Genomic DNA, 144,179 nt, shown 5'->3' on the forward strand with positions numbered 1-144,179 from the left:
CTTAGTTCTTCTTTTCACATATAGTGTCCCAAGTACATTGTTTCCTTGCAATTGTAAAGGTGAATTTACTTCCAAATCTTTACACCATCCAGTTCAGTTGCTTGTAAAGAAGTCTACTAAATCCAGTCCGTTGGAAATGCCTAGACAGATACTGCTTAAATTCTGCTGTCGGAATGGTCTGAGAGACCATTAAGGCCATCCAATCTTTCTCAATTATTGGGATAATTCTGATGAAAGGTTATTGATGTGAAACGTTGACTGTTTCTTTTGCCACTGATCCTGTCTGGCCTATTCAATACTTCCATTTTCTTTATTTCGGTTATGGAGATTAGGAACTAATTAACTTCAAACGTAAGGTGTAACTGGACTTTCTCAAAGAAAAAGAAACAGCTATACTGGTACCTGAAGGTAGGGGTCCAGTAGAAAACCTGTGACCTAAAGAACAGACTGCAGATGGACAGAATGCAGGAGGCCACGGTATATGTGGGTTCTTCAGTGGTGTAAAAGCCATCCATGGCCCCAACACCTATCCCAGCCGAGAGCCAGGAACAGGAGTGAACTCATCAAGGACTGAGGCAGTCATCACCTATTGGAAGGAATACTTCAAAGACCTCCTTAACTGTGACTCCTGTATTTGAAGATCAAGACTACAGACCTGGCACAAAACTCATGATCTACCATGCAGCAGCAGTCATTAACCTCTTATTTCTGAGACCTGGACTATCTACAACAGGCATTTAAATTCACTAGTGCTGTTTCTGCAAAATCTTCCACATTCACTGGAAGGAGAAGTGAACCAATCTCACAAGCCAACATCTCCAGCATTGAGGTCCGAGGTACACTAGGCTGACAATAGGAAAAGATTCAAGGATGTTCTCAAAACCTCCTTCAAGAAATGCAACACCCCCATGACCCTGCAAAGTGGTGAAGAAGCATTCGAGGTGGTATTGAGAACCTCTCGACCATGCATTAGAATCCTTGGTTAATTGGCAAAAAGAGTGCACCAACTCACAACCTTCCCATCCACCCAACACCTAACCCCCCCCCCCACTGACCACCAGTTGACCATCTGTCAAAGAGTCTGCAGTTACCACCTTGGTCTCATTAGCCAACTAAGAACCCACACAATCGGAGAAGTAAGTTATCCTCGATCCCGAGGGTCTGCTTGAGAAGATATCAATCAGTCTACTTGTGTCAGAAAGAACATTTTCTCAAGCAACCGCCACCTCACCGACTGTGCGTCTTCAGCGTCTGGTTTTAATGTCAACGTTTTCACAGATGTTTCCACAACTATTTTTACTAGCGTTACATATCTGCTTCACGTTCCTCAATGGCTCGAATTTTAAGTTAGATGATCCCGAATTAAAGCACTTTCTTAATTCAAGTCGCTTCAGGCGTTGCTGATTGACAGGGCGAGTCCTGGCGAACGGACTCGGGAACCCTGCCGGAACAGCTCACGAATCCATCGTGGATCCTGGCCAAATGGTTGAGGCTAAATTCTCTCCTCATGTCACGCATTTAACACACACGAATAAATTATCGATAAAGGACTTACTTCAATGGCCACGTGTCCTGCGCTCTCTTTGTTGCCCTTTCGGTTGTCATGGTTGTGTTGTCCCAGCACTGCTTTTCTGATTGGTGCGAAGGACGCCGTCTCCCAGCAACGGTGCTGGTGTTTGGGACGGAGCGGCCGGAACGCTCTGCAGAATCGAGGAGCTGGTTCATGGAGTCGGCGTCTGGAGGCTGTCAGCAACAACGCGAACGTGTTGGGTAGGTACCTGGTTGCAGAAACACTGAAGTGTGTTGACGCTTGAATTTACTAGAGCGCGGTTAAGTAATAGCAACTTTTATTTTCGTGTCGTATTCTCTCATCATCAAATGATGGGCTCTCAAGTACTGGAAGAACATTTATTAAAATTTGAGCGATTGAAAAAATTCCAAAGGGTCTTCCCGTAGCCGAGCATAAAAAGTAGAAAGATTCGGTCCCTCAGCAGAGACCTGACACTGGAGCAAGAAAGCAAAGAGAGAAAACGAGTTCTCGATTGCTTCCAGTAGACTGCACAGGAAAATGTTCTTGTGAGACTAGATCTGGTTTTCCCGTGAATACACCTCGGATGATTTGGGACTGCTGAATTCAGTGGGATTGTGTTTACATCGCTGTTTTGATGATTGGAGTTATGAGTAAATGTAATTCTGAAGGAACCGTGGGGAAGAAAAATTACGTTTTATTATACAATTCTAATTCAATTGTTTTTAAAGCGCTGATGGTCAATGTGCGAGACATCATCAGGATTGAAAAAAAGCTTTGAAAGAAAATTATGTCATTCAGGAAACCAAGAAACAGTGGATTCAAACCTGGATTCTAATTATCTGGATTGTAGAAGATAATCTTTAATACTTGAATTATGAGAGTTCATATCCTTTAGCCTTCATCTCCAGTTAGTCATCTCTCTCCTCATTGCATCGATATGGAATCGTCATCCAACACAACTCCGCAGTCTACAATTCTCTTCCTGACTCTTTAATACTGCCCCTCATCCTTTCTTAAAAGACTTTCCTGTACATCTCCCTTAATAGTACCTTTAATTACTTAACTGATTTCTATTTTTATCTGTATATCAACAGCTAAATCTATTGTTGTTCATTTGTTGTTAAATACATTAAAATATAGGGAAACTGTTGTTTATTGCTCACGTTTCCTCTCCGCAGATGCAGCCTGACCTGCTGAGTACAGCATTTTGTTTCTGTCTGGGGATATTGGAGGAATAATTGTGAGTTCATCCCTTCCTTCTCTCCTTCACCTTTTCCTCGTTTACTTTCCAATCCTTACATAGAATAAAGCACCAAGAAATGTTTTATGTCAACACAATCTCAATATAAATTGTTAGTGAGGATAGAAATAAATGTTCTTAATTTTGAGATAACTGAAAAGAAAGAGTAATTGCATTTTCTAGTTTAGATATTGTGTGGATACGGGAAAGTGAAAAAAATTCTTTCATGTTGGTGGAAAAGTTCAGGACTGTACATAGCGTGGATGTTTGAGAGGGAAGAAAAACAGATTAGAAACTACAATGTGAAGGTGAAAACAGGATTATTTCTGTTAGCTCCTGTTAGCATACCGGGTGCAGTACTTTAAATCTCGAATAAATATATATCATTGAGGATTGTGTTTATAAAACTGTAAAACCTTAGGGAAGGTGGAGCAATAGAGAAGATATAAGATTTGTTTGTGATCAGTGGGGGTTACGAAACCAACTCTACCAGATAAAACGAACTAGGGGTGGAGCCATCACAGGCAGGAGGCTGTAACTGCAGATTGGATTTATGGGAGACATGAAAAAATGACTGAAAATTAGGGGAGAAAAGACGGTAGTACTCGGTAGTACTGATAGGCAGTTTCAGTGTTACGAATATAACTATTCACCATTTACTTTTCTGCTAAAAAGAAATTACTAAGTGCTGAGATGCTCAGCAAGTCAGGGAGCATTTGCAGAAAGAGAAACAGTGTTAATTTTTCAGGACAATGACCCTCAGAACTATAAGTGTTTTTGTGCTCATCATTTTAATTTTTCATTATCCAGGGTACCTTGTCAATATCCTCTGCTTTTTTCACCTGAAGCCTGCTGAGAATAAAGATATCACTGTCACTGAGAGAGAAAATAGTGATCAACCATAGTTTATTCTTCTAATAAATCTGAATTTTACTTTTCAGTTGATTTCACAAAAGCAAAATGGCAACTCTGAGTTTAAAGTCAGCTCAGAGATATTCTGTTCCAGACTGGTTTGCCAATAATAACCAGATCTCAACCAATTCGGAAAGACAACGTTATATGTCCCATCAGATCCGGCAGGAAGGCAGGAGCCTGCGAAATGAAACCAACAATCAGGTATGAGTCAAAGCCAGATTTGAGCATGGCATTTGTGAAAGAGGTCTGTCTGTCTACCTCCCTCCCACCCACCTACCCACCCACAATGTCCATGCTGAACATGATGCCAATTTAAACTGCACATCTGTCTGTATCTGGTCTATATCCCTGTGCATCCACAGTCAATGCTGGCCCTGCCTGTAACACTCACGTACTGTGAACAAATAAATTATGCCCTGAGTGCTTTAGTAGAAGGACTAAAAGGGCCAAATTCAAGGCTGTCTTGGGTAATTTTAAGTGAGATGCGGCATTTTGAGGTAAAATTTCAGGTAAAGGTGAACTTCTAAACAGCAAGGAGAGGAAAATGATTGGATTTTGTTTCAGAGTTCATCATTTTTGAGGAGTACATTGGTCAGCAATTTATAGTATCTATGTGTGCAAAGTTAAATATGTAAATCTAGAAGTTGCAGTAAAGTTGCTTTATTATTCCTGAAGTTAATTATTTTTCAGAATCGGGGGATTGCAACCCACGATGGATTGTCCTTCCTTAGTTGCCCTTAATCTGAGTGACTTGCTAAGTCTCTTGAGAGGACCTTAAGAATCAGCCACGTTGGTGGGTTTGGAGTAACGCATATGCCAGATTTGCTGCCCTGATAGACGTTAGAGAACTAGAAGGGTTTTTACAACAACCCAGTCGTTCTGTGGCCATCATTACATTAAGCTGAGGCCATGTCTGTTCTCTGAGGTGGGACTATTTAAAAACCCTTCAGTTCCTTGGCTACAAAGCTTTTGGAATGATCTGAGGCCTTGAGAGACTTTAAATTTAAATTTTCAGACTTGGAGTCTGTATGCATCATTCCAATCTAATTGGTCAAACAGATGTGCATGCCCAGTTTACACAGGTCCTAGATCTCCTGTAGGGGGCTCAGTGCTATTTTGACACAGTAATCAGCAGAAATTCCAATGAAAGCACTCAGAAAGTCTGTGGGTAGGTACAAGTAGCAACCCTGAGTTTCTTGATGTTCGTTTGATCCAGGTCAATTCAATGCACCCTTGATGACACAAATACACATTATTCAGCTTTCTGAGAAATATAAAACTGTTGACCACCTTGTAGAAAATTGCTCATTTACACCTGTAAAAATGTAATTTTGTCTTCCTTTGCAAGTTACTATTCTGGAAAGGTAAGATGTGACATCCCTGCTGTTTCTGCTTGCTGTTGAGAGACCAATATCTAGTTACACTTCTCGATCATTGTGTATGGTCAAGAGCTGCAGTTCTTCGTTTTATTATGGCATATTTTTACTTCCAGTCTCACTCTCTCTCCCTGCCTTAATTCTTTGTATCTCAATACAAAGTTGTCAATAAATTTGGTGACCAGTATGAAGATCCCTTGTCGTCGTATGTTCACAAAAGTAAATATAGATGAAAGCAGGTTATTTAGCTCGTTTGTTGTAAACAGAAGCAGGAGTAGCCCATCCACCATTCAATTTCTTGGATAATATTTATGGAACTTTGTGTATGTGTTTTCCAATATTTGGCTGCAAAATAGCAGTTATGGTTATGACATCTCTAGGGAAACACTGAGACTATAAAGTAATTTTTGAGTTCATGATTTGTGAAAGGCATTAAATAAATGTACATTAATTTGTTCATTTATTCTTCAATCCCTTTATACTATTTTTCATTTAAAGATGATAGCAATTTTAGAACGTAGTAATTAGAAAAACTCTCAAGAAATTATCCCTGGTGTTAATATAATCCACAGACATATGAAACAACAGGGCTGAATTTCCTCTGCCTCACCAGTTTCTGAGAATGAAAAAGGGATAAATAGCCATAAAGCAATCTGACCACACCAGTGGCAACATTTGCCATTCTTAGACTATCCTGCCTGAAAAAGTGGGTACTGTTAAATATTTAAATAGAATAGGGTGACATATATCTTCCACATCTTTTTCTTTTCATTTCCCAATGAGGCTATTTGGCTTATGTTTCCAACAGCAGTATGTGGATGACATGCCTATTCTCAGGAAGCTGATCCATCCATACAGCTGAGTTTAGTTGAGGGCAAATTGGGCAGCTGTAAAAATTACATTTTGGACTGAAGCTTGGGAAATGTGAAAATTTGACTCGTATAGTGTTGGATCTAATATTAATCAACCTTATCAATACTATAATTGCATGTGTGTCATTTGCTGACCTATATGTTAAGAATAGTATCTCCAAAATATCACAATCTTTAGTAACCACTGTATACATTCTGGCATGCATATAAAAAGAAAGTGGATGAATTGCAACAATTGATTTTGGCAAGCTTAATTACTTGGTAAACTATACAAAATTTGCTCTCTTGGATTACGACTTAATTAACCTTTTCACTTTATTGTTACCTGTTCTCATTGCCATTGATTTCTGACCTTTAAGAAACTCATATTTGGAACTGGGTTGTTAAGGTTAATTGACTGGAATTAATACAGTTATTCTGTTTTTTGGGAAAAGCTTACTTAGAATCTGCAGCACAGAACAATGCCATTCAGACCAACATTCCTGATCCATTTGAGCTCATCAATCTATTGGAACTGTGTGATCCAACTGTGGGGAAAACAGCCTGAAAAATGGCAGATGGAATTTAATGCAGACAAGTGTGAGGTGATGCACTTTGGGAGGACAAACCAGGGTAAGACTTGCACAGTGAATGGTAGGGCAATGAAGTGTGCTGTAGAACAAAGGGACCTGGGATTAAAGATCCATACTTCCTTGAAAGTGGCATCACAGGTAGATAGGGTCATAAAGAGAGCTTTTGGCACGTTGGCCTTCATAAATCAGGGCACTTGAGTACAGGAGTTGGGAATGTTATGTTGAAGTTGTACAAGATGTTGGTGAGGCCGAATTTAGAGTATTGTGTGTAGTTCTGGGCACCTACCTACAGAAAAGATATGAATAAGCTTGAAAGAGTACAAAGAAAATTTACACGGATGTTGCCAGGACTTGAGGACTTGAGTTTTAGGGAAAGGTTGAATAGGTTAGGACTTTATTCCCTGGAGTGCAGGAGGATGAGGGGAGATCTTATTGAGGTGTACAAAATTATGAGGGGTAGAGATAGGGTGAATGCATGCAGGCTTTTCCCCTCAGGTTGGGTGAGACTAGAACTAGAGGATATAGGTTTAGGGTGAAAGGTGAAATATTTAAGGGGAACCTGAGAGGAAACTTTTTCACTCAGAGGATGGTGCAAGTGTGGAACAAGCTGCCAGCAGAAGTGGTAGGTGAGGGTTCAATTGTAACACTTAAGAGAAGTTTGGATAGGTACGTGGATGGGAGGGGTCTGGAGGGATATGGTCTGGGTGCAGGTAGATGGGACCAGGCAGAAAATCAAGTCAGCACGGACTAGATAGGCCGAAAGGCCTGTTGCTGTGCTATAGTACTCTGTGATTCTATGACTCTCTTACTTGTTGCAGACTAAATGGGATCAAGAAGATAACAGCACCAGGCTCGCTGACCGTATAGATGATGTGGAGCGATGGAAAGAACTTTTGGAGATTGCTCTTTGTGATATTAAGACTGAAATAGATGCTTTAACCAAAGTAAGTTTAAACTAGTAGTTCCTCACAGTTATCTTGAAAATGATCTCAGAATTTTTCATTTTTGGAAGTAATAAATTTGGGCTACATATTCTGTGCCAAGGAGGCAAAGAACATGGATTGAAATGACTGTATTTGAGAGCTTTCACTGGCAATATCTGAGCAATGAAGATGGGGAAAAGTGCAGAAATTTTGTAAAATTGGACAACAAATAGTTTTATTTAATCTGGGTGAGTATTAGGTGGAACTTTGCAAACTCTTCTAAAAAAAATAAGGACCTGCCTTTTAGACTAGCAGGGCCTCAGAGACACAAACCTTGTTACTTCATCACTCATACTAGGCCCTGCAGATTTTTCCAACCTTCCCACTTACATCAACGTCCATTTCCTTTCTCACAGCTCCACAGTATCAGAAAGACTAGGCACTGAAATCAATTGCAAAATTCTCACCGCAGTAAAAAGGAGAGTGACCCTTCTGTCTGTGCAGTTCAAGGATGCATTTAATGTTTTATTTAGCTAGAGTACACCTAATATTTCTAAATTATTCAACCAGATCAAAGTGAATGCTTTATATATTTTTAAGTGGAGGAAGATGTGTTTTTGTACAGCTGAGTAGTTTTAGTTGATCTCTTCCAGAGTAAGGAAGAAGCAGAACGTGCTTTAGAAGCCAAGAATCTAAATCTGGATGTTGCCATCGAGTCTCTAACTTTACGGGAAGGTCGGCAAGACATTGATCTTGTGACAGACCAAGTGCACGAGCAGCTTCTTAAGGAGGTTGAGGTGATTGATGGTTCAAAGAAAGCTCTTCAGCAGAAAATCAGTGAAGCCTTTGAACAACTCTGGTATGTGCAAACAGTTGGCTGTTATTTATTAGTATTTCTGATTGTTTGTGACATCTTGCCTTATTTGTATCCAGTATATTTGGCACTTTACTAAGTTATCCAAAAGTACACTTTTGCTCACTTTCATTTAGAACTCTGCAAATACTAATCCTGAACCAGCTACTGTGAAACAATTTGGTTTCCTTTCCAGTCTTCTTGCAGAAGAACAATGACCTTGCCCTTGGATTGCCAATAACTTGACAATGTCTAGATTTAAATATTCCTGCACTTCAATTAACTTCCATTGTTCAATATGAATTTAAACTCTTCTAAAGCTCTGAACTCGCATTTTGTTTGCTCAGAGTCCTGTTAATTATCACTCTTGTTCTAACCAAATTATTTAAGCCCCTATTCTCCAATTGCATTGAACTGACATGCAGGGATAAGGTCCATTATTGAAATGTTATCCAGTTTCAACATTTGTCCTTAGAACTTTAGTCTCTCTTTCATCTTCCCTATCTCCATTCCAGCATCCAAGCTTTAAGCCGTTTGGAATCTACTTGGCAGAACTTTAAGCTTCCTGTTGGAATATCATAAATATTATCTAAGTTTTATTAAGTTTATTATTTCCATTTGAGATGCTCATAGAGTTGGAAGTTTTGGCTGACATAGACGCACACTGATTTCCAACTAAATTAATGAAGTGACAGGGTTATATCAAGAAAAAATGCAAAGCTGGAACTATGAGACACAAATGGCGAGATAAAATACTAGAAAATTCTGTATATATTCAGCAGGCCAGGCAGCATCTTTGGAGACACATCTTCCCCTTCCCTCTTCAGCATTCCCTCTTTGATGCATTGGTTCACTCTTCCATTTCCGCCAACAACCACTACCATTCTCAACTGCAGGAAATGAAACACCTGCCCTTCTCGCCATCCACGGATCCAAATACTTTCGGGTGAAGCAGCGATTAACCTGTACTACTTGCAACTTAGTGTTCTGCTCCATGTTGGAGAAACCAGAAGTGGGATGAGTAGCTGCTTTGCAGAACAGCCCCAATCAGTCCTCAAGGAGGGCCTTGAGTTTCGCACTGCCTGCCACTTCATTCTCCATCCCACTCCCACAGTATGTCTTTTGATATATTGCTGCCCTTGGGCGTTAAGATTGAATTCAACAATTTCAGAAAACCTACATTTTTGGTTTGTATCAGAACTCACCAGTTCTAATGCAAGGTCATCAATTTGCAATGTTTAACTCTCTCCCTTCAGAGTTGTTGCCTGACCTGTGAGGTACTTCCAGCATTCTGTTTTCACTTCAGATTTTTAAGACTGCTTTGCAGAATGTCTCCAGTCCACTGGGATAATCCCAAGTTTCCAATTGCCTGTTACTTTCATTTTCTATCCCACTCCTTCAGGCCAGTTCTGACCTGCAACATTAACTCTGTTTCTTTCTCCACAGATGTTGCCTGACCTGCTGAGTATTTTGAGCATTTTCTGTTTTGGTTCGCCAGTTTGCATCTCACAGTTCCAGCATTCTCTTCATGACCCCCAACACTTTTTCTCTCCCCTCCTGTTTTCATTTGTCTCCTTCTATTCATATTTTCTCCAGACAGACCATGTGCAACTAACCAGCTTTTACTACCTTTTCTCAGCTGGAACTTGTGTTATATAGTCTCTCCACGCTATCACAGATATTCCCTTCATTCTTTCCACCTCTATCCTTTCTCTGCAAGTTAAAACTTATTTGATTTTGAACTTTTCTCATTTCTAAAACAGCCTAGGTTTTTGTGCTGCACACTCAAGTAGGACCTGTAGCCACAACCTTCTGACTTGACGTGAGATTGCTACCAATTCATCATCAATTGACCAGATCTATTGACTGATTGGACTTTCTGTTGTTTCTTTTGCAGTTTGTTGATGGAAGCACGTCAGCAGCTGATCTTTGACATAAAGAATAAAAAGGAAGCTTTGAATGTTGATGGAGTTGCCCTGTCTCTCAACAATAATTCCCCAAATATTTCGCTCAAGCCAAACCCATTGCGCATCCCTCCTGGGTAAGAAAACCTTTATTTTCCAGTTCTGATTGATCTCAGTCCGTAGTTTCAGTTCCATACCCCTTCACCCACCACCCCCAAGCCAAACAGGTGTTCCCCCTGTTGATCAAGTTGCTGATAGTTCCATAGGTGGCATTGAATATGCAGCATATTGACCAAGTAGCTCCTCTTCTTGGGTTACAGACTCTAAGCAGGATGTCAGACGCTAACCATCAGATCATTATTGCTGACACGCATTTTGTGCATGCTACACACATAGGCTCCTTGGAGCTTCCATGTTATTTGGCTGAGGTTGCTTAATTGAGCACTAACTAGAAGTTTGAATGAGACTAACCTATCTAATGGTCAATTTACCCACTGAGCTATTGCAGCTCAAATTTTGTACAGAAAAGGATCTTGGATTTTCTGCTTGGTGTTAAAAGTAAATGTTTTCATAGATCAATGCTTTTCCAACTGACTAAAGAAACAAATTTTCCTCACAGTTGTCCCCATCCTCACAGCAGGATGTGGCTTCATAACCATTGACAAACTCAAACTGTATGTCTCTGTATGACTGTATTTTTCATGTGAAAGCCTAGATACCTTGAGTATCAACAGGCAAATTCACTGAGAATACAACAGTCACTCTGATCTATTCTTAAATTGATATTCAGCAGGCATACTTTTCATTAGCTGCCACAGAAAAGTAAATTAGAAATGAGAACACTTATCTTGTGGTCAAGTGTAGCACCGCAACTGCTGTCTTAGCTAACTACCTAATTCAGTTCAGACTTGTCAGTGATCTTGTTCTCTCTAGCTCAGTACAACACAATGTACAATCATTCAATATCCTAATGAACAGACATGTATTTTCCCAAATGAGATATTCACGTAAATTCTAAAAGCAGAAAAGAATAAACTAAAAACTGAGAGGGGAAAAAATGAGTCACTTCAGTTGTTGTTGTTGCCTGCTTTGGGTAGTTCCACCACCGTTCAGCAATGGGATATGTTCAGCCGTTACAACAAGGATCGTGCAGAGACAGAGATGAAAGCTTCAACTAATCTTCGGGAAGCGATTGCAGCCGCCATTAAACATGTAAGTCTTAATGAGACCTTCTTATCTCTCTTTAGGATCTGCAAAAGCTGGAATTACTGTCAAAGATCTAGGTTTCATTATTGTTAACCTTAGGGAAAATAGATGCAGAATTAAGACTTTTCTGATCCAGTATTTGATAGGGTCACTACAAGAATCAGAATACTTTAACTTGCAGTGTTAATGCATTTTCTATCTCCTTATAAAGCAGGAGACCACCCTACATTTTAAATCAAGATTTAGTTGGTTGTGGTAATAGATATTTCACAAATTGTGATGTAATCACTGTAACTATTCACAATGCTGGCCCATCATCCTTTCTTTGATAAAAACTATGTTTATAAAAGGAATATAAAGGAGGAAATTTGAAGGAAAGATTCTAAGATTAGGAGTTAAAATATTCACAATATGAATAAAACCTTATGTTTAAATCTTGTAGTGAATTGTAGTGAAATCAGCAGATTTACAAAGCAGCACGTTCATTATTTATGAATGTCAAGTGGGATGTGAAGGGCAAAGAGTGAGACCTTTTAGATAAGGATGAACAGACAATGAGCAACTTATAAAATGAAATGACCCTTAACTTGACTCCTGATTTTTGTCATTGCAGACTGATAATGAAGTGGAGGCACAGCGAGTTGCCACAGACTTTACCTTCAGGAAGAGAATTCATGAGTTTGAACAGGCCCTTAATGAATTAAAGTGGCAAGAGAAGAATGTAATGGACTTCATTCTATTTAGGCACACATTTTGTTTAATTGTTATTTAAACTGTTTCATAGAATCATAGAACCATACAGCACAAAACAGGCCCTTCGGCCCACCATGTTGTGCCGTCCATCAAACCACCTTCACACTATCTAACCCTTTCCTCCCGCATATCCCTCTATCTCACATTCCTCCATGTGCCTATCCAACAAACTCTTGAACCTGTCCAATGTATCTGCCTCCACCACCACCCCAGGCAGTGCATTCCATGCACCAACCACTCTCTGGGTGAAAAACCTCCCCCTGACATCTCCCCTGAACCTCCCACCCATAACCTTAAAACCATGCCCTCTCGCCTTGAGCATTGGTGCCCTGGGAAGGAGGTGCTGACTGTCTGCTCTATCTATTCCTCTCAATATTTTATACACCTCTATCATGTCTCCTCTCATCCTCCTCCTTACCAGTGAATAAAGCCCTAGCACCATATTCCATACGCTCTAATCCAGGCAGCATCCTGGTAAATCTCCTCTGCACCCTCTCCAACGCCTCCACATCCTTCCTATAATACGGCGACCAGAACTGAACACAGTACTCTAAGTGTGGTCTAACTAGAGTTTTGTAAAGCTGCATCATCACTTTGTGGCTCTTAAACTCAATCCCACGATTTATGAAAGCTAACATCCCATAGGCCTTCTTAACTGCTCTATCCAGCTGTGAGGCAACTTTCAGTGAACTGTGAATATGAACCCCCAGATCCCTCTGCTCCTCTACACTGCCAAGTACCTTGCCATTTACCCTGTACTCTGCCCTGGAGTTTGTCCTTCCAAAGTGTACCACCTCACACTTCTCCGGATTGAACTCCATCTGCCACTTGTCAGCCCAGCTCTGCATCCTATCAATATCCCTCTGTAAGCTCCGACAGCCCTCCACACTATCCACAACACCGCCGATCTTAATGTTGTCCGCAAACTTACTAACCCAGCCTTCCACCCTCTCATCTAAGTCATCTATAAATATCACAAAAAGTAGAGGTCCCAGAACCGATCCCTGCGGGACACCACTAGTCACTGCCCTCCAATCCGAGGGCACTCCTTCCACGACAATCCTCTGCTTTCTACAGGCAAGCCAATTCCTAATCCACACAGCCAAGCTTCCCTGGATCCCTTGGCCTCTGACCTTCTGAAGAAGCCTACCACAAGGAACCTTATCAAACGCCTTACTAAAATCCATATAGACCACATCCACCGCACTACCCTCATCAATCTTCCTTGTCACCTCCTCAAAGAACTCCATCAGGCTTGTGAGGCAAGATCTTCCCTTCACAAAGCCATGCTGGTTGTCCCTAATCAGTCCATGGTTCTCTAGGTGTTCATAGATCCTATCCCTTAGAATCTTTTCTAACAGCTTACCCACCACAGACGTGAGACTCACCAGTCTGTAATTCCCTGGACTATCCCTACTACCTTTTTTGAACAAGGGGACAACATTCGCCACCCCCCAATCCTCCGGCACCATGCCCGTGGACAATGAGGACTCAAAGATCCTTACCAGCGGTTCAACAATCTCCTCCCTCACCTCTCAAAGCAGCCTGGGGAAAATCCCGTCAGGCCCCGGAGATTTACCTGTCTTGATATTATTTAACAACTTCAACACATCCTCTCTCTTGATATCTACAACCTCGAGAACATTACTCTTACCAGCACTCCCTTCCGCGTCATCAAGACCCCTCCCCTTGGTGAATACCAAAGAGAAGTATTCATTGAGAACTTCTCCCACTTCTGCCGCCTCCAGGCACATTCTCCCACCTTTGCCTTTAATCGGACCTACCTTTACCCTAGCCATCCTCCTACCCTTCACGTACGTGAAAAGGCCTTGGGATTTTCCTTAACCCTACTAGCCAACGTCTTTTCATGTCCCCTTCTAGCTCTCCTCAGCCCTTTCTTAAGTTCCTTCCTCGCTACTCTATATTCCTCACGGGCCCTGTATGAACCTTGCTGCTTATACCTTATGTATGCTTCCTTCTTCTCCCTAACTAGTCGTTCCACCTCTCTCGTCACCCACGGTTCCTTCACCCTGCCATTCCTTCTCTGCCTCACCGGGACATATTTATCCCTGACATCCTGCATAAGATCCCTGAACATCGACCACATCTCCATGGTACATTTCCCTTCAAAAAGGACATCCCAATTTACACTCCCAAGTTCTCTCCTTATAGCCTCATAGTTCGCCCTTCCCCAGTTAAATATCTTCTTGTCCTCTCTGCACCTGTCCCTGTCCATGACAATTTTAAAGGTTATGGAGCAATGGTCACTGTCCCCCAAATGCTCACCCACCAATAGATCCTTCACCTGTCCCGGTTCATTTCCTAAAACTAGATCTAGCATGGCATTCCCTCTAGTCGGCCTGTCGACATACTGCATCAGGAATCCCTCCTGGACACATTTAACAGTTTCCGTCCCATCTAAACCTTTGGCACTAAGCAGGTTCCAGTCTATATTTGGGACGTTGAAGTCTCCCATTATAACAACCCTGTTATTTTTGCTTTTCTCCAAACACTGCCTGCCAATCTGCTCCTCTATATCTCTACTGCTACTGGGGGGCCTACAGAATACTCCTAGTAGAGTAACTGCTCCTTTCTTGTTCCTTACTTCCACCCATAGGGACTCTAGAGATGATCCTTCTGCAACATCCATCCTTTCCACAGCCGTAACAGTGTCCCTGACCAGTATCGCCACCCCTCCTCCTCTTCTCCCCCCTTCCCTCTTCCTCTTAAAACACCGAAAACCAGGAATATTCAATATCCACTCCTGCCCTGACGTCAGCCACAAGTCCCCCATACTTATCCAAGCCCTCAGTTCATCTCCCTTATTCCTGAAGCTTTTTGCATTTAAGTAAACACACTTCAGTCTATCTACCTTACTACTTTTATAGCCTGTATTCTGCTTCTCCTTCCCCAAAGCCTCTCTACCTGTTTGATCTAACTTTTCCCCATCCCCTTCTTCCTCTGACCTACTCCTCCGGTTCCCTTCCCCCTCGCAAACTAGTTTAAACCCTCCCGAACCACCCTAGCAAACCTAGCCGCAAGGATATTGGCCCCCCTCTGGTTCGGGTGTAACCCATCCTCTCTGTACAGGTCCCACCTTCCCGAGAAGAGATCCCAATGATCCAGAAATCTAAAACCCTCACTCCTGCACCAACTTCTCAGCCACGCATTTATCTGCCACCTCCTCCTGTTCCTGCCTTCACTATCGCATGGCACCGGCAGCAATCCCGAGATTGCTACCCTTGAGGTCCTGTTCCTCAGTCTTCTGCCTACCTCCCTGAACTCGCTCTTCAGGATCTCATCCCCCTTCCTACCTATGTTGTTGGTATGTCATTTGAAACATACATATTTTTAATATATAGAAAGATTAAGTAAAAATGACAGGGAATTTATTTACCTACACTGGTACTCGAAATGGATATCAATGCTGAGCCTCTAATAGCTGATTAAAATATCAATGTATTGGGAAGTCCATTCATTATAATATATTACCCCACAGATTGGCAATTGAGTCTTGAGATAAGGGAGATATAACCAAAGCCAGGTGCAATAAAACCCATTGTATGGTTTCTTAAGGAACTGTACTAAACTTGGGAAAGGATGTGGCTGTTTGCTTCACAGCTTTGGATCAACTTATCTGTTACAAACCAATTTCACAAATTAGGTCCTCTTAGAACCTAACCACTTTATTGCGAAAGTTGGGTTTGACCATTCAAGTATGTTTTTTTTAAACAGCAAAGTAACTTTTTATTACTACTAAACAACCTCCCGAGCACTGAAAAATTAATTTTCCTTCATTTTGGTTACTGATTATTTTAATATTTTTTTCTTTCATATCTCATACCCAGACGTATATTTCTTACCGTCATTTTGATTTCTGTACAAGATTAACATTGAATTGAATATTTTAATTTCCAGTTTTTTCCCTCAGTAAGGATTCTTCAGTAAGATTAATCAAAGAAACACATTGTTGCCAGCCAGTTAATGTAGGTAGCAATGTTATGACTTCTGCATATAACTGCACATATATAGAACTGCTGTCTGATTTTCTCCTTAATGATAAGTGAGTGCAGTAGTGCAGTAACCTTGGTTATTCCTCACTGTTAATCACTCAAGGTTCCAGTCTTTGGGTTGGTGAATCGTTACTTACACCCTTATCCTACACTCAGCAGTTTATTTTGTGTGTGCAACTTCAAGAAAAATAAGCTTCTGGCTCACAGAATACCAGATTCAAAAACAAAAGGGAAGATATTGTGAAGCTACCTCTCCTGTTTTTTTTGCAACAAAGCTTTTAGTTTTCTATGTCATTGTTCTCACTCAGATCTTGGAGGAAATTGCAGATCTTGAAGAGGAAATTCGACGCCTTGAAGCAGATCTTCGAGCTAAGACTGCACCTTTGAAGGTGGCTCACACAAGACTTGAAACTCGTACCTACAGACCCAACATTGATCTCACCAGAGATGAAGTAAGAATGAAAACATCATGTTATGATATTCTATTTCCCTTTCTGACTGAATCAACAAGTGAGCAACAAATTATATACCCTCTCAATTGGGGAAAAAAACACTTCCTTTCATCTCTTCAATTGCGAGCTCCTGTTCCTGTCCATCTGCTGCTGATGAATTCTTCACACATGCCTTTTAAACATTGCCATAATACAGTATTCATGGGAGGGTATGCTTTATGACGTTATTGTGTATGATGACTCTTTTCCCAGACTGCAATTATTACAGTGTAGTGGATGCAAGATATGCAGGCACGGTAGTGTAGCGGTTAGTGTAATGCTATTACAGCACCAATGACCTGGGTTCAATCCCCCCCGCTGTCTGTAAGGAGTTTGTACGTTCTCCCCGTGTCTGCGTGGGGTTTCCTCCGGTTTCTCCCACATTCAACGATGTAAGGGTTAGGAAGTTGTGGGCATGCTGTGTTGGCGCCAGAAGTGTGGCGACACTTGCAGGCTGCCCCCAGAACACTACACAAAAGATGCATTTCACTGTGTGTTTCGGTGCACATGTGACTAATAAAGAAATCTTATTTTATTAGTAAAACTGAGGAGAACTATCTTCATTAGCTATAATGCGAATTGATGAAAATGCCATGACGGCCATCCTCAATAGCATATGTGTTTTTTCTGCAGGCACAGTATGGGCTGATAGATGAGGTACACCAGTTGGAAGGGACCATTGCTGCCCTCAAGCAGAAGCTTGCACAATCTCAGTAAGTTGTATGTTCTCTACTCACAGATTAGTTAGCCATCTTTCACATAGAAAAGAACTTCTCCATTTCTGAGTAAATGAAGGTGCCAAAAATACTAATTATATTTATTTAAGGTTTTAAAAAGGATATAATTTTGTCTGGAGACAGCATTGCAGAGTTGTCACAACTATAGGCATGCCATGCCCTTTCTCAATATTTTCAAAGCCGAAATGGTACACTTAAACTGTTATCACTATGAATCTTAGTGGATTTTTGTTCAGAAAAAAATGATGTGACTGTGTTCCAATTGAATGAAACTAGATCTATATTCTTCATATTACACCAAGGAAAATTTTACCAATTTTCTAGGTTGGATGATTGCAACTCTGGTGTATTCCCTGCCAGAAGGTTGGTAAATGTAGTTTCTCCTGGTGGGAAAGACCTACCTCCACATGGTGGCACCATTGAGATGAGTAGGAGGTATTTGCAAAGTTCTGCTGTAAAGGCCTCAATACAATTGCTGACAAAGGAAAGTTTTATAGTCATCATGGTTCCTCAAAATTGCATGAAACCTCAAAAGCCCCCAAAGTTGTGAGGTTGACTGTGAGTTGTAGAGTTTACTGGACTAAAATAAAGGTTTGATTTTTCTGGGGGCGGAAGAAACAAAATTCAGTGATGAGGAATATTTAAAGTTTCTATGATTCTGCTTCAGGGATGCTTTGACTTCTCTCTACAAACAACTGGCACGAGTACAAGAAGACATCAATTTAAAGACCCATTCACTCTGCCTTGATAACAAGAGCATGGATGTAAGAAGAAAACTCACAACTCCACCTGAGAAATATGTGTCAAAGATGGATAGTTTCACCCGTACACCCAACCGGGAGCTTCCAGAAATTAAATGCAGACAACTTGATTTATTATGATGATATTGAATCTAGTTCAAAAAGGAGAATATTTCCTTGTAATCTAATGATGTATCTGCTGCAATGATGAACATGAATTACACATGCTATAATCACCCAAGGAAATAAATAAAAGTGCCTAATCTCAGCAAATTCATGTTAACAAGTGAATGAGAAAAGTAAAATCATTGGGAAGTATAAGACATGATGCTATTGGACCGCAGTATCACATTTCAAAACATTTTGAAAATACTGCATTAATGTGAGGACTGAGGGCATTAAAGATTCTTTTAGAAGGTATTCAGTCAACAAATGTATAGCACTGGAGTCAGAGATTCCAGAAAGTATTTGAAATTGAAAGGAGATGGGGTAGAAATATAATCAGAGCGTTCTTACTTTGATTGCTCTTTTGTGATCTATTCTGGAAAGTGAGTGAGGAGACATCAAATGAGGATATGGTGCATCTTGGCTATTATGGTCATTCACCCCATGTTTGAACAGCCAGTCAACAATATCTAGGACCATATACAAGAATGGTTGTTTGGATAGATGCTGAAGGGCTATCTGAACTCATGGAAGCAGGAGACAAATTTTCGGGAAGACAGGAGACAAAAATCAGAAAACGATTGCACACTTCGTGAAAGGGGGAGATCTTGATTTCTGCATGAGATTTTTGTTTAGCTTTTGGTTTGCAGTTTAAGGCTTGCAGAACAGTAGATGCCAATTCTAAGTCCTTGATTTTCTGGACATAATTTCATATTTTACTCATTATAGTTATCCAATAGGTTTCATGCAACTCAGTTAACTCCTTTGGAGTCAAGAGTCAAAACTAGATTAAAAGTTTTTCTTTACAATTACTTGTCATTTTCTATATAAAAAAACATTATGAAGAATATTATTCTAACCTTCTTGTATATTCATTATTGAACAGCCTTAAACTTAATGATGCCCTGACCCCAGTTGTAGGGAAAATTTTTAGGCATCTGTTGCAACTTTTTTTTGAAAAGGTACATTGGTGATAAAAATGTTGGCCAACCTTATAGCTTTATTTTTCAAACTGCGAGGTTGTAAGTCGATGGATGCATATTGAAGATTTCTGATTTGCACATGTTGAAAATGGCCTATCATGGCTAGACAGGCATCATAGGAGTAATCATTCAGCCAAAATATTGACTGTATTTTCCTTTGTTTCATTGCACCACACAGTTAATGCAAACAGATCTTCAAATACAAAAATGCATAAACAAAATAGTGGGTGAGTGATGCCTCCGTTGTTACCTCTTAACTAATCCCTCGAGGATATTTTAAGGCAATTACTCCTGCTTTCCCTCATCTCTTGTTGGAATCTGCTTATTTCTGCCAACAGCCTCGGACAAAATCAGGAGCAAACTCAGAACCTGCCATGGATGTAATCTTTAAAAATATAAGAAAAGTTTGTCTTTATGGACTTCCAAAGACTGAAATTTTTTTCTTAAATATTAGCTTGAGATCCATGAAATATCATTCAATTTATTAAGGTCAGACCTTGATTTGCCTTGTGTAGCTTTATATGAATTAGTTGCCAAAGAATGACACTGAACAAGGCAAATCCATAGTTGAATGAAAGCAACTCATAGAAATTGCTTTTTTTCTGCAAACACAGTATAATAAAATTTATTCCAAATGGCTACATATAAAATTGGGCAAGGCTATATTCAGATAATATGGATCACTGGAAGTTAAAGGGTAAATTTTGCTTGTATGTTTATAACAATGGTTCAAAACATTGTTTTCCATCAATAATTAGAAATCAGTTGAATGGAAACAGCACGACAAAGCTGCCAGCAAAGCTTTAACCAAAGTTAATGAGGAATATGTTATGTGTTACACCAATAATTGAATCAATATAATAAGTGACAAATACTACATATTCTATCATTTTAAAATTAATATAACATAAGGTGGCATCAGGAATGTGCTCAGCCCCATTTCATTGCTGATATACTGCTTTAGTTAGGTATGTACAGCTATCACCTGTATAAATGGCACTAGTCACAATTACTCTACATGAGTTTCTCCATTTAGGTTTCCTGTTGTTTCACAGAATTGAAATAGTCAAATGAAAATCTTGATCTGCCAGCAAATTCACATTCAGGAGTTTAAATCCCTTCATGGTCTTTCCCCTCCCTGCTCTGTAAACTTCCACAGCTTTATAACTCCTGGAAGAACCCATTTTACTGACTCTGATGACTTGTATAACCTCCCTTTGGCCTACCATTGGCATTCATGCCTTCAGCTAACTCAGCCCAGTGATTTAAAATTCATCATTCTCAATCTTTGACATTTCTTAAGACCAATCTCTTTAGTGAAGCGCTTAGTTCTCCCTTCTAAAAATCTTTTTTTTTAATTTACTTTGAACAATCATTTTTGTCTGAAATATGCAGGGACTTTTTTCATTTAATAAAAAACACTGAACAGGGCAATTTCCTTAATTTGAATGAATAAAACTCTTAACTGATAAAAACATTGATACTTCTGTGTAAACTAAATATCTGGGTGTTTGAAGGTGTCTTTTAGTTTCTTGTCCTTTCAAAATCTCTAATAAATAAATGACTCAGAAAAAGGAGACTAAATTCTGTGGGAAAAAATATGCTATGTGATGCCTCTTGGCTAAGGTTAGGACAATACACTTTCTTCACATAAATAGCCTAATATGGATATTTACAAGTCACAACTACCAGCCAGAGCCAAAGGGAGGGGCCTGTACAAGACGTGAAAGTCACAGGAATGAGGAGTATAAAGATCTGTGATCTTTATTATTTATTATGGTGATCACTGGCAAGGTCAGTATTTATTTCCTATGCTGGACTGAATTGCTCTTGAAGTTGTGACCATGACCTGTCACATTGACCCCCTGCGGTCCATGCAATGGAAGTACACAAAGTGTTGCTAGGCAAGGAATTTCCAAGATTTTGACCCAGTGACAAAGAAGAAATGCTTGTTTTTCCAAATCTGAAAGGTGTGCATTTTAGTGGCGAATATAATTACGGTGGCTGTTTCCTTTTGGCACGGTAGCATAGCGGTTAGCGTAATGCTATTACAGCGCCAGCGACCCAGGTTCAATTCCCACTGCTGCCTGTAAGGAGTTTGTACGTTCTCCCTGTGTCTGTGTGGGTTTCCTCCGGGTGCTCCGGTTTCCTCCCACATTCCAAAGATGTACAGGTTAGGAAGCTGTGGGCATGCTATGTTGGCTCCGGAAGTGTGGCAACACTTGCGGGCTGCCGCCAGCACATTCTCAGTAACACAAAAGGTCATATTTTACTGTTTGTTTCAATGTACATGTGACTAATGAATAAATATAAAAATATCAATATCCTTGTCTTTCCAGGTGGTAGAGGTTGCAGGTAGGGAGGCTGTCAAAGACCTTTGGTGAGTTGTTGCTAAGCATCTTGCAGATGGTGGGGAAAGGAACAATGTTGAGAGGATAGGGTGGGGTGCTGCTTAAGTGGGCAACTTTGTCCAGCATGATATTAAGCTTCTTGAGTGCTGCAAAGAACTTTCAATTACATTCCTGACTTGTGCTCTGCAGATGTTGGAATGACTGGGGGACTGACAAGAGGCAAGTCACATGCTGCAGAATGCTAAGGCTGGAGCCCACTTTTGCGTGCACGTTATTTATGGGGCTGGTCCACTTATACTTCTGGTCAATAGTGAATTCAGTGTATTGACGGGGGATTTTGCATCATTATACACCGATCATAATACCAACAAGTTGTGATGGTGATTCTGCGCAGTAATTCTTGTCACTTTTCACTCCAAGCCTGGAAATTATTCAGGTTTACCACATGCAATTAATGCAACTTTTTAAAAAGGGAGAATGGAAAATTGCGGGATTTAGAATTTGTTGAATTTGCTGATCTCGGCAAAATGTAGCTCTTTAACTGGGGCATGTTAGCCAGGTATGGTTTGCATTCATCGCCCCCATATGGTTGGGGCAAGATTCACAAGTAAATAACCTGCTGATACTAGTTGTGCAGGCTCGGGGAGAAACAATGGCCACTAAAATACCGGAGCCTTATAGCTGGGAAGAAAAATGAAATAAACAAATTCAACTAAATAATTAACTTTGAATTCTCCAGAATACCAAAACCACTGGATAACGATATTCCAATGACGCCTCTCTCCACCAGACGGCGTCAGCGCGCTCACACCACCCCTTTCCACATGCTCATTACAAATAGGGGGAAGATAGCTATAATGTTAACTTATCCTATAGTTATCAACAATATATGACCAGAATCAACAAGCAATTTTATTATTTGATAGATGTGGGATGGGTGACCTTAAATCCCATTTGGATGCTGTGAATTGATTGCCCATAAAAGGAAGTAGCGTCGTGCCAGTGATCGACAGGTTTAGCAGCCAATTGAGAAGTAAATAATTTTAAAAGGCGGGTCGCCGCGACGTGTTATCCAGTGGGGCAATGGGGGGGGGGTGTGTCCCCAAGTCCCGTGTGGCTACATTGTGAGTTACAAAGAAACAAAAGCAACTGTGCGAAGAAGCGAGTGGCGAGACAAAGAATCGGGGAATCGGGCAGCGGACGCGTGTTCTCTCCGGCAGTGAGTGGCGACGCAGACCTTTACTATAAAGTGTGTCTATTGCAAATCAAGTTCATTGCAAAAAAAAAGCTCTTTCTGTTCCCCTCTACGTGGTGTTAATTACAATAATGAGTTAATTACTGGTAATCATCTCGCAGTTCTTGTGTTTTTTTTAAATGTAATTGTTTCATTATATGTTCTTGTGCCTCTTCTCCCCTCACCCGCCCGTTGCCAGTTATGAATAAGGACAGGGTATTTCGGAAGCTCTTTGTGGGTGGGTTACCGTATCACAGCAATGAAGTGTCTCTCAGGCGGCATTTCCAGCGGTTCGGCGAGATTGAGGAAGCAGCGGTGATAACCGACAAGTTGACCGGGCGATCCCGAGGATACGGGTTTGTGAGTATCGAATTTGTTACGGGCACTGGGGCCAGAGGTTTGGTGGTGAAATTCCCCTTCGGGTCCGGTGCAACCCTATGGAAGTTGTTGACAGACCGTATTCGCCAATTTTAGTACAGCGCACATTGCATTTAGTATTTCACTTGGCATGTACATCAGGTGAGGCAGTCGGCACATTACGTCTTTTCTACCCCAGTCGAGACTTAAATAGGTCGAAGACCACAGATGCACACAGACGAGTTTTGAGATCACGTGGCCTGAACTAATACAAAATACAGCGGATGCTAAAACTCTGAAATAAAAACTAGAAATATGCAGGTTAGGCTGCACAGGAAACCCGTTCAATCCGCACTGAGCATCGAGCACCCACATACACTAATCCCATTGTATTCTCCCCATGTTCCCATCAATCCCCACCCCCATCCGGATCCTATCACTCGCTAACAAACAAGGAGCAATTTATAATTATCCCACCTTTTAGGTCCTGGATGCGGGAGGTAGCCCACGGTGTTACATTTTCTAAAATGTAGTTGAAACTGCTTATGCTGCCTGGCCCGCTGAGTTCCTCCAGCTTCTTGTTTGTTGCTCCAGATTCCAGCATCTGCAGTCTCTTGTGTCTTCTACTGTACAAAACTGAATCAGTGACTATCAGGGAGCAGGAGGGGGTCAGTTGGTTGTACATCAGAGGCCAAAGAACATGAATAGAAAGAAAGTGGTTATACAAAAGGGCATGTAATAAGCTTGATGCAGGTAGACAAAGTGGGTGAGTGAAGGAAGCATAGATCAATACAGCATGGATACAGGCCCTTTGGCCCAATGAGTCCATGCCAACCATGATGCCCACCCATCTAGTCCCAATTTCCTGGTCATGGTTGTTGGCGGTCAATCATCCCAGCCCCAGGACATCACTGCAGGAGTTCCTCAGGGCAGTGGCCTGGGATCTGTGGATTAATTTTGAAACTTTTCTATTTTTACCAGTTCTGATAAACATGTTTTAAAATTCTAAGAGGAGATAAAGGAAGATTTGTAATGGGATGGAATTCAAGGGAAATTAAATAATAAAAGATGGTGCTAGTCAAAAGTGGGTAATGAAACAAGTTTTTAAAAAAAAAACATCTAGAGGAGGTATAAATGGCAGAATGATTATCAGGATGGACCTGGTTGAAAGTTGACAATTCAATGACAGTAAGAACAATCATCAGTGAACTGGGAAAAAGAGTTGAGGAGAAGGCCTGAGTAGGAAGGAAATTTTTTTTAAAAAAATCTTGGTTTTGTCCCAGGAAGAATGAGGCACGGTTCGAATGTGTGGATTTCCATTGGAACACCTTTTTATTAACAGTAAGTGAAAGGAATCAAAGGAAAGGTTGTTCAATCTGAGAACCAGTTCAGATAGTTGGCTCTGTGTCCAGGGAAATGTAGAGAGATTGTGCGTAGTGAAAATGGGAAAGTTGAGGCCAGGAAAAAAAGAAATTGTTAAAGTGATGGAAATTTGCAGGAATTGTTGAGAATGTACATTAGGAAAGGATTGGATAAAGGATGAGAAATCAATGCAGAAATAAATTCTGTGCAACAAGGAAGGCTGAATCAATGGGCAGTTCTGCTTGTGCATCTTGGGGAGGAGCAGAAGTGAACTGCATGCTCAGAATGTTTGAGTTTGTCTGAGGGCATAAAATCAGTGATCATGTGACTGATGACAGGTGGTGGAGTTATGGTCCAGAGAGAGATGTGTGGAAATTTTGGTTGATCTGAGGTGGCTTCTCCTGGCACTTTCAACACTCACCTCCAAATTTATCTTCAGGATTTATTCATCAGAGGTCAAGACTTCATCAGAAGGGTCTTGACCTGAAACGTCAACTGTTTATTTCCCTCCATAGATGCTTCCTTGACTTGAGTTCCTCCAGCATTTTGTGTGTGTTGCTCCAGGTTCCAGCATCTGCAGAATCTCCAACCCCTTTCCTCTGAAATCCTTGAACGTGGGCATCTCCCAAATCTATGCCCACCTCGTCCAGAATTCCATGTTTATTTTCTCTCCAGTCAGGTTCCACCCTGCTTCCATGGAGGTGATCAACTCGAGTTAATCTTGTGAGGGGGAGAAAACTCCCAGCAGGCAAATAAAATAGCAGTGAGCCAGTACTGTGTCTGTAAACAGGGTCCCTAAAATGATTTGTAACAAAGGAAACCTTCCAGGATTCAAATATCAAATTTTCAACCTAGTGTTAGAGCCAATGAAGTTATTGAATCATATTATGAATAATTATTCTGTTCATCAAGCCTGTAGGCGTTTTTTCTTGAGCTATATTCTAATCTTACTCCGCTGACCGTTCCCCAGCTTCTTCAACCATTCTATTTTCAATGCAATTCTCAAATACATTTTATTACTAAAATTTGTTTCAACAGCTTGTGTTGTGATGGCACATATTAACCACACATTGCGTAATAACTTTTCATTCGCTCCACTTCAAGTTTTTGGAACTTATATTTAAATTCAATGCTCTTGGATTAAACAGTGCAAATCTATCTTTATCCACCCCAATTAAGGCTCGAAGATAACAAAAAAATCTCCTTTGACATCTTCTTCCTCTAGTTCAAGTTTATTGTTGTCATAGGCATACATACACAGCAGGGTATAAATACCATGAAAATTAGCTCTTCGCAGCAGCAGTTTGTATGAGGACAAACATAAATTTACATATAACTTGTATTAATTTGTTTGTTACTTACATGTGTGGAAAAATAAACAGCAACCTATTCTATGGAGGAGCAAAGGGGAAGGAAGGAGTCATTATAAATTAAGTCGGACTTCCTAATGGGAACCATAATCCTTAGTGACTCTGCAGTGTAACTTGTCCATTCTATAAAATTTTGCAGTTTAAGTAAAATCTCCCTCCAGTTCAAAATTGTAATTTTTTGCTTCTGTATTCTTTGCCTTGTTTTTCTATAGTTTAATGTAGTTGTAACACTAGGCTTGATTACTGATGCCTCTGCCAAGTTCTCCTGAGTGTACTTGGAAGTGTTCTTCTTTATCTCCTTGTTTCAAAAGATCCAATATGAAACTTCTTGCACTGATTGCATCCGATCATCCTGTGAGACCACCTGTCTCCTCATGTACTCTTCACAATCCTTGGAGTAAATTCTGATTCATCCAGTTTGATATCTGCTAATTTCAATATCCTTTCAATGATGGAATGAAGGCTCTGCAGTTCTGCCACATGGATCAAGAGCTACAAGTTCTCTTGTGAATTGTTTGTTGGCTTCAAAGTGTATATTTTTTTTAAATGCATTTTAGATGCAATGGAAGAATGAGGTGAATTGGAATCGGCAAGGTTTTGCAAAACTGTTTTAAATTACTACAACAACAATTTCACAATCAGTTTTTGCATGACATGGCTGAATCATCAATCTTCATGGTGAGATGGTAATCTTCAATGATCAACTCAGTGGCCTCACAAATTGTTTAAGATTTTTTAATGTATTCCAGTGGTATTAAAACAGGATATTTGAAGCAAAAGAGGGTGCCATAGCATTACTGTTTAACTAGATGTGGGGTGTTCCTGTGAGGAGCGGGTACAGGACATAATGGGTCAAAAGTCCTGTCTCCTTGCTGTAAGCCCCTATGGGTCAAAATGGGATCAGCCAATCTTCAATCCATGTTGAATTAGTCATTCCTGGCTAGAGATTTCCAACATGCTGCCATGATTTGGCTCTGCAAGGCAAGTAACCAGGTTGCCTCAATATAATTGTTGTTTGGTGATTTTTTTTTTCCCCTCGGCGGTTATCTTTGAAGTGCATCTGGTTGTGAGGATGATGGGCCAAATTGTGCAAGGTTGAACTCTCCCCATATTCGTCATTTCCCAACTCCCTGCTCCAACACTGCACAAACACCACGACCACATTACCCTTTTGCAGCCATGAGGCTCCCAACAACATTGATCTTGGTTCTGTGGCCATCCTCCAGGCTATTCCTACACCTCCCCACCACTGCCCTGAGAGCCTTTGGCACCCTGTGCTGTAAACGTCTCTCTCATATTTTAGATGTCTCTGATATTCAGGATTGTTTTAAAACTTCTTAAATGGAATTAAATAAATTTTTTAATTTAATTTTGTTTAAATTACTTAAATGTTACCATTAATTTAAAATATAAATACACAGTGAAGTAAGAATAATTGTTTGTCTAAACTAACTTTTTAATGGAAGCTGATGACCTGGTTAGATTTAATGAGGCTGTGATTAATGGAACAGTTATGGCTGGTGTAAAGCTGGGTGGTCAGATATCAAGTGTACCCTGCCCCTCCCTTTCCTAACAATGAAAAACGCTTAGACTTTAGTATAGGGGGTGGAGTGAGCTCCGGTGCAGTGGTATGATACTGCTGCTGCCGCTCAGCTTCAGGGATCTGAGTTTGACCTTTGCCTCAAATACTGTTGCATGTTCTCCCTGTGACAGTTCGGGTTCCCTCAGGGTGCTCCAGTTTCCTCCCACTTCCCAAAGAAATGCTGGTAGGTTAACTGGCTACTGAAGGTTTCCCTGTAGAATAGCCAAATGGCAAAAGGAATCAAAGGACGATTACTAGGCATGTAATGGAGAGTCTAAGTTGCAAAGGTACAGGGAAATAAGGGGGTGGGATGGGACTGTTGGGATTGCTCCTGGGAACCATGTGGACCCAGTGGTCTGAATGACTTCCTGTGTTGTAACCTCCTGTGCATTCTGTACTTTTGCATTGTATTTCATGGGCATGAAAGTTTGGAATGCACTGCAACTAGCTGGTGGCCCTCAGTGTGATCTGGCTGAATATGCCCATTGTGATTGAATAGGCTACTGGTACCCTATCCAGGTTTACATGTGAAGCAACACTTGACTGAAGTATTGGATGACAACTGCCATTTATTGAACTCTTACCTGTGCACTTGCCTGTATTGAAAAGCCAAATATGGAGAAGTTTGGAAGTTTGCATTTTGATCCTTTTGACTTAAGGTCAGGATCAAACCCGAGGACCTGGAAATGTGTGTTGCATGAACTAATCGCTGTGTTTTAAAACAATGATCTTTTAGTTTCCAAGCTCCTCCCTAATTTTATTGGTTGAATTACAGGTCACCATGGCAGATTGGGCTGCAGCAGAGAGGGCATGTAAGGATCCCAATCCCATCATTGATGGAAGAAAGACTAACGTAAATCTTGCTTATCTTGGGGCCAAGCCACGCACTGTACATTCAGGTACGTTTAAGAGACCTTGGTTTCCTGTGAAAACTAGAGGGAAGAAAATTGATAACACAGATTTGACTTGGATTTAAGCATGATGGGTTGGGCAACTTAAGCTGATATGGTTTCCCCCTTAAGAGGTAGATGTTCACTTCCCAATTACCACCATTTGTCTGCCCACTTGAAGTAACTTGGGATGTTTTCCTTCATTAATGGCACTACATAAATGCAGGAAGTTGTCAAGTTCCTATGATATTACTCAGCATAATATGGTTCATGTGTTCAGTTGTATCCTGAACTGTCCACATAAATTCACTTTTTGGATATTGTTTTTGAACTGGATGGTCTGATCTTGACATCCATGAAAATTTACTTGCTAATGGTGAAAAATGCCTACTACCACTGATTCAGGAAATCCTCTGCTGTTATAAGGGCAACCAACTTTTTGTTGAATACTAGGTAGGATTTTAGCTTGATCAAGTATAACTGACAGTAAAGTGCAAAGTCTATTTTAAAATGATTAAAATAATGTCTCAGAATTTACTGCTTCTTAAAAAACGAGAGTAAACAATGCTCAGTGTTTATTTGTGTGCAAACTGAAAAACTGCTAAGGTACAGTTAATATGGGGGGGGAAAAAATCAGATTGTTGTCTGAACTGCACAGACAATGGGTTAACCTACCCCAAAAATAGTGATGTCTGGTTCCTCATTTGATTACACTGTTCCTGTATTTGCAAATTAGGCTTGTACCAGAAAACAGTCACATTTTAGGCTCGATGTCCCTTTTAACTTGTAAGTCTAAACCACTGCTAGCAACACCATTGTCACTGAAAATTAACTTTTCTAAGTGAGGTAACTCCTTCAGATTTTAATAGTTGAGGGATGTCCTCAACATTTATTATCTTCATTTTGCTTCCTCATTTTAAATTTTTACTTCCTAATTTAGGCTATTCTTAAAAATATTACAATCTGACACACAGTACTATTCAAACAAATCCCAGAAACCCTGAGACCTCACTGTCCCATTTTGATCTCTAACTTGTATCGGCTGTCGATGTAAAAAGTCATAACTGACCTTATTCATTTAATTTCTAAAATAAATTCTGGCTGAATTTTCTTTTAACAGAATGAGGATGATGCTAGCAAGGCCACATTCATTATCAATCCTTAATCACACCAAGTAGTTGATGTAACCACTACTATCATTAATACTGATGAATGGTCCCTAACAATGTTAGACAAGGAACTGGACAACTATTCCCAAATCACTGCCTTTTATCCTGTTTGATGAAATGGACATAGTTATTTTCAGTGGTAAAGTGAGGAATTTGTATCTGGGAAAACTGACTTTAAACTCCAGCTTTAATTTATCCAACCTTGCCCATCAAGTTTTGTTCAGTTCTGAGATCCTGTTCTAGAGTACCTGCTGTTTAATGTCTCAAACAAGAATATTTGGGGTGAAATACCTAAAACACGGGTCCATTAATGACTGATCATGGCTCTAGCTTTGAAGAGCTGTTGATACAAGATATATCAATTATTCTAACAAGGTGAAAGTACACTTATGGATTGTGCAGTGGTACAGCCACAGTGATCCTGACCTCTGGTGCCATCTCTGTGGCATTTGAGTTTCCTCTAGTGCTTCAGTTTCCTCCCACATTCTAAAGATATGCCGGTTGATAAATTAAATTCCTGCTGTAAATTGCGTATCATATAGGCAGGTGGGAGATAGGAGAATTGGGCAAGTTAATGGGCACAGAAAAATGCGAGGGAATTGGATCAATAGGAATTGGAGAGCTGACATACTCAATGAGTAAGGAAATATGGGGAGGGAGTACAGGTGAAAAATCTCTTGCCTTTTACTAAAAATCTATGTTCAAAGTTAATTTGTGTTCCCTTAGACTCTTCCTATTTTTGTCTTCATGCCTTGCATTCTATCTGGATGGATTTTAGGTTGCTTATTAGAAAACGTATCCTTTTGTTTTATGACATTGAGGTATCATCATTGAGACAGCATGGAAACAGGCCCTTTGGCCCACTAAGTCCATGCTGACCTTCAATTATTAACTCTAATCAAATATTAATCCCACTTTTTTATTCTCTCCACATTCTCATCAATCCCCACCAGATTCCCCTACACACCAGGGGCAACATATAAGGACCAATTAATGTACCAACCCACACATCATTGGGATATGGGGGGAGGCAACCTGAGCACTTGGAGGAAAGTCATTCAATTACAGAGAGAACATACAGTCTCCATACAGACGATTGAACCTGGGTGCCTGGTGCCATGAGGTTAGTAGGTCTACTAGCATGCCACTGTAGCACCCTAGGTACATGGTATTTAAAGCTAGTTAATACCTTGGGCAAGTGACCCAACTGGCAACAAGCTATCTGATCACAGTGCAAGAGGTATCACAGTTCCATTATTACTGCTGGTGTTCTGCTGGTAGGTCAATGAATAGTGATCAGGAATTCCAATGCATTAAAATGTCAAAAAAAAAACAGAATCCAGATGAGATGAGATATTTGTTTGTACTTTGGTTGGAGCTGCCCTTACCTAAATTCAATCTCTGCACGGGTTAACAAAGAACTTATTTATAAATGTATTTCTCCCTTTTTACTTAAATGTCAGGAAGTCTTGGCCTACAACAAGTTCACTCAGCTCTAATGCAGAGACCTTACGGGTAAGTAAGCATTTTCCTTTGTATTGTCAGATAAGCGCGCACAATGTGTTGGTACCCGAGAGAAGAGAGGTCTTATTCAGTTTGCTTTAAAATCTGGTGCTGAGAGAAGATTCATATAATGGTGCCAAAAATGATTGGGTAACCATTATCAATACACATGCAGATTTGATGGAACTGAATAGAATTGGGATATTTCAGCTTTTGACAAGATCATTAATACATTGGTGATTTTGAAGACCAGAGTTTCTAACCTTGTCTGAATTAATTTTGAGGAAGGGTTTAGCACTTGTGAGCACTTCTCTCCCCCTAAAGAAAAGAATCCATCTGTATATTTTCTGAGATTAAGTTGGAGAAGATCCTCAGTACACATATTAAACTAAAGCAAACATTTTAACATTTGCCAGTATTTCCCTTTATCCCCTGAAGGAGTTCTGTTCCAAGCTTTCAAAACCTCTTCCCAAATGGTCATTGCATGTCTATAATATCTGTATTGTAAATATGTGGAACTTTGTGACCTTCTGTAGTGTTCAGTAGGAACTAGGCAAAACTCCCATCTGCTTGCTGGAAATTCTTTGTTGCAAAGTTGATGACCAAAGAGGTAGGGATTGTGAGAGCACATTCCATACTATAGGTTCACCAACTGCCATATTTAATAATGCCTACAGTATAGACACAGACTATACACTTGAAATGGACATTTAAGCTCCTGATAGTTTCCAGAAACTGCTTGTCTTGCACAGAGTTGTTTTGGGCCTACTGGGTTCAAGATGATGTCCACATGTAGCCTGATTAGTGGTTCTACAAGAGATCACTGGAGGAAATTTCCCCTTTTGAGGATCCAAGGGAACAGGAATGCTCCTTCTAGCTCTACAGCAGTTTCAAAGATGGTTGTCCGCTGCTACCCATTTGTTTTTTTTTTCGAAGAACCTAAGTTATCTCAACTTCATCTTTGTGACATCTGGGTACCTAATTAATGTGCATATAAGATTCAAAGCCCAATCTTCGATATTAAAGGAATTGGGGTTAGTGAAGAAAAGTGGCACTGAGGAGAGAGATTATTCAAGGTCTTGTTGAATAGCAGAGCTGGCACAAAAGATGAGATGGCTTACTCCCATCTCTCCTTTCTTTGGGTCTTATCTGCAAATTAACCTGGTGCCATTACAATCAGACATTCCTGGTGCATTGCCTTTTATAGACCAGAAAGTGACCAGTGAATTTCCAACTCTTGCTGTCTACTTGAATGGAGCACAAGACTGCTTTGGGCGTAGGTGGAACCATGACCCAACAACTCTTTCTGAATAGGGCGAGTACATGGTAATAGAGTAAATTTGCTACGTAATTTTAGCTAGCACCTTAAGGTTAAGAAATCTCTGCTGTATATTTAACATTTCCCTCTGAAGTGAGATAAGTAGATAAATTCATAAGTTCCTATTGATGCCAATTTTTTTAATTCCTAAATCAGGGTATTTTTGTGTTTCATTGGATTTTCCTATTTGTTATTACACACAGGCACAGCCATGATCTAAATTCTTTAGATATCCTCATAATGAAACAAGAACTTTGATTTTGACAGATTAACAAATACTTAATAAATATTTGTTAAATCTCTGTGGCCTATAACATTGCTTTAAACCCCTCGAACAGGCTGAACTAATTTGTTTTAATTTGTAACAATAATGCTCCATATTTTAATGCATCCATGCATAATGCAGCTTTTTTTGGGATTAGATTTGGTATTCCAACTAAAACCAGAAATGATTGTGATAAGCAGGTTCAGAATAAAAAGAACAACTACAAATATTTATTTTTAAAAATTCTGACATTTGCAGAATAAATTCCCAAAATGAAAAGATGAAGTTGGGTAGATTAATGAAGCATGGTTAGTTGCCTTATTTTCTCCTCGCCCATTCCTCAGTATACGTTGACTGAAGTTGATATGAGCTTCTATGAGCACCTGTTGCATCTGGTTCAATAGGTTCAATATACAGTGTTCTAAGATTATCTGAGATAAAAATGGAAAGTGCTAAAAATACTCAGCAAATTCCAGGGTTCATTCCTGATGCTGTCTGGTATCCTGATCTGATAGTGCTGGTTTTGCAATGTAAAAGATGAATATAATGTTGTCCCACTTTCAAATGATGGCAGAGAAAGCTTAAATTGCAGTGGAGTATTTTGCATCGGTATTATGTACCATAGCACATGGGTGAAGTGTGAGCCCATGATTTAAGACTCCAGTGAATGTACTATCATTGAGCAAGCTGACAGTGTACAAATGTGATGCCATGACAATATTAACAAGTTATTACACTAAAATCATGCCGATAACTTTCAAATAAACTCCTGGAGTACCTTAATCTTAGTAAAGGCCTTTTATTGAGGAATATTTTTTGTTTGGATAATAATGTTAATTTGCAGAATATAACATGGATTTTGTCATCTGCATCTTTTTCTTATCTCTGATAAGAGATTATTAGTACTTTGATCAACCTTTTTAACCTTTATCAACCTTTTTTCCAGAGTTGGACCATACCTGATCCCACAGACTATCCTTCAGCCTGGCTTGGTTCTTCCCTCCACCTCGTACCTGGATTCCAATGTAGCCTTATATCCACAGTATCCTGCATATGAACATCTCTACCCAGTTTCTTCTCATTATCCCAATCCTGGTTACACCTACACAGTGCAACTTCCATTACAGACTGGAATTCCGAATTTAAGCCAAGGTCAGCATGAGCCAACAATATTACACACAGCTGGTCTTCAGAGACGATAGCGTTGTGGTTGCTTTCATGTAGCATTGCCTGAATTCAAAGGAACTTCTAATATTGCTGGTTCCCATGTAAGCTGTACCAATTGGACCTACTGCCATTGTATTGGTATTAAGAATAGTACTTTTAAAATTTTCTTACAGAAAAATCATCCAAAGTAGAGGAAAGTCCCAGAAATTGTTATACCTCCCTGGTTCATTTCCTCTTTCTTACCTGTCCCTCCTTCCGAGACTCCTGGAAGTAAAATCTTTTGTCTTTCTGATCATTGTTGCCTTTCCCATCTGAAAGGTAGAAGTCAGCATAGAAGGGTTTTGTATTGGAAATGTATTTATTATCTGGCACAAAACAAAGCTATAGGGGTTAAGTGGGTAACCAACCACTAGACCAGTGTCAGCTAATACCCGTAAATGCTGAAAGGAAATTTGATGTCACTCAAACTGTAAAATCAGTGACTGACAAGTGGGGAAAATGTAATATTTCTACCATTGTAATCTGATTAAGTTCTTTAATATTTGTAGAAGTCTTTCAAATGCTTACATGCAGATACAGACCTCAATGTTAAGGGATTGTTACATTGCAATTCCATGCTTTACTCAGGATTTTTATAGAATTGGAACTTTATACTTTGACCAGAATTTCTATGTCATGAGTGGAAAGATTTTGGAATCTGCCATGCATCTCGCCAGTCCACAGTATCTGGTATCTGAAAAATAAAGCTGAGGTAATTTATGAAATTAAGCAATCGATCAATACAGTTTATTTACTTCTAAGTATTTGCAACAGAAATCACTGAATGCTAAATATCTTTTTTGCTCTGAATAATAAATTACCCAGTAAATGGAATATTTATAAACCTAGTTAACCTGTCATTTTTAAAAAAATATTTGCTAGGGATGTACAAAATGTCAATTTCCCACATACATGCAACTGTATGAATTTTAGTGTACATTATTAGAGATAACTGAATGCAAAGTGCTGCCAGTGCAAATATCTATCAACCTAATCCCTAATCCCTCATTCCAGTAGAAAGTGCCAACCATATCTGGGCTATGTTGTTTGGAGAAGGTAAGATGATGTCTACTGGAAACAGAAAACCATTGCATCGTTTTGTAATACTGGTCCACCCTCGGGCTTTTGAATGTCATTACATTCTGAAATAAATTCTGGATAGAACTTTGTACCATGGAATATAAAGAATCATAATGGCAAAAGTGGATTTGTATGGTGTTTGTGTTCAATGGAACATTACAAGAACCATAGGGTCCAGACTGATGACTGATTTTGGTCTGTTCCCAAACAATCAAATGGGGCTTCCAACGCTCATCTAACTAAATTGGTTTATTATTGTCACATGTACTGAGGTACAGTGGAAAAACTTGTATACTGTTCATTACAGATCAATTCGTTTCAACAGTGCATTGAGGTAGTACAAGGTAAAACAACTGAATGCAGAATAAGGTGTAACAGCTACGGAGAAAGTGCAGTGCAGGTAAGCAATAAGGTGCAATGTCATAATGAGGTGGATTGTGAGGTTAAGAGTCCATCTTGTCATAGTAGGCAACTACTTGTAAAGGTTTAAGATGAGAGGAGTTTTAAGAGGTATGAGGAGTAACTTTTTCTTACACATTCATATCTGGAATGCGCTGACAGTGGAGCAGTGGAGTCGGATACAATTACTATGTTTGAGAAGCGTTTAGACATACTTAAATAGGCAAGGCATAGAAGAATATAGTCCTAATGTGGGCACATGGGAATAGTGTAAAAGGAGAAAAATATTGATGTGGAGGTGGTGGGCTGAAGGGCCCATTTCTGTGCTGTACAGCTGACTCTGTCTCTGTCTTGCTATTCTCTTTCATTCTTGTGATGGAAAGGGTGAAAATCACAGAAATTAGTGTACAGTACACAACATATGCTACAAACTTTGGCAGGCAAAATTCAAATTCTCTGTTCAAATCATTTGTACTCTTTGGAATCGATGCAAGAGGGCTGCTCAACACAAGCCTTGAGCTCACACCCTTCTGCATGTGACTTCTGCAGCAACAGCAGGAGTATGAGATAACTGGTACAGATACTGGGTATTATGGAGTTATACAGCACAGAAAAAGGCCCTTCAGCCCATATATGTCCACACTGACCAAAATGTATATTCAAGCTAATCCTATTTCCCACCACTTGGCCCATACCCCTCTAAACTCTTGTCACCATATACCTGTCCACATACATCTTAAATGCATCTAATGTACTGTACCTGCCTCAACCACATCCTCTGAGAGTTGGTTCCATATATCTACCACATGCTATGTTTTTTTAAAAAAGAAAAGTCCCTTGGGTTCTTTCACCTGTAATCTTAAAACTGTTCTCTAGTTTTTAAATTCCCCAACTCTGGGGGGTGGGGGGAAGAAGGGGGAGAGAAAGACTGTTCACCCTATCTATGCCCCTCCTGATTTTATATACCTCTGAGATCACCCCTCAGTCTCCTACACTCCAAGGAGTAAAGGCCCAGTCTGTCTAACTTTTCCCTATAACTCAGACCCTCAAGTCCTGGTAACATCCTTGTAAATCTTTTTTGCACTCTTTCCAGTTTAATCACATCCCTCCTGTAAGCAGGGTGACCAAAATTGAACACAATACTCCAAATGTGGCCTCACCAACATCTTGTACAATTGCAACATAACCTCCTAACTTCTGTATTCAAACCCCTGACTGATGAAGGTCAGCATGCCAAAAGCCACCTTCACTGCCCTGTCTGTCTGTGACTATGCACCTGTACTCCAAGGAACCTCTGCATATTCTGCAGCAACAGACTCTAGTGTCTCCACAAAGTCTTGCTGTCATTCACAAGGGCAGATATCGGCACTGTTTGTCTGGCTAAGTACAATCACAGCACCATCCACAATAAAATAATCTGCTAGATTGGTATCTTTTCTACCACCATGGAGATTTGATCACTCTATCACTGGTACACTGTGATTGCAACGTGCACCATCTTCAAAATGCCTTGTGGCAACTCTGAGGTTTTAATAGCACTCCCTGGATCTTCATTCACCACCCTTAAGAACAAGGCATATGGGAGCACAATGGTCAGGATGATTTCTTCCAGCATAAAACGTATCCCTTGGAAACCACAGATTACAGTGGTGGAGAAGGCCATTTGGCCCAACAAGTGTGTGCTGACCAATTTTGACTGGTTCAACTTCAATACCCTGTACTATAGACCTGCATTTTTTTTCCAAGTACTTTTCCAATTCATTTATAAATTCCACAAATGAATCCATTTCTACTCATTCCTTATTACAGCATTCCTGATTTAACCACTTTTTTTTATATAGCACAAGCTTTACCACATGTGACTTTGATTCTTTTGCCAATCACCTTCATTTGATGTCCTTTGGTTTTTGACTCTTCTGCCAGTAGGGACAGTTCTCTATTTACTCTGTCCGTACACTCCATAATTTTAAATAGTTATATGGGAATCCCCCTCAAACTCTTCTGATCTAATGAGAAACAATTCTAGCTTCTGCAGTCTATCCATATAACTAAAGCCCCTCATGCATCATTGTAATAATTTTCTTCTGTAACCATGAGCAAATTTTAACATCTTTCCTAAAGTGTGGCGCTCAGTAATAGTCACACTACTCCAGTTATGGCTGAACTAGTGTTTTATAAAGATTCTTCATGACTTCCCTTCTCCTGTGCTGAATGCTTCTGTTTATAAAGCCCAAGATCTGGAATGTTTTTTTTAAATTACTTTCTCTGCCTTGACAATCCATGTAAATGTACCTCCAGCTCTCTCTGTTCCTATACTTCTTTTTGAATTTTGGCAACTGCAAATTTCAGAATCAGGTTTATTATCACTGTCTTATGTGAAATTTGTTGTTTTGCAGCAGCAGTACAGTGCAAAGACATAGAATTACTATAAATTACAAAATAAATAGTGCAAAAAAAATGGAATAATGAAGTGGTGTTCATGGACCGTTCAGAAATCTGATGACAGAGGGGAAGAAGTTGTTCCTGAATCATTGAGTGTGGGTCTTCAGGCTCCTGTACTTCCTCCCTAACCATAGTAACGAGAAGGCATATCCCGGATGGTGAGAGTCCTTAATGATGGATGCCGCCACCTTGACGCATTTGCCTCTTGAAGATGTCCCCGAGAGTGGGGAGGGTTGTGCCCATGTGGAGCTGGCTAAGTCTACAACTCTGCAGCCTCTCGTGATCCTGCACATTGGAGCCTCCATACCAGGCTGTGATGCAACCAGTCAGAATGCTCTCCACTGTACATCTGTAGAAATTTGTGACATACCAAATCTCCTCAAGCTCCTAACGAAGTAGAGCCACTGGCATGCCTTCTTCGTGATTGCGTCAATATGTTGGGCTCAGTCTGTGGAATCCACAATATTAGATCTCAACTACAGTGCACCCCTGTTACAGCAGTTCAGGTAATGGAAATTCACCCTTACAGAATTCACAAATCACTACCAAAAAATTTTAGATATGGAATAAAAATTTGCTCATACAGTATTTATGTGAGAAAAAAATAATTAAATAGAGACAAATTGTGAAAGAAACAACAAATTTAGTAAATTTTTTGTCAAGGAGTGATACTGTTCCGGTTACAATGGCACACTGTCCCTCTAACTTCCACACATTCTATGTATGATACCCAGTCCAGGAAGGAGAGAGGAAGAGCTGAGGCAGTGCCTCCCCCATCCCAGGTGTGAGAGGGAATGAAATGGGCCTACCCTCCACACCTTAAGTGGCAATGGCTGCTGCATGATTCCTAGTACTCTGAAGAATGATGATTGAGGAAACACATCAACTGGTTTCTCAACAGGCATCAAAAAAAATCATTAGTTTTTTTTAAAGTATAAAAGATGTTTTGTAGTTATGCTGTTACCATTCCAAAATGAATGTGATTTTCTTTCAAATTACTGCTATTAATAAAAACTGTATTACCATTGCACAGTTTTTTGTCCACCTTGTACATAACTTAGCCACAATTGTTTGAAGTTCTGATATTCTTTGTCCTCTCGTTTACATCGTCTCTCCACGTACTTCCTACTTGATTGCGACACCACATTTTCTGCACTAAATTTCACCTGCCACACCTTCATCCACTTCACCAGCTAGTCTAGGTCTCCTTGAAGTCTATTATATCCTCCTCATAGTTCATATGCCTTTTTTAAGTTTTGTGACATCTGCAAAATTGGAAATTGTGCCCCGTGCACCCACATCCAAGTCACTAACACATTAAGAAAACCAGTGGTAGTTGTAAACTTGGAACTACCACTGTACGTTTCTCCAATCCTCAAGCACTACTGCCATATCTACAGATGTTTGAAAAATTATGCCATTTCTGCAATTTCCACCCTTCCTTCCCTCAGCAATCCAGAATGCATCCTATCCCTCTGTTACTTGATCCAGCTCATTTCCCCCATAAACAGCCATGCCTCATTTCTTGTTGAAATGGAAATGCACTGGTCAAAAAAGTTTTCCTGAAAAACACTTTAAAAAAATCCCTCCCTCATTTTTCCCTTTATTACAATATTAGGAAAGCTTAATTCCCTCACATATCACCATTTCTTCAATGTCATGATTAAGATCCCAGAAATATTACTAACAGCACTATAACACTACTTCACAAGCAAGGCAGTATTTCTTAAGAATAGTTAGCAATGGTTATTAATTACTAACCTTGCTAGTATTGTCTATGTTCTGCTAAAGAGTTTAAAAAAAACAAGTTCATCATCCAATACCACATACAAATAAAATGTGCCCCTGTACTAAGGTTAAAAAAAGATCAGAACTGATCTTATTGAATGACATTGCAGTTGTGAAGGGTGAATGGTTACTGCTGCTTGAATAGTCCTTGTATTTTTCTTTAGAAATGAGTCAGCTAAATCGTAAAACTGCCTAGTCCTAGTTGTCTGCAAAGCTTTTTGGGAGGTCTTGAGGTTGTGAAAAGCCTTATATACATGCAACTCTGTCTTTTAAGTACACTTATTTTGGTTTCCCATGGCTTTCATTGTGGAATTGTGTGAATGTGGCCTGCAACTGGAAATGTTAACTTTGTTCCTCTCTGCAGATTCTGTTCGACCAGCATCTCGTGTATTAATTTTATGTAAATATTAATTGTGAATAATCAACAATTCACAAAGCAGTCTTTACAAAACGGTCACGACAATAGCAATTCTGCTGCCGCATTTAGCTCTTGGCCACACGGAATGCTTAAACAAAAACAGGAATCACAGAATCTGTTGAAGGTTCGAGATCTGGGAGCTAAGGCTAAAAGTAACAGTAATGAGGGCAATTCCACCCTCAAAACAAAATTTCATTCATAACATTTGCAAATATATGAAACAGTATTCACATGTAGCCATTCACAGTAAATGTTTTGCTTAAAGACTGACATTGTGTCAGTTTGACATCAATTTTTCTACGGAGTGTATATATATATATAGATATATATCTATATATATATCTATATATAGAAAAATTGATGTATACACACACACACACATATATATATATACAAAATTTCGTTCATAACATTTGCAAATATATGAAACATATATATGAAACATATATATGTGTAGGGATATATTCCTTGAGCGATAAGTCAGAGAGGCTTTCACACAGGTTGCTTTCCCCCAGTGTGTGCAGCAGGCAGTGGGCTCCCGCCCACATCACTGAACCGGGCAGCAGGGAGTTTACCGTACATTCCGTAAAAGCATCGCCTGAAGAAATGTATAAGATGCACACATAGTGCAAGTGGGGGAGGGGGAAGTAAAGCAAATTTAAAAATAAACAGACTGCCCTTCCTTTGCTGAAATGATCTGTCCTCTCACTTCCGACAGCCCCGCCGCTCTGCGGGGCCATTTCTTCCATATTAGGAGATAGCGGAAGCGGCTGTGGCTGCGCGGGGTGTTGTGGGTCCGGTTACTTGGGGCATTTCCGGGGCGGATTCTGGCGACGGGAGCGACTGCTCGGTGACGGTGAGTCTCCCGGTCCCGCGTCTTCGCCCAAACCTTTTCATTTAAACAGGACCGGCGGAGCTCCCCGCTGTTCCCCGGCGTGCCGGGGGTGTAGTTCAGCGGCGGTGTGGCTGTGTACGTCTGTCTGTGTGTTTGGGTAAGGAGGTGCGACCAGCGAAGGGGTGAGGAGCTGCTGGAGTTCCCATTGTGAGGGGAAGGTGCGGGGAGGAGGGGGAGGGTGCGGGGAGAAGGGAGGAGGGGGAGGGGGAGGGGAGAAGGGAGGAGGGGGAGGGGGAGGGGAGAAGGGAGGAGGGGAGGGGGGAGGGGAGGGGAGGAGGGAGGAGGGGAGGAGGGAGGAGGAGGAGGGGGAGGGGAGGGAGGGGGGGGAGGGGAGGAGGGGGAGGGGAGGAGGGGGAGGGAAGGAAGGGAGGGGGAGGGGAGGAGGGGGAGGGAAGGGAGGGGGAGGGGAGGAGGGGGAGGGGGAGGGGAGGAGGGGGAGGGAAGGGAGGGGGAGGGGAGGAGGGGGAGGGAAGGAAGGGGAGGGGGGAGGGGGAGGGGAGGAGGGGGAGGGAAGGAAGGGGAGGGGGGAGGGGGAGGGGAGGAGGGGGAGGGAAGGAGGGGGAGGGGGAGGGGAGGAGGGGGAGGGAAGGAAGGGGAGGGGGAGGGGAGGAGGGGGAGGGAAGGAAGGGGAGGGGGGAGGTGGGGGAGGAGGGGGAGGGGGAGGGGGAGGGGAGGAGGGGGGGAGGGAAGGAAGAGGGGGGAGGGGGGAAGGGGAGGGTAGGAGGGGAGGGGGAAGGGGAGGGTAGGAGGGGAGGGGGAAGGGGAGGAGAGGAGGGGGGAAGGTGCGGGGGGGGAGGGAGGTGGAGGGGGAAGGTGTCGGGAGGGGGGCAGAAATAGTTTCTAATGTTCACGCATCAAACTTGTCCGCAAAGCAATCTCTGCTTGTTTGACTTCCTGTTTGTGGGCAGGGCGAGTCCGTGAGGAGGTGTTGTGTTTGTATGGTAGATTTCTTTGCAAAGGTTGGTGTTCCTTAAAAAGTCCACGGTTGTTCTGGTCACGTTAGCGATTTGCAGATTAGAGGCGAAAGTTGAATACTTTTGACATCGATTGCAGTAATCTTCTCAGGTTGTCTTAAATCAAACGGTGTGGTGATGGCAGAAGGGGTACGTCGGTTCCTAGTGAGTCATGCAGTACAGTGAAATATTGGCTGACTCTCTAAACTAAGGCAGATGCAGAAAAGTTCGTTTGTAAAAGCTTTAATTTACTAACGTGTCTGTGATTTTGCAATTTCTAGGCATGAACAATTTGGGTATGCTATCTAAACCTGTCAGATATATCAGAGAGTCATGGATTTGGAATGAACTGAAGTGTTAGTCAAAAAGTAGCACTGGAGGCACTGGCGAATTTGAAAGTTGGTTATCATCTTACAAAGTTCTATAGGTTTTGTTATTATTCCTGTGGATGGAAAGATGAGAAAAGGGGAGGGAGAAAATGGAAAACTTCCGACCTGTCAGTGGAAGGAAAATGCTGGAATCCACAAGATGGAAATAAAAGAACCTTGAAAAGCCAACAGATTTTTGAAAAGAAAATCACGTTTAACCAATCTGCTGGAGTTCTTTGAGGACATAACCTGAAGAATAGATGAGGAGGAAATCATTAGATTTGATGAATTTCCATTTCAGGAAAGGTGATCAAATAAGGTTAGAGTAGGTGGAATTGGGGAAAATATACCGATGTGGATTGAAAACTGGTTAATTGGACAGAAAACAGAGTAGGAATAAAGAGATCTCATCAAAATCTACGAAATTGTTAAAGGACTTGCTGCAGGAGGGATGCTTCCCTGGCTGAGGAGGCTAGGACCAGGGAGATGAGGAAAATTATTTTGTTAGAGGATGTTGAACTTCTGGAATTTTCTAACCCTGAGAGTGTGGAGACCTAGTTATTGAGTTCATTCAAAACTGCTATTTCTTAAGCCAAATTAATGATATGGAGGGAATACAAAATATTTGCTCCATTATGACTACATTTTGGATAGTAACAAAGTAATAAAGGGTTAAGATTCCTATTCCTTGTGTTAGTCTTGATTAGCATCTCTGTGTGCTTGTCTTAACTAGCCACAGTTGGAACTTGATCAATTTGAGCTTAACAGTTGTTTTATATAAAACAAATCTATCATAAATGAGTCATTTTTAAGGTATTTTTCCCTTGTTTTTAATCAAAAATTAAATTACTTTGTTTTGGTAGTTTACAGCTGCTGTCGGAGTTTTTCAATGAATTTTAAATTCATTAAGTTTTGACAAAATAAACTTCCTTTTCTATATCTTAAAACTTGATTCAGAATGTATTTTGTTTTTAGAGGAGTTTTCTTATTTGTACTTTTTTTGGGATAGTGTGGTGTTGGTTAGGTCAGCATTTATTGTTGAATAAACTCTTCCAGCAAGAGCTGCGGTGAGAGTGGAATTGACAGTTGATGACAAGTTAGTGATGAGTCACTTTCTTAAACTAATCTCTCTGAAAGTATTACCACAATGCTATTGGAAAGCCTGTGAGTTTGAACTCTGCGACGACGGAGCAGGGATATATTTCCAGGTCAACGTGGTGTGCAACTTAGAGGGAAGCATGGTGTTCCCACGTAGCTGAAGCCTTGTCCTCAGTGGTAGAGGTTGTGAATTTGGGTCTTGTGCAAGTTCTTTTACAAGGTTTTAAAATAATTCCTTGGTGGGAAACTAAATGTTTATTTGTGTCATTGTGCCTTGTTGCATGTCTGCTATACTATCAACAAAGTCTATTTGACTGCCTTGTGATTCAATCATAAATAAGCAATGTTTTGCTGGCTCAAGCAAGTTGTAGATTTTGGCAAATATTAGCTGTTGAGTGGTGGCACTTCTCTTTAAGTTTTCAGTTTTTCTTTAGCTTTTGGTTGGCTGATGCCAAATAATACTTTAAAGAGGGGAAAAGAAATATAGTTTTAGATGAAAAATTGCTTTAAACAAACTTTTCCTTTTTATCTAGAAAAAATAATTGAATATTGGTGCAATTCTGTAAATCAGTTCGGCACATTCCTAAAACCGCTTGTTCAATAATTTAAGTGGGTTACCTTGTGAATTTTTCCAGAAACAACAAAAGATCTGTGACAGAAGCCATACTGCTTAAATATTGTCTGTGGATAGACATATGGCAGACAGGAAATGCTGTGTTGCAAAACTTCAGAATAAAAGCTGTTCATTATACTTTGGAATTTTCACTTAAATGTGGTTGGGAACATGTAATCAGTTATTCCAAGCAGGAATCTTTTAATGGTTGAATCATCGCAGGAGCTTGGGTGAAATGTTCATGTTAAGTCCACAAGTATCCTATCCTGTACAGGTAAACCTTTTCTCCATTGGGTCATTAAACAAGTGAGTCTAATCTCCTTAATGATGCACCATTTTCAAGTATTGGGTTACGTACAGAATTTTCCTCTGCATCTAACATTGCTGCATCTGATCTGGAAACTGGTAGATTGAAGAAGTGCATTTTTCCAGTAGAACTATTTGACTTTGAATTGGGTTTCTAGATGATATAATTTCATGACATTTGCTGTTTTAAGAACATTCATTACACTCTCAGCAGTCATAGTATAAACGTTATTTTCCTGTGTTGATTCTTAATTGAAGTTTGTTCCACTATGATTGGTCAGAGGCAGTCTTTGTCCTGAAATGTTAACTTTCTTTTTCCAGCATCTGCAGTTCTTGATTTTCAGTGCAGATATTTGAGAACTGAAGATGAATGCCAATTATATTTAAAATATACTGTCCCAGACCAGAAAATACCATGTTTCTCTGAACATCAATAGCATTCAGCTCAGGAGTGTACAATGATAAATTATTCTAGTGTCCTGGATAATATTTATCCAAATAACCAAAACTACTATATTTAAAAAGAAAATGAGCATCTGGCATTATCACGTACTGTTTCTGGGAGTTGCTGGCAAATTGGTTGCCTTGTACCCTACTTGTACTTCAAAATACACTGGATTGGTTATAAAACGGTTTTTGATGTCCTGAACTTGTGAAGACTTTTCCTTTTTCAGTATAATGGTATTGTATTTTTCCCAGGATGAAACTCAACAGCTCTCGGCCTCAACCCTGCACCTCCACAAGCCCCACCGGCAGAGTTTATCCAGCAAATTGATCCGTCACTTTCAAGTCCCAACTTGAGCCCCTTAGTCTAAACTGTGCTCATCTGTAGAAGTATCAGGAATTCAGTTAGTCTTGGTCTCTTGGATGGGGAAATGTGAATCAGTTGTGTATGTTTCTGATGTCTGTATGATCCTCTAAGATGAGTACAATTTTGAACTCTGCTGGAAGATCCCACACTTGCATTCCTGTGCCTCAGGAAGTTATTGTGTATTTATCAGTGCTTTGAAGCAGACTTGCCAAAGAGTCAATGTGTACTTTTAGAATGTGACACTTCCCAGTTCATAGAATTTTGTGTTGGATGTACAAATGTACATGCAAACACGTGAATTAGGAGAAAGAGTATGCAACTCTATTCTCAATCTTGCTCCACTACTTAAAGATCACGGCTGATCTGATAACGCTTTACAGCGCCAGCGACCCAGGTTCAATTCTGGCCACTATCTGTAAGGAGTTTGTACATTCTCCCTGTGTCTGCGTGGGTTTCCTCTGGGTGCTCTGGTTTCCTCCCACATTCCAAAGATGTACGGGTTAGGAAGTTGTGGGCATGTTATGTTGGTGCCGGAAGTGTGGTGACATTTGCGGGCTGCCCCCAGAACACTATGCAAAAGATACATTTCACTGTGTGTTTCAATATACATGTGACTAATAAAGATACCTTAAGCATTAACTCAGCATTCCAGTCTACCTGTCGTAATGCTAGAGCCCTTTGCTTACGTAGAACTTATCTACCCCGCCTTGAAAATATTCAGAGCCTGCTTCCACTGGAAGAGAGTTCCAAAGATTCAGAACCCACAGGGAAATTTCACATCATCTGTTTAACATGAGCAACCACAATTCTAGATTTTCTACATCAATCCTATCAGCTGCCTCAGGATCTTCTATGTTTCAGAAGAATCCCCTCTTGCTCTTGTACACTCCCAACAGGTACATTCCTAGCCTGTCCAACCTCTCCTCAAATGTAGCCTGCCCATTCCAGTATTAGTTTCTGAACTGCTTTAAACACATTAAATAAAACACTAATACTGTACATTGTACTCTGTGAGGTCTTGCCAATGCCTTATACAACTGGAGCATAGCCTCCTACTTGTATTTAAGTGCACTTGCCATTAATAATAACATTTTGACTTTCCTAATTACTTGCTGAATATGCACACTCGCCTTTTGCAAATCACACACAGGACATGTAAAGCCCTGTACATCATTTTAAATAATATGCTTTATCTTTCCTGCCAAAATTGACAATTTCACATTTTCTTGCATGTTACTCTATTTGGTTCATCTTTTTGCATTCACTTAATCGGTCCACATAGATTTATAGCCTCATTGCTTCCTATTCACAACTGCCTTTGTGTCATTAGCAATTTTAGCAACCATATCTTCAGTGCCTCCACACAAGTCGTATAAATTGTAAAAAGTTGAGGCCCAACACTAATCCCTGTAGCACAACATATATTGCATCTTACCACCCAAAAAAAGACCTATTTATGTCTTTATCTTTACTGATATCCAGTCAGTAAAAATTGGATGCAACACATTCACACCAATTTTTTCTACAGTAACATTTGATGTGGCATGTTTTCAAAGGCCTTCTGGAAATCTTAAGTACTTAGTACTCTTGATGGTTCCCCTTCATCCATAGCACATTACTTCAAATGGCACAAGGGTACTAGTGGACCAGTTGGGGATTCACTGACGGACTGAAAGAACCCATATCTGTTCAATGCATCTTGTTTCTAAATCAGTCATTCATTTTCTTAAAGTAGTGGCTATTTAGCTCTGATTGTTTCAGATATTGCAATGAGAAACTCTTTGACTTGTAAGGTCCCTTGAGCCATGTCCATTTTAAGTGAGTCATTTCCTGTAATGTGTACTTTGTACTAATTAGGATTTGTTGGTTGTTACACAACCCTTTGAACAGGAAGCCTTAAAAAGCTTAAGCTGATGGTTCTCAAAATGGATTGCACTTGTGACAAACTGATAACCATGTAGTTTTAATTGCTACATTTAAGTTCATTGAATAAAATGGTACAAAGTACATTTTCTCTGTTAAACAATTATACTGTTATGGAAAATTTTGGGGGGGACCCCTCTTCGGGTTGGAGCTTCGCTATGTGGAAAGGTTCTGGTAGAAATCCAAGTCACGTGAATGCTGCTGATAGTGATAGAAAGGCTTGCATTTCTTATCTTGCACTTAATTTAGTCCTTTGGGAGGCAGCATGAACTCAGGAACAATCCCATTAATCCTTATTTCCCTGTACTTTACAAGTCAGAAATGCAGCCACGAACCAAGTTCCCAGGCAGCAGAAGATGCTCGCAGCCCTGCAGCAGGCGGCAAATCCACCATTGCCAGTCTCCCAAACGCTCGTTCGTATGAACAGGCTGTACAAAAAATCAAGCGTTCACAACCTGGGGAGGACCTGTAACCTATTCTCTTGCCCATCAACTCTCCCCTTATTCTTTTGTCACCCGTCTACACTGAGGACATTTGGTAGTCTCCAACTAAGCTACCAGTATGTCTTTAGTATGTGAAAGGAAACTAGAGCACCCAGAGCCAAGGAGAGAGCTTGCAAGCTCTGCACAGGTATCATGTGCCAAGTTCAAACCTGGGTCTCTAGAGCTGTGAGGCAGCAGCACTACTTTTACATCACTGTGTCACCCTTTTAAAATGGATTAAATTTCAAGGCTATGTAGCTACTTTCCATGCAGCCAGATCCTACGCATTTGAGTGACAAGTAATTTTTTTTTGATTTGGAAGAAAATGTAGGTGGCATGATTAGTGAGTTTGCAGGTGATACCAAAATCGGCTGTTATTGTGGATAGTGAGGAAGGTTTTGTTTAAGGCTACAGAGGATCTAGATAAACTGAGAAAGTGGACAAGGGAATCGCTGATGGAATTTAACTTGGGCAAGTGCAAAATGGTGCACTTTGGCAAGTTAAACCAGGGCAGGGCATGCACAGTGAATTGCTGGGCCCTGGAAGTGTTAATGAACAGCGAGACCTTGGGGTATAAGTACATAGTTCCCTCAATTTACTGACACAGTGATGAAGAAGGCATATGGTATGACCTTCAGCTGAGGCATTGAGTAGAGGAGTTGGGACGTCAGGTTAGAGTTGTACAAATTGCTGGTTAGACTGCACTTGGAATATTGCATGCTACAGGAAGGATGTGATTAAGCCAGAGAGAGTGTGGAAAAGCTTCACAGGAATGTTGCCTGGATTGGAGGGCTTGAGTTACAAGAAGAGAATGGATGTGCTGGGACTGGAGCAAAAGAGGCTGAGGGGTGACTCAAGTCTTTGCCAATGTTTTTCTACTTGAAAGTTGCAATTTTCCATAAAAGCCCCAAGGTATGCAACATTTCAGATATATTCTTGAGGTATTTTTATGTGGCCTTGGATTTAAAATCTTTAATGGAGGCTTGAAAATATACCAAACCAAAAATAGCCTTGATAAACTTTGGAGCACTGTTTTTGCATAAACTACATACATTAGCGAAAATAAGGGAACACCTGCTCTGCGGTGTTTCGTATGTTAGTAATGTGTAGGGAGTACAGCTTTGCATCGATTATTGGAAAAAGTGTGTTAACAGTCCAACTACTGAATTTTTTGAAATGTTGTACCACACATTGGATGAGAGAGCATAATATTTGAATAAGCAATGTTTTATTTAAATAATATTTGATTACTATTGTTTAACTTGTTGATCCATTTTCCTTTTAGGTTTGAACAATGGCAAACATGGAATCTCTTGTACAGAGGCTGGAGAAAGCTGTGTTGCGGTTGGAGACATTAGGATCATCTGGTAGAAATGAAGTTGGTTCTACTGAAGGATCTGATGGTAATGAAAAAGTAGTTTGAACATTATAAAGGATTAAGTTCTTGCCTGCACTTTATTCTATCTTGTGATTGAATGATTTATGTTAATATCTATGTCCACGTTATGAATGCTTGAGATTGTTGCATGATCTGACTGTAGCTGGATCATTTTACTGATAACTGATGGAGAGAGAGTTGCTTTACATGGATACCATTGCATTAATACAGATCCTTTATGGATTGAATAAGATGGCTACTGGTGGTAATTGAAAGTTTTGGTTTTGCCACTGAAGTTGAAAAACAGCGCATCTTATGAAAAGGTAAAATAGGAGATTACCACACAAAAAAAGTGAGAATCTGAGCTGGACAGTCCTTTCCATCGTCAGAAGTACTGTGGCTAAGATGGGAAAATTATGATTAAATGGATTATTACTTTCGTGTCTTCTGAGATCTTTGCAGCGCTTTTGCTTTGTAAAGTATGTAATAACAGTCCACGTCTTCTGTACTACGTTTTTTTTCTAAATTGATTCCTGTATGAATTCAAATCTAACATGCATAAAGAAATGTAACCAAGTTCAAAATCATACAGTTCTACTAATTTTTCCTTTCACATTGAATATGATAAAATCAAAGGTTTTATCCTGTGGAAGTCGCATGATTCTTTATATGAAAGAATCCTTGTAGATTAATAAGTATGTTTTAATTTTAACTTGAAATGTGTATAGTACACATGAATTTGTTTTTATTTATTTTACACCAAAAGAATCAAGTCTGGCTCTGTTAGTTAGTGGAAACAAGCAATTGAAAAATCACAAGGGGCCCAGGTCTGTTTCAAGCACCAAAGGTTTATTATATTTGTATATATTTTATATGTGTATATCACTGGTCGGGAGAGAGTCACCAAAAATCTTAGGCAACCAACTCCATGGGGCAAAGGGGGGAATCCATTATTATACCCTCTTCCAGTTCTCCCCAGTCTATTACAAATGAATAATATCGACGGTTGATTTCATACATGATAGGCATACCCAACCAGGTGCTTTACGAATATAGGAGAATGGTTCTACCACCTCATGGACAGCTCTTGGATCTCTCCCTGATGTGAACCAGACACCCTGTTCTGTCCCTGAACAAGAACAATAACCTTGTCTGCTATGATCTTGTGTATCCAGCTCCAATGACTCCAGTGGTGATAAGGGAGGCCAAGCTCATCAGTTTTGTCTATGAGACCACAGAAATGGAGTGTGGTCAAGTCCCACAATACTTAGTCAGTACTGCATTTTGTAACCTAATATATGATTGCTCTTCATTTTGTAACATGTCTACTTGTGCATTATTAATTATCTAACTGTTGCAAAGCTGCTTTTGCCTTGGCCACTTATAACAATGCTGTTGCTTCTCTACAGTGCTTGCTCCCTACGTTGAGGCATTTGATGAGATTCTTGCTGGGCCAGTGGCTACGTATTATAAACTAAGCAAAGAACTTGGAGGAGATGTTGAGAAACATGTAAGTAATTTGCTTGCAATCAAAACCTAGCTACTTTGCATGAAAAACATGATGTGGGGTAAGAAAGATGTTCTTATGAAAGATGCTTGCAGTATCACTGCAGTCGACAATATTTTAGCCTGCATATATTGATCTGATTTGCTGAGGTATAAGATACCTATTAGATCCTATGGTCTTGAAGTTGGTACTTTCGCAAAAGAAAAGTAGAAGAAAATCCTTGTTGCTGTTTTTTCCTGATTGATTGTCACGATGTACAATTTTATCTTCATTTCAGTCAATGATATGTTCACTAAGGCTATAAACTAGCAAACTGATGCTAATCAGCAAGTGACTCCTAAACAATTGCAGTACAATACACTCAGTCCTTGTTATCAGCTGATTTGCTAAACACAGATCCACGTACTCATGAGATTGGACCGAGGCCCTATTTTGAATTATTTCAGCCAAATACAATACATAAATGTACACATTGAGGAACCAATCACTGTTTACATAAATACCATGATCAGTTTCCAGACCACTAGTGTCAAATGGCTCCCTGTTGTATGTTGTTCTAGTAGAAAGTGATCTTTGTTTACACAGCTGCACTTTGTGAGTTCATACTTCCCCTATTACTGCTTGTAAGTATCAGTTTATTCAATGGAAGTAGCTTGTTAGCTAGTATAATTTCCTTTTAGATATTTTAATGTTTACTTAATACTTATAGACCTCATGTGGACACAGGGAGAACATGCAAACCTCACAGAGACATCTCTGGAAGTCAGGATTGAGCCTGGCAGTGCCAGAAATCCAGGTTCAGTCCTGACTTCCAGTGCTGTCTCTGTGGCGTTTGCATGTCCTCCCTGTGTCTGCGTGAGTTTCCTCCAGGTGCTTTGTTTTCCTCCCACATTCCAAAGATATGCACATTGGTTAGTTAATTGGCCACTCTAAAGTGCCCTGGTGGATAAGTGTAGAGTCTGGGGCATTGAATGGGAATGTAGGGGGAAGAAGTTGCAGGGAAAATCAGTGAGGATGTGGGAATGGGTGCTGGCATTGATTTGATGGGGCAATTGTCAATCTGGTGTTCTATGGAAGTTACTGTTAGGATTGAATGTTTCCAATGTTGTTTTTAGTGGTTGGAATCCTGACCAGCAAAACTGGGATGTTTTATGGCAAGAAAAAGTTGTTGATCATAGACTTTGGTTGTCATTTGCATTGAGCTACAGCAAAACTTGATAGAAGTAAATTAACATCATAATGAATCAAAGCCACTTCAATATGTTTGAACCTAAACTCAGACTTGTGCAGGTGATAAAATATTATATATTCAGTGTTTTTTTTTCCCCTATCTGTTCAGGCTAGTATGGTGAATGAAGCTCTGAAGTTCCAGAGAGGATTCTTGGTGACCGCTTCCCAATGTCAGCAGCCTCCACAGGTAGGTAGATGGCTTTCTGTAACAGTTATCCAGTTACAGTAATTATATTTTTACTTCATTTCATTATATACAAATGATGGACAGTAGAGTTCATTTCCATTATAGGTGTATTACATTATGACAGCCTTCTATACTTCCCATAACACCTCCAACCTTCGTGTCATCTGCAAACTTACTAACCCACCCCTCCACTTCGTCATCCAAGTAATTTATAAAAGTCACAAAGAGCAGGGGTCCCAGATCAGATTCCTGCAGAACACCACTAGTCATTGATCTCTAGGCAGAATACACTCCATCCTCTTCCTTCTGTGGGCAAGCCAATTCCGAATTCATGCAGCCCAGTTTCTATAGATCCCATGCCTCATGACTTTCTGGATGAGCCTACCATGGGGAACCTTGTCAAATGTCTTACTAAAATCCATATACCCCACATCCACCACTCTACCTTCATAAATTTGTTTTGTCACCTCCTCAAAAAAACTCAATTAGGCTCATGAGGGATGACCTGACCCTCAGAAAGCCATGCTGACTATCTCTAATAAGACTATGCTTCTCCAAATGCTCGTAAATCCTGACCCTAAGAATCCTCCCAAATAGTTTGCCCACCACTGATATAAGACTCGCTGGTCTATAATTCCCAGGATTATCCCTAATTACCTTTCTTGAAAATCAGAACAGCATTTGCTATCCTCCAATCCTCTACTACTCCTGTGGCCAGGGAGGATACGAAGATCATCATCACTGCCCCAGCCATCTCTTCCCTCGCTTCCTGTACTAACCTGGGGTATATCCTGTCTGGCCCTGGGGACTTATCTATTCTAATGTTTTTCAGAAGCTCCAACACTATCTTTTTCTTAACCTCAACATGCTCCAGCATGTTAGCCTGTTCTACACTGACCTCACATTTGTCAAAGTTCCTCTTCCTGGTGAACATTGAAGCAAAGTATTCATTAAGGACCTCCCCTATCACCTCCACTCCCACAGCACATGTTTACCCCTTTATCACTGAATGTTCCTACCCTCACTCTAGTCATCCTCCTGTTCTTCACATACGTGTAGAATGTCATAGGGTTTCTTTAATCTTACTCACCAAGGCCTTCTCGTGTCCCCTCCTAGCTCTAAGTCCCCTCTTAAGCTCCTTCCTGGCTACCTTATAATTCTCAAGAGCCCTGCCTAATTTTTGCTGCTTAAACCCTAAGTATGCTTCCTTCTTCCTCTTGACTAGATGTTCCACCTCTCTGTCAACCATGGTTCCTTCATCCTCCCATCCTTTCCCTGTCTCAGTAGGACAAACCTATCCAGAACCCCATGCAAGTGGTCTCTAAACAGTCTCCATGTTTCTGCTGTGCATTTCCCTGAGAACATCTGGTCCCAATTTACGCTGCCATGTTCTTGCCTAATACCATCGTAATTAGCCCTCCCCTAATTAAATACTTTCCCATATCTTCTGCTTCTTTCCTTGTCCATGGCTATGCTAAAGGTCAGAAGTAAGTAATGGATCAAACATGAACCATAACCTGAATTTTGGGCATATAGCAATTAGAATATCATGAAATGACTGTAATCGTTTCTGAAAAGTCTTTTTCGAAGGTATAGCACTGATTAAGATTACACATCTAAATTTCTAGCCTACCGTCTGATCCCCTCAGGCCATTCAGCATGCAATGAGTCACTTAGACCTGGATCAGTTAATTTGATTCTTGTGCTGTGTTAAATTAATGGATCATTGCCAAAACTACAATGTCTATGTCAGGCACAGTACCAGAAGATCAATATCAAGCATTATTCATTTAGAATAACAAAATAAAATCCAAGGGATTGACCTGGGACTACCCTGCTTTGGTGGCATGGTGACACAGCAGTGAACACTGCAGTCTCTCAGCTCTGGGGACCCACATGTAGTTTGCATTTTCTTCCTGTTGCTATATGGGTTTCTGCTAGGTGCTCCAATTCTTCCAACTTCCCAAACATAAGCTGGTAGGTTAATTGTTTATGGAATTTACCCTTTAGTCTAGGAAATTAGCAAAACAATCATAGAGTAGCTGATGGGCATGAGAGTGAATTAGTTGCGGGACTATAAGGAAATAAGGGGAAGGGAATGGGACTAATGAGACTGAGCTCTTGGGAGCTGGCATGGACCCCAGGGACTGAATTGCATCCTCTTATGCCATGTAAGTAACGGACATGTTGTAGCCTAAATCAGAATGTTGAGTGAATTAAGCGGTAATGCTGAACACGAGCTACTGGTAACATCTCAGATCACAAATGAATTGGCACTTAACTGAGGGACCAAAAGCTGCTTGTGGATGCAGAACCACAATAAAGGAAATGAAGTGTGACTCTTATTTTACCTGCTCTAGCACTTAGCCAATGATTAAGCATTAGCATGCAGAGGTAAGAATTCATATGGCATGGACACAGGCCCTTTGGCCTGCTAAGTCTACATCAAGCTCCCATTTACACTGTTCCTATTTTATTCTCCCCATGCTCCCCTCTATTCCCCCCCCTCCCCTACAAATCCTACCCCTCAGTTAAATACTAGGACAATATATAAATGGTCGGTTAACCTATCAACCAAAACGTCTTTTGGATATGGGAGGAAACTAATGGACTTGAAGGAAACCCATGTGGTTATAGGAAGAATGTGCAGTTTGCACAGATAAGAGGGAGGGGGAAGTAGGACTTGGATTGCTGGAGCTGTGAAACTGTCCTGAAATAAACAATTATTACCATGAGTGTTTTTCTCAATGTATCATTAACCTGGCTATCACCAGCAAGTGTGAGCAATCAGATTAAATGTATCAATTGATACTTTACAGGTGATCCTGTAATTGGAAGTATTTTGGGGTAGTCTTTTTTTGTTGTGGAAATCCTAATAAGTGCAGTAATACTGAAATGTTTGGTTGTTTGTCCTCACTTAGGTTTCCACTAGAGACTAATTTAGGTGCCACACAAGATTAAAAATAGCTGCTAATTATATGTTGCAGTCATAATTGTCTATAAATTGCTTACTGATGCAGTTAATTTCAAGTCTCTGTCAACAACTTCATTGTCCTAATTGTTGGAAAGAACATTAATTTTTTTTAAGTGCATTGTAAAGTGTCAGGTTTCCTCAAAATGGTTCTTAATGAGTGCTTTAAGGTTTTGACTACTTCAACAGTAAATTAACAAACTTCAAAATGTGGTGCGTGACTCAGGGTGTTAATCAGTGAATGATAATGGGGAAAAATGTGTTAGCAATCAATGTTATGGTTTTATTTTAAAAGTATTTGTTCACAACTGTACAGGGTGTTGGTGACACCTTGCCCAGAATATTGTCTGTAGTTTTAATTACCTTATTTAAAGTATATGTCCATTGGAATCTGTTCAGAAAAGGTTTGCTGGTTTGGTTCCCAGATGAAGATATTGATTTTCAGGTAAGGTTGAGCAGATTGGGCTTGTGTTTTTTGAATTTAGAAGAACAAGAGGTCAAGCGGATGTTTCTTTTTGTGGAAAAATCTAGAACTGAGGTCAGTTTTAGAATAAGGGGTCACCCATTTAAGACAAGAATTTATTGTTTGTCTTGAGTCTTTGGAAAACTTTTCCTTGGGCAGAATCGTGGAATTTTCAAAACTAAGATAGAGTCCAGGTCTTTTAGGGAGCTAAGGTTTATGGGGTAAGGGAAGCAGATGGAGTGTGGGACAAGATCATATTGATTTTATTGAATAATGCTTTATCAGTCAGGGGTTGTTGCTAATGAAGTACTCTTGTAGCTTAGTTGCTGTTATTATCTGCACAGCAAACTCCCTCAAACAGTAATGATAATTTGTTTTAATGAAGTTGACTGTGACTGGGCCATTATTGTCACTCTAACTCATCTGCTTGTAATTGCACCATAGGATCTTCTATACCCAATGCAGAAGGCTGACAGGGCTTCATGGTTCATGCTGTAAAGGGCTTCTTGCTCTAAAAAGAAAGAGGGCACTTCAAAGTGTGGTTTTCCCCTTCAGTGTGGCATTGAAATGTTACCTTGGAATTTTGTTCAGGTTCCTGCAATGGGACTTGAGATATCAACCTCTGACTCTAGCTAGTGTGTTACCTAAAGAGCCACACTTGCTCCTTGTAACATCTGAGCTATGTTTTACAGTAGTGCATTAAGGTTATAAATTGTAGTCATGTACAATACATTGTTACTCTTGTAACTGCATTTCAAATTTCGCATACATAGAAATTAGCTTCTTTTATACAAGGAGTATATCAAGTAAAGCAGATGAGCTTAGAGCCTGGATTAGTACATACAAGTACAATATTGCAGAAAATTGGTTGAGAGAAGGGCAGGGCTAGCAGCGCAACATTTCAGGGTACAGATGTTTCAGATGTGACATAGAGGGATACAAAAGTGGTGGGGGAATTGCATTTCTGATTAGAGAGAATGTCATGGCTACACTAAGAGGACATCTTGGAGGACTCATCCAATGAGGCCATATGGGTAGAACTTGGGAATAAGAAAGGCACAATCACTATAATGCAGTTATACTATAGGCTTCCTAACAGCCAGCAGGAGATGGACGAACAAATACGGAAGCAGATCATGGAAAGATGTACAAAGATGTTGTAATGGGTGATTTTTGACTTCCCTAATATTGCCAGCGGCTTAGATGAGGAGAATTTGTTAGGTGCATCCAGGAGAATTTCTTGAAACTATATGTACATGGTGCACTGTGGGAAGGGCTGTACTGGATCTTGTATTGGGGAATGAGCCTGGCCAGGTGATTGAAGTTTAAGTCAGGGAGCATGTTGGGAATAGTGATTATAATTCTGTAAGTTTTGAGATGGTCATGGGTAAGGATAAGACTGGTCCTTAAGTGAAAGTGCTAAATTGGGGGAAGGCTAATTGCAACGGTATCAGACAGGAACTGTGGAGAGTAGATTCAGAGCAGCAGTTTGGGGCTAAATCCACCTGACATGGGAGTCTTTTAAAGGCTACTGGTTAGAGTTGAGGACTAGCATGTTCCTGTGAAGATGAAAGATAAGGATGGCAAGGTTTGGGAACCTTGGATGATAGTGTGAATTTAGTCAAAAAGAAATAGGAAGCATGTGTAAAGTTTAGTTCAAGGCTCTTCAGGAATTATAAAGGAAGCAGGAAGTAACTTAAAACAAGAAATTAGGAGGGCTATTAAAGGGCCATGAAATGTACTTGGCAAGTATGATTAAGGCATTCTGTACTATGTTAAAAGCAAGAGGGTAGCTAGGGGAAGGGTAGGTCCACTCAAGCACTGAGGAGGAACTTTATTCCTGGAGCTAGGGTAAGTGGGTGAGTCCTTTAATGAATACTTCATATGGGTATTCACCAAGGAGAATGACATGGATGATGAGATTAGGGAGGAGTCTTCTAGGGCATATCAATATTAAAGGGGAAGAGGTACTGTGTGTCTTGGAAAACATTAAGGTGAATGAGACTTCCATGCTTGATGGGATTTATCACAGGATTGCTTTGTGGAAAGAGCGTCCTGTTTCACAAATTTGATTTTTTTTTTGAGGAGGTGACAAAGGTGATTGTGGGTAGGGCAGTGGATGTTGTCTACATGAACTTTATTTGAGCATTTGACAAGGTCCTTGAAGTAGGCTCATTCAGAAGATTAAAGGCACATGATGAATTGGTGAGATGGATACAAAATTAGCTTGATCATAGAAGACAGAGGTGTGGTAGAGAGGTGTTTTACTGACTGGAGGTCTGTGACCAGTAGTGTTCCACCAGGGTCAGTGCTGGGACCTCTTTGTTTTTTTTTTATTTGGATCAAAATGTAAGTGGTCTGATTGGTAAGTCTGCAGGTGACATAGAAATTGGTGGAGTTATGGACAACAGGAAGGTTGTCGGAAAAGAGAGGTTGGACAGACTCAGGTTGTTTTCGGTGGAGTGCTGAAGGGTGACCTGATATAGGTATTATGATAGTCAAGGTCTTTCTCCCAGGATGGAAAAGTCAAATATTAGACAAAGCTTTAAGGTGAGAGGGGGAAAGTTTAAAAGAGATTTGCATTGCAATTTTTTTTAGTGGTAGGTGCCTGGAACATGCTGTCAGGGGAGGCAATAGAAGCAGATATGATAGCAATGTTTAAGAGGCATTGAGACAGACATGATCAGGCAGGGAATAGAGGAATACAGACCACGTGCAGGCAGATAGGATTAGTTTAGATTGGTGACGTGGTGGTCCAAAGAGTCTGTTTATGTGATGTACTGCTCTATGTTCTATTATAGGACATAAAACAGTCTTTTAAAAGTATTTTTTTCTCTTCACTATCTTCAGCCCATTCCTTGATCTAAACAGTTGATTATTTTTTCAGCCAAGTTGTCTGAGTCCCTTGAATTTTCAAAGTTGGGCAAAAATTTGAGGGTTAGGAATTAAAGGTTATAAACAGAATTGCTGGGTGTGGGTTCAGAATAGATGCCCTTTCAAAATGTCCCTTGGGCCTGCTGGGAAAATGGCTTCTTTATCCAAATTTCTGTGGAACCATGAAATAAGATAGCTGTAAAATTCAAAAGTGGATTCTGACTGAAGATTGAAAGCAAATCTTCAAAGTTTACAACTTGATTAGAGATGTGTGCCCCAAAGTGTTTTTAAATTCTGTTATTGTGTTTTGTTTTCCAACCTTGAAAACCTAGTTCCCACCAGAATTTTCCAAAATAAATTCGTGTATACAAATTTTTATTGTAATCTACCTTAGTAAACATGTAATTCTAATTCCACTCTTCTCAGGAGACATTATAACAGAGCTATTAATAAAAAGGTTTAATTACAGGACAATTATTTTATGAACAGTTTTCGTTTTAGGGAACTCAAAACATAAACATTAGAAGTACAACGTGCGACTGATTTTTTTTTCGTCTATAGTAATCCAACTCAAAATCTGGTGTCCTCTGATAGCTCATGAGATATTAAAAAAAACTACATTTATTACAAATCAACCCTCTGACTTTGAAGGCAGGCTATTTGTAAGCACAATCCAATGAGAGTCTTGCAAATGAAAGCTTGCAAATTACAAGCAACTCCTGTGTTACAATTGGTGGTGGGAGGGGGAGGGCTGCATTCCCAGTAAATGGGCCATATTGCTATTTTCTGCAATGTGAAGCTGCATCAACCACTCGTGCCTCAAAAAGTGCAAGGTGAAAGTAAAATAAATTCTGTATTGGTTTGTTTTTTTTTCCCACCCCACACGTTCCATGAGAGCAAATTTTATTCCATATCTCAAATTTTTGGGTCGTGATTTGTGAATTTCCATAACCCCAACAGCTGTAACACAGGGTTCACTTGTAATAATGTGGCCCGATATCAGTTGGAGGTGGGCTGTCATGCATTTGTAGTCAGTTTTGTTTGGGTTGCTGTACACCTGGATGAGCGAAAGTTATAATAAAAGTTGACCTACAGATTGCATTCAACACATTTTAGTGTGCTTGGTTTGAGTTGCATCATGATCCTTTTATCATGGATAATTTATTAAGGTCACTTACTGTTTGAGACATAGTACCTCTTATCATCACTACTACTGTGTTAAAGTCAATATTTTCAGGAACAATTAATAAGCAGCAATGCGAATTATTTTGCAGCAAGATAGTAAGAGTATTTCATGTGCTGATGCCTGCTTTATCAACTAGAACTTTTTGTTACAACATCTACATAATATTTTTGTCATCTTCCCTGGGGTAAAATTTTAAGTCATTAACTGGATAAAATGTTAAACTACTGATGATAAGTTACTTAAATTTTGCTGTATTTATTGCAGACCAAATCGCATTTCTCTGTATTTAACAAGTGCATTCCTGGGATCAGATTTTTTAATGTTAAATATATTGACAGCATCTGGTTTATGGCTCTTGGTTAAGCCAAATACTGAGTTTGACTAATCTATTGCAGGAAAAAAAAACTTTTGGTGCCCTTCACATCTTTTGGGATGTCATATTGTCCAAGCTACAGCAACTCTGAAATAATATGAATTTTGTATCATCCTAGTTATTGTGGTGTGACTTGAACTCAGTCACTTCTCACAAGAAGGTGAGACCAATTGAAAACTCCTGACAAAAGTAGGATTGAGTTGGGGAGTGAGAAGGCATTTCTTCACCTAGTGATTGGCTCAGCTTTTCCCCTGAAGGTTGAATTCTTTCCCACTTCATTCCATCTCTGCTTCCACTTTTTCCAAGTGTTGAAGTAAATTAGTGTGCTTTGGCAATGGCATTCCACTCATTCTGGAGGAAAATATTTTCAAAACCTTTAGTCGTGTATTTTTCTGCAGCTGTGCTTGGTGTGAGCACAGTGCCTTGAATAATATATTTTGCGTTTTAATGTTCTGTTTATTATGTTATGTGCTGCAATGTTTTCTGCAATTTTGTGTTTATTTGCTTTGTATCTGCAGGCTGAATTGACCCAACTACTTCAGCCATTGTCCAATAAAATTCTGCAGATCCAAGAATTCAGAGAAAAAAACCGTGGAAGCAAGCAGTTTAATCATCTATCAGCAATTAGTGAGAGCATTCCTGGTCTTGGATGGTTGACAGTAGTAAGTATTTTACTTGTTCATCTAAACAAGCAGTGTTGCCCAGAAGAGTGGGTTTGTTTGATGCGGAATATTTGTGCTGTGCTCTTGGACTTTTGTATGTGACTTTTTGATGGCTTAAAGTTTCCGTTTGCATCTTGCTATTCAGTGTTGGAGTTGCAAATTGGCACTGGCATTATGTTGACAATTGTGGAATCACTTGTTGGATAAGGCTAGATGGAAGAGAGTACCCAGCCTCAATGAGCAAAATGAAAGCAAGTTACAGTTGTTAGCATAGTACCTACATGTGAGTGTTGGTGTTGAAGTGATTTTTACCTTGTGTGGTGTGTAAAATCTTCAGAATGGATTGAATTGATATTAAATCAATGTAATTACTGATATAGAATGATGCAAAAACTTAAAGATTCCTTACATTTTTAAAGGACAGGAGCAGATTTCCTAGTGTTGCCTTTTAGAATCTGCCTCTTATAATTGTTTGCAATTACATCTGGTTAAATATCAATTTGTAAAATCCCCCATCACTAAGGTGCTCATGACTCAAACACTTTCAATCAAATGCTTACACCACCTGGTTTAAACTGAAATTGGACCTTTTTAAATCAGTAAACGAGGGGTTAATGAGGTGTGAATAACTTGGAACTGTCTAAAATAGCAGAATAAATGTGTGACATATATGTAACTGACCCCAATGAAAATGACAGTGTTAATCATGTTTGCCTGATATAGGTGGCTGCCTTATGGCAATGAAGGGATGTGTTTGAGAAATGTGCATTTGAACACTTTTTGGAATCTTGATGGCATAAATGGTTTGAGTATGTAAAATTTACGGCATGGAAATTAATGAAATGACCTTTTCTTTGTAGACTCCAAAACCTGGCCCTTATGTTAAAGAGATGACGGATGCTGCTATGTTTTACACCAATAGGGTTCTGAAGGAGTACAAAGACACGTATGAGTACCATTTCCATTCTTTTGTGTTTAATGGAATCTGTTAATACTTGGTCTCATTTTCTGCAGTTTTTACATAATTTTCAAATATCCCGATCTGATAATTTAGACGAGCTACATAGCTTCTCAGCTGTACATATCTTCCAATACTCAGTGTGACATTACAATAAGAAACAACCAGATAGAAATTTGTGCATACTTTTAAGTATTTTGAATATTTTCAGATGTTTTCAAGTTGATGCTGTCTGTATTTACAGACAAAAGTTGGCACTGCTCTAGTTAGAAAATGATTGGAAAAATAGGAAATGGTGGAAGTACCCAGCAGGTTAGATAGCATCATTGCTCTCCACAAATTCTGCTTGACTTGAATATTTCCCCCAATTTCTGTTGTACAGATTTCCAAAACGTGGTATTTTTCTCCTTTAATGTTTCGAAATTCCCAGTGCATGAAGCATCTTTCCATTTTTATCCACCAATTGCTTCAGTCTTGTTGCTGACAAGCTTATTCCCAATGCAGCTCTGCACAGCACCTGGTGAATTGTAGTGAATTATCCAGTTTTAAAATGTTTCTGTCTCTCTCCAGGATATCAAAACAAATGTACAAATGTTTATCAGTAATGGTAGCCAAGAGACTATTGGAATGTTGGGTGGGAAATAAAAACATCTATTTTTTGAATCATGGAAATAAACCTACCACCCTTGCCTAGCATTTGTGCGACTTGAGACACACCAACTGGTCTCTTAAATGGCTTTGTAAGCCAAATAGTTCAGGGACCAATTAAGGCATAAGCATTAATTGGTGACTTTGCTTGTGATGTCCACATCCTGTGAATGAGTACAACTGAAAGGTCAGATTTTTTTTAACCTTTGTTTATAAATGGTCTTGAAGTCAAAATGGCAGCAAAATTTTAATCTGACCTTCCAAGTTTTTTTTTGTTTCATTCCATTCTTGATTGTACAAAATGATCTTTCAGTAAATTCCTCTATTAGGAACAAATGGCCATTTCACCTCTCAAACCTGTTCTGCCATTTAATAAGGTCATGGATGATCTGTAATATTTCCACATTGCTTGTACCTGATTTATGTATACAAACTATAATAAATTTTCTCAGAAGTAACCATTCCCATGCTTTCAGCCTGCTGGGCAAACCGACTCCACACTTATGAAAATTAGAGAAATCAGAGTGAAAGTGAGACAACACTAAGAACGGGGAATTTGAGTGAACTGCCTTGATGAATGAGACAAAATCACAAATTTTGCACCAAGTTACAAAGAGAAGGTAGGGTACATCAGTACCAAAAGTAGACGTTCTCCAATTCATGCTGTTAATATTTTTCCCACTTGAGAATCGTAACTCCTAGTCTCTGACTTTTTTATACCAAACACATGGAACAGCTCTAGGGGAAGCCAGCATTGATCTAGGTATAGCAATAGATGGAGCATGACAATGATAGGAAGATCTGGTGGCTTCCATTTCAGGTGTTGGTGCCTTTTGTCTCTGCCATAAATTCCTTTTGGTTCAAACTCCCTTTCTGTTTCTTGTCTCCCTGATAGTTTGTGAGAAATGTACTAAATCTCATATTGAGTTATACAGAAGAGAGATGCACAGAAAGCAGTAATAAGGTGATACTCTGACTAATGGCCAATTTCTTAAAATTTCAGTGATAAAAAGCATGTGGACTGGGTCAAGGCCTATATAAGCTTCTGGACTGAACTTCAGGCATATATCAAAGCAAACCACACCACAGGGCTTTCATGGAACAAAAGTGTGAGTACTCCTTTCTTTTAATACAGTAAAATTTGGTATTAAATTGTTTTGCTCACTAGATTATTGCATTTTCACCACTTGGGGTTGCTCAGTCAAGATTGATACAGTTCACTGATGTCAGCTCATGAAAACTGTATGCTACAGTTGAAAACAGTGCCAATGTCTTTGAATGTCACAGTGCCAAGGTAATGGTTGCTAGCCAGTGATTTATAATTTGATATACCCCACTTGTGGTGAACCATTGCCGTGGGCTAAATGACTTTGCTTGGTCATTGTGGCTGCCTGCTTCTGTTGTCAGATAGCTGTCAGTGTTATCTTTGGTCAATGCAATTTTGATATCCTTACCCAAGGGGATGTTGGAGCAATTAGTCCAATTCACTTACTCCCCACCTTAAAATAAGGTAACAGTACAGATTAGGAATCAACAAACAATCTGCTGGTGGAACTCCAGTTCGGACAGCATCTGTGGGAGGAAAGAAATTGTTGATGTTTCGGGTCGAAACCCTGCATCAGGACAGATGCTGCCCACCCTGCTGAGTTCCTCCAGCAGATTGTTGCTCCAGATTCCAGCATCTGCAGTCTCTTGCGTCTCCAGATTAGGAATCAGACCTTGGATGTTCTGATTTAATACTGCTGCTGCTGCTGCTGCGAATATATTCATTCCAAAACTGATTTGAGGGAAAGAGAAGCATGGGTGAAATGGAAGTGGCCATTTTCCAGGGGTGTATTCTTAAGCTGCAGAAATGGCAGCAAGGGAAAGTACATTAAATGGAATAAATATTCTTTTGCTACTGTAGTTTGCTGTTTGCTATTGTTCAAAAATTTCAAATAAGAGTTGACGGAATGAGAGGGAATAAACCGGAGTACAAGGAAGTGAGAGGTGGAATGGGACAAATGGGATTACTCAACTGGGAGCTGGGAGAGACCTGATGGGCCAAATTGCCTCTCATTTTTTTCCTGTTGTTACAAGTACAAGATCTATTTGGAAGTCTTTCTCATTTGCAGTGATTATTGGACTTGATATTATGGTTAAACTTCTCTAAATTTTGTATCATCAATGTTCATTGACACTTTTATCTTAACATATGGTTTGGAAAAGTGTAATTCTTTATCCCATTTTCATCCTTCAAGGGTCGGATAGCTACTGCCTTTCATTCTGCCCCAGCATTGGGAGGAGCTCCTCCTCCCCCTCCTGGACCACCACCACCTGACACTTCTTGCTCAGCTTCTACAGAAAATACTAGTTCACGATCAGCTCTATTTGCTGACCTTAACAAGGGAGCTGATATTACTAGTAGTAAGTAATACACAGTGAGTTTGTTGTTGGTATTTAATTTGTAAGCACCGTCCTAATGTAAATGAATGACAATGTTTGCAGTTATTTCAGAATTCTAATGTTTGGACCATAAGAAGGATAGATTATCCTTAGTTTCCTTTTTTGAGAAAGGGGTAAATAATATTTGTTTGAAATGACATGTTGCTAAATACATAGCTGTTTCCTTGCAAAATTGTTGAGGTGTCCATTATCTTTATGGGAAATGTAATGAACAGTAACAACCCTGCATACACTAAGCATCTATAAAGTAACCATTTGGATTAAATAAAAGTTGAAATGTCTTCTCATTCCTCCTCCAGACCCTCCACCAGAGAAATTGTGGGAGCAGGTTGCAAAATCCCAATAATTTTAGTTTATTGAAATTGAAATAGTTTATTGTGTTGGAATTAATTTCTTCAAACTAGGATGGGGAGGGAGTCTATATAATTTTGAGTTTTTGAGCATTAGCATTTATTTTAGTGTGTTAATGGAATTGAGTTCAGTTCACGTCACTGGTCAACAGGTTGCTGACATACTGACAGGACTTGTATTTGAAAGTGATTCTGACAGCTTCCACAGAAGGACACATCCAATTGGGAAGTTTTGGGGGAAATAATTGCACAATTAACCTTGTGCAACTTGCTGTTTATTAGACATTGAGTTGAAAGCAGAAGAAGAGAATGAATAAGTTAACCTACTTCCACTCAGACTTCCAATATGAACTTAATACTGTGGAGGAAAAGGTCCACAGTTTGCATAGGTATTGTATGCAGAGCTAATACAGGAAATGAGAGAGGTTCTCTTGTGCTAAAGAACAAGGTATTCAAATTGTGGCCTTCGTGTGCTTTCCATAAGCCTTAGAAATCAGATCCATAAAGACTGGCTAATTCATCAGATGTTTGCTTTCATGTTGAATTGTTTATTGAATTCCCAGTAATGGGGAGATTTGTGAAATGACCTTTTGGTGCTTGTATTTCAGAAGTAAATTCTAAATTAAGATAAGAAACCTTTAAGTTTCTGCAACATGTAAATAGGAAATATTGATTTTCATTTTTAATTTGTTGCCCGTGAGGCTCCATAGATGTACAGAGCCAAAAGAAATTGAATACTCTTCTGTAATTTTATTTCCTACAAGTACTAACGCTGTTTCCTTTGGATGGAAATCTATGATTGATATGGCCTACACTCCATCAGGCAATGCATTCAAGATGCTAACCACTTGCTGTGCTTTTGAAATTTAAAAAAAATCTTAAGCCTTTGGTTCTTTTGCTATTTACAGTAAATGTTTGTGGTCTTCACTCCTCCACATATGAACAGTTTCTTCTCATTTATTCTGTGGACCAGGACACCTGTTATGTAATCTCCCAACCTCTGCTCCAAGGAGAGCCAGTCCATCTTCAACCTTTCCAATGTAACACAAATTTTATACCTGCTAGCATTTTAGATTTTCTTTTGCACCCACTCCGCTTTCGCATCCTTCCTTCCTGAGCGGTGACTAAAATAAATGCACCAATGAGTTATACCTAAACTGATGTTTCATACCTTAATTGTTCTATTCATTTGCTTATGAAACCATGAATCCCATATGCTTTTTAAACCATTTTTACCCATCTTGCCCTGCTATTTTTGGAATTAAATGGAATAAACTGCAAGATCTTTCACTTCCTTTATCTTGCTCCATGAAGTATACTGTATATCATTTTACACATTTCTGCATTGTCTTTACATTCAGTAGCCTGTCCTGATGAAAGTCTATCACTGTCTTTCTCATTGTACACTCTGCTTCCAAGATTTGAATGAATGGCAGATTTTGAATTTGTCTCCTATACATTCAAATCCAAGCAAGTAATATTTATCAGGAAAAGCAGTTATTCCTCCACTGGCCCCAGAGAAACTACCTTCCTCCCTCCATTCTTTAAAACAGCAGTTCACTACAGCTCTTTTGTGTCCCTGATACAACTGCTTATCCATTGCTGCCATTACTACTTTTATTCTTTGTACTTTAATCTTGCCAGCACTTTAGCAAAAGCCATTCAGAAGCTGGTAATGCACCACATCAACCTTGTTGCTGCCCTCTTTATTTATGTCATATAGCTTGGAAATAGGCCCTTTGGCCCACTGAGTCCATCAAGCACCCATTTATACTGATCAGTTTATTCTCCCCATATTCCCTATATGTCCATCAACCATCTCCCCCCTCCTCCCCAATTCTACCACTCACCTACACACCAGGGGCAACCTACTGAACAATTAACTAATAAAATCTTAACAGGCAAGTTGAATGTAAGTTTTTTTTTAATCATGTCAGGTAATTCCATGCAACTTGCATTAGCTAATCCATTTTTGTCCCAGTGACTATTAACTTTGTCCCAAATTGTTCTAAAAGCTTTGCTTTCCTACCACAGCCGAAACCAAGGTTAACCTGACTGACTTAGTTACTGGATTTGTTCTTACTTTTTCGTTTAAACAGTTGCGATTCTGCAATCTTCTGACACTGTCCTCTGATGATTAGAAGAGTATGACCACTACTTTTACAATCTCCTCCCTTCTCTCAGCAACCTATAATGCATCCCATCTAGAACTGACGACGTATCTAGTTTAGATGTATCCAGTTTTTCTAGTAACTATTCTATCAATTTTTACCCACCTTGACTACTGCCTCTTCTATGACATTGGGCAGTGTCTTCCTTGGTAAAGGCAGATATCCCAAGTACTCAAGTAGTATCTCAACCATGCCCTCTGCATGTGGTCCCTAATCAAACTCTCCCCTCTAAGTATCTTATTCAAATGCATAGGAAAGGTTATGAACTAAAATGTTCCAGAAAAGCACAACTTGATTATGCTGTAAACATTTGTTAATTCAGGGCTGAAGCATGTGCCGGATAGCAGCAAAACCCACAAGAATCCTGCATTAAGAAGTGTAGGTGGAACTACCCCTGCTGGACCAACACCATTCAAAGCGGCTACTCCATCAGTGAAGCCAGCAGCTAAGAAAGAGCCACCCAAGCTGGAACTGCAAGGAAAGAAATGGGTAGTGGTAAGTTATCAAACTTATCTCAAAATAATCCATTATTCCAGAAATGATTTCAGAAGGACTGGAAAATCAGTTTCCAGTATTTGCTCAGCTGATTTTTGGCTGAATTTCCAAAGAGCCCTGGTTGATTTTGGTACCCTAAAGTAAAGTAAATATTCATCAGCTTTGTGCTCTAAAGGGTTACCCTGTGACCACTATTATAATGACCAGGTCTGTGATTGTCAATGGAGGCCATTAGAGTGCTGAAAAGGAAAGGGGGAGGTTTTGTGAGTGTGTAGACTCAAATATTGGGGAAAGCGGGTGGTGTGGAAGAGCTGGTACAAGGGCTTTGAGAGATCTTAAAAACCAGGATGACATTATTAAATTTGAAAATTGTGGGAGATGGGGGAGGGGGTTTGGATGTGATGGTAGATGGGCAGAGACGGTTGGCCAATGCAGTGGTAGGTGAGGTACAGCAAGTTGTTTGAGGATGGGAGGCCAATCAAGACAATATTGAAGTAATTGAGTTTGAGATGACAATTGCATGTATAAGGGTGTGGATGGGCTGAAATAGAAGTTGTATACAAGTTGTAAACAAAAAACCTGAAAACTAGTTAATTCCTATTTTAAGTTTAACTAACCCAGTATATCAATGGGACCAAGAATTTGCATGGAAAAGTTGTGCAGAGCCTCTGACTGATCATCTAGTAACCCACCAGCTGGAAGTTTGCCTCTGTGGAAGGCTGGTGACTGTAAAATTTGACTGAACCATGGTGCTCATGTAAAAAGGTAGTCAAAGGGCATATATTTCAAGAATGATGATTTCACTGGGCTAACATAGGGTGACTGGAGGTGTGGAACTATCCCTTATTAAGGAGCTATTAGGAGCAGACAAAAAACAACTTGGGCAATATTGTAAGAAACATTGTTGCACATGGATATTTTGTTTGGGAAGTTTTTGTAATGTTTCATATTTATAATTCTGAAGTCTTTGAACACTGAATTGTAAGCCAGCAATTTAACGTTTATTCATGAATTAAATGAATGAATAAGTTACAATACATTAGTCATTTACAAAGTGTTTTCACATTATCTTTCATGTGAAGTGGTTTAAGGTTATTCTCTGCTTATAGGAAAACCAAGAGAATGTCAGTAACCTTGTTATTCAGGACACTGAATTGAAGCAGGTTGTGTATGTGTATGAATGTGTACGCTCCACTCTTACTATCAAAGGGAAGATCAACTCCATCACTATCGGTAAGCAGAAACATGCAAGGGTCAAAACTTCAGCTACTTTAAGATCTTTAAGTACGTTTTAGCACTAAGATTGCTTTTGCTCAATTTAAAAAGAAATGATGCGATGGTCTATCTTCCTTTCATCAGGTGAACAAATTAATGGACTTGTATGGCGGCATGCGACTTCTCTCCTAAGACAATCCCTCTCACAAACTTTGCTCCTTAGCCAGCACCTGTATCCTTTCCTTTGCAACTGAAACTGAACCAGACTCTGGTGCCACATTTGAACTAGAGTTGCATCTATTTCCACTTTGCCCTGACTCTCCTACTGTTGAAATGCTCACCTTTTCCTTGCTTATCTACACTGGCTCCCAGTCAAACAACAAATTGATTTTAAAATTCTCATTCTTTTCAAGACAGTTTAGTTTTCTATTTCATATAGCTTGAGATTGATTATCTACCTTCTCCCTCTGGGTGTTTCCTTGTTCTTTCAAGGAGAGTCTTCTGTAATTTATCACCAGGCGGTACATAACTGAGGTGTGCTGTCTTTAAATTAGTTTCTTTGTAGTGATGTACTCAGTCTTAGAGTTATGGGAAACTCATTGCATGCAGTTTTCGAAAGAAAAGGCTCATTTTCAGTGTTGTAACAATTTTGGAATAAATTTATGCCTTCTATTTGCCTCATTTGTTTGCTATTTTCAAGTTTAATAAAGTGGAGAACTTTCATATTTGTGTAGAAATATTCTTATTTTATTCTCCACATTGGTTAATTGTATACTAGTTTATCTTGTGCATCAATTGAAAGGCTTCTCCCTGCACATTAGTATACTTCAGTGAACAGCTGAGCTACTCAGGCGAGTAAGTTGCTAGATTCATCTGAATTACCTGACATTCTTCAGTAGATCTTGAGGTGCTACCATTTCACCTTAATGTACAGTGCTTAAATGTAGCTAATTATGTAGTCAGTGCTTAGAAGATTTTGCAAAATGTCTCTGGCATCCATGCCAGAAATTGTAAGCATCATGAAGCAGACTTGATAATGATGAAGTGAACTTTCTTAATACTTAAAATGTAGCTCTCTACACCCTGATGAAGATCCTGTTGCTTTTTGTTTTACAGATAACTGTAAAAAACTGGGTCTTGTTTTTGATGATGTTGTTGGAATTGTGGAGATCATTAATTCCAAGGATGTGAAAATTCAGGTAATTGAAACAAGGGAAGAAGAAAAACCTACTGTATCTACTGGAACACTAAAATCAATTCATTCAGTGTTCTCACTGATATTTACCTTCCAACACTGGTCACTAAAATGGCGTCAGTATCCACATGTACATTGGTGGGCTTCAGCTTCCCACCATCTCCTTTGATCCATCTACTGTTTTACAAATGACTGACTCTGTCTTAGAGGGGCAGAAGTTTCTTTGAACTTAATATTTGGAGGACTAAAGTAATTGCCTTCCATTCCTGTCACAAGTTCCGCTCCTTGGCCATCAACTGTATCCTTTCCCTTGGAACTGAAACTGAACCAGACTCTTGGGCATCATATTTGGACCTGAGTTATATTTCTGCCACTTTCCACCTTATTTGACTCTGCCCTGCCTCATCTTGCCTGCTGTAAAAATGCTCATCTTTTGCTTGCATACCTACCCTGGAATCCAGACAAACAACAAATTGACTTTAAAATTCTTATTCTTTTCAAATCCCTCCATGATTTCACCTCTTCAATTAAGAGATTTCTAATCTCCTCCATCGCTATAACTGTCAGACATCTATGGTGCTCTAATTCTGCCACTTATCTCTGGATTTATTTGCTTCACTGTCAGCCATTGCCAAGGCTCTAGACTCTGCCTCTCTACCTGTGTCCTCTGTGACACTTCTTAAAACCTATTCATTCACTTGTGGGGTCATCTTCCTCATTACTTTGTGTGAATCAGTGTATATATTTTGTAGACAAAAAGATGTTAAAGATACTTCAGCCATGTTCAGTCTTTGGGTCTTATGGGAACCTTTGTGTAAACAGACCAGAAAATGAAACAAGTTTACAATTTAAGGACACATGACCCAATGATTCTCTAGCACAGAGCAAACACATCAACTACAGGAATTGTAATTGTGTTCCATTAATTCCTGTGTATATCAACTAGCTGTACTATTTTTGAAATCCTGCAACCTTATTCTTCTATGTAAATATGAATTCTAAGATGATTACAAGTTGTAATTGTCAATTTAAAAGTTTTTCATGTTTTTTTTTACATAAAGTTCAACCCCAAAATCTGGGCTAGATTCAGAATAAGTTAGTATGATATTGAACATAATTTGCTCAGCAAAAGAAATGAGTTCCCCTTTTGGAAGAAGGTGATGCAGTATTGCTTTATCTCCATTCACAGGCATGTTTCTGGTACTTGCCTTTAGATTTGTATCTAACACATTAGTTTGGTTTCCGCTGTTGGCAGTGAACTGCCTGCTGACCTGAAAAAAAAGTGGACCTTCTGACATGACTTCCCTTCTAGTATTACTGTCAGCATCAGTTCTTGGAATTGTGTGTGTCTGGCAAAAATGAGGTCAATAAGCTGATTGTGTGGCCAGGAGAGGAACTCCCAATCTTTTTATTAGTTTTCAAATTAATACAGATTAATATATAACATTGATGTTTGTACATGTAATACAGAGATTTCAGGAGAACAATCATGGCATAGATAAAGAACAAAATATAAAAATCTGTAGATTCAACTATCTCTCAGTAAATGAATATAATAAAAGGAAAGAAAAAGATTTATTGTATAAATAAGAGAGAAAAAAATCCCCAAATCAATAAGAAAAATTATAAACCAGGTTAGGTGCCCTTAAACTGTTTCACATCATTCAGTGAGAATTTTTTTTTTTACAATAATAGTTTGTAGTTTTAAGTTCTCATCAATTCCTAGCCTTCTCTGCTATCAGTTGAAGTCAGTGAAGGAGCAGAGATTACTCACATCAGCTTACACATTTGTGTTTAACTGTGCATGTGCAAAGTCAAAGTTAGTGAATTTCATGTATGTTGTGGTTGTATTTGTCAGTACAATAAAAATCTGGGCCACTTATTATCAAAAGTGGAGAACATTTTGTGATATGGAAGATAATTGTGCAAAGAGGAACAACTGTAATGATTAGCAAAGAATGTCTTCTTTCTTAGTTCTTAAGAACCCCTGTCTTTGCTGTGATTCCAAAGATGAAAGACCATGTGCTGCAATTTAAAATGTATATAGTAATTCCTAAACATGGTCCAATACCCTCTAAATTCCTTTCAATACTGGAAGTAACATCCAGAGGTGCATACACAATGTGATAATAGCATGCAAGTGCAGCACCAAGCATCTGTGCTGATAGAAATGATCCAAACACTGGATCGTTTTGCAAGGATCCAATGTAAAAATTAAAGTGAGGAGGGTTTTTATTTTTAGTTAATTGTGTCTGGAGTCTACCAGTTTGAAAAAATGTTCAGGTTTGATGGTCTTCAGTAGCTAATAATGTCCATTTTCAATTAAATAGGGGAGATGCATAAGCAAACTGTATAATTTGGAATTCTAAGCCTATCACCACACTTTATTCACATTTCGATGATTTGGGTCTTTTAGTTTAACATTTTCCAAAAGGCAGCCTTAATCATTTTCAGAAGCTTGCTGTATGTGCAAAATCCACATTCAAAGTGGTTCTGTGATTTTTTTTTTCTTCCATAGGTGTTGGGTAAAGTGCCAACTATATCTATCAATAAGACTGATGGCTGCCACATCTACCTTAGTAAGGATTCTCTCACCTGTGAGATTGTCAGTGCCAAATCCTCTGAGATGAATATCTTGATTCCTGAAAAGGATGATTTTGTAAGTGCAATTTGCTCATCTTTAAAAATTGTATATTTATGAGAGTGACTTACTATCCCATTGAAGACAGTAGATGAGCAAAAGTTTATTGCTTTCATGTTTATCCTTCCTTCCTTGCCTCCCTGAAGTGTAGTGCAAATATGATACTTTTTTTAAAAAAGCCAGTTTAGAATGGTACACAAATATTTGATTCTTGGAATTTGAACAGATTGCTGCAATGGGACATGGTAACTACATGTCAAAATGTAATCCATGTTCAATGATTTGTGCATTTGATTGCAACTTGGGCATTCAGATTCGACATGCACTTATTAGGCAAGAATCTTTTCTATATCTCCAGGCCCTCAGAATTTAAAGGTTAACCAGTCAAGTTCATCTCAATATATTCAAGTACCTTAGAAAATAGGTAAATTGAACGACAAGGTTCACATTGAGGCTTCCACATAGAGTCATAGAACAATACAGCATGGATATAGGCCCTTCGGCCCAACAAGTCCATGCCAACCATGTTGTCCATCTAGCTAGTCCCAATTTCCTGCATTCAGTCTATATCCCTCCAGGCCCCTCCCCTTCATGTACCTATTTAAGTGCTTCTTAAATGATAACTGCCTTAACCACTTCCTCTGGCAGTTCATTCCATATACTCACCACTCTGTTGAAAAGACTGTTACTGTCCACCCTATGGCTCTCTTAATTCTAAACACTTCTATAATGTCTCTTCCCCCCCCCCCCCCCCCCCCCCCAATTTTCCTATGTTCCAAGTGATAAAGACCTAGCCTTGCCAACCCCTCCCTATAACTCGGGCCCTGTGGTCCTAGTAACATCCTTGTAAATCTTTTCTGCACTCCTTCCTGTTTAACTATGTCTTTCCTATAACAAGGTGACCAAAACTGTATTCCAAGTGCGGCCTCACCAACAACATATACAACTGCAACGATGTCCCAACAACTCCTGTTCTCATTGGCCTGACTGATGAAGGCCAATGTGCTAAGTGCCTTTTTCACCACCCTGTCTACCTGTAATGCCACTTGCATTGAACTCTGCACTTACACTCATCGGTCCCTCTGTTCCATTAGTACAAGTCCTACGCTAGTTTGACTTTCCAAAATGCATCACCTCACACTTATCTGTATTGAAATCCATTTGCCACTCCTCAGCCCACTTCCCTAACTGATCAAGATCCCCTTGTAATCTATGATAACCTTCACTATCAAAACCACCACCTAATTTCATGTCATCTGCAAACTTACTGATCAAGCCTCATTATTTATATAAATGACTTGGGTGTGAATGCACAAGGGTCCCAACACCAACCCCTGCAGCACACTACTAGTCACTGGCCTCCATTCCAAGCAACAACCTTCAACTGCCACCCTCTGCTTCCTACCTCCGGGCCAATTTTGAATCCACCTAACTAGTTCTTCCTGGATTGAATGGGACCCAACCTTCCCAACCAGCCTGCTATGCAGGACCTTGCTGAAGTCCAAATAGACAGTACCCACTGTGCTCCCCTCATCTACCCTTTTGGTTACTTCTTCAAAGAACTCTTTAAAAAAAAATTTCATCAAGCACAACTTTCTATGTACAAAGTCATGCTGACTCCTCCTCATAAGACTGTCTGTCCAAATGCTGGTAGATCCTGTCCCTCAGAATATCTTCCAGTAACTTCCCCACCACTGATGGCTGACCAACCTGTAGTTCCCTGGCTTCTCCTTGCTATCCTTAAACAATGGAACAACATTAGCCATCTTCCAGTCTTTGGGAACCTCACCTGTGGTTAACATGTTCCAGAACTGGGAATGTAGGCTGAAGTATAGTTAAATAAATGAATGGATATACTACACAGGGGAGCAGCACCTGTGAACATTTTGGGAATATCAGGGGTTAAATTGCATGGAATCCCAAGAGAGCTGGCTGATGGAATACACAATTGATAGTAGAAAGCAGAGGGAGATGATGGAAGGTTGTTTCTTGGACTGGAGGCCTGTGACTAGTGGTGTGCCTCAGGTCAGTGCTGGGCCAATTGTTGTTTGTCATCTATAATCAATGATTTGGATAAGAATGTACAAGGCATGTTAGTAAGTTTGCAGATGACACTAAAGTAGGTGGTATAGCGGACAATGAAGGTTATCAATAATTACAGGGGGATCTTGATCAGCTGAGTAAGTGGGCTGAGAAATGGAAAATGGTGTTTAACAAGTATGAGGTGTTGCATTTTGGAAAGTCAAATCCAGGTAGGACTTTCACAGTGAATGACAGGGCCCTGGGGAGTGCTGTAGAATAGCGGGACCTTGGAGTACATGGTCCATCGACAATTGAGTCTTAGGTAGACAGGGTGGTGAAAGCACACACTGGTCTTCAAAAGTCAGGGCATTGAGCATAAATGTTGGGAGGTCATGGTGCGGTTGTACAAGACACTGGTGAGGCCGTGTTGTGTTCAGTTTTGGTCGTCCTGCTATAGGAAAGATATTATTAAACTGGAAAGAGTGCAGAAAAGATTTACAAGGATGCTGCCAGAACTTGAGGGACTGAGTTACAGGGAGAGGTTGGACAGGCTAGGACTTTATTCCTTGGAGTGTAGGAGATTGAGGTATGATCTTTGTATAAAATCATGGGGGCATAGAAAGGATGAATACACTCAGCTTTTTTCTGCAGAATTAGGGAATCGAGAACTAGAGGCATGGGTTTAAAATGAGGGGAAAAATTTAAATCTGAATTTGAGGGGCAAATTTTTTATTAATATATACAAAGGGTGGTATCAGCTGCCAGAGGAAGTGGTTGAGGCAGATACAATAACGACTCTTAAGAGACAGTTGGACAGGTACATGGATAGGAAAGGTTTAGAAGGTTATGGGCCAAACACTGGCAAATGGGACTTAGCTTGGATGGTGCATCTTAGTCGGCATAGACCAGTTGGGCTGAAGGGCTTGTTTCCGTGTTGTATAACTGACTGCTATAGACCAGGACTCTTAATACATTATGGTTAAGTTTGTTTTACTCATACTAAGTCTAAATCTAACTGACAGTATGGGATGACTGGCTTTTCAATCACCCCTTAATCATGTGTGTTCTGAGCCAAATGAAATGCCATGATTCTGGAAGTAGTTGGTATAGAAAATATTCACTCATTTTTAATTTTAATAGGCGGAATACCCTATTCCAGAACAATTCAAGACCGTCTGGAGCGGAGATAAACTGGTGACCACAGTAACTGAAATAAGTGGTTAAATGTATGGATCCTGGGGACTTTAACCCACAGGCATGGTCTTAATGTTGTTGCTAGTCATGAGCCTGATTAATCTGTAGAAGCAACAAGCTAACTTTCTGCACAATCTACTCTTAGTTTTTGTCCTATCACTCCACACGAGAGGTACTTATTCTAATATGCCATATACCTCAATACTGGAATTGCCCTTTCCAGTGTAAAATGGCCTAAGGCAGCTGGATTAGAGCATGATGGCTGCTGTCTAGAAAAATCTGTCAGTGCAAATACATATTTATGAATCTATGGGAGTGGGAACAGTGTGGAGATGGAAATAATTGGAAAGAGATTTTATGAGTGAGTATAGTGCACCAAAATACAGTTTACAACAGACAAACATTGCTGAGCTCTTAATTGGCTGGGGGAGGAGAGAGGCTTTTATGAAATCTCTTGGTCTGTCTTAAAGAAATTATTTCTAAAATTTGTAATGCACGCATACCAGACTAATCTTAAGCCCTGCCAAATAGGTGTAGATGAGTTCTAATATGCAATTACAATTTTCTTTAATTTCTACTTGCTATGTGCCTCTTGCTTTGATTAATTAGGCTTTCAGACTGCTTTTTGGAAGATCCATTGCTTTTGACTTCAAGTGAAATTCTATTCACTGCACTACTAGGATTGTTTTTTATCCTTTGAAACTATATATAGTCCAGTGTGCACAACTGTAACCCATTCGTGGGTAAGAACTTCCTTCCATGAACCAGATCAAAATTTGTGAAAGGTTGAGATCCTCAATTTATTTTTGTGCAGATAGCTTTCCAGTTTTGTGATCTAAACTTAATCCTAAAAATATATCCGTCTAATTAGATGTGGGTACGGGTGGGTTACTCTAAAGTAGCTCTTAAACATTCCATGGCTTCAAAACCAAATGAGGACTTCCTATGAACATGCAAACTGCATTTTCTCTCTCAATTTTTAAAATCAGTAACATCACAGATTATACTTTGACAATTTGATTGACCTAGATTTTATTTCTCGCATAGTTGTGGGCTGAAGTTGGGATCCTGATGTGGTTTGTCCTCTTGTCTCAAAATAATTTAAATATTAAACTTTGTTCACCTTTTCTCAGGGTCTAATTCCTGCTGATTTGGGTAAAAGTCTGATTTGCATCAGCATTTTGAACATTTGAGTTCTGGTGCCTGCTTTCAGATGATTTGGGGGGGGGGGGGGGGGGGGGCAGTTTCTTCTATAAAGTTCTGTCTAAAAAAATTATTCTATTGCCCACTTGAATCAATTTGGTTCCTCTCTGCAGTGTTAAGTAATTTGAGTTTCAGTAGACAAAAATTTTTCTCTGGTTTTTAAACATTTCAGCACTGGTTGCACAATATATGGTCACTTTTTTCCTTTCATTTTAACTTGTTTTACTGGTAAAAACAGCGTCAGATAATTCAAGCATTCCTTTTTTTTAGTGCTTGTTTTCATATTCTGTGATTGGCTCTAGATCTATTATGCTTCATTTTAGCTATTTTTCAAAAATATCAATGTTGTACTAATGGCTGGGGAAGTAATTGGGGCCTTACATGGTGTATATTAATTTCTGAATGGACCACTGAACTCTGTGATTATGGTGTGTTGTATGACTTCTGTGGGGTTATTTTGCAGTCTTGGTACAAGTTTGCAAATCTATAATTGTGGGAATTTACCAGATGAATGTGCTGTGATCATGTATGGCTACAGTAGGGTTGCAAAGCTGCTACAGTAATTTATATAAAGATTGTAGCAGTTAAATTAGGTTAATGTAATTGCCCCTGAACTGGTTGCCATTTGAGATATGCAATTGACTTTACATTTAAAGTGAACTTGCTCAGAGGACAGTTCTTGTTCTCTGTGAATTATTGCCCCTCCATCATGCAGGATATTACTAGCAGATTGATGTTAACAGCCTCTTTTTGCTAAATTGTATGTTCTAAACCTGATTATCAATGTCCCTGTATCAATTTGCAAAGTTTGTTATATACAAGAGGGATCAAACTCAGTTCTTGCTATACTTACGGTTACTATTCTATCTTAAATACATCAGGAATTAAACTGCAAAATAAAGTTTGCCAACTCGCTTATAAATTTTCACGTTCTATGTTGTCTTCATTTGTTCAAGGTTGCAGATGTAACATGGTGGGGTGGGTGAACCAAAGTTTAAGAGCTTTTTTTATATAAATAGACTTGTAATTATTTTGATAACATTTCCATAATCAAATACCATTAATATTGTACACTTAATTGGGTTCATGATTTGCAGAGCTTGAACAGGAATTCTTGCAGTCCTAAACTAGCCCTTACTGCCAAGATTCCACCAATCTTGTCAAGAGACCTACTTATCAGACCACATACATTCTCATCCAAGTCACTTAAATATGACAAACAACAAGGGTCCCAGCACCAGTCCCTGCAGTGCACCACTGGTTACTGACTTCCAGTGAGAAAAACAACCCTCTGCTTCCTATCACCATCAATTTTGGATCCAGTTTGCCAAAACATCTTGTATCCCAAACTTTCTGGTCAAGCCTGCCATGTGGGATCTTGTCAAAAGCCTTGCTAAAGTCTACCACCTTTATTTCAATCTTCTTTGTAACCTCCTCAAAAAAACGAGGCAGGATTTCCCAAGCACAAAACCATGCTGACTGAGTCCCTGCTTTTACAATTAATCAAATCCCTAAGAATTTTCTTTAATAGTTTCCCTACTACTGACAAGATGCACTGGTCTGTAGTTTCCTGGTTTATCCTGACAACCCTTAAATTTGGGAACAACTATAACCTCCAGTCTTCTGGTACTTCACCTGTGGCTAAAAATGATGCAAAAATCTCCCTCAGAGCCCCAGCAATCTCCTCTTCACACAACACCCTGGAATGGATTTCATCAGGCACTAGGGATTTGTCCACCTTAATGTGCATCAGTATCTCCAACACTTCCTCTTTCCTAATGCACATGTTCTAGACTATTGGTCTACACCTCCCCTAACTTTCTTTCCTTCTCTCTGGTGAATACTGACAAAGCATTCAGGGCATCATACATATCCCCTGGCTCCAAACAACGACTCTCCTTTTGTCCCCAAGGTAACTTGCTCTTTCCCTACCTACCCTCTTGCTTCTAATAAGGTTTTGAAATTCTTTGGCCAGGGTTATTTCATGTCCCCTCACCCTCCTTGCTGCTTTAAGATTTCTCCTATATCCACTGCTTAAACCTCAAAGCACTCACTTGACAACAATTTTTCATACTTGAGATGCACTTCCTTTTTCCTGATCAAACCCTCAATTTCCTTTGATAACCAAGATTCCTAATCTTGCCATCTTTGCTTTTTCCCCTTGCAGGGGCATGCTGACTCTGGACACTTACTATTTTGCTTTTAAACACCTCCCACTTACTGGAGGACATTTTTACCTCTAGCAGCTGCTCCCAATAAACTTTTGCCAGGTCAAACCTTGATCACAGCTGTCATTCAGAACCATGTAAAAATTGTTGCCAATGAAAAAGTAGTTAAACATGAAACAAAACTACAAATAATTGCAAAACAGGACTTGCTTTGCTCTTTCCTTCCCCACAGCCCAACAATGTACATTGAAATAACTCATGGTTTCTGCAGCCAGTCTAACATGATGAGGATAGGGAGCAGATTTCCTGGCTTAAAAGCAGGGGAATCTCAGTGAAGTCCAGCACAGCCAGAAAATGCTGGAGCTATTGGCTGAAATGTTTTGGACTTTAGTCTGACTTCTAAATGTTTACTGGCTCTTCCATCAAGAAATGCTGCATAAAACCACTGGTATTGCAAAACAATATCCAGGCTTTCGTTGCTTCATTTGTTGCAAGCAGAAGTTTGCCTTGCTTTCTGAAAGTTTGAAGAGAATGCAAATTATTTTGCAAGATTCTGCTGTTGTATTCTCTAAAAATTAGATTTAGACATTGCAACTATCCATTTAATGGTCTGTTGATTGGCCCTCAATGAAATATACACATGCAGTAGGACATAGTTGGAAAAAGTCCTGGACAAACAGAAAGGAAGCAATGTACTCATTTCCTACAGAAAATTGAATCACTAAACAAATGGCTTTGAATGTTTACATGGCATTTTAGTTCTGGTGAAAGGTTCAGCTCAGTTTCTCCTTTGGTATGTCGTCATTTTCTAATAAAGTAGGCTGCAGTGATCCCAGCCCTCCAATCTGAGACTTGGACAAACCAAAGCATTTTCAGGGTATGGTATACCAGAGCTGTTTCCTCAACTTTCAAATCCACTGGAAGGATAAATGAACCAATTCTAATATCCCCAGCCCTGAAACCCAATTTAAACTGTTGGCTCCCTGTGGAAGGTTGCATTGTTAGCCTGCCCAATACTAGACTCCTGAAACAGACACTTTCTTTCTCTGCCAGAGTTTGGAATACATTACCAATGGATAGAGGAAAAGATACAAGAATACTCTCAAAGTTTGGGGGGAGAAACAGAAAGCACGACATTCACACGAGCTCTTGAAATTCATGGCCCAAAAAAAAAAAATGCATTTGGGATTATAATGAGGATCTTTAGACCACATATTGGATGCAAATAGCAAGAAGTTGTGCGCCACCTCACAAGCTACTCACTCTCACCTGTCCTGTTGGGCACTTCCTGCCCCATCTGTGGTAGAGTCGGTGGGTCCCATGGTGGCCTGATCAGTCACAGATCTGGAATGGAAGTAATCCTTAATCCCAAGGAACACCCAGGAAGTGGACACACGAGCCTGCAGATGCCAGAATCTGGAGCAACACACAAAATGCAGGAGGCAGCATCTACAGTCAAATGTTTTGGGTCAAGACCCTTCATCAGGGCAGGAAGAAATGCGTGTAGCAATGTTTCTACAATCTCATGCTTAACTTCTTTTAAATGTGCAGATAAAATCCACCTGAACTGTGTTATCCCCTTTGGGTTTAACTGGCTTATTTACTGTATCCCATTTTTTCCATTCTAAATACTCATTTCATTACTTGTTATACAGTATCACATTCACCTACTCTATCTCCCTGGTAAGTACTTTTGTAAAATGATTTAAAATTTTTGCCACCTTCCTATAACTTGTTACCTGTTGTATTATTTGTACCTTAATGCTAAAATTCCTTTTATTGAGTTTAAATTATTTTACTAATATTTACATTGAAATAAATCATCCAGATCAACCCAGTTATTTCTGAATACCGATATGCTGGGCTGGCTGATTTTCTGGACTATTGGATGTTATTTTTATTCATGCCCCAACACACATTTGATTGACTTTTAAGATCTGACACTATTATAATGAACTGGATCTCCAGTTAGTGGAAATGGAGTGTGGGAACCTAGGTCCTGGTGAATGGAAAAGGAGAGCTGGAACTGGGCTCTGGTGAGAGGGAGGGAGTGCTGTAACCATTACCTAGTGAGCCAAATGCTAAACCATTGGGATTTCCAGATAGTGGATTATCAGAGTTTTACTGTACATTATGCAGTTTTACAGCACAGAACCCAGCTACTTAGAACATCAACTTCATGCCATTGTTTGAGTTTCCAACAAGCCTCCCTGCTCTTCATTCTAATCATCAGCTCAACCTCCAATTCCTTTCTCATTTCTGTACTTTTCTAACTTCCCCTGTAATGCACTAGTGCTATTCACCCCAATTACTCCACTCACCACAACTCCCTGGGTGAAGTTATTTTAATGTTTATGGTGGTTTTGCCGATTGATATACTTTATCAATTTATCATGGTAGAGTCATTAAAGAAGTAAGTTCATTTGCCATGTCATTGCATTAAATTGAAAATGAAAGTGCTTGCACAGATTTGTATGTGCTGAATATATAAAGTTTTGAGATACCTGATTTGGGAGTAAAGGTCTTTTGAATTAATTTTGAACTCACTCCAGCTACTGTGGCCTGCATCCTGAGCTTGCTTAAGGGCTTGTGCTTCAGATCAACCCAGGTCCCATCTCTATCACCCACCTTTCTCTTTGATAGTGTTTGCTTTTACTAGTAGCAGAACGATGTTCCTGCATGAAAGTACTTTGGCAAGGATTTTATCCTCAACCTCCTTATTCATAAGAATAGACAGTATAATGTACATGTTCTACATACAAAAGTTGATCAGATTAGATCTTTATTGCCCTGCCCAAAATCCACTTTTATATTTTGTCATCTGCAATGCTGCAGATAATACTGCAATAATGTTTTGCCTGAAATTGATGCCATAAGCTGCTTAAAGTTACAGAATGCCTTGAGAAGAGAAAAGTGATGTTGATGCGGGTGGTAGGACTGAAGACAATATTGGTGCATCAACTACTGCCACAAAGTACAGATGAGACATTTAATGAAGACTGACTGAAAACATTTTTATCCAGCTCCCAGAGACTTCCAAGAACTATTGGTTTGGCACCAGTAACCAGAGAAAACAGTTGGTGAATCTGTGGTCAGTCAGGTTAAAAAACCTGGCTAAAATAGTGCCATTTATAGTGTCTCTTTTATTAAGATCAGGTGTTGCAGGATTACTTAGTCCACAGACTGGCAAATGAGCAAATCAGGAAAAAATATTTAATACAGTGGATTTAACATTCAAGGGAGTATAAAATAGCTAAATCACTAGCTAAGCTGGTGATAGATAAGTCACCAGGGCTGGATGGGATATATCCAAGGTTATTACAGGAAGCTAGGGAAGAGATCGCTGCGCCTTTGGCAACGATCTTTGCATCCTCACTGGCCACAGGAGTAGTCCAGATGATTAGAGGGTGGCAAATGTTGTTCCTTTGTTTAAAAGAAAGGGAGCAGAGATAACCCTGGGAATTATGGACCAGTGAGTCTTTCTTCAGTGGTGGGCAAATTACTGGAGCTGCTTAGAGACAGGATTTATGGGCATTTAGAGAAGAATAGGCTTATTAGGGACAGTCAGCATGGCTTTGAGAGAGGCAGGTTGTGCCTCACGAGCCTGATTGAAGTGGGTTCAAAATTGGCTCACCCATAGAAGACAGAGGGCGGTGGTAGATGGAGCGTATTCTGCCTGGAGGTTGGTGACCAGTGGTGTTCCACAGGGATCTGTTCTGGGACCCCCTGCTCTGTGATTTTTATAAGTGGCTTGGATGAGGATGTGGAAGGGTGGGTTAGTAAGTTTGCTGATGATACAAAGGTTGGTGGTAATGTGGATAGTGTAGAAAGTTGCTGTAGATTACAATAGGATTTGATAGAATGCAGACCTGGGCTGAGAAGTGGCAGATGGAGTTCAACCCAGATAAGTGTGAAGTGATACATTTTGGGAGATTGAATTCAAAGGCAGAATACAAGGTTAATGGCAGGACTCTTAGCAGTGTGGAAGAACAGAGGGATCTTGGGGTCCACGTCCATAGATCCCTCAAGGTTGCCGCACAAGTTGATAGGGTTGTTATGAAGGTGTACAGTGTGTTGGCCTTCATTAGTCGGGGTATTGAGTTCAAGAGCCATGAGGTGATGTTGCAGCTCTATAGAACTCTGGTTAGACCACACTTGTAGTATTGTGTTCAGTTCTGGTCGCCTCATTATAGAAAGGATGTGGAAGCTTTAGAGAGGGAAGAGAGGAGATTTACCAGGATATTGCCCGGATTGGAGAGCATGTCTTATGAGGATAGGTTGAGTGAGCCAGGGCTTTTCTCTTTGGAGTGAAGGATGAGAGGTGACTTGATAGAAGCGTACAAGATAAGAGGCAATAGATCGAGTGGACAGTCAGAGACTTTTTCCCAGGGTGATAATGGCTAACACAAGGGGACATAATTTTAAGGTGATTGGAGGAAGGTATAAGCAGGATGTCAGAGGTAAGTTCCACCCCCCCCCCCCCCCCCCAACCACAGAGAGTGGTGAGTGTGTGGAATGCACTGCCGGCAGAGGTCGTGGGGGCAGATACATTAGGGACATTTAAGAGACTCTTAGATAGACACATGAATGATAGAGAAATGGGGGGCTATGTGGGAGGGAAGGGTTAGATAGATCTTAGAGCAGGATAAAATGTCAGCACAACATTGTGGGCCGAAGGGCCTGTACTGTGCTGTAATGTTCTATGTTCTATCAACATGGAGATGACGCTTGAAAGCATGTGCCAGTTTTGCTCAGGTTTTGTTTCCCCATGTCCAAACAGAGAACAAGCCTACAAAGATGGTAATGGTGGTTTCTATCTTTACACCCAAGACCCAAGTCACATGAATGGCATCAGTGAGAGATTGGTAGGTATGTGGGTGTAGAAGGCAGAGACCTTGCCATGAATATGGGACCCACCTGACCTCGGAATGACTGACAAAATGGCTACCACCATCACAGGTCAGGGCACCAGAATATGGTGTAGGAGGCCACTTGGCCCCTCAAGCCTGCCCTGCCATTCCATAAGATCATAGCTGATCTATGTTGGCCTTGTTTCCTGCGCCACTTCCCTATAACCATCAATTCCTCAATCTTTCTATTTCCCAATCTTTATCTCCACCTTAAATATATCTAATTATCTGACCTACACCATCCTGAGAGAATTCCAGAGATTCAATATCCTCAGAAGAAATTTTTATGTACCTCAGTTTTAAATGACCGGCCCCTTATTTCGTAGCCATGTCCCGGTGTTTGCGACTCCCCCACTAGCGGAAGCCTTGTCAAGCCCCTTAGGACCATATATGTTTGAATAAGGTCACTCCTCATTCTTCTAAATGCCAAGGAATACAGACCCAAATTGTGTAGCCTCTCTTGAAGGACATCCTCTCATCCTAGGAATTAGCCTGGTGAATCTCCTTTGGACTGCTGACAATGCTACTATATGCTTTTTTTTTTAAAAAGGCAAGGGACCAAAACTGTGCAGTTTTCCAGGTGTGGCCCCACCAACACTATACAATTGTAATAAAATCTCCCTATTCTTAAACTCCAAACACAGCAATAAAGGCCAATATACCATTTCTTAAGTACTTGTTGGACGTGCCTGCTAACTTTGTGATTGATGCACTAAAACATCTTGATCCCTCTGAACTTCACTCATTTGCAGTCTCTCCCTCCATTTAGATCATAATCTGCCTTTTTATTCCTCTTACCAAAGTTCATGACCTCACACTTCCCCACTGCTCTCATTTTCTCTCGATTTATTAAACATCCTGTTCTTGGTGCACCCCACTCCCCCACCACTGAAAGCTCCATCTATAAACCTTCCTGTGCAATGTGCCAGAACTCTAGTCACAGTACTATTCAGGTGAAGCCCACCCTGTTGGCAGAACTCTCTCCTTCGCCAGTACTGGTGCCAGTGTCCCATGAATCAGAACCTATTTCTACCACACATTCACCTCTCCAATCCCATTTACCCTTTGCCAATTTGCCATAGATTATCACCCTTGTGGTGCTGCTTTTCACTTTTGCCCCAAGGTTCTCATAATCCCTCAGCAGAACCTCCTTCCTAGTCCTACCCATGTCATTAATGCCTACGTGGACCATAACAACTGGATCCTCTCCTTTCCACCTTTTCTCCAGCCCAGAAGAGAGGTCTTTAACCCTAGCACCAGGGAGGTAGGCACCAGCATTCAGAACTCTGTCTTTGTGGCAGAGAGCAGTGCCTGTTGCCTTAACTATTGCTGTTATCCTCTGACAACCATATTCCTCTTTTCTCCTCCCACTTGGACGTCTCCCTGTACCATGGTGCTCTGGACAGTTTGCACATCCTTCCTGCAGTCCACACAGGGAGCAAGATCCTCATATCTGTTAGACAAGGGCAAGGTCTGAGACTCCTCCAGAACTATCCTTTGAATCCCTCTACCTGCCTCTGGCCAGTGCCTGCATTCCCCAATTTAGAGGTTGTGGGATCTAAGCACATGACTGCCTCCAGGAATATTGTGTCCAAGTAACCCTCCCGCTTCCTCATGTGTCAGTCTTCAGGGCGTCGACTCCAACTCATTGACCCCGAGCTCAAGTTGCTTGAGCAGCCAACGCTTGCTGCAGAGAATGGTCACTGTCTACCACAGTGGGGTCCACCAGTTTGCACACGTTGCAACTACAGGCAACCCCACTGTTGTAGGCCGTATCTCAAACAGCAATGAGTCGGCATACAGGAAGGAGATAGAGAGCTTAGTGACATGGTGTCATGACAACAACTTTGCCCTCAATGTCAACAAAAGAGCTGGTCATTGACTTCAGGAAAGGGGGTGGTGTACATGCACCTGTCCATATCAATGGTGCTGAGGTCGAGAGCTTCAAGTTCCTGGGAGTGAACATCACCAACAGCCTGTCCCGGTCAAATCACGTAGAAACCACAGCCAAGAAAGCTAACCAGCACCTCTACTTCCTCAGGAGGCTAAAGAAATTTGGTTTGCCCCCTTTGACGCTCACCAACTTTTACAGATGCGCCATAGAAAGCATCCTATCTGGATGTATCATAGCTTGGTACGGCAACTGCTCTGCCCAGGACCGCAAGAAACTGCAGTGAGTTGTGGACACAGCCAAGCACATCATTGACACCAGCCTCCCCTCCTTGGACTCTGTCTTTACTTCTCACTGTTTTGGTGAAGCAGCCAGCATAATCAAAGACCCCACCCACCCAGGACATTCTCTCTTCTGTCAGGTAGAAGATACAAGAGCCTGAAGGCACCTACCACCAGACTTAAGGACAGCTTCTACCCCACTGCGATAAGACTATTGAACAGTTCCCTTATATAGTGAGATGGACTATGACCTCATGATCTACCTTGTTGTGACCTTGCACCTTATTGCACTGCACTGCACTTTCTCTGTAGCTGTGACACTCTGTACTGTTATTGTTTTTACCTGTACTACCTCAATGCACTCTGTACTGACTCAATATAACTGCACTGTGTAATGAGCTGACCTGTACGATCAGTTTGTAAGACAAGCTTTTCACTGTATCTCGGTACAAGTGACAATAATAAACCAATACCCCCGCATTATAAGGGGGGGGGGGGGGGTTGCGTTCCTACAAAATGGGCCGTATGGTGATTTTCCATAATGCGAAGCCGCATCATCTGTGCATGCGTCAAGAAATGCAAGTGGGAAAAAATGTGTTGATTATTTACTTTTCTCCACAGATTCCGTGAATTTTCCCTCCTATCTCAAGATTTCGGGTAGTGATTTGTGAATTATGTAAAGGCGAATTTCTGGAAGCCAAACGGCCATAACGCAGGGTCGCCTCTACAACACATCGCACGGTCAGCCAGCTGTTCTAATTACTTATTTGCATTTAATAATTTAATTTTTACTAGATTTCACCACTTTAGACGTGCAGAACTTGCTCACACTGATAAGCTTTGAAACGCTTGACCAATGGGAATAAACAACGAAAATTAAACAAGAAATGCTCAACAATCACCTACCTGGGACCTCACGCAGGGAGAGACTGTTGGCGGCGTTTCTCCTTTAGGTTGAAATTGGTGAGCCCGGTTTTTTTTTAAAAAACCAATTTTCTGTCTCTCGGTCGGTGATGTCTCGGGTCTTCCTGCGCTTTCGGACAAATTGCATGAGGGTACAAATTCCCGAAGAAGGTCATCGTCACTAAAGGCAGCACAGTAGCAAACAGGCAAGCTCATGAAACAGTCCTGCGAGGTATTATACGCAAGGTAGAATTCAACACTGAGTGGTGGAAGTGAGATCACTAAATCTCATCTGAGGGGAGTAATGGGGACAGGCAGTTAAGGCCACCTCGTTAATAGGCAATAATAGTAACAATATGCATCAATACTACAGCAAGTTGGTCTCTTAAAGGCTAATACTTGCACTTGAAATACCTGAATCATTTTCCATCGAGACAGCGAAGAATGATGTTGGATACACGTGCAGAAGGGACCTTCTGAGTTACGAGGGAAGTGAACCATTGGTTCTCTGCGAGTCCAGGTGTTTGTTATGAGTGTGCACAAGCAATTGTGAGGGATTAATTTAACCACTCTAATTAGAATGGTATTTTTCAAAGGATCACAGGATGAGGCAGCAAAGCAATCTGAAAACCATTCACACTCAAAGTGCACTGCCTCTCCCGAAGTAGGCAAACCGCTTTGGAGAGGCTATAGAGTCTCCAGCTAGCAGGAGGGCGAGGATTACAGGTTGCAGTTTGAATGAGATAGCTAGCTATATTTTTTAAAAGTTTAATGGTCATGCATGAAAATAACTTAAATTTCTCACCAGTGCAGTTATATCACCAAGAGTGCCAATTTAATCTACTTGTCACAATCTACCTTGTTGTGACCTTGCACCTTATTGTCTACCTGCACTGCACTTTCTCTGTACCTGTGACACTTTACTCTGTACTGTTATTGTTTTACCTATACTACCTCAATGCACTGTGTAATAAATTGACCCGTACGATCGGTATGCAAGACAAGTTTTTCACTGTGCCTCGGTACAAGTGACAATAATAAACCAATACCAATATATTGGCTAATTTCTTATGGGTAAAGTATACCCATGTCTACCAACTTATTTCACTGGTTGCTGGAGGCAAGTGCCAAAGTGCTGGTGGTGATACAGTGAAGTCATTGCAAATAGATTTTGACAACAGTTCATCCATTGAGGAATGTGAAGCTTGGGTGAAGAGTGAGCCAAGCAGCCAAACGTGAGACCTTTTGGGAGGTGGCAAGACAGTGTTCTCTGCACTAAGAAAACTGGAGGACCGTCAGGCAGCATGAAGTGAAGGCTACAGAAGAGTGGTGTGACAGTGAATGAGAACATGATAGAAGTCGGTTTGCAATGAGGGTGGAAAATAATGAAAGATGGAGATGTTGAAGAGCACAATGAGAACATTCTTTGAGAGTCATGGATTCACGGTACTGACAGTTCCGAGATCTGCCTGGAAAGGCTTGCAATCTTGCCACAGATCGACCGGTCACACTGCTGCCCGACAACTCCAGGGAACCAAGTGCAATCTAGACTTCGGTTCAGTCTATGTGGAGATTGTACATTCAGTCCATGGCCTGATGGGTTACCTGAATTACCTACATCAGGTGCCCTGGTTTCCTCCCACATTCCACAGATGTGCTGGTAGGTAACTGACTACTGTAAATTACCCCTTATTACACCAATAGGAGATGATTTGGACCATTGGGTCCATACCATTTCCCTATAGCCCTATTTTCTCCTGTATGCTCAGCTACACCCCTTTCATTATTTTGCCACTTGCTTTGCCTACACTAAGTGGTAATTTGGGGTGTGAGAGGAAGGCAGAGCAAACAGCAGAAGCCTACACAGTCACAGGGAGAACATGCAAACTCCACACAACAGCACTGGAGGTCAGGTTTAAACATGGGTCCATGGAGTTGTGCAGCAGGAGCTCCAATCATCATGCCACTTTGCTACATTTATTGTAAGTTAATTACAAAAAGGAAGTTGCAAGAGAATAAGTTGCAAGGGAACTAATGGGATTGCTCCCCTGAGCCAAACAGCCTCCTCCAGTGTTGTTATGAGGAACAAATGAAGCAGCTATTGTGTCATGAGTGGCAGCAAACCAGGTGGCAGACATTGGTGATGGCAGAAGGAGCTGCAGAAGTTGAGAAACAAACCTGAAATGTATTAAACTGGCCAGCGAATTAGACCAGGGTAAGGTGTCCCAAAAGAAAAGATGTTGAATCCAGGCCCAGGAGAAGATTATGGTTAGTTCCAGTTAAGAGCATCACTTTGGCAGTGATGTGGCAGCTTCAGAACAATTCAGAAAGCTCAGAAGTTCTGAGGAAGAGTTTGTGTAAGATGAGAGTACCCATTCACAGGAGTTTCAGAACAACTGAACAGCAATGAGTGGTAAAAGGCTCAGCACAGTAATGGCTATCAAGTTGATCAAAACAATTAAGAGGAAGAAAGTAAAACTGCAAATTCTGGGGATGAGCTCAGTATCTACAAGGCTCTTGTTGCTGGACTAAATCAGGCACAGATTGAGTTAAGTGAGAAGATTGCAGTCCCCTGTGGAAGCAGTTCTAAAGCTCTGAGGATCCTCTGAAGGATGGTATGTAGCACTGGACTTGATATCAATCTAATACAGAATAGCCAGAGTGTGACAGGACAGACTGAAGAAGCAAGCCAACGTTGAGAGCCTTAGAGACAATGAAGAAGGGAAGGTCAGGGTAGATGACATTGGTGACATTAAAACTGACAGCAGAAAACATGAAAGAACTGGCAGTGAAAGGGAGGCAGAATGTTGGTAGTATCATGATTCTCTGGGGATGGGGTCTATCCACTAATGAGCTGTGACTTCTGGTGCCTCACTGCAGATGGTCTCTGTGGTTCACTCAGCAACATCTGGTGGCTTTGTCACCCAACCTGACTGCAGTACATCTGCTGACTGAGAGGTGTTACTTTTAAGGTAAAATTCCACCAGCCATTAACAATTGTAAATGCAGCCTGTTTTGATTTATGACTGTTTCACACTACTTGCTCTCCTCCTGGCCTGCACAAGGGCTACTGGCTGGTAAATGAGTTCAGTGATGAAAGAAAACTAGTGGATAGTTGATCACATTTACGACTGTGTAGTCATGTAAAGAACTAACCAACTGCATAGTTTAAGGAGATCATTTTTTTGAGAAAGTGGTAGTAGTGTATGAGCATTAAATTCAATGCTGCTGAGCTGTTGCATAGTGCAGTGCACTTTTTCCTAAACAACCTTATTTCATAACATTATCTTGCGGGTAATTTCACTTCAATTCTACTTCTACTTATTCACAAAGAATATTCAACCCACAATGGATATATCTTTGGCCACCTGGAGGTCAGGGTACAATGATCAAGTTGAATCAATACACAGAAGCAGCTAGATAGCAGAGTGGCCTCACAGCCGACTTGTTTCTCATTTACATGCTGACAAACACTAATTTAGATATTTCTTCAAGTGCAGTTGGCAGAGTAGATTTCACTTTGTTTTCCCCAGTGAAATACCTACAGGTTTCTTCGGGTTGGTTTGAGTGAATATTTTTCCAAAGGATTATATTCTCAGTTGGGGTTGATTTTCAAGTCAGCATTCCTATCAAAACCTAGTTATGGATATAAGTAAGCTTGTTCATCCAAATGAAATAGAACTTCAAAATGTGGTAAAAGTAAATTGATACCAGAAAAGCATGAACACCTGCTGGATCATTCCCCTGCAGTACAGTGGAGTGTCTCACTACACCCACCTCACTCACCCCCCAAGCCACTGCAAAATAGTTGGTGCTTCAGACTAACAAGGAGATGTCATTAAACAAAACTTGATAGTGAGGAACCACATCCTTGCAGTGGCTTAATTCTACAAAGGACTGCTGTCTGAACATTGCTACAGATGTTTATGTAGAACTAGTCAGACTTGTTTTACTTTTCCACAGGATCTGGGCATCACTGGCAAGGCCAGTATTTACTGCCCATTCACAGTTACCACTGGGCCATTGCCTGAACAGCTGCAGCTGTTCCAACGAGGGTACTCCCAACATCACTTTTTGGTTTCTAGGAATACACATTTAATTGTATATAAATCACATTACACCATAACATGAACAGAGATCTCCTTTCCAGAGCATTTATGTAACTGTCTAAAACTGAACCCAAGTATTCTAGATGAGGTCTAATCAACATCTTGTGGAAGAATAGAATGCTTGTTGTTTTATGCTGATCTAACTTGCACTCCAATGCTGTATTTGCTTGTACTAGCCAATTCTGGTTTATTTAGCTTCCCTTTTAAAATACAGTTGCGTGCCTCCAACTTGAGCACAAATTGCGCAGGATGGGGAGGAGAGGAAATAATGTTTCCACAAAGTTTGGCACCCTTACCCAAGTGACCATTTATCACAGGTGGTAAGGCATTGGCAAGTTAGTCAATAGCTTCTCAAACCCATGTATTATTCTGAATTCCCTCAAACAAGAATTCAGATCAAACCATTAACAAATTCTTTGAGGTGCACTAGATTGGGGCTCTGACCAAAACTAATTTGTAATGAACTATTTTGAGGAAATTGTATCCCCTTCCTGGATTTTGCAGTGATGTATTTTCACTCCGAACCAAAAGCACTCTCAAAAAAAAATTCATATGCTGAATTACATTAAGATTGGGAAGTATTAGTCATTTCTCAATAGGGAACTGACCAAAATATGAAGACTCAGCTAATCCACTACTGAAGCAGTATTTAAAGAAAAAATTGAAAGCAGACCACATTCAGTTTTAATAAAATTTTACCATATGACAAATGGAATTATTCTCAACAGTTGTCACAGCTGAAGGAATTTGAAGGTGCTTATCAAAAATCAGCTTTTAATCTTTATGATGTCTACACCAATAAAATTCAGCTTCATTCACTTCTTGAAGTCAGCATATTGTACTATGATCTAAAATCTAAAAACATTGGAACAGGTGGTAGGTGAGTGATTCAATTAAGCAGCTTCCATCATTGTGCCATAACAAAATAAATGGTTTTGTTTGGTGGAGCCAGACTGCAGATGCTGGAATCTGGAGCAAAAAACAAACTGCTGGAGGAACTCAGCAGGTCAACAAGAATCTGGCTGTGAGGCAGGGTCTTGACCCAAAATGTCGATGTCAACAATTCCTCTCTTTCCCCCAGACACCACTCAGAATTCCTCCAGCAGTATGTTTTCAAACTTGCATTGTTCAGTGCTTAGATCCAATGTGAAATCCTATTCTCTGGTTATGGGTACTACAGTTTAAAAAAAATTAACATTTCAACCTATGAAGCAAAGTACAAGACAGCTTGATCATAAAAAGGCAAGTGTCTTGGTTATTTCACATTTATGCTGACCTCTAGGTACAATATACTTCACTAGTTTATAAGATTAAAAACAAACTATGAACAGATGAAGCAGTAGCTGGGGGCTAACATTATGTACATAATGTCTGTGTGTCACATTCTGCTTTGATTACAGTATACTTGTCTACATTCCACAGATAAAGGTGAGACTGGCTCTGATCATGGGCCAGAAGCAAAATAGCTGACTTAAAATTCAGTAATGAATTAGAACTAAGTTTCTGATATAACATTACTTGGCATGTTTACATTTGAAGATTTGGCATGTGCTTATGAACGGTTTTTATTCATTTTATATAGAACCATTAGACAGTCAAGATGACCTCCTTACCATTAGATGGACATGCTTTATCTGTAGGTCCTATAGGAAAGGGCACGAACTCCTGCATCAGAAAAATAAAACTGACTACTTTCCCCATCTCCACTTTGTCTGCACTCATCATAATCTAATTTTCAATTTGTAAATAAAAAGCAAACAGACCAACTATTCAGCCCTGCCAAACAGAATGGACAGTCACAAGTTCTCATTAGGAACCCTCAAAGTGCCTGCATGCTTAAACTCTGCAGCATCTTGGATTAGCAAAGCGTTGAAATTCATTTATAGATAGGGAGCCAGTGCTTTACAATTCAAGGTATTAGGCAAGTGATGAAACAATTAGTATAAGATTACTAGCTTGGTAAAGGGATCATTTCAGGTAAGGAATTATGTTGGTGATGAACCATTCCTCTGAGAACTGAAGATGATCCCCATCTACTGTTAGGAATTCCAGTTTCTTTGCTTTGTCCATCACTTTCAATCCCAATCGATCCTATATACAAAACAAAAATGCATTTAATCCGAATTTTCTGTAAAACTTCCTTGTACCTAACAGGGTATTTAAACAGCATGGGGGTTACTTGTTGTAATTAATGAAATGTAAAAGAAAGTTCTCAAATGTTAGAATAAATGCAAGTATTCAAAACTAGTACAGCCTGAAGATATTCCCATTTTAATCATTGCTCCCCAATTCAAGGTCAGATTAGATAATGTTCCCTAGATGGACTGATCCAGATCAATGTTTACTGAAATAGAAGCCAAATACCATCTTCTCAGATGGTACACCCACTATTTTCCACTTAAAGTTAGGTGGATAGAAATTACCTGCATCACAATCATTGCTCTAAATACATGCCATTATATTTACTTCCCTTTTGATAACAAACATCATCTTCCTTCTGATAGAACTGAGAAAATATAGCCCATGCCACAATCACTTCTAGTTTCATTTGGGATCTAATGACTGATGTGGGAAAATTACCCATCCTTCTCCACCCAGGCAGAAAGAAGTGGTGTCACTGTAATGCAATGACAAAATGCACCAATTTCTGCAAGTCCTGCTGCCTCCATTTATCAGCTAACTTGTGCAAGTCATTGGTTGAGAGAAATTCTGACCTTTTGCCAGATGTCTACCCAATTCTCAATCTTACAAATTTTATCATTCTTTGTTTTTTGCTAACTTTATCTTGATTTTTCTGATCTTTGTCCTTTATTTTGAGAGAGTCATTCTACAAAGAGGTAAAACATACAAAATGTAAAGTTTCAATATTGATCTAATCTTCATTTACTTCTGTAACCCCTAATTTTACTATTTTTTCCTTTAACAAGTAAAATTCATTTTTATAGTTCCAAAGTCCATTTTCCATCTGTGACCCCAGTTCAGCTTCAACTTTCTAACTTAATGCAACTTGCACTTTGTGGTGGTCTCTTCGAATTGGATTTGATACTGCCCAGCTTCATTTCACATGATTTTGTAATTAGATTAAAACAAAGACAGTCTCTTACTCCACTATATCGTCCTGTCTCACAAGGTGCCAGTGGTGGAGAGGGTACCTATCCAATTTGCCTCTTCTGTAAATTACCCAGGTAACATTGCAAATCTTACCTCATGATAAAGATCACTCTCCTGTAAGGTGTACGTGTCCTTGGCCTGACCAGCTTTATAGAAACCAAACCACTGAAAGAGCAATAATTTAGGTTTTTTTAATTAAAATAGTTCAGTTTATTTAAAGACAGTATGTTTATTGGACTGTCACAGTTTTTCAGTATGGAATAACTTTAAAACTTCCACGATTTTGGAAGTAGATCAATAGATCTTTTCAAATGGCTCCCACTATGTAGTTTGTAATCTTTTATCTGTTTAACCTGGGAAACAATCACCATTTTAAGAATACCATCACTTATTGATCCCTGTTTGGGCAACCAGGACCATCCTATTCATTAGCTGTACATGTTTTGGCGGGGTGGTGGGGTGGGGGGGGGGGGGGGGGGGGGAGAAAAAAAAGAGGATGTGGGAAGCATTTCAGTTCCCATCATGCAACAGCTACAGGTCGGCTAGTCTGTATAAATAGCACTGAGGCAGATCTGCTCTGCCTTGCATGTACCAGATTGCCATCCCTGCTGAGAACTAACTAACTGATATTTCCTTTTCAACTATGCTGTTATACAGGTACTTCAACTAAAAAGACCTCACTTACATATTTTCCCCCTCCCCCTTAAGCAGAATCTCTTACTAAAGAGGCAAGAATGAGAAAGGAACAGAAAGCACACAAAGAATGACAATCTGCATTTGTATAGCTTTGTAACAATGGGAAAACCATACCATGGGCAGCTAATTGGTATCGAAGTGTAAATGCAAAGACACAAGATGGCAGCAATTGGAGATGTGACCAAAATCTTGGAGAACAGGGTTTTTTTTAAAAAAAAGACAGATGAAAGAAGGAAGAAGATACAAAGGTGGTGCAGTTTAGAGTGATATCCAGAACCTGTTAATAACCAGCTGTAGGAATGCACATCATTGCTGGCATGAATGTAAGGCCAAGTTCCACTTAATGTTTCAATTCCTAAAAAGCTTTGTTGGAACCTTTCAGTGCAGAAAATCTGGAGAGTTTCAAATAGAAAGTCATTGAAGGATGGATGAGGAATAGGGGAAATTGCTAGGCACATTGAGGAGGAGTTTGAGAATAATGACAGTACACAAGGGAAGAGAACTATTTATGATTGCTTGAAAGACAAAATGGAAGTGACCAGTTTAGGCACAGTAGTGTAGCAGTTAGCGCAACGTTATTATAGCGTCAGTGACCCAGGTTCAATTCCAGCTGCTGTCTGTAAGGAGTTTATACGTTCTCCCCATGTGTCTGAGTGAGTTTCCTCCAGGTGCTCCGGTTTCCTCCCACATTCCAAAAAGACGTACAGGTTAGGAGCTGTGGGCATGTTATGCTGGTGCCGGAAAAGTGGCGACACCTGTGGGCTACCCCCAGCACATTCTCAGTAACGCGAAAAGACCCATTTCACTGTGTGTTTCGATGCACGTGACTAATAAAGATATCTTACTGAGAATGGAGCATGACGTGGGGCTTATTGAAGTTTGTTGAAAAGTATGAAGAACACTAGGAAACATTTAGGATTAAATGTAGGGCAGTAAAGTAACACCAGTAACTGAACAGATGGGCTGAACAGTTGCTGGAGTCTGGAGCAATAAACAAGGTGTTAGAGGAACTCAGGTCATGCAGCATCTGTGGGAAGAAAGAAACTGGACATTTCGGGTTGAAACCCTGCATCAGGACAGGGTGGAGGGGTGAGATGGCAAGCATAAAGAAAAGGGGAGTGGCAAGAAAGGATATAGAGGTAATTGGTGGACTGAGGAGGGGTGTAAGATGATAGGCAGGTAGAGGAGGTGAGCAGATGGAGCAAGGTTACGCCTAATTCGTCTGAGATGTTAGCTTGTTTTTTTGCTGGAGGAGGGCAGGGGAGCAAGGAACACTAATGACTGTCTATTGGGGTCTTTTCGATTTCCTTAGATTAGATAGGTTTTTCTTTGTACATATTTGGTAACTTCCTGCAACCAATTTCAATGCAGATATGGAAAAACATTGAAAAATAAGTGCCCATATGAATGATTTTATAAAACTAAATTGTGAAATTTAACTTTAACCATAATAACTATAAATAGCTGAAGAGTCAAAAGTCTCCATCCTCACCTCTGAATCAACTGGGACAACCATGGAATCCTTCAAGAATTTCACCATTACAAACTTATTCAATTTCATCAGATTCTCCTTATAGCTTCCATTGATGCCCTGCGACAAAAAACAGTAACAATAGTAGTTGTATTCAATAAGATCTCTGAAATCCTGATTTAGATATGCAAGTGCAATTTGCTCCTCCCCACCCCTGCACACGTTGACACTTAACTGCTGCACACAAACTAGGAGCACAAGTTACACCACTCAGTCTTTCAAGTCTACTCTGCCATTAACAAGTGCAAGGGTAATCTGACTAACCTCAATTCCACATTTTTGCTCACCTTTTCTTATCAAGAATCTACCTTAAAAGCTTTCAGAATTTCTTCCTCAAAGGGCAGTGGAAGCAGAATTCCAAAGAACAAAATTGCACCCTCAACCATCTTAATGGGTGAACCCTTATTTTAAACAGTGACGTAGTTCTAGATTCTCCCATGACAAGACGTCATCTCTGCAGCCCTCAGAATCCTATGTTTCAGTCAATCCCTCTTGCTCTAAGCTCATGGATAGCAGTCTAGCTTGCCCAACTTTTCCCCACAAGACAACTCACCCACTCCAGGTACGAATCTAGTAAATCTGCTCTGAACCACTTTCAACATATTAGCATTCCTTAAATGAGATTAACAATGTATACAGTATTGCACATCAAGACTGATCAAAAACCAAATGACAAAAGGACAACCCAGGATACAGATAAAGCAGTGTATGGTGGCAGCATTACAGGTTACTTGCCAAATTTCTGCTGACATTTGATGGATCCTATTCATGACCTAACATCTAACCACATTGTAGAGCTAGGTAACAGGTAAAGCATTCCAAGAATACCAAGTACATACCCTTTCTTGATTGATGTCTGCCAAGAAAACACTTTTGTTCCTGTAGAGTTCTTCATTCAAGGGATCATGCCAGTACTCTGCCTGCACTAAGCTACCAGGAAAGCAATAGTGAACAATTAGTCTTCAAATCAAAATAACTACCGAAGCTAGAAATCTGAAATAGAAACAAAGGCTGGAAATACTCCACAGGTCAGGCTGTATATATGGGGAGAGAAGCAGATACTGTTTCAGGTCAATGATCTTCCATTATAATTGGAAAAGTGAGTGTTTTTTTTTAAGTAGGAGTAAGGGGTCAGGATATGGAAGAGGAGAGGGAATTTATGTGATAAGGCAGAGACCAAAGTTATCCAGATGTCAAATGCTGTGGATGCTGTCAGAATGTGATGAACATTTATCACGGCTGAACTGTCTGGAGTGCAAACAGAGGGAGAAGAGGCAAATAGACAGAACAAAGCAACATGCAAGAACTGCAAGATGCAGAGCATAATTGGTGGAAATCTGAAATAAAAGAATTTGCTGGAAAAAAAACTGCAGATCAGGTGGCACCTGTTTTTACAGATGGATGACCTCACACCAGAACTGGCTAGTTCTGATGAACAGGAAAGGTTGTTTACTCAAAATTGAATATGAATGCCTAAGGCTGCAACATGCCTAGATGGAGAGGGAGGTGCTGTTCTTCCAGCTGACATTGGGCTTCATTGGAATTGTGCAGGTGGCCACACTGGGATTGGGATGGAGAATTAAAATCTGGCAGGCAACTAGAAACTAGGGGTCACCCTTGCAGACTGGAATGCTGCAGTCACTCAATTTGTATTGTTTCTCCAACGAGACCATGTTGTGAGCACTAAAAGGAAACACTTAAGTGCAAGTTGTTGCTTCACCTGAAAGACTTTACGGGTTTGAACACGGGGAAGGGACAAGGCAGAGGGTGGGTGTTGCCACCCTACAGTTGCACAGTGAAGGGCAACTCGAGCTGGCATGGTAGTGTAGCAGTTAGCGTAACACTATTACAGCACCAGCGACCCAGGATCAATTCCACCACTGTCTATAAGGGGTTTGTACATTCTCCCCACATCTGCGTGGGTTTCCTTTCATATTCCAAAGACATACAGGTTAGGAGCTGTAGGCGTGCTACGTTAGCGCCGGAAGAGAGGTGACACTTGTGGGCTGCCCCCAGCATTCTCAGTGTTACGGACTCAGTGAATGTCCCTTTAAGATTGTGTGTGTGTGTGTGTGTGTGTGTGTGTGTGTGTGTGTGTGTGTGTGTGTGCGCGCGCGCGCGCGCGCACGCTTATGTCAATAGAAGATAAAGGACATGATGACGTTGAAGAAGTCAGAAGGAGAGAGAGAGAGAGAGAGAGAGAGAGAGAAGGGAGAGAGACACCAGCCTGCTAGTGTTCTCTATCGATGGATGAGAAACAATAACTGTGTCTGCCACTGAAATCCATGTATGGAAATTGGAAGTAATCCGGTGGAGTTCACTTTGTTGCTGACCTGTAGAAGGAAACAGGTATCTTTGTGTGAACGACCACGATTCAGATGCTTTTTGGGGTGAGGAAGTCACTACCGAGTAAACACTGAAGTGTCGTTTGGGTTCCATCGTGGAACATTTGGATTTCGTATTTACTCTCTCTCTGTTTCTCTACTTCTACGTCTTATCTTCAGACAACGGTGGTTGTTGAAGAAGCCCTTGCTCATGTTTCACCTTATGGCTTGCGGAACTGAACCTTAAGAAGCATTCCTGAACTTGGAGTTTGGGACTTTGCCCCACACACACACGCGCGCGCGCGAAGAGTTTAGTTTTTGGGGTTAATGTTCAAGGTTTAACATTTTTGAATTCTAACATATTAATATTTTTACTTTTATCTTACGTATTATAAGTAGTGATTAATAAAATAGTTTTTAACACTGAATCATGCTCAGTGTGTTTCTTTTGTTGCTGGTTCGTGACATCAGTAACACAAAAAGACATTTCACTGTGTTTCGATCTATCTCATCTTGTATCTTTTTCCTCCCAAGGAACCAAAGGGCCTGCAGGCCATCTTGGTGTGGGACTGAGGTGCAGAGGGATTGGACATCCATGGTGAAGATGGGCTGGTTGGAACAGGAAATTGGGAACTATCAGAGGATTAAATGATTTCATGAAGAATTCCATTATAGTCTGAAAGTTATTCTCAATTTTGACAGAGACATTGAGTGACTGTGCCCATATTTGCTGATCAAAATAACTGCTCCTGTTTTTATTAAATGTGCTCATACACTGCAGTCATTGCAGATGATTGGGGACTTAAACTCTGGGCAAAAATTGAAATGAAAATAAATAGACCATGAATTTGTTTTTTTAATGAAATCTGAATGTTCAACGTTTATTTCATTTGAGTTTTATTAAATACCATAGTAATGTTACATGCAATTTCTATGCAAATTTTAAATTAAAATGGCACATTTGGCCCAATCACTGGTTCAGCCAATTATCTTATTTTAAGTTTTAGAACTTGCATAGAAATCGCATGCAACATCATTACTTCGAGTATACCTAACCCCACATTCTTCTACAGTCCTTACATTGTTTTCCCACTACTCTTTTGATGACCTATTAACTTGACAAGGTCACAACTTTCAAATTAATAACTCTTAACCTATTCCACAGCCCTAAAACCCTCATCTACGTTCTTTTCTTATTACTTACTGATCTTGAATTGGACTTGTATAAGCACCCAAGTTCAGCATTTTTCTTATCCAGTTGCAGATATGGGAACTTTCTCCAGAACAGCGAGGTAAACCATATACACCTATGGAGGAAGGTTGTGAGAAACAGAATTAGTAAAGATTGCAGGGAAAATTTGAAATTATTTTGGTTTCTGCATTTAAAAACCAAATCAAAGTAGTTTCCTGTGACAGAATGTAATGGCATTCTAGGGCAGGGTATTTGCAGCAGAACTCCAAGCCCTATTTACTACTTGAATCCTATTTTGACACACTGAATGCCTCTCAGATGCAACAGATTAGTTTTTTGATGAGCCTGATGCATTCCATATAATAACCCAACACGTTTGACTTTGCCACAAGAACAAAGTGAGAAACAAAAAAGTAGTTGGCTATACAGCCCTTTGTGCATATTCCACTGTTCAAGTAAGATAAAGGTTGATCTTTTATCTCGGTCTTGCATTATTCTGTCGAGTCTTACAAGAATTTTACAGGTGTCAGTGAGGTCACCTCTAATTCTTTTAAACCGAAGGTGGTACAAGCCCAAGCTTGTTTACTCCCTCCTCACCCACTTCCCCACCCCTTCTGGTGAATCTTCACTGTACTTCCTCGAAAGTATATCCTCCTTTAGGTGGAGATCAGGTCACTACACAATATTCTAGATGCATTCTGACCAGGGTTCTATACAATTACCTACCTAGTATCACCTATAGATATAATACCCATGGGATTTTGCAATTGCTCAGTCTAATAGGCTTATCATACAGTTATGCAGATGAATAATTATTCACTTAAATAAAGTGGACAGGGGCCTTAAATATTACCTTGATGTTGGCCTCCAAATGAGATGAGATTTTTCATGGCAGGAGAAGAGCATCTCTGTGCTACAGCTCTCCTGTAATGGGTAGAGAACCATAAATAAGTTCTATATAGAAATAGATAATCAAACCAGAAATAGGTGCCTTTTAACATTTAATAGGTGGCAATACTTACAGAAACTGACCTCCCTGAGAAAAGCCCATTGCATTGTATCCATTCTGGAGCAGCTTGTCCTTGGATAATATATGGCACACTAGTTCCACCTGGTCATTTACATTCATGAAGAAACTGTTCTCCACATCCTTTTTAAAGAAAAATTCCAGAGTTAGAGATCTGTGTGAAGGATTAAATTGTTTACAATAGGGCAAGTCTAATGCACATGTTTAGACCAATCAAGACTTGTTCTTAAATCTTCCACAATCAAACTCTACCCAACCTGAGTCCAGGTTCAATCTTTAGTAAGGAGTATTTAAAACTGCATGTTAAAATTTTCACTCCAAGAAGCACCTTGAGCAAAGTTCTCAGTGAACACTCTGGTACCCGAATTATAAGGTCTTAATAAAGAACTTAAATTTAATCACAAATGGATAAGATTAGGGATAGAACTACTAAATGAGGAAACACAGTTGAGCCCCATCTCAGCTATGCTGACAGAAATTCTGTCTACAAATTTGCACTGGATCAGGAACAAGAACACTTCTGTAAAAAGATGCTAAAACAGAATAGTTCTTCACTTCCAATTAGGAAGCGCAAGTTGTTGGCTAGCTTTCAACTTTCTATGTCACCAACTATGGCACTACTGCATTGATCTCGAATCTAATTCCTTTATTGAATAATTCAATAATAGTTCCCAAATTGCCCTTGTACTGTATGGCTTGTTCTGCATTCAGAATTACTCAAATGGCTATGGGCCCATTTACATACATTTAGACTAAACAAGGACAGCAGATTGAATTAGTGAACCAAACATAATAAAAACTTGTTAGGGTGGATACTTTTCAAGATATTTAATTGAATTTAAAATATTCAGTTGCTGTGGCAAGATTTGATCTCATCTCTGGATCATTAATCATGGTTTCATGTCCACTGGCATAATTAACAACCCAATACCATGACCTATAACAACAGAATTTTAAAGAAATTACACCACAATTGCAATTCATTCTCTCATTCAAACATACCTCTTTAATACTGTTCCCAATTTCCAAAGACAAAACATAAATTCCTGGAATTTTTTCTTCCACCAATTTCTTGATAAATCCCATGCTGAGAGGATTACAGCAGCTGTCACCTAGTTAATTTGTATAAAACAGTTCAGTACTAAAGTATCACCGTAGTGACTTTTGAATACATTTTGTTTTAAAAATGCAGAAACCAGCCATTCAAAATGGTTGTTGCCAGTGTTTAAGGTTCACAAACATCCTCCCATTTTACAGCATCAGCCTTTTCTTTAGTGCTACTTTAGCTTCCCTTTAGTATGGCAAAGCTAACCACAACTATATATCCCATATTCTAACTCCTCTCAGAATAAAGACGATACAAATGGGATTAGTTGCTTGAAGTGTATCCATTGGTCAAAGCAACAATTTGAACAGTAATGGAAATGTACTGAAATCAAATACAGCAAAACTTCAATAATCCACTATCCAAAACTCCCAATCTCACTCAATAGGATCTGGTTCCTGCACTCCTTCTCACTCACAAATTTACTATTCTACTATTATATAATAACTCAGCAGGTTTAGCAGCATCTGTGAAGGCAAAGGGACGATAAGGTTTTGGGTCAAGACCTTGCATCAGGACTGAGCAGAAAAGTTTCAACCCAAAATGTCAGCCATCTCTTTGCCTCCACAGATGCTGCTTTACCTGCTGAATTCTTCCAGCAGTTTTTTTTTTGTTGCAGTGAATTGTGTGTTGGATTATCAATACAAGCAACAACCAACAATCCAGAAAATCTGCTAGTCTGGCACCAAAATCCTGAGCAGGCTGTTTTGCTGTAAAATACTATCCACATTGCAAATTCAACATATTTAAATACATTTAACCAAGAAACAGAAAAAAAAACTTGATTTAGGAATTAAATAATTTATGAGCCAGTTTGGATAAAATTCTATTTTATTTGCATAGATTCAGAGGAAGTGTAGCTTTTAGAGTCATTAAGCAGGTTTATGCTTCAAATCAACTCTAGCCCCCCCCCTTATCTGTTACACCCCATCCTCACAACTCTTTGCTTGTTCATTTGACTTCACGTACAGCAGAAATCCTTTCCTGCTCAAAGAGCACTTTCTGCAGAGGAATTTGATTTGTTAATAACATGCAAAATGTTTTGCATACTTCAAAATAAAACAAACCTACTTAGATGGTTTCCTTATCTCTGCTTAAAGCCTGCTTTCACTTGCATTTCGTCGTCTCTCCGCTTAATTACTCCATAATAGGATTTGCCTGACTGGATCCCACGAGAAAGATTAAAGTAACAAAACGCTTTATAGAAAACAGCTTCCGATTAACGTTGAGAGAAACAACCACAACATTTATCATAGACTGATATTAAGATTGCTTTTAAAGCAAATATCGAGAACTACAATCCAACGTGTTAAATATAAAATTCCGTAACATGATGCGATTTGGATCAGTGTCATTCAAACGAAGAGCGAAACAGGCGGTGCGTTTCCGGAGTAGACGAGCTCCCAGATGACACTGTGGTGAATGCGCGCAATGTGCAGTTTTGCCTCATTCATCTTACCCATGCCGTGCCAAATAACCACGGGTGGGGGCTGAGTGCTGTTCTGGCCCGTCTTCCATGATACGGTTTCCAGGACCGAGCAGGAGAAGAGGAGCACAAACCATGCCGCTCCCCGCACAGCCATCTTACCAAGTCACATGACGCGGGTCATCACGTGATCTCCCGGGTAGTTGCGAATGGGACTCGGTCCACAGAGGAATTGTCATCCTGAGCATGTGATGCCGAACACATGCATTCAGTCTGAAAGTTACCTTGAAGTTATCCACGGGTACTCATTTGGTAATTTCACATTTATTCACATATCGGCACTTTTCCTGTGCATTTGATCCTGGTAGAAACAAAATATGAAATTACAGCAGAAATAGCTGAATATACTTGGGACGGACAGAATCCGTGGAGAAACAGTTCATGTTTCAGGAATTGACTTGTTTTCTAGGTCGGAAGGTGGGCGTTTCGGCAGAGGGTGCGTGCCGATGACTAATCTTTAAGGCGGTCCCTCGCTGTGTCGCTGAACTGCCCTGGAGTTTGCAATGTATCGACCCTTGCGTCGGTGGAAAGTCTCCGCCGACAATGATCCAGGCAATGCCGATTTTTTTTCGGTGCAACTAGACAACTAAATGATCGGAAGCCTTTGGCAAAATAAAACGGCGGGAAGGAACAGAATCCCTGACTCAGCCTGACCGGGATGAGGAAGGGTGTGGTTATAGAGAGAACGTGAAATTTGCTGATGATACCAAACCAGCTGGGATTTTTAGGATGGTGAAGGATGTAAAAAGGTTTCCTTAATGGAAAAGTTCTTTCAGAAAAATCCCTTGGACCACAAGTCCATCAGGCAGTGGTCAGCACGAACGCCCTGCAAGCACTGCGGGACAAGGTCAGGATGGATCCTGTGGGGCAGTTCCCTGAGCGTCCAACTCATTGAGCAGAATGCCTCATCGCCTGAACTCACCAACAAGCACCAAGGTCACGCTGGGCTGGTGGCGAAAAGTGCCCTCCCTGTCAGATCCTTTCTGTACAGTTGGAATCTCACTCCCAACTCATGCTGTCCTCGAGACGGCAATGATGAGCATGAGATGATCGCCTACCTCTTTGTGGACTTTGTATTTGCAAAGAGTGTCTGGAGAAGAATGCAAGGTGCCTTGTGCGGTTCATCCCAAGCAACTGCATAACAGAGAACTCTCTGATCTATGAGCTGTCCGAGGGACACGCACAGTGTCAGATGTCAAGTGCTGCTGGCAGATCATCAACTCAGTGGAAGATGCTCTTTGGTCTGCCTGAAACCTGCTGGTCTTCCAGTACAGTGAGATGTTCTCATGGGAATGCTGCAGACTGGTACATTCCTGGCTGCAGGAATACGTACTGAGGGACGCACTGAAGCTCAGTGCAGCCGATGCAAAAGCTCTGTGGGGAAGGACTGCAGTTTGGGGCCTTCTGCCACTGGACAATGAGGGGCTGGGTCTGGTGTGGAAGCTTCTCAAACATTTGAAGTTTGTATCATGCCAGGAGGCCACGTGAGTGGCAATGATACTCTGTACACAAAATGTACGAACGCTACCCGTGTATAGAACAGATAGCATTGGCCAGTACAATATAAGGGCAGGCACGGTAGTGTAGCGGTTAGCGTAACGCTATGACAACGCCAGTGACCCGGGTTCAATTCTGGCTGCTGTCTGTAAAGAGTTTGTACATTCTCCCCGTGTCTGCATGGGTTTCCTCCGGGTGCTCCAGTTTCCTCCCACATTCCAAAGACGTACAGGTTAGGAAGTTGTGTTGGGCGTGCTATGAAGCGTGGCAACACTTGCAGGCTGCCCCCAGTACACTCTACGCAAAAGATGCATTTCACTGTGTATTTCGATGTACATATGACTAATAAAGAAATCTCATAAGGTAGAAAAATATTATGGTTTTTCTGCTTTGGTACACAAAACAGAAAAACATTTTTTAAATGATGGGAGATTAGGTGATGTCGAAGACTGACCTAGATATCCCGTAAACAAGTCACTGAAAGCTGATTTGATTACAGGAGTAGATGGCTTATTCCAAGTATATAGTGCCAAGGTGAGTCTACATCTGGACTATTGTGTATCATTTTGTTCTGCTTAACCAATAAAATGATATACGTGATAAGGGAAGTACAGTGAAATTTTACTTGGCTGATTTCCGGGGTCAGCAGGTTTGCTGTACGAGAGGCGTTAGGGTAGACCAGGCCTGTATTCTCCAGAGTTCGAAGAAATGAGAGCGGAGCCCATTGAAACCTACGATATTCTTACAGAGTTTAACAGATTGGATATTCCCCCTAGCTGAGGAGTCCAGAACCAGTGTCAGATTATGGAATACGCCATTTAGAAGAAAAATGTCTTCATACAGTAGGCAGTGAATCTTTGGCATTCTCCACCTCACAGGTTGTGAAGGCTCAGTCTCGAGTCCATTCATAATGGAGATCAATAGATTTCCAGCTATTAAAGGAATCAAGGGACATGGGGATAGTGCAGGAGAATGTAGCTGAGGTAGAAAATCAGCCCTGGTTTTGATTAATGGTAGAATAGGTTCAAAGGGCGACATTGCTTACTTCTGCTCTTATTTCTAATGTGATGCAGACATCACCAGACTTTTTGGCAGTTTCTTTTTAATCACTAAAGAGACCCACATTTGTAATGACCAGATTTCATTTTGGATGCCTTATGTAATAGCTGGGTCTAAATACTTTTTTAAAATTACCCCTTCCTACCAATGATCGAAAGTGACCCCTGGGCTGTGCCTTGTACCTTTTGCCCTTCTTGGGTATTTGGTTGCACAGGAGCTGAGTGACATGGCTGACGGCATCATACTCACCCCAAAGGACACAGAGGAGAAATGTCACCAAAGGCTTCCATGACAATCACCTAAAATGAAGGAAGTTGCATCATCAGGGCACGCAAAGACCGAAGATGTTGTCAGCGGAGAAACCAAACACAGATTTCTGTTCGCCTTACTCCACAGAAGAGCGTTGAGTCTGCCACTTTAATTCACCATCCCACTCCAAATCTATCTGTGGCCTCCCACACTGTTACAATGGGGCTCAATGTAAGCATGAGAAACAACTTATCTTTCCTCTGGGCATGTTGGAGCCTTTCGGACTCAATATTCAATTGTCCAACTTAGGTAACTTGCTATTTCTTTCTGTCCATAGCAGAACTGGCCACTTATGCTGGTCATTCATCTGACATTTTGGCTGTTTTTCTCTCCATTAGTAAACCTGGCATTTCTGGGCACGTCCCACAGCCCTGCTATTAGGAACACACAACACAGACAAAGCAGCACAGTATTCTTCTGACTGCCAATAACACATTTGTTCTCTCCCTATCAGAGATATTCCCTTACATATCAGTAATAAATAGCAAGTTAACTAAAGCTGGAGAGTTCAATATCAAGTCCAGCAGGCTTCAACATGCCCAGACAATAGATGAGGTGTTGTTCCTCAAGCTTGCATTCTATCCATTCCTCCCTCACCATCTCTGTAACTGAAAACTTGTTCTCTCTCTTTTCTGGTTGTGATAAAGGGTCTCAGACCTGAAATGTTAACTGTTTCTCTTTCCACAGTTAGAACCATAGAACACTATAGCACAGAAAACAGGCCATTCGGCCCTTCTAGTCTGTGCCAAAAACTTTATTCCACTAGTCCCATTGACCTGCACCCAGTCTGTAACCCTCCAGACCTCTCCCGTCCTTGTATCTACCCAACTTATTCTTAAAACTTGAGAGTGAACCCGCATTTACCACGTCAGATGGCAGCTCGTTCCACACTCCCACCACTCTCTGAGTGAAGAAGTTTCCCCTAATGTTCCCCCTAAACCTTTCCCCTTTCACCCTAAAGCCATGTCCTCTCGTACTTATCTCTCCTAATCTAGGTGGAAAGAGCCTACTCGCATTTACTCTGTCTATACCCATAATTTTGTAAACCTCTATCAAATCTCCCCTCATTTCGCTCCAAGGAATAAAGTCCTAACCTGTTCGATCTTTCCCTGTAACTCAACTCCTGAAGACCTGGCAACATTCTAGTAAATCTTCTCTGCACTCTTTCAATCTTACTGATATCCTTCCTATTGTTAGGTGACGAGAACTGCACACGGTTGCTGCCTGACCTGCTGAGTGTTTCCAATATTTTCTGTTTATATTACAAAAAAAAACATGTAAAATCGGTGACTTGGCCAAGCTACTCAGAAGGGCTGTGATGAAATGCCATTTTGAAACCCATGAATTAATTTCAAAGTAGTACGTGATGTACAATTCCTACAGCTCTAAACTATTACTGGATTAGTCAGAGGAAAATCTTTTCAGCAAGATGGTATGGAAGAAATAAATCAGTTTAGGTTTAGGGTTTGTTTTGCTGTACCCAGTTGACAAAGATTGTTTAGACTGCTGTCTGCAAACAAAAAAGGGTTGACCCAGCGTAACTGGAAAATCCTAGAGCAGGTATAAACTAGGGTCATGGTTCACTAAGGAAGCCAGATGCACAGTGAGGGTAACTGGATGGCAATTCTTGGTTTAGACATATGGACGCTGATAGCTGCCATTCGCATTCTCCTCTCTTCACAAAATGGGGCCATTTTGTCTGTCAAATCTGCCAGCTCTACTCAAAGAATCTAACCAGTCCCTTACCCACTCCCTCATCCTTTCTCCAAAGTTCTGCAAATTCTTTCCTTTTAGATAGTTATCTAGTTCCCTGTTGAATGTATAATTGAATGTGCCTCCACCCCTCCTCTTCCCTCAATGTATTCCAGACCCTTACTGCTCACTGCATTATGATTTTTCTTCATGTCACTTTTGCTTTCTTTGCCATTTTATGTCCCTAGTTTAGTCCTCTCTGCCAAAAGGAAGTTTCTTTTTATCTACCATGCATTTGTAGTAGATCTACCATGAATAGCTCCATCTGATTACTTTGTAACATTCCAAGGAGAACAGTCTAAGCACACAAGTCCTCCATCTCCGAAGTCACCCTAGTAAGTCTATTTTGCACTCTCTCAATCTTTCACATCTTTATTAAAATATGGCACCCAGATTAGAGACTCCAGCTGAAACTTTGCAAATATATCCCCCCTCTCAGTGTGTTCCTGTATCCCCTTTACATTGCCTCTTCTCATTCTTGCTACCAAAATGGAATACCTCACATTTCTCATAATTAAAAAGTATATTTTTGTTGGTTCCCAGTCCCACCACTCATCCTGCAACCCATTAGACTGGAAGGTACTGAAAGTGTCAATAATTTTAAAATTCCCCATTGTGGTATGAACAAACAAAGGCAGATGAGTTTCAAAATGAAGTGGAATTTTATTATCACAATTTTTTTTTTTAAAATAGGGAAAATTGACATGCACGTTATGCAAAATTAATCATTTTGCAATGAAGTTTTTGAAATAGTAACTTCAAAGTTGAGTTGAGGCAATTTCAGAATTTAAGAGGTTACTTATCACCATTCCACACCTTAACTGAGGAATGGTGCCAGTTTTAAGCTTTTTAATGTATGATTTAATGCAATGTGCATAATGTTTATAACATTCCAGGTGCAAAGCTGGCATTCTACACAATTAGTGACTGGCATCCCAGCAACTTATAGCAAATGTGAATGTAACCCTGCCACTTAAGAAAGGGGAAGTAAAATTCCAGATAAACCCCAACACTAGGGGTCAAGTAGCTGTTCTGATTTCATGGCTTTCACACACACATTGACCAAGCTTCATAACTCAGCATGCTGAGTAACCAAGGAGCTTTTTAAATGAACTTTTAAAATGGCTTGAGTTAAAAGGACAGGAACTAGGAACTGTGTTTCTTCCTCTGAACCTGTGGTTTGGCTGGCCACAAAAGTTACAAATCCACAGAAATATAACCCATATTTCCACAACTTTCCATTCATCCCCAAAAGCCTTAGGAAATGTTAATACTCAAGTCATTGCTGAACTGCAATTAGTTCATCAGTTTTTGAGAAACCAGAATATTTCACATCAAAATATCTTTGTGTGATAACAGTTAAAACCTCAAACAGGCTGACCTTCCCTTAAGTGGACTAATTCACTGACACAGAAATGAGAAAGCAAACAAAGATGGTTTATGTGGGGTGCAGAGGGGTATGTCAATTCAATTGTCACAGGTGTGATTTTTGCATTACAAATTAGAGGGTTCAGCGTAAAACTCAACTTGCAAGGAAGCTGTGTACAGGATCGATCCCTTTACAGAAAGGTACAACCTCTATTGAGTGATCACTGGCATGGGTTATGTTTCAACTTAATTATATTTGAAGTGAATGAATTTTTACCGAGTTTATATTGCAAGAAATTAGATGCATTGATTGGAGGGTGAATCAATTAGTTAACCTGTTGGAGCAATAATGGGATCATTTTAGGTAAGGAACTATATTGGCGACGAACCATTCCTGTGAGAATTGAAGGTGGTCCCCATCCACGCTAAGAAATTCTAGTTTGTTCAGTTTGTCCATTGCCTTTAACCCCAACCGATCCTAGAAGGAAAAGAAAGATTTTTATCAAGTTTTCTATTCTGATTTCTTAGGGTTTCTGGGGGCTCCTGGCAACTTGCTCATCTGGTCACTATCCCTGTAAGAGTGTCACCAAGGATTGGGAGGTTCTATTCCATCCAAGCCACATCTTGTTCTTGCACTACTGGCATTTCCTTTGGTGGTTGCACCCTGACCAGTCTAACATTGCTTCAGTAAATGTAACACAGATTAACAGAATCTGGACCCCCATCTAGTCAAATTTTGGTGGAACAGGTTTGGTTCCCTGTACTCTTATCAGAACATTTTTGTAGTCAGTGATTGAAATACAAGATGCAGAGAAGGAGCAGTGTTTTAAATCAGCATATTTATATTGCCACATTCTAGAAATCACCATTGAACAGAATCCATCACAGATACTCTAGCCACCTGAGTAGGTCAGAAGCTGGGTATACTGACACGAGCGGCTCCCCTGACTCTCCAAAACCTTTCCATCTAAATGAGAGTGCATTGAAGTACACTCCACAGGCCCAGATGAGCCTGTTGCCAACACCACCATCCAGGTCAAAGCACCCTGCTTGACTGGACTCCAGACTCTACTTCAAATATTTACTCTCCCCTCCTCTGGCACATCATTTTTGACATCTGCATTAACACCAAAATGCACCACAAATCCTAAATTTGAGGTCTTTATCACCTGGAAGGACAAAGGTAGCAGACCCACGGGAATGCCATGACTTGCAATTCACAAAGTCACACATTTTTGAAATATGTCACTGTTCCTTCTGCACCGCTGAGTCAAAAATCATAGCACTCCAAATCTAACTGTGCAAGTATCTTTGGCACAAGGACTGAAACAGATCAAACTGATGGCTTAGCAGCATAAAGGGCATTAATTAGTGGCACTGGCAGCAAAACACACGGTGGAATTTTTTTTTAAATCAGGGCAGAATATCTTTCTATTTAATAGGAGAGGGAAATTATAAACAAAATAAATCTTACCTCTTGATAAAGAACACTCTCTTGCAATGTGCATGTCTTTTTGGCCTGGCCAGTTTTATAGAAACCAAACCACTGGAACAGAATTCAGGAAAGTGGTAAATTTAGTGTTTATAAAAGGAAGTACTGAACAGCTTGTGATGTGGTTTGAATTTTGAAACAGTGATTTTAAAATTGTTCAGCTTTACTTCGAGAATTGCAGAATGGGGAACTTTTAAGAGGCTAGTGGATAGAAGCACAGAAAATTAGGAGGCAACTTCACTCAATACAATCACAGCTGATCCTCTATCTCAATGGAACATTCCTCAATGGAGCATTGACTCAACTTATTTTTTTCTTTTTACATACTTGAAGCTTTTACAGTCCACTTGTATTCCTTTTAAGTTTACTCTCAAATTCATTTTTCCCCCCTCTCTTAATCATACCTTGGTCTAATTTTGCTGAATTCTAAACTACTACTAATCCTTGGGCTTGTTACTTCTTCAGCAACTTTATAGGATTCTTCTTTGCATCTAATACTATCCTTAATTTCCTGTGTTATCAGTTGGTTTGCTTTTCCTGTTTTTCTGCACCAGAAAGGAATGTAAAACAGTTACAGTTCCTGTACTTGTTCTTTAATGTGTTAATCATTCCCAATCCACCTTTCAATGAAACTTTCCAATCTATTATTACCGATTTTTTCTTATACTTCTGTAATTTCACTTGCTTTGATTTAGCATTCTAGTTTCAGGTTGGATTATTTTACTTTCCATCTTAAATGAAGTATACCAAAAGGACTCTAGTCAAGATTATTAACTAATCACATTCATTGTTCATCACCCAGTCTAGGGTAGCCCATTCTCTAGTGGTCTCCTCAACATGCCGGTATAAAGAAAACATCCTGTACACACTCCAGGAATTCAATGTTATTGCTTATTTGGTTTGACCAGTCTATATGTAGATTGAAATCACCCATGATTACTGTAGTACCCTTGTTATGTACATTTATGATTCCTTATTTGATGAATCAACTACAACTTGCACCAATGCTTTCTGCCCTCTGGTGATTTTAGTTCCTCCTAGATGACTTCTACATCCTGATTTTCTGAACCAATATCCCCTCTCACTACTGCTCCAATTTCATCCTTTATTAACAATGCCACCCCACTTCCCTTTTTGCCTGTTCTTCGCAAATATCAAGTATCCTTGGATAATCAACTCTCATCTTGGTCACCTTGCAACCATATCTGCATAATGCAAATATCTCATATGCATTTACATTGATTTGTGCTGTTAATTCACATATTACAAATGCCTCAAATGTCAGTATACAGCATCATTTCTCTGCCTTTTTGACATGTTGAGTCACCTTACCATTTTTTGTACTTTGACTCTATTTGCACGCTTTTGTTTGTATACTTTGTCCCTTCTGACGATTGATTATCCTTACAAAATCACTTCCTTACACTGCTTCCCTGCATTTCTCTTTAACATTCCAGGCTGCTCTTAACCGGGACCCTCCCCACTGCTATTAATTATTTTAAAACAGTATCAATCTCCCTAGTTATTCAATTTGCTGGAAACCCATCCCAGATGGTTCAGATGTAGTGTGCCCTCATGGAACAGTTCCTCCCCAACTTATGTACAGCCTGTACATACAAATGAGCCTTTGGGAGACTGGGTGGATTTGCTGGCTGCTGCAGAACTGCAGGCATCTTCTCCCGTGTGGGAACTCGGTTTGCGGCTGGTTCAGGTTACGAACAGTTGGTATTGGTATTGGTTTATAATTGTCACTTGCACCGTGGTACAGTGAAAAACTTGTCTTGCAAACCGATCGTACAGGTCAATTTCAGTTCACAAGAACAGAATGCTATCGTAACCTGGGGAGGACCTGTACTAACACTCAGTTCCCCACAAGTCAAAACTCACTCGCGCACACTGATCACCAAGTCATACTTTCATCTCCAATTTTCTGGTCCAATGTTCTTGTCGGCCATGTCCAGGAATAGTCAACTTTCTAGTTTTGTTTGATTTAGTCCCTTACTACTCCAATTCTCTCAGGAGAACTTTTTCCTTAGATACTAATGACATAGGTAAAAAAAATATATGTGGACTACAATAAAGAGCCTCCCTCTCCCAGTCCCTCTCCAGCCTGGAGATGGCCCTTTCCTAGCACTGGACGGGCAACATGCCTTTAGGTCTAGAGCTTCCTTCTTGGTTGTTGGCTCATTTGATCCACATAAACTACAATGTAAAAAGATGAGGGAGCCAAGAATAGATTATTTAGAGAAACAAAGGACTACAGATGCTGGAATCTTGATGAAAAACACTATGATGCTGGAGGAACTCAGCACGCCAGGCAGCATCCATGGAGAAAAGCAGGCAGTCAATGATTATTTAGATGCTCAAGCAGAGATGGAAGAAGTGTAGCTGATATTATAACAATATTCATATGGACAAGACTATCCTGATAATAACCAAACTTTATATAACTGGAACAATGAAGAGCAAAAATTACAAGAAGTTATGTAGAATCCAAATCTTGCATTCTCACCTCTGAATCAAGAGGGTCAACAGTAGAATCCTTCAAGAATTTTATCATTACAAATTTTTTCAATTTCATCATATTTTCCTTATAGCTTTCATTGATGCCCTGCAACACAGAACAATGGTGGTTGTTTCATTCCCAAAGAATATTTAAAGCAGAGATTTAAATGTCATTTGATACCTACTTCCCTCTATGTATTGAAACTCAGTTCTAAGTACAATTCTCTTCAAAATGAGCAGCAAAATTGAGTCTGGGAATGGGAACCATCAAGGGAGAAATGAAGGGCCGATGGAACCAGAACAGAAGGTTGTTTTGGAGGGGGGGGGGGGTGGTGGAGGTGTAAAGGGGAGTGGGGGGGAGCAAGCCAGTGGGCTAAGTGCATGGGTAGTGGGCCAGATGGAACCAGGAGAGGGATGGGGACAAAAATGGGTGATTGGGGGCTGGAGGGGGCTGTGAGAAAGGTGACAAAAATGGGACTGGAGGAATGGATGGAGAGAAAGTGTGAGAGCACAAGCTACTTGAAATTGGAAAATTCAATGCACATCGAGTTGTAGACTACCTAGCGGAAACACAAAGTGTGGTTCCTCTGGTTTGCACTAGGCCTCACCTTGGCAATGGAGAAGACCAAGGAAGAACAGGTCAGTGTGGGACTGGGAAATGGATGCGACTGGGAGCTCAGGATGGCCTTTGCAGACAGAGCTCAGATGCTCTGTGAATCGGTCACCTAGTCTGCACTTGATCTCGCTGATGTAGAGGAGGCCACATCAGGAGCACCGAATGCAGTTGGAGGAGGTGCACGTGAATCTTTGCCTCACCAGAAGGGTTGTTTGGGTCCCTGGATGTTGGTGAGAGAAGAGGTGCAAGAACAAGTGTTGCACCTCCTGCAATTGCAGAGGAAAGAGCCAGGGGTCAGGGAGGGGTGGGTGGGGAGAGATGAGCAGACCAGGTCCCTGTGGAAGGTAGAAAGGGGTGGGGAAGAGATGCGGCTAGTAGTGGGATCTCATTACAGCACGTGGAAATGACGAAGGATGATGTGCTGGATTTGAGGCTGATAGGGTGAAAAGTGAGGACTAGGGGAACTCTATCTCTGTTATATCTGGAAGGAAGCGAGGTGAGAGCAGAAGTCCAAGAAAGAGACGACATGCGAGAGAGGGCTCCACCAACCATAGTAGAAGGGAAGTCACATTTCCTGAAAAAGGAAGACATTCCAGATGTCCTTGAATGGAAGGTCTCATCTTGAGAGCAAATGTAGCAGAGACGGTGTAATTGAGAGAAATGGATGGTATCCTTACAAGAGACAGGGTGGGAAAAGGTGTAGCCTAGGTAGCTGTGGGAGTCAGTGGGTTCATAGCAAATGTCAGTGGATAGCTTGTCTCCCGAGATGGAGACAGAGAGATCTAGAAAAGGGAGAAATGGTCCAAGCAAATTTGAGAGCAGGGTGGAAGTTAGTAGCGAGGGTGATAAAAATTGATGAGTTCCACACAGGTGCAGGAAGAGGCACCAATGCAGTTGTCAAATGTAATGGAAAAAGAGTTGAAGAGTGGTGCCAGAGATTTGGAACAGGGACCGTTCCATGTAGCCAACAAAGAGAAAGATGTCATCAAACAGGGAGAAGGGAGTTTAGCCTTTGATTTGTAGGAAGTGAGTTAAAAGTTGTTCAGGGTAAGAACAAGTTTAGCCAGGCAGATAAGTGTGTCGGTAGCATGGATGGGAATTTCCAATATGAAGTAAAATTATTAAATAACATCAAGTACATACCCTTTCTTGATTAATGTCTGCCAAGAAAATGCTTTTGTTCCTGTACAGTTCTTCATTCAAGGGATCGTGCCAGTACTCTGCCTGGACCAAACTAGAAAGAGAGCAATTTAAAGTTGCAAGAAAGACTGCAAATTAAAAGGTCTTAATTAATAGTCAAACAATTACAGTACATGATGACTATTTTCACATACACTATCCCCTTACAATTTCATGTGGATAAGTAAAGGTGAAATCACATGTGGTTGGTCCTGTGAAAATTATTGAAATTGTGCAGAAAAGCTGAATTCACAGCAGACTCTCCATGTTTTCCTACAAGTTACACACTATCATGACTTACAAAGACATCACCATTACTTTACTGTTGCTAGTTCAAAATCCTTGAACTTCCTATCCAAGTATCTCTATGACACAGGCTGCAGCAGTTTAGGTTAGCAATTTAAAGGCAATTAGGGAATGAGCAACAAATGCAAGTCTCACCAGCAATAATACACATTGCAGAAAATATTCAAAGGCATACAGCAAGTTCAAAAGAGGACAAGCAGGGATAAAGTGCCATATTTGTAGTTGTGCACGACTATCCTGGGCAATTCAGTGCTCTGTTTAGGTTAGAAAGTAAATAGAAGACATTCAAAAATTGGCCAAAATGAACTTAAGTCCTTACATGACCCTGTGTACAAGTCTCTTGCATTCAATTACCATGATATTTCAGAATACCACTCTCTCAAAAACAAAGCAACTCTAAATACAACCTAATTTTCCACTCATACTATGGAGTTCATCAACTAAAGATGAAAATTAATTTTCAATATTTTGAAATGACCAAATTTAAGAATTCATCCTCAATTCATGTACTGTTTTGCTGAGAAGACATCTTAAAAAAAATGGCAAACTACAAATTATGATTCGAGTTAAAGTTCCAATTTGATTATTATAAATCTTCAATAGCTTCACATAAATAATACCCTTCAAGCCATAAAATCCAGTACCTTTTAGCTTTCATTTGGTTTTATAATGATTCTAAACTTCCATTTCACCTTTCTCCAATTTCTGCTGTAATTATTACTTCATGATTGACACAGAGTTCCATCCGGCAGTGGCAATTTCCTTTGGTCCTCACAAATTTATAACACATCCTATTTTAAGTATCTTCTAGTTTGGCAACACTTTTCAATGAAACAGAAAAGGCACCATTCCAGAAGAGGAATCTGCAGCAAACCACTGGCAAAAGACAAGTGCACTTCTGCACACAAGATACATTTACTGATTGTTTCTTGGCTCAACTTGTATTTATTCCATGAACTGCCCCATTAGTACAAGATGGAAGTTTCTTAAAGTCTCAGTGCTGGTACTTACTGCTTTTGAATAGAGCTTCTGTATGCACCAAAGTTCAGCAATTTCCTTATCCAGTCACAGAATTGAGAGCTCTCTCCAGGACAGTGGGGTACTCCATACACTCCTAGTGGTGGAAGTGATGGTGGGGAGAGATGGGTGCAAAACATAGAATTAGAGTTCAATCTAAATGGAAGATCTGATTTTCTCTGCTTGTAAATAAAAACCTTGATACAATGCGAAATCTGCAGGCACAAGCTGTTGGTTTATTCAGTGTGATTTGCTATAATCTGTTCGCGTATTTGGTTCCAGATCTGTTCCAACTCACCTTGCCTGAGGGGGGTGGTTGAAAATGGATGACTGAAGCATTGAAGAACTGTCCAGATGAGTACTTGAATAACTTGGTTATGGAAGTCCATGGACCAAGTGCTGGGTGATAGGATTAATATGAAAGGATTCCCACTGGTTGGCATGGACAAGTTGGGCTGAGTGAGCTATTTCCATGCAGTACACTTCTAAGACTCTATGATCTTGTGCATCATATAAATATTTTAGTTTAAAATTTTTAAAAACAGTCCACATGCAAAAACCATGGCAACTAATGTAACAACTGTAGATGAGAACGTGCTCGATTAGAATGCATGCCGTTTCTGTGCAACCACTGATCTTAATTGAAGCAGATTGAGACCATCCAACTTCATGAAGGACTGCTTCTCCCAGTTTAATTGATGGATGGTTTTACCAAAAGCTGATCTTTGAACACTGTTCTCAATATCTTTCAAATCACAATAAAGCAGCCTTGTTACTCTGTTTCCTATCTTCAATCTTTGTGGAATGGTAATGGAAAATGCAGTTTCAGTTGAAATGTGAGAAAGGTTTGGGAAGGAGGAGGAGGTTGGCCTTCTAGGATGAAAGAAGGCAGTGCAATTACAGTGAGCTGCTGCATGACTCACTGTATTTCAGACATGAACTTTATTAATATGACCTTTGAACAAATACCTGTATGAATAGCTGCAGTGTTCCGCAAGTTTCATTATACAACAGTATAAAGGTTTTAGGCTTTAATAGTTACACATTTCAACAGATAAGCCCTTAAAAGAGAACAGATAAGCCCTTAAAAGAGAACAGATAAGTAAATATTACCTTGATGTGGACTTCCAAATGTGATAAGATTAATCATAGCAGGAGAAGGACACCTCTGTGCTACAGCTCTTCTGTAATGGATATAGCATCGTTGATGAGAAAGTTTTTTTTGCTCAGTAAGCAGCCAGACCATAAAATGCCCCTTATTTAACTATATTTTTAAAAATTGTTTTTTATTGGTTGTGAAATACTTTGGGATGTTTTTAGGATGTTAAAGTGCTCTACAAATGACAGTTTTTCCAATATTATAGCCCTACTGGTCACACTTACATAAACTGTCCTCCTTGAGAAAAGCCCATCGCATTGTATCCATTCTGCAGCTTCTCGTCCTTGGATAATATATTACACACCAACTCTACTTGGTCATTTATATTCATGAAGTAACCGTTCTTAATGTCCTAAAAAGAAAGTTTCCTAATACACATGAACTTTGAGGGATTGTACAATTAACAATAAATAAGTCTAAACCATGTTCCTTGTTTTTGAAACTCAGCATTTTACTTTCAAATCATTTAATAATTAACGGAGTTTCTCTAAATTTCGTGAATCTTGCAACATTCATTTCACTTCTGTTATCAAAATACTAATAAGCATGGCAGTGAATTGTATCGATCTGGTCACAGCTTCACTCCTTGGACTTGTACCATTAGCTTCTCTTTGGTTGCATATTTTTGGCTTATGTTGTACACCAACTTCTGAAATCTGTAATTCAAATGATCCTGTTTTTCATTACCAGCCTGTGACATGCATCGGATATGTGCAAATATGGATGAAAGATCCATCAGTATCAGACTTTACTATATTGACCTCCAGTCAAAATCCTGCTGCTAGAACCATCTAGGTTAATATAAAAATAGTAATCTGATATACCTTGCCAAAGCAGCCATGAAAAAACCAGTTACTAGTAACAGTCATGTTTGGGTAGGGGTGTGGTTTGCAGCAGTCAGTCACAAAGCTGAAATTTCCCCTTTTGTAATCAGAGATGCCATAAGAAAATAAAACATAGGTTTAAAAAGGGGTGTACAAAAATAGATTGATCTCCCAAGTTCTCTCCTTGAATGCATCTTCAGCACGATTCCCTACCCTGAAATTAAACCAAGGGAAATGTGGAACTAGCATGTTACAGAACAGTTTCAGATGACATTATAATTTTCCGCTCTGCAACTTTTTAAGATGTAGTATGAGAGTAAAAGACGACATGCAGTCCTAACCTACATGCACTTATGTAACTGGTTCAAAGTGCTGTTAATGAAACTGAATTTTAAATCACATTATTCAATGGGTTAGGGAGAGAGGGAGCCCAAATCTTACATCTCACCCACACACGGCCACCAGGGATCATTGTATAAGAGGGAGGTGTACAAACATCTCTAGAGAAATACAGATGGTCTTCATTGCATCTAATAACTACAATATCCAGTTCAACAATCTTTTAAGCTTCTTACCAAATAGGTACAGTTTAGGAAGCTAGAATCAGACAGGGTCCTTAAGGAATACAAAGATGGCAAGAAAGAGCTCAAGCAAAGTATTAGGAAGGCCAAAGGGGGCCAAGAAATGTCCTTGACATAGGATTAAGCAGAATCCCAAGACATTTTATACTTACATCAAAAACAAGAGAATAACTAGAGAGAGAAAGTAGGACCACTCAAGAATAAAGGAGGGAATCTATGCTTGGAGTCTGATGATGTGGGTGTGGTAGTGAGTGAGTACTTGGTGTCAATATTTACCAAGGAGAAGGACAGAGGATAGTAGGAATAGTGTGGGGTATGCTAATGTGCTGGGGCACTTTGAGATCAAGCTGGTGGTGGTGCTGGGTTGTTTGAAGAGCATCAAAGTGGACAAGTGCCCAGGGCCTGATGGGATACATCTCAGTTTATTGGAAGAGGTAACAAATGAGATTTCTGGGGCCTTGATGAAGATCTTTGTATCCTCACTAGTAACAGGTGAGGTCCCAGCAGACTGGAGAGTTGCCAATGCTGTTCCTTTGTTCATGGAGGGAAATAGGGATAATCCAAGAAATTATAGGCTGGTTAGCCTCACACGAGTGGTACGGAAGCTATTGGAGAGGATTCTCAGGGATAGGATTTATTTGCATCTGGAAAAACATGGCCTGATTAGGGACAGTCAGCATGGCTTTGTGCAAGGCAGATAATGTCTTCAAAACTTGATTGAGTTTTTTTTTCCCCCCAGGAGGTGACGAAGGTGATTGATGAGGGTAGCGCAGTGGATGTTGCCTACATGGATTTCAGTAAGGCATTTGACAATGTCCCTCATGGTAGGCTGATCCAGAAAATTAAGATGCATGGGATCCATGGTGTCTTGGTAGTTTGGATTCAGAATTGGCTTGCCTATAGAAGAGAGGGTCATGATGTAAAGGCATTATTCTGGCTGGAGGTCTGTGACCAGTGGTATTCCACAGGGATTGGTGCTGGGGCCTCTGTTGTTTGTGATATATACAAATGACTTGGTGAAAACGTAGATGGGTGGTTTAGTAAGTTTGCAGATGACACAAAGATTAGTGGAGCTGTGAACAGTGTACAGGGATGTCAAAGGATACAACAGAATATAGATCAGTTACAAATATGGGCAGAGAAGTGGCAGATGGAGTTCAATCTGGGCAAGTGTAAGGTATTGCACTTTGGGAGGTCAAATATAAAAGGGAAAGTATACAGTTAATGCCAGGACACTGAACAGCACTGATGTACGGAGGGATCTTATGGTCCAAGTCCATAGCTCCCTGAAAGTGGCCATGCAAATGGACAGGATGGTAAAGTAGGCATATGGCATGCTTGCCTTCATCAGTCGGGCACTGAATATAAGAGTAAGGAAGTCACATTGCAGCTACACAAAACATTAGTTAGGCTGCACTTGCAGTAGTGCATGCAATTCTGGTTGCCCTATTACAGGAAGGACATGGAGGCTTTGGAAAGGGTGCAGAAGAAGCTTACCAGGATGTGCCTGGATTAGAGGGCATAAGCTATAAGAAGAGGTTGGATAAACTTGGGCTGTTTTCTCTGGAGCATTGGAGGCTGAGGGGAGACCTGGTAGAAGTTTATAAAATCATGAGAGGCATAGATAGGGTAGACAGTCAGAATCTTTTTCCTGGGGTAGAAATGTCAAGTATTAGAGGACGTTCATTTAAGGTGAGAGGGGCAAGTGTTTCCCCCACCCCCAACACACACACACACACACACAGAAAGTGGTAGGTGCATGGAAGGGACTGCCAGGAGAAGTGGTGGAAGCAGATGCAACAGTGGCATTTAATAGGCTATTAGACATATGAATATGCAGGAATGAAGAGATATAGATCATGTGCAGGCAGAAGAGATTTAATTTAATTCAGCATCATGATCAGCGCAGACATTGTGGGCCAAAGGGCCTGTTCCTATGCTGTACTGTTCTATGTTCTATTTATGTAATGCCGTTAGCACAGCTAACTGTCCCAGAATACTTCACAGGGGTACCACCAAGAAAAATTTGATGAGATACAAGAAATTAGGGTGGACAACCAAAGCTGTGGTTTAAGAGGCAAATTTTAAAGTCTGCTTTAAAAAGGTTCAAGAGGCATGAGTCTAAATACACCCCACCCACTGGTTCCCATTCATCTATTCCTCAAGATACATTCTTAAAGAACTCCAGCAGATTAGTCAAACATGATTTCCTTTTCATAAATCCATGTTGACTGCTCATTATCATTTTGTTGCAAACCTTTGTCTCAAGTAATTGAATAAGGTTGCTGCACAGCCATTAAAAGCAATAAAGCATAACAGCGTTTAAAAGTTTGGATCAGTTGTTATCATGACAATTATTGATTCTCACTATCGACAAACCTCCTCAACAGTGTTTCCAATTTCCAAAGATAAGACGTAACTTCCTGGGATTGCCTCTTTTACCAGTTTGATGAAGTGCAAGGTAAGGCCTTTACAACAGCTGTTACCTAAAATGAATAAATTGTACAGCATAAGAGCAAAATGGACATCATCATAACACAATGAAAATCTTAATGATACCTTAGTATAATAATGTTCTTGTTTCATAAATCTGATCAATTGATTTTTTTTTAAAAAGCTGTACTTTACTAGTTACATCAGAATATAAAACCAAGAATAACACACTATTTTTTGTTTAATACTTGTTGCATATAGTTCCAGGCTACAACACAAAATATTTTGCATAATTTTAAAGGAACACATGTATATCGGTTTTCCATGGGTCGCCTTAGACAAAGTCCACTTTCCCATCTTTATTTCGTGGCCTCAACGTTTGCATATTGTTCAGTGGGATTTGAACACGATCCCAGGACTCAGTTTAAAGTATGATTTTTTGCTTTATAAGGGATTAAAAGCATAGGTTTATGTTTCTAACAATATAAAGCAGTAATATTAGACAATCGTGCAATAACAGAATGATTCTAAAGCAAACATTGAATTGATCCAGTTTAAAGCTTTAATTATTCTGAATGAACAATATACGAATTGCACATCAACATGATGCAGCAATGATTCCCATCACTGTCAGTCATCAAAGAGCAACAGAAGCAGCCACATTCTCAAATATATTTAATTGAACGTCAATATATTTGGCACTTTCTCACCCATGCCGTGCCAAATAACCACAGGTAGGGGCTGCGTGCTGTTCCGGACAATTTTCCATGATAATGCTTCCAAGACGCAGCAGAAGAACAACAAACAATAACCCACTCCCTGCCTAGCCATTTTGCCAAAAATCACATGATCCGAATCATGTGATCTCACCTCACTAATTAGTTGAGAATAGCCTTAATCTGTTTATATTTATTTTCATTTAACTAGGAGAGCATTGGCCCTGCTAAACAATTTCATGCCGTATTAATATTATTAACATATTCTCATTATAAACACTTCAAGTGCATTGGTCCTGCAATGTAGGTTTGCTGCGGCTTGGCACGTCAGCTGTGTGGTACAATGAAGAGGATGTAAAACGTATGATAATCGTATGTTGATGTGAAGCCAAGGAGGTGCCAGATGGGCTATAACGTGGGGAAAAGTGAAGTTATTCGCTTTGATGGGAAGAATAGTAAAACAGATTAGTTTACAATTTTTAAAAGATGCAAAACTGTTAAAGTTGCTGTTCAGAGGGATCTGATTGTCCTTGCATAAGAAACACAGAGAGTTAACATTGCACGTAAAACAATTTTTTAAAAATTGGTTTGTTGACCTTTACTGCAAGAGAGTTAGAGCACAAAGAGTAAAGAAGTTCTTTTTAATTGTACAAGTCTTTAGAGAAGCTGTATACTCGTGTGTTTTATAACCAAGGAAGTATATACTTGCTTTAAAGACATTGACTCCAGCCTTAAGAGATTGTCCAAAAGTGCAGTTGTTATCCTTGCTGCAGAACTGTATCCCTGGAGCCAAATAGTCAGTTGCCTCCCAAATAGGCAGTAGCAGAGGGAGTGGGAAGTCACAACCTAGCAGTAAGCAGATCAGGATAGTGGGGATCTTGTAGTGTGGGATTACTTTGTATGACATACCAAAGGGTTATGCAGATTGATGGTTGTGCAATTAGACTGGTGAAATGTTGAAGATTGTAAGAGTGGGGCAACTGGGATTACACTGGGTGAAGTACTAAAGGGATGAGTTTTGAATAAGAATGAGATTAGACTGAGTGTCATATTGAAAAGTACATGGATTAGATGGAGCAGAATTGCAATTAAACTAAGGGAAATGTGGAACTAGTGTATTATAGAACAGCTTCAGCGGACATACTAGTTATCTGCTCCGTGACATTTGAAGATGTGTTGTGGAGTGAAAGGTGACCTACAGCCCCAATCTACATGCAATCGTGTGTATCTGGAGATAAAAGGTGGTGATCTACAGTTCCAACCTACAATGATCCAGTTCCAGTCTGCAAGATAGTATTTCAGCAGAGGGAGCAGGCAGCCAATGGCATCAGCAGGCCCACAAAGGATGAGGGCCAGAGGGGAGCAAAGGGAGAAGTGGCAGAAAAAGTGGGCATAGAGACCACCGGATACATTATCTATAGTACTCAAGTTGCAAACAGCTTGACCAAACCAACTGTCATACTTTGTGACTGATAACTGTGAGCAAACAAATAAGGCAAATCAATCTTTGTAATATGACTGCAGAATTGAAACAATAACCTCAAACTTCTGCTCTGAGTCACTTAGCTATCTGGGAGTCGGCCAACTTGTAGGTGCAAAACAGAAGGTTACTGCAACACACAAAATGCTGGAGGAACAGCAAGTCAGTCAGCGTCTATGGAGGGAAATGGACAGTCACCATTTTGGATTGAGACCCTTCATTCGGCCACAAACTGGGCAATTGCTTTGCTGAGTGCCTTCACTCTGTCTGCCGTGGCCGTTGGATCTCCTGATTGCCCGCCATTTTAATTCTTCCCAATCCTACACCGACATGTCTGTCTTCAGCCTCCTCCACTGCCAAGTTGAGGCTAAATGAAAATTAGAGGAACAGCACCTCATGTTCCACCTGGGTAGCCTACAACCTGATGGTATGAACACTGAATTCTCCAACTTCCGGTAAAGCCATATGAAGGGTTTCGACCCAAAACGTCAACTGTCCATTTCCCGTCATAGATGCTGCCTGACCCACAGAGTTCCTCCAGTGTTTTGTGTGTTGTTCCAGATTCCAGCATCTGATGTCTCTTGTGTCTCCAGAAGGTTACTGCAGTTGACCAGCCTGGCCAGTTGGCAGAAAAGAGAAACCCTCTTGTCAGAGGTAAACCAATCACTGATTCTTAGATTGCAAAAAACAATAAAAGCTGCCTAATTAATAACAGTGTTTTGGAGAATTACAAGCTGATTGCCTCATGTATTGGACTAATGAGTGTGACTTGTTGGAACAAGTCAGATTCACTCTTCCATCAAAAGATGTACTGTCTCTGAGTTCATCTCACCCCTCTCCTTCCTCACCTCACCAAAGAGAATGGTCATTATACATGAGAAACAAAGGACTGCAGATGCTGGAATCTAGATAAAAAACACTGTGATGCTGAAGGAACTCAGCAGGCCAGGCAGCATCTGTGGAGAAAAGCAGGTGGTCACCATTTCAGATCAGGACCCTTCTTCAGGACTGAAGATAGGAAAAGGGGGAAGCCAAATATATAGGAGGGAAAAGGAGAGCAGTGATAGGTGGACAAAAGAGGGGAGGTGGGGTAGGTGCAAGGCGGTGATAGGTAGATGCAGTAAGAGATAGTGATAGGCAGGTGCGGGGGAGGAGGGGAGAGCAGATCCACCAGGCGGTGGGTAAAGGATAAGGAGGGAAAAAGTGGAATTGAAAAAAGAGAGATAGGAAAGGGAAGAAGAGGCATGGTTGGGGGTGAGGGGTGGGTATGGGGATTACTTAAAGTGGAAGAATTCAACGTTCGTGCCGTTAGGCTGCAAGGTTCCAAGAAGGAAAATGAAGTGCTGTTCCTCCACTTTGTGCTTGGAATTCTCCTGGCAGTGGAGGAGCTCGAGGACTGACATATCAGTGATAGTGTGGGAGGGGAAGTGGAAGTGACTGGCAATGGGGAGATGCAGATCGCAGTTACGGACAGAGCACGGGTGTTCTGCAAAACGGTCACCTAGTCTGCGTTTGGTTTCGCCAATGTAGAGGAGGCCACACTTGGAGCACCGAATGTAGTAGATGATATTAAGGGAGGTGCAGGTGAATCTCTGTATCACCTGAAAGGACTGTTTGGGTCCCTGGATGGAGGTGGTGTAGGGGCAGGTGTTGCACCTATGGTGGGGTCAGTGGAAAGTCTGCGGGGTGGGAGTGGGATGGGTGGGGAGGGAGGTGTAAGCTATGGAGTCATGGAGAGAGTGGTTCCTGTGAAAGGCAGAAAGGGGTGGGGAGGGGAAGATATGCTTGGTGGTGGGGTCCCATGGAGATGGTGGAAGTGGCAGAGAATGATGTGTTGGATACGTAGGCTAGTAGGATGAAATTGAGGACAAGGGAGACCCTATCCCTTTTGGGTCCGGGAGGGGTGGAGGTGAGACCAGAGGTGTGAGAAATAGCAGAGATGCAGGTGTGATCATGGTCATTATACAAATGAACACTGGCTAAGTAAATAGCCGGTACAGGAATTCCTCGTGAGTAACATGGTTAGCAATGCAATTTGTCATAAAATGAATGAAATGGCCTTCATTCTCCTCACTGCTGCATGAATGCATGGTGTAGCCACACTCCACTGAATTGATGACTCCCCCAGTTGCTGATGTGATCTACAGACCAAAAGCTACAAACTCCGCTGTAGATTATTACTAACAATCACAGATATCTTAAGCAACTTATGATATTGTTCAGGAGGTTTTCAGTCAAACTCTAATCCTTGGATTGCTATTTTTATGACCTTGCTAACCTGTGCTACAGCTTTGTGGGTTCTTTGTTCCTTGAGAACATCTAGATCAACTAGATTCATATCTGCCAAGTCATAACTGACCTCCCTATTCTTCTGACCAATGTGCACTATCTCTCAGTTATCTGTGTTGAACTTTATGTGCTAAGTTTTGCTTGCTCTATCGCTTGTCCCGTGACTTTACATGTCCTGGTCTTGCTCATTAGTGTCAGTATTTTGGGAGACCTTATCAAGTGACTTTTGTAAATCTAATAAATCTGTCTGTTACATCCTCAAAAGTTCAATGGTTGGTTAAGCAAGATTTTCCCTTTTGAAGTCCGTGTTAACTTTTTGTCACATTTTATTTCCAGATGTTTTTCTATTCTTTGTTTCCTTAGGGATCCCATTATTTTTCCACCACTGATGTTAAGGTGACTGCTCAGTAATTCCCTGGACCTGTTCTACCCCACTTCTTGAATGTAGGTATTGAGTTGGCTGTCTGCTAGTCTTTTGGCATTATACCTTTTCCTAACAGATTATTAAATGTGTGTAGTAATCTCTTCTCTAGATTCTTTCAAAATGGGTGGATGCAATCCATCTAGACCAGGGGTTTTATCCTTTTTGAGCTTGATGAGTTTATTTAATATAGTTCTTTTTGCTTTTTAAATGGATTAATCTCATTTTGCATCCCACCATTTAATGTCTACCTGTTCCAGCTCCCTGGTAAATGCTAAAGCAAAATTTTTACTATCGTTATCTGTCCCTTGATACCTGCCCCATTCCGTCTTAACCTTCCATTTTTATTGATATGTGTAAAATATTTTACTATTTTATTTTATGTTCCTTGATAACTTAATTTCATAGTTCCTCCTTGCTTTCTAAATGATTTTTCACTTCTTTCCTAACCACTTTACATTCTCACCTATCATGCACTCCCCAGCTGCTGACGTACTTAATGTTTACCTCTTTCCTGACCTATGCTTGTTCCCTTATGTCTTCATTCATCGTTGGAGTCTCATGATTAGCTTGTTTTCTCCTTTTTAGCGGAATATATATTTCCTACACTGGCTGAACTCCATTTAAAAATCTTTACCATTATATTCTACATAGTTATTTGTCAGTAGTGTTGTCCAATTTATCTTCTCAAATTCTATTGTCAATCACTCAAAATTAGCTTTTCTCCAATCTGTTAACCTGGTTTAATCATCCTTGCATCCTTCTCTACTATCTTCTCACATTATTGTCATTGCTGTATAGATGTTTCCTATTTTTATTTTCTTATCTGCACTGGTACATTTCTGTAACTTGTTGAACTGTTTACAGATTAGGTTAAGATGGAATCTTGAATAGGAACCCCATTCCCTCATCCCCTTTATCTGTGTATTATGTCCAAAAAAAATTCGGTTGGTTGATATCACCCATGATTACTACACTATCAAAGTTTTATCAAAGTCAAGTTTATTGTCACATGCACAAGTACATGGGTGCACAGGGGCAATGAAAAGCTTACTTGCAGCAGCATCACTATTTATTTTGGGTCTAAGATTGTAATTAATTCTAATCAGTGAGGTTGGAATCAATGCCATGTTGGGATCTGAGCAGGGATGTGAAAGCACATGTGGAACATAAAACATGGGACAATGTGGCAGCGTCTGCTTTCAATATGACATTATAATTTTACTTCCTTGTTTAGCATTTTTAATTTGCACAGGGAGACCCCAATGCCATATTACTTCTATCATTTAGCAGGCCAATGCACAAGTAGAATTTTGAGGAAGTGGATTAGTCGTATCTAACAATTAAAAATAGAAATATAGTCAAGGAGGCCAAAGGCTACATCCAAATTTAATGAGGCATACCTTGATCTACTGCTGGTTCATAAGAGCAAGGAAGTACATTTTGCTCTGTGGTAACAGAAAAAGAAAGCTACTGTCAAAAGTAAGGAGTGCTTGACTATGGTGGATGTGGTGAGGAGAAGGAATGTTGTGATGAAGATGAGGATCTAGTGCAACAAACATCTAAGTAACCTAAACAAGTCAGAAAAAGTGATCAATGTTGCACATTGGCCTTTATAGTGCAGTGCACCATGCCAGAGAGAGGTGAAAAACTTTATATTTTATCAAAAAGTTTTAATTATTTATTAAGTCATATACAATTCAGAGAGAGCTGCAATTCGTAGAAAGAGCTGTCTATGCCATAAGCAGTGGAGTGATTAAAATTGAGGATGCAAGGCTTTGGAGGAATTTTAAGTATCAAGCCAGCACAGGATAAAAGCCAATGTGGTTTCATTCTGGCATCTTGCAGTTGACTTTAGATCATCACTCAGTAAATTTGTGGGCTGATTCGCTGTTTCTAATATTAAATCAGTGACTATGGTCTGGACTGAAGCTGGGAGGAAAACTGCAACTTAAATATAACAGTGCTGGAGTACCTGAGAAGTACTTGTCATTACTTCCACTCAAGTTATATGAATTATAAAGATGAATGTTTGTATGGCAGAAATGGCTTAAAATACCTCATAGATAGAATGATTTTTAGAGTGCTGTGACTGCTGTCAAGTATAGGAGACGTTCTGCACTAACATGCTCCCACAAACAATCAGAAAGTGAATGTTGAGCTATCCTGTTTCATGGCGCAATACGTATTAGCTGAAGAACCCAGGGAAACTTCCTGCTCTTTGAATACAGCCACAAAATTGGTATTGGTTTATTATTGGTATTGGTTTATTATTGTCACTTGTACTGAGGTACAGTGAAAAACTTGTCTTGCATACCAATTGTACAGATCAATTCATTACACAGTGCATTGAGGTAGTACAGAGTGCATTGAGGTAGTACAGGGTAAAAACAATAACAGAATACAGAGCAAGGTGCCACAGCTACATGGAAGTGCATTGCGGGTAGACAGAGGTACAAGGTCAAACAAGGTAGATTGTGAGGTCAAGAGTCCATCTCATCGTATAAGGGAACCGTTCAATAGTCTTATCACCGTGGGATAGAAGCTGCCCTTGAGCCTGGTGCTACGTGCCCCCAGGCTCCTGTATCTTCTGCCTGATGGGAGAGGGAAGAAGAGGGAATGACCCCCCCCCCCGAATCACCAGAAGTGATAGAGTTTTACATTAATATTTTTAAACGTTTGTATCTCTAAGAAATTCAATATTTGTATTATATAAGAATGTTAACCTACATAAAAGTCACACATTTCTAACTATAGATAGAAAGCAATAGAAGCAATTGTTCGTACTATATAGACAAACTGTCTTTAACATTTCGTTAGTCATCAAAGAATGAGCTTTAGTGGAAATTGCTCTGTTGTCTCATGGCCTAATGGGGTTTTTGTAATCTATAACTCCAAAAAGTAACCATAATGTTAATTTCCATGTAACTTTGATTTACAGCTGTTTGCTTATGTTCTCATAGTTTATACACCTAATAATCAGTTCACAATAGATCCATACCAATTTGTTTAAAAATAGTTTCAAGTGATTCAGATCACATCCTCTGCTAAATTGTCTACTAACAGGTTCTACTCCACAAGGTCAGTATCATTGGTCATTAACACTCATGAGGATAGAAACTGGTTCTTACTTTTGCCAGTGAAAAACCTCCAAGCTCCAGAAATGGCTCGTCTTACAAGTACTCACGGCAAAATGCTTTCCAGGGAAGTGAAAAAGCAATGGGAAACAACGGATCTTCGTTCATTTGAAACTCTTTACTTTCAACCGTCTACATTAAGTGCTGTTCATTTTTCACTCCTATTTGCTGGTGAGTTTTCTGAAGCATGAGGGGTTCACATAGGAGATGTTAATTTAAAATTGCTGCCAAAATCTCATGAACAAAGCCTAATTCAAGCATTTTAAGGAATAATCTACCTTTCCTGAACTCGGATATTCACTATAGTATAAACAGAAAATGATGGATGCATGACAGCTCAGAGTTGGGATCTTCAAGTTTAATGATTTAACTACCCAACGCTTCTTCTGCCTGCTGTGAGTGAAAATGTTGAACCCAGGATTTTCTTTTCTTTACATTTACTGAGTTTCTTCACCTCTTTCTTCTATTCAGTTGCTTGTTGAATTCCATGTTATTGTACAAGCATCACACCCCCTTCTCATTTTTTTTCTCCTAATCTGCTCCATTAAAAAGTTTAAAGAATGGCTCCTCAATGGCAGTAAATTCATGCAACAAGCTACTAAACAAATGCCAGCTATATTCGATACCCTGTGAATGTTCAGTGATCTCAGCTGGGCTCTGGTATGATCACTGCAATGATGCCAGGAGCAGGAAATAGACAAGAGTTCACACCTCTTAAGCTATCTAGCAATTTCTGAGTCATCCCATATGTGGAAGTCATTAGAGGATAGGATCAGCCTTGGCTGAGATGCTTTCCACAGTCAGCTGATCAAAATGTCATTATCCACATTCACAAATGATAGCCAATTAGTCAAGCAAAGGGTGAGAAATTTTGGCAAAGGTAAGAAAAGAGTTTGATGTTTACTGCTGAAATTAATCATGACTTATTTCTTGCATATGGAAGCTGAGAGATTGAATGAGTTGTTCAAATTCCATGTAAGGTACTGAGTTAAATGTTATCATCGTAATGGTGGTGAAACTGCCAGCATTTACCATCGTTACATCATGAAACAAAGCATCTTAACATTTTCAGTTGTGTAGTTTTGAATGGAATTTCTGAAGTGTCCATCAGTGATTATAGTGAGATACAAGAGATTCTGCAGATGCTGGAATCTCAACACACACAAAGTGCTGGAGGAACTCAGCAGGTCAGGCAGCATCTATGGAGGGAAATAACAAGTCGACATTTTGGGCCAAGACACTTCATCAGGGTATAATAGTGTCCCTCCTTCATCTGTGTTGTTTTCATTTCTCCTGAGAAAGCTGCACTGAAATCACAAAAAAAAATCAGGTGTTTATAAACAGATCTTGATACAAAATGCCCTTGAAGTGCAACAGTTTGTTGCTGGAGAGATACTAAGCCATAATTACTGCTTAGTGCCCGGTCCTAAATGTCTAATTTTATATTTGTGGATTGTAATTTCCTCAGATAAATATTTTAAAGTACAAATAGTGGAAGTCTGAAATATAAGCATGTAGGAAATAAATATTCTGTCAGCATCCAAAAGTACTTTCTGTTGAAAAATAATTCATCAAAACTTAAATACCTGTCTCTTCTCTTTTAGGGTACAGATACTCATAATGGCTCAAAAGGAAGCCATTTGGCCCACTGAGATCATGCTGGCTCCCAGGAGAGCGATTGCATTAGTCCCATTGCTCCTTCTTTATTTCCCCATGCTCCTGCAGCTTTCTGTCTCCCACACAGGCCAATCAAATCCCTTTTGATACTTTTCGCCATTAAAATACACTTAAAGGGATAATTTTCAGTAGCCAATTAACTTACAAGCATGTCTTTGGAATGTGGGAAGAAACCAGAGCACACAGAGGAAACTCAAGCAGTCATGGAGAAAATGAAAACTGCTTACAGAAAGCACCTGAATTCAGGATTGAACCTGGTTCCCTGGAGCTATGAAGGAACATCACTAACTGCTGAGCCATTGTGCCACCAATGGCTGCTTTTTGAATTTGCTTTTAGGATGGGGCAATCGCTGACAGGACCAGCATTTACTGCCTATCTCCAATTGCTCTTAAGAAAGTGGTGGTGAGTCACCTTTTTGAACTATTGCAATGAAGCTTCTCCCTTGCACTGCTGCAGGAGGAACTTCCAGGCTGTAAATCAAGCAAACCTCATGGTGGGCTAATTCAGAAGATTAAGATGCATGGGGTCCATGGTGATTTGGTAGTTTGGATTCAGAACTGGCTTGCCCATAGAAGACAGAGAGTAATGGTGGAAAGGTGATATTCTGACGGGAGGTCCATAACCAGTGGTTTTCTGCAGGGATCAGTGCAGGGACCATATATATGACTTGGATGAAAACGTAGATGGGTTAGTATGTTTGCAGATAACATAAAGATTGATGGAGTTGTGGACAGTGCAGAGGGACGTCAAAGGATACAACAGGATATACATCAGTTACATGTATGGGCGGAGAATTGGCAGATGAAGTTTAATCCAGGCAAGTGTGAGGTGTTGCACTCAATGAGGTCAAACGTAAGGGGAAAATATACAGTTAATGGCAGGACCCATTACAGTGCTGATGTACAGAGGGATCTTGGGATCCAAGTCCATAGCTCTCTGAAAGTGGCCATGCAAGTAGATAGGATGGTAAAGAAGGCATATGGCATGCTTGCCTTCCTTGGTCGGGGCATTGAGTATAAGAGTAAAGAAGTCACATTGCAGCTCAAAAAATTTTGGTTAGGCCACACTTGGAGTATCGTGTGGAATTCTGGTTCCCTATTGCAGAAAGGATGAGAAAGCTTTGGAAAGGGTACAGAAGAGGTTTACCAGGATGCTGCCTAGATTAGAGGGTATGAGCTATAGGGAGAGGTTGGACAAACTTGAGATGTTTTCTCTGGAGCATCTGAGGCTGAGGGGAGACCTGATCGAAGTTTATAAAATTATGAGAGGCATAAATGGAGTAGACAGAATCTTTTACCCAGGATAGAAATGCCAAATACTAGAAGATATGCAATTAAGGTGAGGGGGGAAAGTTTAAGGGAGCTGTGTGGGGCAAGTTTTTTACGCAAAGAATGATGGTAGGTGCCTGGAAGGGGCTGTCAGGGATAGTGGTGGAAGTAGATACGACAGTGGTATTTAAGAGGCTGTTAGACACATGAATACGAAGGGATATGAATCATGTGCAAGCAGAAGAGATTTAGTTTAATTTGCCATTGTGTTCAGCACAGACATCATGTTGTACAGACAGCCTATTCCAGTGTTGTGCTGTACAGTTCTATGTTCTATGTTTAAACAATGAAGAAATATTGACAGAAATGTGTGCAACCTGGAGGTGAACTTGCATTTCTGTTCTCATGCATCAGCTTCCCTTAGCCTTGTGGGTGCAGAAGTTGCAGTTTTGGGAGTTGTTGTAAAAGAATCGTTGCAGAGTTGCTGCACTATTCTTTGAGACACAGTGTACTGGTAATAGAGGGAACAAATATTTAGGGCGTCAGTTAAGCAGCCTGTTGTGCTGTATGGTGTTTTGCTTAGTTTTGCTCCAGACACACAGTGGGTTCTGTCAAGCTCTTGACTTGTTCCTTTTAGATGACGGGATCCAATTAAGTTCTGGTCAGTGGTGATCCCTAGAAAATTGATGGTGGAGGACTAAGTGACAGTAATGCCACCAAAATTACTGGCAATATTTGTTTCTGTGCTTGCCAGCTTGCATGCCTTCTAGCTGAGTCACCAGCTAGTATTGTGGAGCAGGAAGCCTGGCTGGTTTCCAAACTCTACCCATGCTCAGCTCAAGGCCATGGTTGACTCATACCAACATCCCAGTCGAGATCAACTTGAAACCGACTGGGGTCAGACCTAGAGCTATCATCGATTTGTCTTAATGCTCTTGTCAAATGAACCATGTGAGGAATATACAGAACTCATCTGACCTCAATTAATAATTTGTTTATTAAAACCACAGAGGTTCTTTCATCTTGCAATTTATTTTTAAATTACTGCAAAATTGGCTCAATTGGATTGGAGCACAGTTTCATGCCACAAAATTGAAGAAAGTTTGCTCATGGCATTTCCTTCTCAAACATTTGCTAGCACTGGTTGTAACACAAAGATTAGATGCCCAGCCAAGGTCAAACATTTTCACATAAACTGGCAGGAAACTCGGGAGGCAATCGGTTCTGTTTGTTCTTGGCGTCCATTTGAGAAAAGCATCAGTGGTTAACTGTCCTCTGTTCTGGATTATCCAAAGACACCAGGTTTTTGGTGACCACCTGCCAGTCTCAACAATACATTTAAGTCCAACTTTAATTTGTATTATGTGACCTCCTAGAAGCAACTTTGGCTAGGTTTCATGAATTTGATTAAAAGCTTTCACCACTTAGGCAAGTTATGACTACAATAATCTGCGCACTGGTACAATATTAGAGAAAATGGAGTACTATCATTTTGTATGAAAACACATTTAGAGGGGTCTCATATTGTTGGATGTGATGATGCACACTAGTCAGTTTCTGCCCCTATCTACTTTCACATGGTCAAGAGGTGTCTAAAATGTCTTAACAGAGAGAAAAAAGATGGAGGCTGAATTTTGTCTTCAGTAAGTTTTATTTTCTTCAAGCCTGGTGAGAGCACATATCTGAAAACACAACCTTTACAGAGATCAACCAAAATATGACCACCAATGATCAAAACAGTGACACTAGCTATGCTCCCAAAAGCACCATGACCCCTGCTGGCATGGAGAAGAACAACTATCAACTACATGCATTCAATTACAAATTGTATATATCACTACAAGGTGGTAGCCTTAGGCTGAACAAGCAAATACTTAAATCTAGGTAAGGCCTTTGATGTAACATGGCCATTTGGATCAGGAAGTGGCTAAATAGTTGGCTAAACTCAGCTGCAACAGCCAGTGAGTCAAATCTTTGTTCCATTTGGTATTAAATGATCCTGGAAAGTTTTGCAGACAACAAACTGGAGAAAGTGATGGGCTGTGTTATAACGCCCTCCATTCCCAGACATAATATTGCCACTCATTGCCTGGGGTTAAGTGGAAAGACTAGACGCAGCTAAGCAACAATTATCGGTTTTGGTTCCTTTGTAACCTAAGGAGGGGAAATTGGGCATGGTTCTTGCTCATATGAATCTGATGATTACTGTTGTAAATTAAAGCATAGAAATGAAATCGTATTGCACTTTGAAGAACCCAGAGCAACGTAATTCAAAACTGATTTTGCATGGAGTAGATTGCGCTAGTGATCTTTATTTATTTGTTCATGGGCCAGTCATGTTGCTGGTAATCAAGCACTTATTATCTATCTCTAACTTCCCCTAAACTGAGGAGACAATTAAGAGCCAAACACATTGTCGGGTCTGGAATCACATATACATAAGACTGGATAGGGATGTCAGATTTCCTTCCATGAAGGACGTTAGTAAACCAGATGGGTTTCTATGACAATCCTACGCTTTCATGGTTACTGTTACAGTGACTAGCTTGTAATTCCAAATTTATTTAATGAATTGAATTTAAATTCCCTTGCTGCCATTGTAGGATTTGAATATGTATCTCTGGATCAAGACCCAGAACTCTGACCCCTAGTCTGGAATTAATAACCAGGCCATTGAGGCAAAATTGCACTGCACAAAATTAGACTGGACACTTCCATGTTTGATCTACATTAGCTTGCCTCACAATCTCTTGGCATCAGGCGTGGACCAAATGATGGCACTACACATTTCCACCACCACCTACGTGAATTAGAACTCAAAGTTCTGCGATGGAAGAGTCTCGCCAGAACTAGGACCATGGTATGCTGTATTCTTGGTTTTCTTTCTATTTAAAGGATTGCTGACTTTGGTGACTTGAATGGGCAGCCTGCAAACTGACTGCAGACTGCTGAAACTCCTTCAAAGACCACAGAAACTTCTACAACTAACAAGTAGTGTTTTTTCCAGCATTTAGCCACTGAGATATACTCAATGAATTGCTCGTCAGCAGCACTTCATTACTAGAAGCTTCATGTTATGCATGGCAGGCCACTCAGAGAGCGTCATGGCCCTTTAGGCAGGAGACAAACATGCGTCCATCTGCAAAAGGCTGTCCCCATGCAGTCTTCAGAAACTTGACTTCTTATCTGGCTGGATCTACCTGATGACAAATGTACTTGCAGGCTCTGAGTTTTCAAGGTCTGTCATCACATAGATATGTGATATCCTGTGAGTGCCAGGCAGCAGCAGCAGATCAATGTCCTATTTCTCAATTTGCTGCTTGCTACAGTCTAAGGGAAGTCACCATCCTGGGGGGTCACATTAATCATCTGGACTAACCACGTCAGAATCAGGTTTATTATCACTGACATATGTCGTGAAATTTGTTGTTTTGTGGCAGCAGTACAGTGCAAAGATATCAATACCTAAAAATTACTATAAGTAACAAAAATAAATAGTGCAAAAGAGGAATAATGAGGTGGTGGTTATGGGTTCATGGACTGTTCAGGAATCTGGAGGTGGAGGGGAAGAAGCTGTTTCTGAAATGTTGAGTGTGGGTCTTCAGGCTCCTGTACCTCCTCTCTGATGATAGTAATGTGAAGAGGGCATGTCCCAGGTGGTGAGGGTGCTTAATGATACACAATTACCATAGCTATCAGAGCAAGTCAGACACTGGTTATAATGTGATATCTGACTCATCCCCCAATACCTTTCCACTATCTACTAAGTGCAAGTCAGGAGTCTAATGAAATATTCTACTTGCCTGGAAGAGTGCAGCACCATCAACTCTCATGAAGCTTAAAAGTACCCAAGACAAAGCAGCTTACTTGATTGACACTCTGTCAACCACCCTAAATATTCATTCCCTCTACCACCAGCACAGGGTGCACAAAATGCACTGTACTTACTCACCCAGACTAATCCAGCAGCACTCCCAGACCCATGAAGGGAAAGAGCTGCAGGTGCTTGGGAACACCGCCACGTAGCTTTCGCTCCAATTTGCACACCATCCTGACTTAGAAACAAATCACCATTTTTAGTGGGACCAAATCCTGGAACTCCCTCCCTCACAACACTGTGGGAGTGATTTCACCTGAAAGACTACAGCAGTTCAAGGAGGCAGCTCCCCAACACCTTCTCAAGGACAGTTAGGGAATGAGCAATAAATGCCAGCCTTGCCAGCAATTCCCAGATCCTGAAAAATTGAGGTTAAATAAAGTCTCTATATTCTTGAAGGAATTATTTCACTTTTTTAATTTTATTGTAAAGAAATTGGTAATTTGGGCACTGGGATTTTCCAGCATTACTGGCTTCCCAGAAATGCAGACAAGTAAGGGCTATCATGAATGACTTCAATCTTTTCATCACTAGGAAGTATTTCCACTCTCTCTAAATTATAACTAGTTATCAATCATGAAAAAGATTTCTTGACGGACAGTGCCATGTTTCTTGGCTGCACCTTGAAGGAGTCCACAATGCCTAAGGGATGTGTTCTATTTTCACAAGCAACAATATCCCAAATTCAACTCCGATATAGTGATGACATCGTGTGTCTGGCTCTTTGCATTGATGTTTATAAGGGCAAATAACTTGAGACACAGCCATTAATAGGACATTTTTTACTACGGCATTTAGATCTCAATTAAGTCATGGTATATTCTGTTCTTAATGATAGACAAATATGTACAATGAAAATCAATAAAGTGCTGATGCTGGAAATATGAAATAAAAATAGAAAATGCTGGAAAAACTCAGCAGCTCAGGCAGCATCTGGAGAGAAACAAAAACAGTTAATGTTTCAGATCCGGTAGCCTTCATCAGAACTGGGAAAGAGAGTTTTGTTTTCGGAGAGAAGGTGGTGGAGGGATGGGGAGAACAAAGAGTATGTATTCTGACAGAGTGAATCCAATGAATTAATGGGGCCAGTTACAATCACATTATTCTTCCTTGTCTGTGCAATGTGTTGTTAATAATGAAGCTATAGATATGCCCAGCAGGCCAGACTATATGAATTGACCCTGATTTACAGTTGTCCCAGCTGGCTTTATTCCATTAGTCAGGGAGTGACCTATCCACAATCTGAACAGGACTCTGCTTGCGATGAAGGGGTGGATGAGTGTGGATGGTGTAAGCACAATTCTGCCTCTGTTCAAGAAAGATGAGTTGCTGAATGTCATATCTCAAGTGGGACAGCTTAGGCATGGCTTCTCACTGCTCATGCAAGACAGCAATCTGCTCAGGTATAGCATCCCACTATTCATAGAGAATAGTGAGCTGCTCACAAGTAGTTTTACTTTGCTCCTGAGAACTGTGAGCTTCTCATGGGTTGTGTCCCTGTGATCATCAACAGCACCAATCTGCTTACAAATGGCATCTTATTCCAGCAATCTGGTCAGGACTGGCATATCTGCTAAATGAGGACATCAAGCTATTCCCTGGTCACATATTACTGTTGCTGAAGAAGGTTAAGATACTCCATTTGGCAGAATCCAGGTGGACTAAGGTGAGACTGCACAGAAACTGAAATATTGTGTAGCCTCTGTCTGTGTCTCCACAGCAGATATCTGAGCCAATTGGTGCTGTGTGAATGGATTGTCACGCAGCCCTTGCAAAGAAGTGAACATGGCTTCCACAGTAGAGGAAGCCATGTTCCCAGTAGAGGAACGGTCTCTGAGCTCCATACAGCTTTCATCAAGAGCTGGGAGGTGAACTCCTCACTGTTTCTTGTCATCTGCATTTCCTAGGCAGGCTTGTTAATGCACTAGCTGTCTCATTGAGTATGTCATCAGCTTTGTCATGAAAGCATCCCAATCACATTCCACATGTGAGTCTTGAATGCATGTGCCCACCATCCAGAGAGTTCCTGCAAAAGATTCTTTCACCCTTTTGCTAGAATAAAGCCGGTTAGTGCTGATCTATCTCCCCTTTAACATATTTTGCTCAGTTATTGTGGTTCCAATCTCAGAGATGGTTTGGCAGGGTGTCAGCTCAATGAGACACTTTGGTCATCATCATTGCTTTCCTTTTCCTCCTCCATCTCCCCATGTTCCTCCTGCTCTTATTCTTCTGTTCTGGTGATGGAGAAGCAGTGGGCCTCTCCTCATACTCTGCAAAGACAAAACAGATGATACCTGCACTTATAAGTAGCATCCAAAATACTTTCATGGTTATGTGGCAATACACACAGAACCATTGTTAGTGAGTGTATTTGATGGATTTCATATAGCCTTTGCATGTGAAGTGGTTTGTGTTTCTGTGGCATCTCTGCCCATGAGGAGGAGAATTGCTGGTACTGAAGCGCTGAACTCAAAAGGGCATCCCTCCCTCGTAGATTAGCTCCCTCCTATTTTTCATTGTTATAGCCTGAACAGAGAAGTGAAAGGCTGTAACTTTGTCTTATCTTAACTTTGGAGGTGGTGGGGATATGGAACAAGCTGCCAGAGGAAGTGGTAAAGGCAGGTACAATTACATTTAAAAGGCATTTGGACAGGTACATGGATGAGAAAGGTTTAGAGGGATATGGGCCAAATGCAGGCAAATGGGGCTAGCTCAGGAAGACACTTTGGTCAGCATGAACAAGCTAAGCCTAAAGACCAATTTCTGTACTGTTTAACTCTGTGAATCTATATGTGTGTGTGGGTTAAAGGGCTAAAGGTCAATGGTAAAATGTGGGTAGAGGAGGTGGTGTAGAGAAGTGCTGGGGTTTGTGGATGAATTAACCCTGTGTGTGTGTGTATACAAGTTGTGCATATGCCTCTGTTTGTTGATATAAATGCGTGTCTCTGTGTTTGTGTGTGTGTGTTTATTACTACTAGTTGTGTGTGTGTGTGTGTGTGTGTGTGTGTGTATGTCCAAATGCTTTCATAAGTTGTGTGTGTCTCTGTGTTTATACAAGTTGTGCATGTGTTTCTATAGGTGTGTCTGTATGAGAGAGTAGTACTTATATGCAGCTATTTCAAGAATCAAGGATTCCTTTAATAGCACAGGAAAATGGAGCTGAGGCAGAAGATCTGCCATGATCTTTATGAATGTTGGAGCAGGCTCAAAGAGCCAGATGCTCCTACTTCTTATATTCCTAGATTTAGTGGTGTGTGACTCACCTTGACATATCTTGTGAGGTAATGACATTTTTTGCGGCATTGCTCCATGATGCATGCTCCTGGGGGAGACTATTTGAGCCACTTCATGCCCGGTTCTATTTAGATAGATCAGGCTAGTCTCTTAGCCTCCTACCGCACATAGGATCTCTCTCCTGGCTCATTTACCATTTATAACCACTTCAGAAAATTTGGGAATTCTCTCCTCTATTGGCAGCAATAGCATGTGTTGCTGTTTGGCCGCCGCAGGGTTTGTATCCTTAAGACCTGGTAATCTTCTGTAATAAATATGCAACGAATGTCAGCACCCCAGTACCCAGTAGTGAATTGTGTGTGGTCATGTTACAAACTGTACAGCCCTGTCTTAATGTATCTATGTGGGTGCAAAACACCCAAATACTGTTGGAAGTTTATTTTTGACAGTTCATATTAAGAAAGCCCCAATTTGGCACTGATGCAAAGATCTTTTATCCCCCTCCTAAAATAATTGAAATCCAATGTCGAGTCTTGATTTTGCAAACATTATTGAATATCCATTTGTGACAAAATGGCAAAGTCAATACTTTTTTATTGCATTTAAAACTGCACCGGAAATTCAATTGCCTACTTGTTGTATTTCTTTGTATGTCAATCATGTGATTAGTGTACTTTAATGATGCCATTTGACATAAACTTTTCCTTTTGGATCATTGCATGGGAAATTGAATCATGTTCTTCCAAGAATGATTGTTAATCGATGATCAGCGGTCACCAGTCCTGTTTTATTAATGTAACACTAAAAGGGGCTCCCATACAAGATAATTCCTTCTGCTTAGCTTTGTATCCATACCTGACCTCACACAAAACCAATTTCCTATGTATCTCCCCACACAGCCCGAACCTTGAGCACACCATCCCCCCAACTTTCAACTTCTGATCCTTCCCAATCACATGCTTGACCACCGATCGTACACTACTCCCAGACCTTAATTATCCTCCCATTTCCCAATATCTGACTCAAGCCCAAGATACCAATTCCCCTCCCAGTGCCTGATCAACCGCCTTTCCTCTGCCTCATCAGTTACTGGACCCTGAGGCTTCAATTCCTCGAAATGAATCCCCACCACCACTACTCTTGAGCCCACGATTTCCACAAAAGCCCCATCTCAATTACTTTCAAGGCCCTTCAGTACCTCCCATCAACACCTGATTCTACTCTCACCTGAGGTCTTCAGCGTTACAAATGGGGGTCTGGCTGCTAAACTATGTGTTATTAGACCGTTATATTATTCTGTACACCATTATAATGGTGTTCTCCTGTATCTAGTCCATGACATTTTCCTGGTTAAGTGGCTTGCTAATATTCATTGTTGCCCAATGTTACAATAAGTTTATACTACCAGAAAAGTAAAGGAAAACATTTTAGTTATATTACATAATTGTTTTAATATTCCAAATTATTTGAATATAACAATTAACTTACATATTGAAGAAACCTGTTAACATGTGTTTTGTTGATGATCTAAATGAAAGAAGCAAAATACAGATATTCTTCAATTTGAATCTTCATTACAATGCCATCAACTCTTCAGGGTACATCCCCTCAATTAATGAAACCTTTTGCACTATAATGAAAAGCGCACTGACCTCTGCTCATTATGCATTCATACTTGCTCTGATGCCACTTTGACTTTGTTGAGATTGTTGAGGTTGCAGTGTTGTCCTTGTTATCAGGATTCATCACATTTTATTCTGTGCATCCTTCAGAATGTCCAGCAGTTCTAAGGTTACACCTCTTCTAAGAAATCATGGCAAGCTATAAGCATTAATGCTAATCTGGATGTGATTAATAGAAGTGGAAAAAATTATCATTTATTGAACTTCAGCCAATTTAAAACCTGTTGGTGCAAACAATCCTTAGCAATTCAAGTACAATGTTACAAAGGGCAAAGATGTTATAATGGAGAGAATGGATCAAGTATGTGGTTAGTATGTCATAATTAACAGCATATGCCCCTGAGATGGCTCATAATACAGGAAAATGCTAGATTGTACCTGAAAAAAATGAAGGTCCATGGATCTACTGAAAATTCTGAAACATTCAAGGCATGTGCAAATTTGCAGAATATTTGTCTTTAAGGGAAGGAAGCAAAGACAGTTGCCATGATGACAGAAAAATTTCCCCAAGGAGCTGAAAGAAATAATTGAAGAAGGTGGCTATTCTCCTGAACAAGTACTTATGGTGAATGAGACTGGCCTGTTATGGAAGTGGATATCCTCCTGCACATTCATCTAAAGATGAGAAAACCACATGGTTGCCTTACTCTTTGAAGCAATTTAGGCTTAAGCTTCTCTTAATCTAAATCTCTTACAACCCAAGGCTCAAAAGGGCCATTGAATGAATCAAAGGCCAATTTTCTGATGGTATGATGATCTAACAAAAAGCCTGCATTATGGCTGCTCTTCAAAGATTATATCACTTTACTTCTCTCCCCCTTCATTCAACAATATTGTGCAAGGAATAACCTGAGCAACAGAGCCTCACTTATAATCTGCAATACCCTGTGCATCTGATTAACCTCTAGGACTTTGCAGACAATGTCCATGTAGTGTTTTTATCCTGTTACACCACTTAATTGTTGCAACCTATAGACCGGGGTGCTATCACTAGTTCAAGACTTACTAACTGCAGCACATAAAGAAACATGTCATTTCAGAGTCAAGCAGGAATGGCAAATCCACCATTTAGGAAATTTGGAAGTGGTATAATATCAAGATAGCAAAAGACAACATTAGTGCCTCTTGGGTATTGTAACTCATGTAACAATGAATGGTGTATGGAGGAAATTATGGCTGGAAAATGTGCATGACTCCCATGGGACGTTTGGACATTATCAAGTTGGCAAATGAGGCTGGGTTTGATGACGTGGAAGAGTTATTGGAATCTCACAACAAAGAGCTCACAAACAAGAATCTGCTAGAGTTTAAGATTACAGGAGGACATAAGGCAATAATATGGTGCCAGTGTCACCACCTAAACAGCTTACAATGAGAAAGCTTTCTTGTACATTGAGATGATGATGATGATGATGATGCTGACATGGAACACAGCATTAGGTGTGCCTGCATGATAGAAAATGCCTTGTTTTGCTATTAGGAGCTTAATCAGATGAATAAAAGGATCCGGATTTCCATCCAACACTGTCTTTAAGCCTCGTTCATCAGGCACCCTGGAACAATCACAGGCAGAACTCTTGATATCAATGTTACAAACTCCACCAAGCTCAGATTCACCAATACCTGTGACAGCTCTGTGTCTCACCTCCCCTGCTGTCACCCTGATATGCAATGCTACCAAGTATGAGGTACAAAGATATAAAGTAGGAGCAGGTGTAGATCATGCCCTTTGAGCCTGTTCTGTGATTTGGTGAGATCATGGCTCATCTAATTGCAACTTCAACCACATTCCCACCTATTTTCAGGAACTTTTCACAGCACCCCCCCCCCCCCCCCGCATATTAAGAATCTGCCTCAATGAATATTCTAGCCAATTGAAGAAGATAGTTGCAAAAACTCACTGTAATAAGAGTGGTGCAGCTAGTAGAGCCACTGCCTCGTAGTGCTAAAGCACTGGATTCAATCCTGACCTTGGAGGTCTTACATTCCCCCTATGACCACTTGAGGTTCCTCCAGGTACACTGGTTTCCTCCCACATCTCAAAGACATGCACATCAGGACATTATTGGCCACTTTAAATTGACCCTAGTGTGTAAAGGGGGGGGGGGAAGGGGGTGTAATAAAATATGGGGAAAGTCATGAGAATATGGGGAAAGTAAAAACAAAAAACTGCTGGAGATATTCAGTGGGTCGGCAGCATCTGAGGAGGGAAATAGACAGTTGACATTTTGGACCAAGACCCTTCATCTGGATTGAAAGATAGAGGGGAGGTAGCCAGTAATAAAGAGGTGAGGGGAAGGGGTGGATTCCACAATATAATGGCCCAGAACTATGGATGCAAAGGTGTTAGGAGAATTTGATTCTAATCAGCCTCAAACATTGTACACTGACTCAAAAAATCCTGTCTGATTTAATCCAGTCCTAGCAGCCAAGCAAGAGTTTCATGTGTGAAATGCCTTGTACATCAGCCAGTAACTGTTTCCATAACTTTAGAGATATGACAACCCTGGAACCCCACAGAATATATTTTGTTTAGTGCTTTTTCAATTTGAGCATAATTTTGTTCACATGAGTCAGGGTTCGAGAAGCAAAATCAATTGGGTGTTCTACACATGCGAGATGACCGCACCAACTCCATATGGGGATGCAACACAAGCAAGTCTCATTGGTTTATCAGAATTATAGAGTGCTAGCCAACTGCTATTCAAAGGTCAGTGCATTGCATTGCGGAGTATTAGTGG

General features: G+C 40.3%; 5 protein-coding genes across 13 annotated transcripts; 3 read left to right on the forward strand and 2 right to left on the reverse strand.

The window, feature by feature from the left end:
- Positions 1-1,690: 1,690 nt before the first annotated feature.
- Positions 1,691-18,389, forward strand: tekt2 (tektin 2 (testicular)). 2 transcript variants are annotated; one of them, XM_052036481.1, is made up of 11 exons: positions 1,692-1,770; positions 2,710-2,771; positions 3,713-3,887; positions 7,325-7,450; positions 8,083-8,288; positions 10,180-10,323; positions 11,284-11,398; positions 12,006-12,113; positions 16,467-16,610; positions 17,283-17,362; positions 18,054-18,389. In XM_052036481.1, exons 3-11 carry the CDS (start codon positions 3,732-3,734, stop codon positions 18,265-18,267), a joined length of 1,293 nt encoding a protein of 430 aa, XP_051892441.1. In that variant the 5' UTR covers positions 1,692-1,770; positions 2,710-2,771; positions 3,713-3,731; the 3' UTR covers positions 18,268-18,389. The 2 variants fall into 2 exon arrangements, with proteins under 2 accessions (XP_051892442.1, XP_051892441.1); XM_052036482.1 differs by lacking the exon at positions 2,710-2,771 and having other exon boundaries at positions 1,691-1,770.
- A 4,310-nt stretch (positions 18,390-22,699) lies between these two features.
- On the forward strand, positions 22,700-35,361 carry LOC127581750 (RNA-binding protein 38-like). Of its 3 annotated transcripts, XM_052036436.1 has the most exons (6): positions 22,727-22,844; positions 23,059-23,219; positions 28,306-28,429; positions 31,053-31,104; positions 33,622-33,827; positions 35,269-35,361. In XM_052036436.1, exons 2-6 carry the CDS (start codon positions 23,061-23,063, stop codon positions 35,292-35,294), a joined length of 567 nt encoding a protein of 188 aa, XP_051892396.1. In that variant the 5' UTR covers positions 22,727-22,844; positions 23,059-23,060; the 3' UTR covers positions 35,295-35,361. The 3 variants fall into 3 exon arrangements, with proteins under 3 accessions (XP_051892395.1, XP_051892394.1, XP_051892396.1); XM_052036435.1 differs by lacking the exon at positions 35,269-35,361 and having other exon boundaries at positions 22,700-22,874; positions 33,622-35,086; XM_052036434.1 differs by lacking the exon at positions 35,269-35,361 and having other exon boundaries at positions 22,718-22,844; positions 33,622-35,073.
- Positions 35,362-40,768: 5,407 nt separating this feature from the next.
- On the forward strand, positions 40,769-77,747 carry cap1 (CAP, adenylate cyclase-associated protein 1 (yeast)). Of its 4 annotated transcripts, none has more exons than XM_052036258.1 (13): positions 40,769-40,864; positions 48,743-48,860; positions 50,245-50,345; positions 51,682-51,759; positions 60,145-60,288; positions 61,149-61,234; positions 62,898-63,003; positions 64,135-64,300; positions 67,183-67,355; positions 68,465-68,588; positions 69,687-69,769; positions 72,284-72,424; positions 75,569-77,747. In XM_052036258.1, the coding sequence occupies exons 2-13, from the start codon at positions 48,752-48,754 to the stop codon at positions 75,650-75,652; spliced, it is 1,395 nt and encodes a 464-aa protein (XP_051892218.1). In that variant the 5' UTR covers positions 40,769-40,864; positions 48,743-48,751; the 3' UTR covers positions 75,653-77,747. The 4 variants fall into 4 exon arrangements, with proteins under 4 accessions (XP_051892218.1, XP_051892221.1, XP_051892220.1 ...); XM_052036261.1 differs by having other exon boundaries at positions 40,826-41,025; XM_052036260.1 differs by having other exon boundaries at positions 40,838-41,000.
- A 14,017-nt stretch (positions 77,748-91,764) lies between these two features.
- LOC127581799 (palmitoyl-protein thioesterase 1-like) lies at positions 91,765-103,793 on the reverse strand. Its single transcript, XM_052036507.1, has 9 exons — positions 103,533-103,793; positions 101,971-102,080; positions 100,964-101,091; positions 100,795-100,865; positions 99,954-100,056; positions 97,265-97,355; positions 96,387-96,485; positions 94,292-94,363; positions 91,765-93,178 (listed from the first exon to the last, which is right to left on the reverse strand). The coding sequence occupies exons 1-9, from the start codon at positions 103,654-103,656 to the stop codon at positions 93,056-93,058; spliced, it is 921 nt and encodes a 306-aa protein (XP_051892467.1). The 5' UTR covers positions 103,657-103,793; the 3' UTR covers positions 91,765-93,055.
- Positions 103,779-122,526, reverse strand: LOC127581800 (palmitoyl-protein thioesterase 1-like). 3 transcript variants are annotated; one of them, XM_052036509.1, is made up of 11 exons: positions 122,367-122,496; positions 121,603-121,709; positions 118,043-118,170; positions 117,773-117,843; positions 116,654-116,756; positions 115,301-115,391; positions 113,549-113,647; positions 111,019-111,090; positions 109,934-110,022; positions 106,365-106,414; positions 103,779-103,860 (listed from the first exon to the last, which is right to left on the reverse strand). In XM_052036509.1, the coding sequence occupies exons 1-10, from the start codon at positions 122,485-122,487 to the stop codon at positions 106,411-106,413; spliced, it is 885 nt and encodes a 294-aa protein (XP_051892469.1). In that variant the 5' UTR covers positions 122,488-122,496; the 3' UTR covers positions 103,779-103,860; positions 106,365-106,410. The 3 variants fall into 3 exon arrangements, with proteins under 3 accessions (XP_051892469.1, XP_051892468.1, XP_051892470.1); XM_052036508.1 differs by lacking the exons at positions 103,779-103,860; positions 106,365-106,414 and having other exon boundaries at positions 108,818-110,022; XM_052036510.1 differs by lacking the exons at positions 103,779-103,860; positions 106,365-106,414; positions 111,019-111,090 and having other exon boundaries at positions 108,823-110,022; positions 122,367-122,526.
- Between the last annotated feature and the right edge of the window lie 21,653 nt (positions 122,527-144,179).

This window comes from Pristis pectinata, chromosome 22 (genome assembly GCF_009764475.1).
Source record: "Pristis pectinata isolate sPriPec2 chromosome 22, sPriPec2.1.pri, whole genome shotgun sequence".
In the NCBI taxonomy this organism is placed as follows: domain Eukaryota; kingdom Metazoa; phylum Chordata; class Chondrichthyes; order Rhinopristiformes; family Pristidae; genus Pristis; species Pristis pectinata.

What these genes read in the sequence shown, in the direction of transcription:
- tekt2 (XM_052036482.1), top strand. Translation starts at nt 3,732, where the DNA reads ATGGCAACTCTGAGTTTAAAGTCAGCTCAGAGATATTCTGTTCCAGAC. An exon ending in AAATAGATGCTTTAACCAAA is followed by an intron (nt 7,451 to 8,082) that starts GTAAGTTTAAAC and finishes GATCTCTTCCAG; the next exon opens with AGTAAGGAAGAAGCAGAACG. An exon ending in TAAAGTGGCAAGAGAAGAAT is followed by an intron (nt 12,114 to 16,466) that starts GTAATGGACTTC and finishes GTTCTCACTCAG; the next exon opens with ATCTTGGAGGAAATTGCAGA.
- LOC127581750 (XM_052036435.1), top strand. Translation starts at nt 23,061, where the DNA reads ATGAATAAGGACAGGGTATTTCGGAAGCTCTTTGTGGGTGGGTTACCG. An exon ending in GCCACGCACTGTACATTCAG is followed by an intron (nt 28,430 to 31,052) that starts GTACGTTTAAGA and finishes CTTAAATGTCAG; the next exon opens with GAAGTCTTGGCCTACAACAA. An exon ending in CTAATGCAGAGACCTTACGG is followed by an intron (nt 31,105 to 33,621) that starts GTAAGTAAGCAT and finishes CCTTTTTTCCAG; the next exon opens with AGTTGGACCATACCTGATCC.
- cap1 (XM_052036258.1), top strand. Translation starts at nt 48,752, where the DNA reads ATGGCAAACATGGAATCTCTTGTACAGAGGCTGGAGAAAGCTGTGTTG. An exon ending in AATGTCAGCAGCCTCCACAG is followed by an intron (nt 51,760 to 60,144) that starts GTAGGTAGATGG and finishes TTGTATCTGCAG; the next exon opens with GCTGAATTGACCCAACTACT. An exon ending in CTGAAGGAGTACAAAGACAC is followed by an intron (nt 61,235 to 62,897) that starts GTATGAGTACCA and finishes TTAAAATTTCAG; the next exon opens with TGATAAAAAGCATGTGGACT.
- LOC127581799 (XM_052036507.1), bottom strand. Translation starts at nt 103,656, where the DNA reads ATGGCTGTGCGGGGAGCGGCATGGTTTGTGCTCCTCTTCTCCTGCTCG. An exon ending in TTGGGAACAGTATTAAAGAG is followed by an intron (nt 101,092 to 101,970) that starts GTATGTTTGAAT and finishes TTCTTTAAAAAG; the next exon opens with GATGTGGAGAACAGTTTCTT. An exon ending in AGAGTGATCTTTATCATGAG is followed by an intron (nt 93,179 to 94,291) that starts GTAAGATTTGCA and finishes TTTTGTATATAG; the next exon opens with GATCGATTGGGATTGAAAGT.
- LOC127581800 (XM_052036508.1), bottom strand. Translation starts at nt 122,487, where the DNA reads ATGGCTAGGCAGGGAGTGGGTTATTGTTTGTTGTTCTTCTGCTGCGTC. An exon ending in GGTTATTTGGCACGGCATGG is followed by an intron (nt 121,710 to 122,366) that starts GTGAGAAAGTGC and finishes TATTCATTTTAG; the next exon opens with GTAACAGCTGTTGTAAAGGC. An exon ending in ATTTGGAAGTCCACATCAAG is followed by an intron (nt 116,757 to 117,772) that starts GTAATATTTACT and finishes TTCCACCACTAG; the next exon opens with GAGTGTATGGAGTACCCCAC.